This window comes from Phaethon aethereus (genome assembly GCF_964289735.1).
Source record: "Phaethon aethereus genome assembly, chromosome: 28".
Lineage (NCBI taxonomy): Eukaryota > Metazoa > Chordata > Aves > Phaethontiformes > Phaethontidae > Phaethon > Phaethon aethereus.
Genome location: NC_138604.1, coordinates 3413528 through 3552916, shown reverse-complemented (window position 1 = coordinate 3552916; position 139389 = coordinate 3413528). Strand labels below are relative to the sequence as shown.

Below are 139389 nucleotides of genomic sequence, written 5' to 3'. Positions count from 1 at the left end.
AGCTATGATGACCTCATGGTTAGTACACAGCCCACTGTGCAACCTCAAACGGAATGTGACAGTCAGGTTTCCAACTCCTGGCACTCTTTGGGAAGACTTGTACTAGTTTAACAAAAGATGACTTTAGGATTAAGTCCATTTTAAAGCAGAAGCCATCTGACAAAGATCTTCTGGTCAAATCAGTCCGACGATCTTGACTCTTTTTTTCTCAGTGTGGACTTGGCAAGTCCCTGCCACGTTGCTCTCTCCTGAGATGTTATCATTACTAGCCAAAACAATAGCAGAAACGTATATAAATACTCTAATTCCTTACCAGAAACTGCAGGTTCTTTTCAATGTGGACAGGATGGACATAGAAGTATGTCTAGTTTTTTTTTTTCCCCTCAGGCTTTGGTAGACTTTTGTAAGTGAGAATGACAAGCCTTCTGCAGTAGCATGTCCAAGAGCGTGCAGTACTTCTTTTAGATTGTTTCCAAGGAGGTTTGTAAGGTTTCCACAGGTCCTGGATCACTTTAAACTCACTGGCCAAGACAGATGTGCATAGATTCACTAATTCATCTAAGGAGAATGAGGAGACCATGGCAGAAATCAGCTGCTAGGAAAGAACAAATTACGTTCTTCTCTCTTCTCCTCCTGCCTCTGAAGTGTATGGTTTTCCAAGTAGCCCGGTGGAAATGGCTTAATTTTCTTCTTGGAGGAGGGCGCTTTAGATCTAAATGCCAGCTGATGAAGCAAGCCTCCTGAACAGCCCAGTTAGTCCAGTGATCCTTGTGAATCCTAGGCCTCTTCCTACACTTCTTGAACTCCTCCTTGACTTCCAGCATGCTACCAGGAATCTAGACATGTAGAAGAGGAGTTTCTTTATCCTCTCTCTCAACCAAGCACAGCAGAGATGCTCTCCTCTAAAGGAGAAGCCACTCTTGTCAGATGTGCCCTGTGTGTTCACAGGAGAGGCTGGACTGACAAAGCCTCTTTCATTTCATACTCCAGAAACCCCATACAGATGATCTGCACTTCACAACAGCGTGACCTCGCTACAGAAGAACGCCAGTGCTGAGCCCATCAATAAGCTGCTCTGCACTGGGAGCAACCGAAGTGCAGATATAGGAACCTCAGAGGTAGAGCACACCATGCCATTGCTGAGGAGGCCACCAGTGCCAAGGCTCCTACCACTGATACAATCCACATCAAAATCTGCAATAAACGGTTAGGACCGGTGTCAGCATGTCATGGTTTAGAGGTTACCATACATGCAGACTTTGGATTCTACACCTGGGCATCAATAAAGGTCCTCTCAGGCTTATGAAGGGTAGACTAATAAACCTGGGATGACTTTGTTCTCTGATGAATGGCCCTCAGCAGCTGGCACAGATAGCCGAAGGGCAAAAAGAAGGGACACACCATTATGGCTTTAACGGCAGGTGATTTGAGCATCAAGTGGAGTCAGCTCACCAGGGCTCTCCCTGAGAAATAAGGGATCACTGGGGACAGACACTTGTAGGTGTCTGAGGAGCCTTCCCTCATTCTTAGGAGAAGCAGCTTCAGGTGGCTCCTGTGCTTGCTGAACCCATTCCCAGAAAGTAGGGCAGGCTGAGCACTGCTCTCTATCCTTCAAGATGCGGGAAGCACAGGGAGCAAAGCTCCGAGAAGCTTCTGCCATAACACAACTCCCTAGATGACAGGCTAGCTGAACGTGATGCAAACAAACATGTAATTTTTGTCAACAAGAGAGGAAAATTACACTAAATGTTACACAGGGTTTAGGGAGAGAGGGATCACAGGGCAGTATGTAGAGCAAGCATGCACTGCAAGCGTCCTGTCACACTGATGTGGGCAGTAATTTAAACTAGACTACGTTTTCTCACTTCCCATCCTAACCCGACTTAAACATATACTGTCACACACTTGCTGCGCATTAAATAAGCACAGTATTTTCTTCTATAGTTTCTATGTTTTCAGGACAAAAAGCACTTTGCAATTATTTGGTGTGGTGAAAAGAATTATAGAAATATATGTTATATTTTTATCTGATGGTGGAATTATTAAAAAGGAGTCAAGGTGCCAGGCTGATGTGCTGCATGGCACCCACCTCATTTTCTTGCCAACAGGAACAGGTTTTTTTTGGATACGGGGACTCTGCGGAAACAGACAGATGTACATTATCCCCGCAAGCTATATGCAGATGCTGGTTCCAGCTGGGATAGAGTTAATGTTCTTCATAGTAGCTGGTACGTGGCGATGGGTTGGAGTTGTGCTGAAAACAGTGTTGACAGCACAGGCATGTTTTCATTATTGCTGAGCAGTGCTTACATGCAGTCAAGGCCTTTGCTGCTTCTCGCCCCACCCCACCAGCAAGGAGGCTGCGGGTGCAGGGGAAGCTGGGAGGGGGCACAGCCAGCACAGAAATCCCCAACTTTCCAAAGGGATATTCCACACCATACGACGTCATGCTCAGCATATAAAGTTGGGGAAGAAAGGGGAAGGGGGGACGTTCGGCATGATGGCGTTTGTGTTCCCAAGTCACGGCTATGCGTGATGGGGCGCTGCTTTCCTGGGGATGGCTGAACGCCTGCCTGCCAATGGGAAGCGGTGAATGAATTCCTTCTTTTGCTTCGCTTGCGCGCGCAGCTTTTGCTTTCCCTGTTAAACTGTCTTTATCCCAACCCATGAGTGTTCTGCCTTTTACCCTTCTGACTCTCCTCCCCATCGCACCGGGTGAAAAGTGAGCAAGCAGCTGTGTGGGGCTCAGTTGCTGTTGCCAGCTGGGGTTAAGCCATGACAGCACATATAGGTAATATAAGAACTGGTTTGAGTGGGACACAGGTATAGCTAAAAGCAACCAAAGGAAGTTAAGGAAAGAAAAAATTAGGCTGAGAGTCACTTCAAATATATTTAGCTTTCAGTAATTTTTTCCTTTTGTGTCCCAGTAATATGAGACATTTTAAATCTGCAGGGAAAAATTTGGATCCACCAGAAAGATAGAAAAAGATAAGCTAAAAGACATTTCCATCTTTAGTTTGGAAATCCTGTTTCTTGACTTCTGGACATGGGGTCATTTCTATCCAGTCCAGTCCATACTTCTGCTCTGTTCACTCAAAGGAGAGCTTGTGCTTTGTGTACCTCAATGTTAAGTACAATACACCTCACAAGAAATTCAAGCACACATTTGTTAGCGTATGACCTTGAAAGTTAGATATAACCAACATGGATACTGTTTTTTAAGAAAAGGATGAATTTTAGGTCTCCAGGCTGGCTCGTAAGTGAATTGCATCCTAGAGGGAAAAAAGAACCAAAACAAAATCCAACAAAACCTTACACTGGAAGAATAGATAGATTTAATGGGTCTTTTTCAGCCCTAGCTGGTAAGTCTTTTTAATTAATGTAAACCAAAATGCAAGACGACAGCCATGAGTGTAAAAAACAGATTGCTGAAAGCTGGGATGACTCCAGACATGGCTCATTTCGTGAGCATTCCGCATAGTCACAACTTAAACTGGGATGTGACCCTCAGTTACTGGGCCAGCAGAGGCGGCAGGGACTCAAGAGGTGACAGATGTCCCCGTGGCACTTTGCCACTCAAAATCCTCACTGGCATCAAGCCAAAAAGGATTCCCCTGCAAGTCGAAGTCATGTCATACAAGCTAGTAGTGACTCAACAAATGCAATACTCGGGAAAGAAAAGGCCATGCTGAAGGCTGAAAAGTTTTGTTTGTCTTGGTCCTGAAGTTAATGGGCCGAGCTATCCTCTGCTGCATCAACGTGATCACGAGGAGAATTCATTCTGCCATAAAAACCTGAAGTGCCCCAGAGATATGCAAAACCAAGCACGTTTCCGTATTTTTTCACCTAACAGCATCCACGCCAAAGCATTTAGAAGTCTATCACTCAGTGAAGGAGAAAGGCCACCTGACGGTGACCAGGAACACGCCGCACTACCAGCAGCATGTTCCCCACACTCACAGAGAGTTTGTTTCCATTCCAGCAGATCAGAAAAAAATACAACTATAACCCACATCAAGCTTACCCTGAAATGTACAGCGCTGACTGTGAAGCTGAATACTTTGATGTTGAAGACTTTGCTTTGACAATGCTAACAGAGCTGACCAAGCTGCCAAGTCATAAATTCTGCTGTTTTGGAAAGTAACTGTGTCTTGCGGCTGTAAAGGTCATTTCCCTCCTTCCTGTCTTCCAAAGCAGACCGACACACACCTCAGATTCAGATTTGATCAGAAAACTGCTCTTGGACTGCTGAAAAGACATTACTTAAGGAATTCTACAAACCCTCCTTCACATGCAGACTCGCACTGTGGGGCAGAAAGAGATCCCAACACACGACACCGGAGCATGAGAAGAGGGCAAAGCCAGCGTGGTTCCCGCAGTGGTACAAGGTGCCCACGGCACATTTGGCAGGACAATTCCTGAGTGAGCAGGCAGCCCAGCAAACCGCACTCACTGCTCAAGGCACTTCCACAGCTATAATCTACCATTAGATGACATTCTACAAGAGATAAACAAAAGAAAAAGGACTACGGAAAGTGATAGATGGAGTCACACTCAGTAACATCCCTACCTGACTTCAGTTTTTCACCTATGGAGTAAAATCTGAAGGTCTTAGTTCCCCAACAGCTACCACTAATTCTGTTCGCAAACCAGAATAAAAGAGTAAGCATATAAAAGACGACGATCACAGATAGCTATGCCTATGATTTCATTCCTCTAGTGCAGACCAGAGTGATTAATGTCTAGAAACATGATACCAGCTTTCCAGGGAAAGGTTTCTCCAAAGCCTGCAAGGAACTAAGCCATTAGGAAAACCGTTCTCTGCACCTCTGAACTGTACCACACATACTAAAAAATAAAAATAATAATAAAAAAAAATCTCTATTTCTAGCTAGCCTACAGCAGCAGTGCGCAGCGATCCTCTTAAACCTCTAACGCTCTTGCAGCCCAGAGAGAACGCCTGGCATAACCACACTATGCAGCAAGGGACTGAGAAAGGAAGACAAAACCATTACGATTTGTTTTCTTTTCCAACCTTTTTCATTACATTTTCCCATCCTATGTTGGATTAGTTTCCAAAGCTTACCACGGCTCTTTCTTTTGAGACAAACAAATAAGCAATAAATAAAAGGAACAAAGAAGAAAGTTTCCCAGACTGTTGTGATGCGCAATCCTTTCAAATTTAAGATGTGACAAAGGCCTCTCCAAATTAGATTCCTGTACAAATCCACCAGTTTTAATGGGACCCGGGAATCATTTGGATAGCAGATCCTATGGGGGTGTACTTGAACTTGTCAGAAGAGTATACAAATATTTGACTGATAAATATATTGCTATTAGCAGGTTATTTTTTAGTAGCAGCACTCCATTGTTTTTTTAACTGTTAATCTAATTATAGCACAGTGATATCACCAAGCCTTTATTAATTTCTCATAATTGATTTAGAACATCTGTTTCAGATTACTTTTATTAGTAAAGCTATGAAATATTCACCACAGGTGTATTATGTAGTGATAACTGATACATTTGGAGTTCAAGATACTTTTAAGACACTCAAAAAGATACGTTTCAAATAATGTATAGAACCTTCCTCATTATTTGTGTGTCTGATCAAATTCTACTAAAAACGATGAAATGACTTTTAGGTGAGTTTGAAAAATGTATTTTTACAGCTGCTTAATCCCAAAGAATCCTGAACCCACTTTTTTATTTCAGTATGTTAAATTATGCAGACAGATTGCTTAAGCTATCTCTGGAATGGAGCACAACAACCCTTCATTAAAAAAAAAACAACAAAACAAAACAACCAACCAGAATTATTCGCCTTGGAGTTTGGCCAACACACCAGTTTAACACAAGTTTTACTCTTGCAAAACGCATTGTGGTGCACCAGAGTGACCCTGAGTAGTCAGGACCTTCACTATGTATCTTACCTGGAGGGTATTACTACCAATGGCAATTTCCACTAATGTGTAAGGACACTGGATTCACTCTCCAGTCGAAGAAAACCAGCTGCTCCTCTCTGTAGTCCCTGCAAGTTTTAGCACAACTCCCATCCAAATGCTGCCCTAACACCTCCCCGTTCAGCCTGTGAAACCTCACATGCTCGCAGCACGTGACAGCGTGACTGCAAGCGAGCCTCACATTTTCCCTCTGCACCCCAAACAGCTCTACATACTGAAGGCGTTTCTGCTTACCATTGTTGTTCACAAATATTGTCACTAGCGTTGTCTTAGCACTGTCACTATTCTGAGCCCCACTGCTACTGACTGACGTGGCTGCAGAGAGATTAGCACCTATGGATGCATGGGCAACAGCTGGCAGAGGGGCAGAAACAGGCTGCAGACTCACTGAAACTGCTAGAAAGGAATTGCATAACTGTATTTAGAAAAAAATAGAGAAAGTACAATTTGTCTGCAGACACCATACTAACACGCTGCTTGGCTCTACTGTACTCACATCCGGCTATTTTAGCACAAGCAAGAGAAATTAAACTTCCGCAAGACCACTGTTAGTTTTACGTCCATTCCAACCTGCCTATGACTGAATCGCTTTCTCCTTTCGAACAGCCTCCTACCTTGACATCTCTAAATATGATTCAAAGTAAGCTCCTTCTAAATCCTGGCTGGTAGGAAGGCCAAGAGGAAGCAGGTGACAGCAGCTGGCAGTAGAAGCGTACCTTTCCCTAAGCAGACACAGCCTCATCCTACTCGCCTCCAATTATCACCCAGCCTTCCAAAGCCCCGAGTGTTGAGTACTTCCACAAACACCCTGTGTGAACCACAAGTTGCGTGGAACAGCTACTGCCAAGGAGTTAGCAGCACCAACTACCAACAATGCTTCCACCGCACTTCACGCTAGGATCAGCGTTTCGGATCGCAGCAGTCAGAAATGCGAGACATGTTGAACCACCATCGTTACTCATCCCTGGCCTACAACAAGATGTAGGCCCATTTCTATTCCAGATATTAAGCCGATGCTTTGCTTGATCTTGACCAATAAAAAGTAATTGAAATGGCTGAACAAAAGCCTAACTTAAATGAGCCGGTCTACTTCACCCACACGCATAACTGGGGTAAGAATTCTTTTTTCCAGACACCAGATTCAAGTGTTTGGCGAGAACCAGAGGGACAGTGAATAAAAGTTTTATTAGAGTCACGTTTCATTTACTCCCAAGGTGTGAAATGCTCATCATCAAGGTTTAATTTGTGCAAGATAGGTATATCTACAACAGCCCAACTGACTGTGTTGATACCGACAGAAATCAACAGTCAGAAAGTACCATCCTTGTATCTTTACTCAGTGTGCCACTACAAACTGAATGATTATATAACATTTGAAAAACATGAAGCATCCCATCTGGCAACTACAGCTTTTTATGAGTCCAAATTTCTCATCGTTTGAGATAACTAGCAGATAACAACATACTCTGACCTGCACAATAAATACAAACTCTGAACATCAAAGTTATGCATCTTTCCATCTGCAGAAAACAGGCAAAAGAACCCACAAAACAAAAAAAACCTCAAACCTGAAACCAAATCTATCAAATCATGGGTTAAATAAGTAATAATGAACTAGTTTCAATCGTACTAATTTGACTACGTAAGCCAAGTCACAGGAAATACAATTCACCAATCGAATATCTGACTTCTTCACTCATTTCAAATCTGCCAGAAGGATCAAAAGTTAGTCACCACTGCATGCTGGTACATACTAAAGCACTTTGTAAAAGAAAAAGCATCATCTTCTCTACTTTTAAGAAACTACTACTTTGGCTGTGGAACATGAATAACTTAGCCAAAGTCTCCTCATTTTTCAAACAGGCCACCCTTTCCAACACCCACAAAAATACTACTTCTCTTGCACAGAGAAGGCTGTTTCCTGCCTCCTAAGCTACTTACTCAGAGGACACCTGGGCTCATGCAGCACCACCATCATGTCAGCTCTACCCAGCTCTCAGAAACTCTGTGCACAACTAGGGAAACTGAAATTTATTACTCATTAACAGTTTTTTTAACTATCAAATAAGACTACTTACTGGATAGGATGTGATCAATCACTGCCATTTCCCTTCAAATTTTAACACCGATAATGGGAATAATTCTAGACTAAACCAGTTAATTACCCGTAGCAGTTTTATCAACCGAATTATAATCCTCGACAACCGAATCTTCAATCACATCACTGATTTTCTGCCATGGTTCCAGCTCCTCCTCCTCACACTCCATAAAGAGGTCCGTGTCCGCCATCCTGCAAAGGGAAAAGAAGAGAAACCTTTATTGGAAAACTGTGTCTTGTCAGGCAGCAAAAATCATTCATTACGAGAAAAACTCCAATGCCAGAAATACGAACAATGTTTTTATTTCCCTGTACGCCAAAGAAAAAAATAGAGTTGCATATTTTCAGGTTTTTACTTATTTCTCTAGTTATAGAGCCGACTCCATGTCCTGCTTCCTTTTCAGATACATCTGTGAAGCTGGTGCTGAAAACCCTTGGTTTTGACTTGAAATCGCAGTGGGTTTGCCTCCCCTGTGTAAGGAGCCAACCTAACAGCTTTGAAATCAGAAGTCACCGCCCCAAAACCCAGCACCTTTAAATAAATGAGTAACTGTGACTGAAAGAAGGAAGAATCACGTTTTTTGTTGTGTTCGTGGTTTTGAGTATTCTAGGATTACTGCCAACACACATGACAAAGATTGAATATCCAAGCTTAAATGAGTAAAAAGTGCGTGCACAAATGTGTGAACAGGCCTCAGCTAACCCCAGCAGTCCCCTCCGATCAAACCCGCATGTGCCCAAACCCCTGCACGCTCCCCCAGCCCCAGCTCCTAATCTTCCTTGTAGCAGGGAATTTGACAGACAATTATGAACTAGTTCAAAGAGAAAAAAGTAAGGGGATTTTCTGCAATTAGATCCATCGTTACTGTCTTTCAACGCAAACGAATGTTCTCTTGATCTCCAGAGCCAAGTACCCAAGTTACCTTTTCTGCGGTACTCGTTACTGGGTATAACCGTTACCGTATTTATTTAGAGAAAAGACACAACAGCCAGTTCCAGGCTGTTCCGACTCTCTTCATGAGTAAGTCTCTTGTTCTTGCCACCAACCTCTAAAACTTCTACGTCCTTGTGAGACGGGGAAGCAGAAACAAAGGCAATTACATAAGCAGGGGGTGTATCACTGCATTAGGGTGCATTACAACATTATAATTCGCAGCGTTGCTTTCTGCTCCACTATTTACATATCTTCCCACTTTGTTTGCTTTTCTGAGCACCGCTGCACACAGAACACAAGTTTTTATGGATCTACCTACAGTGAAAGTCAAGTATTTTCTCCTGGGACTGCATGTAATCTAGACCTCAGCGATGTCTAAATCTGTATGTGTTTAAAGTTAAGAGGTCAATTAAGCGTTCAGACCAGCAAGCCAGAATTAAAACCAAGATAATTCACAATTAGCAACAGTCTCAAGTGTTCTACAGGAGATCTCTTCTCAGAAGGTGTGAGAGCTGCCACCAAAGGTCTCCAAAAAGCTGATTTTCACTACTGTTCCTGAGATCTCATCAACAGACACGCATTTCCAATCACACTTGGCCAACTTACAAGCCGTTAAGCCAAGCTGCTGAAAGGAGCTTTCTCCCAGACCTAGTTCTGCATTGGTTCAGGATTTGGCCATTTCTAAACTTCAATGATGCTTATGCAAAATTTTAATTCTCTTTAATAATACATTTAGGAGTCTTTAACCAACAAGACTCATTCTAGAAGCTCAGTTGCATATTTTAAAGGAAATAAGGATTATTATAGGTAATAAGACACCACAAAGACTGCATTTCCTAATTTCCCACCTGGGTTATAGTAAAAAAAAAAGAATCAATTCCTTCCCTCTACTATCAACTACTAGAAAGGCTGGCGAGCAGAACAAGTGGCAGTTCTGTACTGTAAGTGGATGGGAATCAAGAGGTCTAAAAGGGATTTTGCTCTTCTTGATTACATTTTGGTGGCAAAAGAGACTGTTATGATTGCATTTTGTCATCTCTACTACCATTTGACAGCCATAAAAATCTGATGAGAAATGTTCTGAGACAAACTGGCCAAAATAAACAGCTTATAATAGGGAACAAGCAAGAAAATAATCCAACTCATGTGCAGACAATCTGTGTTTTCAAAAGCCACAGAAAACAGTGCTGACCAGGAGGCTTAAACACAGAGCAACATTTATTAGCTCGCTGTTGAAAAACTAGAAGAGACACAGCTTTAAAATATAAGCTGGATTAAGTAACCACAGAACAATTAAAACTTAAGTCTTATATCATTAAGCTATGTCTACCCTTCTTATCCTAACACAGCCATAATTCTGGCCAAAGAAATGCTCAACCTGCTATAAACTTCAGTTTGTAAATCTGTCTAAAGCCAGGATTTACAAGAGTGGCTGCTAAGACTGTGGGCGCAACCACCTTGTGCAAATGCAATCTTTAATTTTTGTGTTGTGCCACACTAGCTGGAAAACGCGGGAGCATGATCGTTGGGAATTTCCTGCAATACAACAAAGAAGCCAAAACAAAATCTCGACAAATGCTGATCTGAACTAACTCTCTTAACTAGGTAAGCCTCAGAATAAGTAGGCATCCTAAAAACTTTTTCATGTTTGCCAAATTCAAATTGCCAGCACTCTTTTTGGAACAACACATACTGTTGTTTTCCCCTAGATACAAAGAGCCTCCCAGATTCTCATTTTTCTGGGTTGTATTTGTCCAAAAAGGCTTTGCAGAGCTTATATTGCAATGCTATCGTCACATGATGGTGTTTTACTACGAAATACTCATTTTAGTTTTATGCTTGCTTATACTAATACATGTAATGCTCACTTCCCAGTTATGCTTTTGAAGCACAGCAATATTAGTTTTAAGAATAACATGAAGAACGATATTTAAAGGAAGCCCACTGCACCATTCATGTTAGGTAGCTGATCTTCTTTTGTTCCTCACTTCCTCAACGTTCGTATCGATAAGAGTAAAAGTCATTCGCCTTATCCTGCATACAACTCTGCACGACTAGTCCTACCATCACTGCTACGAGGCTACAGAGCAGCAGCACTTCCACATAAACTGGTTTATGCCTATTCACACATACCGCCCATCTGAAACACATATTTCATATAGCTATCCCCATGCCTCACCATTTTTTGTAGTTACAGCGCAGAATCTTAAATACAGTAAATGAAAATATTTCTGTATAATTGCACTTCTGATCTCTATTAGAATCTGCCCTTTCTGAAGGCCTTTAAAAGATGACAAAAAGCTCCCAAAGTCCAACCCAACTCACAAACAACAGACTCCTACCAAGACTACCTCTTTCGGTCTTTTAGGGGGACCTAAGCAGGCTGCTCAAATTGAGGGTACTCATGGGCTTGTTCAGCTATCAGCAAAAACTCTCAGTAGAGAAATATTACCTAGTACTATGGTTTTCCAAGAGAAGTACAAAGAATCTTGTTTCTCTGAGTACAGGTAGAACAAGAGATAATTCCCCCACCCCCCATGGTTTCAAGTCCTTCTCAGTCAACTTTTAACCTAAAAAGCACTCTTTCAGGAACACTGAGTGACCTCGTCTCTCCCAGCTGTCCCCTTAGCGCTCTGCTCCGGTGTTCTGTCCGGAGAGGCGAGCACACCTCCATAGCCGTTTCCTCCTCGCTGTTATCACGCCTTCCCAGCATGCGTTTTGGGTTGAGAAAAACCCAGTAACTGCTCAGGCTTGCCAAGTCGGCCAGTGGGCTCCACTAGCCAGTTACCAGCAAGCAAAGGGACATTCAATGGTTCCTCATGCGAAGCGGTAAGGCTGTGCTCTGCATGCTCTAACACCGCCTGGAGCACAACACAGGGAGACCTAAACCGACCAGATTGTCCAGAAGAAAGCCAGAAAATGCGATCTTCAAGAAAAGGTGGAACGACCTGGAGTTGTTCAAGAGATTATCAAAGCGCAGTTACCTTCAGATCGGCAAAAGGCTACTGCGAGGCGGAAAGAAGCGGTCTGTTCTCCACATCTGTGATGGAAACAAGAAATGAAAGGCTCAAACTGAAGAACAGAAGATTCCCACTTGGACACCAAAAAACCTAGGAAGAAAGATGAAGCACTGCAACAGGCTGCCCAGGGAACTGATGAAAACCCCAGTTCTGGATGCCTCTGGGAAGAGGCCGACCTGTAAGAGAAGGTATATATACCGTATATATACCAGAAGGGAGACAAGGTGGATTAACTGTTTTGCTGGGGATGTCTGAGGCTCCATTTTTCCACAGTATTGTGTAACTCATGAACTAAACACGTATTACCAGGTATTTTTGCATTACTACGCAGTAAGTACAGTTTAGTTGTTGATGCTGAGGCTTTTGCTATAGGAAGCAATTAAACTCTCCTGCCTCTAACAGTTAACTCTTTCCACCTTGCTGAACACACAAAACATTACTAACAGGTAGCACACATAAACCAAATTACCCCAATTTAACACATCCAAATTCCTGCTCATAAATACCGTATAAAGCAGGAGTTGTTTAAATGTGTCCATTGAACTTGTAACAGAAACATGCCTAAAACTCATCTGATTGGTAAAATATCTTGTAATCAATGAGAAAAGATAGCCAACCGATTAAAAAAAAAAAATCCTCTCACTTGTCAAATAAAATTAACATTAGTGTATTAAAAAAAAGTCAGAGTATTGTAATAGTGCTAATATACAATTAACCGAGTGTATTACATTAAGCATGAAAAAGCTCACATTCTCCATAGCACCCATTACCTGCATGCTTCAAAGACATTAGCAGCTTCTTAATTTACATAAAACCTGCAGTGTGTAAAAAATTTTATTAACCTTATCTCAAAGGTGGGAAACAGTGTTCAGTGAAATTAAATGGCTTGCCAAAGATTCTACTGGCAGTGAGTCATTTAGTCAGAAATAAAACTCAAAATGCCCAACCCTCGTTCACATCATTAAACACAAACTCAAACTTCCTCCTGCTTCTGTTTAAAGAAAGAAAAAACAACCAGCAAAAATAATTTCTAAGTGACAAATGGTAAGAGAACAGATTCCAAGAAGCGAAGCTCTGAAGTACAGGTTTATGCTAGGGATCTGCTTAGCATGGGAAAGAAAGAATCAAAGAGCCTTAAATATTATTTTCTCTGCCTGTTAACATAAATTTATTTATAATTACAAGATCTTAGCCAAGACAAGCAAAATTTCATAGGGGATATATACTAAGATCTCGAGTGGATAACCATTACAACTGATCGATAACTGCATATTTATGATTTTCAATATTCATCCTTCACAGAAACATCTAGAAAAAATCCTCCGTGAAGCTTCTAGGACAAAGCTTCTCTTCGCTGGCAAAACCAGTGACGCTTACAACAGTAACTATTTGTCTGGAATCATATTACTCCACGCCAGACAAGTAACAGTGCCTTAATGCTATAGTGATGGGCAGTCTATAAATAGTCAGGATAAATAACCTGCTCTATTAATTAAAGCATGCACGTATGGCTGCCCAGGAAGGTTAGAACTACAGAGGAAGTCTTTGCACACGTTGTTAAAAAAATAAATATAAAATTATTCAACGCCTCATAATTATTCAAAAGATGCAAAGACAAAATGCTAAAGAGACTGTAGCTACAAGCTTCTTTTGACACTAACTTACATTATGCGCATAGTATTTCATCTGTTCGTATCAACTGAACTAAGAAAATGTCTCCTCTCTTCTATAATGTAACAGCTTTGTTTTTCAAAGCTTTGATCTTGAATATTTCTGTATGTAAGAAGCCTTTGCTCAATAAAATGATTAATCCCAATGATAAATACTCCTCATTTAGCTTTTCAGCACATAGTTGGCAGATGCTTGCTTGAAAATATGGATGCCAAAAAAATCTACAAAAAAATTACAAAGTGTTCTAGACAGACTGCAAGAAAGCAAGCCTTCCAGACCAAAAGGTATTTTCTCTCCCCTTGAGTTGGAAAATGGGAGAAGACCTTCAGGGGAAGAGCCAAAATATATCAGCCTTACACAAATAACTGGCACGACTGCAAGATACAGACCCTTCGTTTTTTGTCAGCTGATGTGGTTCATGCTCACTGTTGCCATACAGGGGGGAAAAAACCCAACAGCCATTAAACTCTTGTATTAAAAGGCTGGCTACCCAATTACATTCTCTGATCAATGCGATCACCATTACCAGGTGAAACCCAGCAGTAAAGATGTCTTATCTGCATATGACTAGACAGACTACCATGCCATGAGAAAAGGAGAAATCCTTCTCTTTTCTGCTATGCCTCACTGAAAAAAAAAAAAAAAAAAATTAAAAAATCTGCCTTGTAATTTCAACTGAAAATTGCAATCTAAGATGCAACTGCATCTGTTTATCAATGAACCACTTTCACAGTGTTAGAAAGATATCAGATATAATCCCTGCTGGCTGTCATTATTTTGTCCAGAGAAAAATGACCGAAGCAGTAGAAAGGACAAAACATTGTATTCTGGTTTAAAAGATCGCTGGCACTTTCAATCTTCAAACCCACCTCAATAAACAAAATTAAACAGCCAAGTTTCTCCACCTAAACGAGGTGGCAAACAAAGGACTCCGCTACCACAATGCAAGTTTTTAACTGGGTAAATTCACCGACTTCATGATGCAAGCGGAGAGAATCAGGTCCCAAGCGTTTTCTATTATCTGAAGCACCTGTGGATAGCAGGTTTTACATGACAGCTGCAGAATAAGGCAGCTGTGCCTCACTGAAGTGATCTCCAAAAGATGTGTGCTTATATATTTACAGTTTCATTCACAGTTTGATATTATTTGACGCAAAGCAAACAAGTTATGACATACATATGCTGTCTATACACACACTTCTTTTTAAAAAGGGCTTCAAATTAATGACTCGTTCACAGCATTCTTCAAAATTCAGATGATGGGATGCGCTACCCTTGCTATATAAGCTTCACTTTCTAAGGCTTTTAATTAAAAATAGTATAAAGAAATCACTTGTCAGGGTACTGCTGGTGGCCCCATTTCTGCCTACTGGGCACAATCATCCGCGCCACAGTCAGTCTTAAGGGCACACTAGCCAGTCAGAAATAAGCGCACGGTCCACACCTGATCTGTGATACGGGTGACTTGGTAAAGCAAAAGGCTGAATTTTGGCTGAAGACTGAACAAAGAGGAGGGATAGAGAGAGGGAGAGCGACTGCTACCCAGCATTTCGCGACATCCTCCTTCCAACACGACGTTACCTACAGACCAATGAGTACAACCACGTACTCCGCTGACGGAAAAACAAGGACGAACTCATCAGCCTTGCGCGGATCAAACGCGGGAAGTTTTGCCAGAGCAGCGGAACCCAGGACCCTGTGCTCCTACCCCTCACTCCCCTTGAGCTGCTTGTATGCCCTTTCCTGGGGCAGGGGTGAACTCCGGATGCAAATATGTTTATGCTCCAACCATCACAAAACGGGTCACAAATTCAGTCATTTTAAACAACAGATAGCCTAATCTGAAAAGATACCACCAAGCCTTCACAACCCTCATATAAAGCTTTATTTGCACTTTCAAAAGAGAATATGCATCTTCATGTGAATTTACAATGTAAGAAACAACGCGAGTATGCAGTGGGAATCAATCCAAATATTAGCACATAGCATTAACATGCTAGTATTTTTTTTCCTTTTTAAAGAAAAAAGCCCCAACTGACTCCCATGCTCTCAGTTGACTATTAGTGAAGGACTGAATGAAAGTTGAGGAAGTGAGGAGGCAACAGTTTATGAACTTTAAAGATGGGCCTTGCATCTTCCAAAAGTCTATGACTAACAAATTTTAGCAGAAAGGTGACTCCTAAAAGTTCTTGCGGAGAGCTTCTACCCTGTTCACCAACGCTACACCTGGCAGCACAGCAGTTTGGGGCAGCGCTAGTGCAAAGAAGCCCCAGAACAAAGAGTAAGTCCCTGCAATGTATTTGCACAGGGAATCTCTGCAAGAGCTGCCAAAGAGAAGACATCATGGGCTGGCGATCAGTCTTACTGGGAAGGAATAAATACACCCAGGGCAAACGGCATCCTACCGACTCCACCAAAACACGGGAACGTGGCTGTTCCACCCCGCACCCGAAGGCGGAGGTAGGCTGTGCACAAGCTATATGCCAGGAGATCACATTCTTAGCACCGAGTGTATACACTTTCTTCACCCTTCTGGCTGAAGGTTTGTCAGTTTTTATGCCAGTCCAGATTTGCCATCGTAGATTTAATTGCAGCATGGTTATAATGCTATCAATACCCCAATCCTTTCCAAAAATACATACTAATAATTAATTGACCCTTAAATTTTCTTCACCACTTGCTATAGAACAACCACCTCCCTTCCTGACAGTCCAGAAAAGAAATTCTAAAATGTAAGATCGAGGATATGTCTTTAAGAGACCTACAAATAAGCCTGAACAGATGATTCAATGCACACTCTAGGGCAGAAATTAATGCCTAAATCAACTTCGCTTGTCCAAGTTCTCCTTCTGAATGGCCGCTGCTTCTCCCCATTATGTCCTCCCTGGGTGAACATGCAGCCTCAACAGAATTGCTGTCTTGTTACTTATTTTCTCACTTACTTTCGATAACGCGTACTTAACAGCAAGGAACGTATCTTAACTTTTTAAGAACCTAGAAACCCGAGGAGGTTACATTAAATGCAAATGAATCCTACGATAAAGGTTTCCTGCTGTCAAGACATGCTGCAATCCTTGCCCTGAAAAAAAGATAATGCTCTTCAGTGGCTTTTAATGACTAACTGGCACAGCCCAAAACTGATATAATCCAAGTGATGAAAACACATACTGGATGATGTTTTCATTACTGTTTATATGGCCATTCATCAAGAGCAACACCTCCGAAAGAAGAGGGGAGGTGAAAGGCACCGCGCAAGCTGAACGCCAGAGTTCCACAGTTACATCCTTCAGGCCAAGGTAAATTTACTTTTCGTCGACTGATGTGGTTGACTTGACTTTGCTGGGTACTGAAATAGTTTCAAAAGGCATATTACATTTCCTGTGAATGCTATCACTTAAAGTCCTATATGTTTTATTAAAGGCTTTGAAGTGTGTGATGCCTACTAATTAAAATGTATTATTACACACCCAATTATAATGATTGTTATCTACCTTAAAGTTTGAACTGCAGAGTGATGAAAACAAACCGCTTTCTGATTACTTGTCTCTACAGACTGGTTTAACACTTCTAGCATATTTTGTGAGCATGGGACTACCTTGAAGCTTCTAGAGCCCAAGAGCTAATGTTTCTGCAACGGGTGTTTTTGCAAGGAGACAGTATGGAGCACTCCACTCATGTCAATGTGGATGCAGGTCTACTCGCACGAAGACAGGTGGAGGTTCTCTGACAGAATCTAAGCAGCTGTGGGGATGGCGCACACAAGCAACGTAACTGTATAGATCCACAAACACAAGAGCTACTGTAAGTAACGTCTGCAGAACCCCGCACCCAGAGCTTGAAGGGGAAATGGAGTGCAAGCTCTCTGGGCAGGCAGCCCTGGTAGACAGCCTTAGGAACGCTCAGTAGGACTGAGAGACGTGCATGCAGTAAGCTTGGCTTCATGTTCCAGGATAAAAATCAACAACTGCAGCAACCTGAAGCTATGAGACAGTATACATGGAAAACCAGAGGATGGAGGAGGTATAATTCATATATCCTTGCAAAGTATTTCCTAAAGAAGCAACAGATCCCCCCCATCCTCTACCCCCACTTCTGATCACTCGCTCCTGCCCCATTTGGTGTCTTGGTGACAGCTGCAACTGCTGCCAAGTTAATAAAAATAAAGCTGCGTGTGTTGTCATGTGTTGTGTGTTTTCCGCAAGGGTGTTGGGCAGCAGGATTCATGCCTCTACTCCATCTCCACACATGCTTTATGGTATGTCCCAGCCAAGGGGAGAAGCAAAGAGCGAGATGCCCTAATGCAGCAGCCTGGGTTCCCCAGATACTCAGACGAGCAGAACCACAGCGAGGGCCGGGCAAACATCTAATTTTTAGTATCTGTAGCCAGAAGGCTCAGCCATGGGTATTCTGCACAAGTCTTTCAGTGAGCCCAGTCCTTCTCCAGAATGACCCACTACACTGAATTCCTGACCCAGCAGTGGGGTAGGTGAGCAGGTGTAGCAGGGGCATGCTGCTTACCAGGGAGAAAGCGCTGGCCCAGGGCAGCGAGCGAGCCAAGATTTCTTGTGTGCATACGGGGACGGGGCAGGTGAGGAAGCATAGGGAGAGGGCCTGCAAGCTCAGGGAAACAAATAAAAAGAACAGTTTTCCTCCTCCACCTACTTAGATGTGCTCGGGAAGAGCCCCTTCCACTGGGGCCGTAGGCAGGGAGCCCGTTGCCGAGACCTCTCCTGTCACCAGAGGGTGACACGGGCGGGAGAGGCGAGCAGACCCCGCCGGCCGAGGGCGGCCGCTGAGGAGAGGGGCAGGCCGGCAAGCCCAGCTCCCCGCGGCCTCAGCGCGGCGGCAATGGAGGGGGGAACCACTCCGAGAAGGTGGGGAACAAGCAGGCCAAGGGGGGCTCTCACGCTCTGAAGGGGTGGGCAGAGACTCCCCCCACCGTTAACTCCCCTGAAAACGGGGCGAAAAGGACACTTCTCCAGAGAAATAAAGCAAAACCCACCCTTAGAGTATTGTGGCGGCTAAGAAAGAGAGAGAAAAATAATCCCCGTGCCCAACATGGCCGCCCACCCAGCACCAGCCATGGGAAAAGGAGGAGGGGGAAAGACAGGACGCGGAGGATACGGCCGCCCCTTCCCCCCCCCCACCCCGCGGGGACGGTGACCCGGCGGAGAGAGGCCCCACTCGGCGCCGGGGTGTTTTGTGCGCGGGGGGGGGGGAGGCGGGGGGGCGGGCGGGCGGAGGGAGCTGCCGGCACCACTTCACACACACACACACCACACCACCCCCCCCGGCGGCGGGGGGTGTGCGCGGATCCCTCCGCCTCCCCTCAGCGCCCGTGCAGGCGGCATTCCGCCGCCCAGCGGGAGCCGCCGCCGCCGCGGCTCCTCCCCGTCCCCCGCCTCGGCGGCCCCGAGCCCTCCCTCCCTCCTTCTCCTCCTCCCGCCGCCGCTTTGTGTACGGCGCGCTCTGCCCCGGCCGCCGCCACCCCCCCTTCTTCTTCTTCGTCTTCTCCCCCAGACCCGGGCGGTTCGAACCGGTTCCAACGGTCACCAACCGCCGCCCGCACGCGGCGCCCCCCCGCCCCGACTACCGCGCGCCCCCCCACCCCCGCCCCGCCGCCTCCCACATAACGGGCTCGCTCCACCTCACCTTCCTCGCCGGCGCCGCCGCGCTCCCCCGCCGCCTCAGCCGCGGCCGCTGGCTCTCTTAAAGGGCCCGGCGCGCGCGCCCCCCCCGCGCGCCGCCGCTCTCCGGGCGAGGCTACCGGCAGGGGAGGGCAGGTGGCATCAGCCCCGGGACCCCCGAGCGTGATGCGGCGGCGGCGGCGGCGGCGGCGGCGGAATTATCCCTGTTTCTGCTCTCCCTCTGTACGTTCTCGCGGGGGGCGGCTCCGTGCTTTGCGTGTGTCTTCCCCCCCCCTTCCCTCCCGCCCCCCCACCCCACCCCGTCAGAAGAGAGGGGAAAAAAAGAGCGCCCGGCGGGCTGATACACGCGCGAAGCGCCCGGAGACACACATACACACACACATACACACACATACACACACACACAAAAAAAGGGGACCTGGCCGGCGGAGGGATACGGTGACGTCATTTCCTTCTGGGCCGCGGGGGGATAGGCGCGCGGCGCGGTGACGTCACTGGGAGGCCGGCGCAGGCTCGCCTGGCCCGGGCCAAGTTTGTCTGAAGCACTAAACGGCGCGGGGTGGGCCGGCGCTCCCCGCCCTCCCGCGCAGCGGCGGCCGCCCCCAGAGGGGCTGCGGGGCCGCCCCCGGCCCCGCGGGGGCTGCGGGAGGCGGGGGCCCGCGGCCGGGCCTGCCCGCGCGCTGCTGCGGGCCCGGTGGCGCCTCGCCGCCGTCTCCTCAGGCGAGCTCTGAGGGGGGCCGGCCCCGCCGCCCCGGGAGCAGCCCGGCGCTCGCCTCCTGCCGAGGCCGTCCCGCAACGAGGCTTGACCCGGCCGCCCGGCCCGCGGGGGACCGGAATCCAGCCCTCCCGCCACTACCGAGCTGGGGGGGGCTGGCCTTAGCGTCGGTGGTCTCCGGCCAGCATCGCCCACCTGCAGCAGGCGTTGGCTGTGGCAAAACCCTTCACCAGTACCTTTGGAATCTGCTGCCTGTGGTAGCGCTCGTGGCGTCGTGGGCCCACCGGGCGCCGTAGGTTGGCAGGATGGCGAGGAGTCCATGCCACCATCTACAGGTGTAGGGATAATGAGGTGGCTGATGTTGCAATTAGGTCTCGGTGTCTTAAGGGCAGGATTATTTTGGTGGCTGGCAGTGTTGTCAACAGTCAAGCCTGCCACCTTTGCCTAGTAGCCTTCAGTTTTCCTGGGGAAGGTGGGGAGATCTGCCGCTGTGGTTACGCGACTGAACCCCATCAGCCGTGAAGAGCAACATATTCGATAGCCGCTGATGTTGCTGCGATTCGGGTGTATTTTTGGCATCTGCATCTCCAAACAAGATACGTTTAGTGGTGGGAGAGACTTCCGAGCTCCCAGTGTTGTTAAGAGGCATTTTTGATGAAAAGGTTCCTTATCGCTACATTTTATGTCCCTTCTGTGAGACTAATTACATCAGAAGTTGGCACAGGTTTCACCCCTCGGGGATAGCTGCAAGGAGGGTTGAATTCAAGGATTAAATTGCCATAAACCTCCCCACAGCTTCTGTGGCGGTCTCCTGCAAGGCCGGTGGACGCGGCAGTACAAGTCAGGGGCCGTCCACCTGGGGGTGAGGGCTTTGCTGAAGTGGGCACGTAAGCCTGTATCTAACTTTATGTATTTAAACGATCCAAATACAATCAAAGCAACTGTAAAAATGCTTAAAACTCTGCATTTGCTTAAGTACGTTGCTGGATCGGTGCCATCTGCGCTGTCAAGCCAACCTATCATCGGTGACTACATGTCTCCCTAGCATAAATTCAGATGGTTTATAGCTTTAATAATGAACTTATTATCGTGATTATATCTTTAATAATGAACTTCTTATTGTGAATAATTTAGCAGTGATGGGACGTACAGCTTTTAACTGCGTACAGTGCAGACTGAATACCGAAGATAGTATGGTTAAAACAGATAATGCATGTTTTTTATGAATAGTTAATGTATTTAACAAAAATATAACTATATAATTCTTTTAACGTTTGTATTTTCAGCATAGTGAAATGTTACTTTATTTTTTTACCTTAAAACAGTTATGAATTTGGTAAGTAGTGTGCTTCCCAAATGGACCCCCTTGCTGTGATACCCGTGTGTTGCTAGAATGTGATTTATTATTCTGCGGTTCATTAAGCAAGCACATTAATTTTCTTCTGATGGTCTACATGAGTTACCAGTCATTCTTCCTGGTTTACAGAACGCACCAGGCTACTTCACCTCATGCTGGAGGGAAGTGTTTTCATTTCACTGTCTATCTGTCGCCTATAAATCATATAGATACGCAATACAAAGGGACGCGTTCACTTCTGTGGTTATGCCACTGATCATAATAACAAACATCATTATTGCTAGTTATGCATTTGTATTCCTGATTGCGCTTCGCAGCCTCTGCCTTAGATGAAGCGTTATTTAATTATTTAATATAATAATAGCAATTCTCACTTGCTTTTTCAGAAAATATAATATGGAAGCAGAAGCTATGAATAAAAAGTGATTTTTTCCTTAAATGAAGGGGAAGACAGCCAGGCCCACTGGCACTGCTAGCGATGGGAAAAATTAAGTTTGTAAATGGAATTCAGATGTCGATAGCAGCAGGGATTTACCAACAAAGTTTTATATTACTGACTGATGACTAATGATTGTGTTTATCGCTGAAACAATTATCATCTGCTAATCCCAAACTTGATTTCTTCCTTCCTTGTAAATGCAATGTTTCTTAGACCTAAGGTAAAAAGCAAAGTTAAAAAAAGAAGAAACCATAAAAATTCACCAGGGTGGTTTTGTCTTTATCCGGTGTGTGTTCTGCAGATACCAAATTCAAATTAAATTAATGACGGGGAGAATGCAGCAGTTTTAAATCACCATTGGTGAATTATTTTTCTTTTTTGCCATGTCTAGCTGGAACATACGGAAAACCACCTACTTGGGGAGTGTGGTAGAATGAGAAATTTTTAGTTGCTATTGAAATGCATAAATTCAGGAGGATAGCAAGATAGGAACTTTCTGTTTGGAGCAAGAATATCAGACTCCTATTTCTTTAGGAATAAAAATAATTGTGAAATGTATGTTTTAAAGCACAAAACACAAGTGGACTTCTGTGTTTCATCCTGTAAATGCCAACTGTGTGTGCATCTGGGACAGTCTAGGAGATCTGCTGAACTACAGGTGTCTACATTGACAATCTGTGGCTGAAAGAAGCAGGGAACTAAGAAGTCTTGATGTAGAAAGAAGGCAAATACCCGTGAAGACATCAAAACTCTCTTTTCCTCAGGGCTCGTTCGCCCAAGAAAAACAAGCCATGTTGAGATCGGCACGCACGAACCAATCTAAGCATGACAGTCAAGCAGGTCCAGCTGTATGTTTTACTAAAGCCCATGTAATGTGGGTTGTAGTAAAAAGTTTGACATAGGAAAACTCAATTGATAAATGACATGTTCCGAAGATAGTAAGGTGGAATATTGGATTTTGCTTCTGCAGGTAGCCAGTGTTTTGGACACTTGCCATGTCAGGCTTTTTGCCAAGGGTCTAAGATTGGAACCACCTGCAGCAAAAAGCATAAAAAGATTCAACATAACCGAAAAATCCTTGGAAGGATGTACTTCAGCTCTGAAAGTGGAACAATATGTAGTAGACTTTTCCCAGTTCTTCATCGTATACAAAAAATAGCATGGGGCTGGCCAGAAAAACAAACAAAGACTTTGAGGGAGCAGAAGCTTCCATTAGAATACGTTTGAATGACGTAAGCTTTGAGAACGCCACTAACAATTCAAAACCAAAATTATATATGTAACTTCTTTCTTTCCAGTGGCAGATTGGCTGAGTCAGGTACATCAAGGTAGACGGATGCTTATGTGGCAAGGCGTGCTGGCTGCCCAAAATACCCAAGATTCCTACAGTTAAGTGACATTTTCCCTTATTTTTTCCCAGTTTCTTTATTATATTAATTTGTCACTTTAAGCACAGGACATTTCCCTGTTCCCTTTTGATTACAGAACCATCTCTCTTGTCTGACTTATCCAGCTGAATTAATACTTAGGTTCAGTTTATATTGTTTGTGATAAATTTAACGTTAACTGGTATTCTAAAGAATCTAAAAAGATCATCTAAAGATCTGAATGTTTAAAACATCCACATGTTCTATATTTTAACTGGCATACAAAGTTTTGAACTTTGCTTTTCATTTTTTCAAATAAACACTGAATTAAATGTCTCTAGCTCTTCCTAAAATGCTTTTTGCAACTTCCTCATGAAGCAGAAATCAAATGTATTGTTTTACCTCAAAGGACTGGATTTGGGGAATCCTCCATTAAATGTTTTTCCTTAATACTTTGCACAAATGGGTCACTGTGATGCCTGAGGATGCTTATTAATTGGTTCCATGCTCAATTTAATTCTCAAATATGTTGTAACTCATTTACAAGGTGTAACACAGACCACGAATTTTCATTAGTTTATAGCTATAAAATTCTCCCTCTCTCCAAAATTGCTCTGTCATAACTAAATGTGTAGGAAGTTTCTTCCCCTGTCCACTGTTGTTTCTGTACAGCCTCGTGGATAGTGTAAGGATAGGAACGGGCGACCAGGAGTTATGTAAGCCGTTTTGAACCACATAGCTACCAAATGTGTAAGCCTCAGTCATCACTTTTGTCTTTGAAAAGATTGCTAAAAATCATTTTAAACCCCTGACATTTCTATTTTTAGGGTGAAAATCTGCCAGGCTGTTTCAATATGTTGCAGAGAGGTAAGGAGTACTTTTTTTGGTGGGGTGGTTTTTTTTGTTTGTTTGTTGGTTTTTTGTTTGTTTGGTCACTGAGGAATCTTTTAAACGTTCTTTTTTCCCTTTTTTTTCATTTCCTTTTTTACTTAAATGAACTATTACCGTACGAGGTCCTAGGGGACCTGATTAACTGTTGGAGGCGTGCACGTGATGTTACATTTATGAAGATACTCCCTCTGAAAAGAAATTGCCCTCTGAACAAAGGGTATCCCTAGAGCTCATACTGAAGTTTTGGACCCGTTTGGCCAAGAACATACATCACAATTACAAGCTCTTCTTTGAATGCATGTTTGTGTAACAAGGGTAAATACTGAGGTAGATCAAACCTAAGCATTTGTGTTTAGAGGGCACCAAACATTTGAAGGGGTATTGAAGTGCGTTGGGGTCCCGCTAATGCAGGCGTCTCCTTTATTCTTGAGAGAGCCTAACTGAGCAGCAAAGGTACAAATAAGGAGCGGGATTCCTTTCCTTAAAAAGCTGCTAAGACACGGCATTGTTTTACTGACAGCTAATAATACTAGTCCTGAAAGAATGGCAATATTATCCGCAAAATAGGAGCTAATTACTTAGGCAAATAACCTACGGCTGCAGAAGAAACCTACTCAAGGGAAGTCTTAATAAAAATAGAGTTAGAGGCCTCTAGCCTACAGGACTTTGGGATTTGGCCCAGGATCAAGATATTTCTCTGCAGGAAGCTGTTGTGGCTATAAAAATGTCTGCCTTTTTAATCATTGGGTTTGTTTGTCTTGTCAAGTCCCAGCTGAGATTTCCCTTTGCAGTTTCTCTAAACATCTGGTTGTTGTCATTTCATTATTATCAACCTTGCACCAAAAGATCGGGCTCTCCAAGATTATTCAATTTCTTTAAACATTATGAAATTATTAAAAATAATAAATGTGTGGGATTTTGTACTTGTTTCAGCTTCAAGCTGTGCGCTCTCTATAAACATGAGGCTTAGCATATTGCCTCTTAAAAAGAAAAACTGTAGTTCCTTCAGATAGCATGACTGTGGGATTTAACAGAAATCTCTGTTGTAAGATTTGTGATAAAATTTGAAAGTTGTCAGAAGCATCATTTATTATTACATGTGTAAATACTTTGGTTGCCAGTGGAATTGCCGTATAGATGTAGTATTTCATACAACAAAGAACAATAGCGTGGTTTGCAGGTATCAATGGCGTTCGAAGAAGGCTGTCAACAGTTGTGCTGCAGATGGCCACTTTGCCAACTTGATACCAATGAATGCATCGAGACCCGCTTCCATGCTGTTTTAAGACAAATTCACACTAGTGCTTTTCACCCTGCCTCTGAATCCACAGAAGGCTTGGAACAAATAAACTGAGAAGGAATTTTGAAAACTTTGTTTAAAATGCATTAGACATTTCTAGCTTCCAGGCTAATTCTGGTAATGATGGTATTATTTCAGGAAGAGCACCCTTCCACTTACAAATTTCAACATTTTTTCATAATCTTTTCTCCTTCGTAATCCCATAAACCATAATACTTGATACTCCTACTTTGCTCTTGTTTGTAGATTTAATGGGCCTATTCTCTGCTTCACATGTGACACGGTAGTGAAATTACTTGTTAATGTGGATCCACAGGAGACTTCTGCAGAGCTACAGTGGAAACATCCTTCTGATTTGTCAGTGAATCGCTACATACATTTATTTTTTTTTATTTTGTAGTTTTGTAGGTATTTTTACACCAAACTTACAGGTGTTTTATGTAAGCTATGTTTAGTTGGGAGGAAGTTGTGAGACACAACATCAAACTTCTCACTATAACTAAGAAATATGTTCTCTTCTACTTCTCCCCTTTTGATCAAAGTCTTCTGTAAAGTGGTGCGCTGTGATTTGTTCTTGGTAATTACAGGGTAGTTCTCTCCAAGTTATTTTAAGGTTCTAACAAATTGTTGAACAATTTTCTAGGGAGTGAAGACGAATGGTGTAAATCTCCCGGTTTCTTCTTTTGAAGGTAGGCTGTGATTGACTCTTTTGTTTTTTGCAACCTAATTTATCCTCTGCTAATTCTCAAAAATTAATTCTAGTGTCTCCATTGACTCGAGAGTTGTTGCAGGTGAGTCGCTTAAACTACAAATTGGGCCAGTAATTGGGTAGTTTAAATTTTTGGGTGCTCAGCATAAAACATCTGCAGCCAAATTTGCAGAAGGGGCAAGTGGGCTGCAGATGTTGGTATAAATAAGCTAAATGCTTGTGCTTCTTTAAAGTGGGCATTGAAATTTGGTAATTGGTTTTGGTCAATGGAGTTACAATTCTCCTCTCTCTCAAGTCAGCCAGTGTCACATAATGCTGGCTAATACAGTGGGTATCGCGCAGCTAAATTTAATAGTGTTTGTAGAATACTCGTATGGCAAGGTTCATATACAACAGTTAAAAAAATTGTATTTTGTGCTTGGTTGAAATGTGTTGGGGGGGTTTTGCTAAACTTTGGGGTTGTGCACTAAATATTATTGGTTTGAAATTTATTAACTGCTGAATGAATTGAATTAGGTGTGTATCTTCTGAAAAAATAATGGTGCATTATTTCACAATATAGGACTTACAATGCACATTTAAAAGGCAACTGAATTTAATTTACATCAGCATAAAAGGGGATTGAGTTTAATTTCTATCGACACCCTTAACTGCAGCTTTTCTTAACGAATGCTTGACTTTGCAAACACAATGGCCTCTTGCTATTTTTTCCTGATGATAATTCTTCACCAGGTCTTACTGTGCCCTCATCTCTGTGGTATTTGAAGGTTTTCCAGCTGTCCACTGCATGATGTGACTCTTGCTTGTCATGTGTGGGTGTTTTCTTTCCCATCCTCTTTAGAGGTGAATGAATCTGTCTCCAGTGGATTGCTCTGTTTCGCTGGGCTTTTTGTTTTGGGGTTTTATTTTTGTGTTGCGTTTGTTTGGATTTCTTTTCTTTTTTTCTTTGCTTTAATACATTCTGCGCAATCAAGAGAAGAAAGAAATAACATTGCTGATCTAAATGCAATAGTCTTTACTCAACCAGCATTCTCTGTGATGTTTTTGCCTGAGGTTTGCAAGATTTTGCCTGTTTTGTAAAGATTCATTTAAATTGACACAAGGTTTTCATAAACATTAAAAGGCTTTAAACTGTCTACCAAGCCAAACGCACAACAGGGAATTCTTAGTTGCTGTACTCTTTGACAATGACATTTAGTTTTTTGTTCTCATATTCATGTTTTGGAGAGAGAATGGAGATGTTTGGAGAGGGAGGAGAGATGTTGTTTGTATTGGTTATATGACTAGAATGAAAATAGGAGTGCAATATAAAGGTCCTGATCCTACTCCTCAAGAGGTTTTGCACTTTGTATGAGTGCAGGACAAATGATACAAACAAAACACGTAACTTTTGGGTGCTTAATTCTGTAAACAGGTTACTGAGTTCAAAAAGTCACCATTAGTAAGGTAGACAGAAAGGTTGACAGACGGACAGTTTGAAACTTGTCCAGGGCAGCAAAGAAAAGAAATAATTTCTAACTCGGACTGAAGCTATTTCACGTTATTTTATATGAACTTTTTGATATATGCCCGATCCAGTTTATAATGGTAAGTAATTATAATTCATTCTTTTTACGGTGCTTTTATACAAAGGCTCAATAAAAGATGAGGGACGCAACATTCCACATACTGTGCATATGTATTATACAGGACATCAGTTAAACTAGAGAGCTTACAGTTTATTTTTCCATTCTACAAAGGAGTTGACGTATTGTTGGCAGATCCTGTGTAGAATCTAAAGATTGAAAATAAAGAATTTTCATGTTATATCCATCTTGGAAGAATCTGAATCAAACATCTGAAAAACAGTACATCAAAATATGAGGACATGCACCATGCTGTATCATCTGAGAATGAACTATACAAAATCTCACAAAGAACAACAAAACTAAGAGAATTTGAAATACTGGCCGTAAGACCTGACTCATTCCATATGCCTCATGAAATGTAGGAAAGGTGGGATGGGACAGGTATTGTGGAGTCCTGTGCTTCCAGGCTTGCTTTGGGAAGCAAAGAGAGTTCTCTATCCTGTGCAGCACTTGGCCCGCAGAATAGGGGAGTGGGGCTTTTGGGGAATCTTTGGTGTGTGAAACAACGGACTAGATAAACCATCTAGTCAGATTGTTTTGAACCAAATCAGAATTTACAAGCATAATTTGGAGCTCGGATGCCACTAAAAGGTATAGTCCAGAACCAAGTGTGTTTGACCTCACCTGCGCATTCTTTTTGTGCTGCTATAAATGCAATGATAATAAGCATTTCTCCAGACAACGCGTGCCAGTGTGTTGATAAAAGTCTTCTACTTTGATAAAGTATGTTTGCGAATCTCTATGATGACGCTCCGATGAGTTTCATTTCTAGATGCAGCGTGCAAAAATGAGGCCTGCGCTTGCCAAAAGTGTGGCGGGAGTCGGAGCTGCCAGACGGGGTGTCACAGCAGTGAGAGCTGTATAGAAACTGGGGAGAGGTGGAGTGGTGTAGGTTAGCCTGGGAAGGACTAGGTGAAAGTCTTCATGGCTTCTAGCATGGGTTTGTTTTTAACACTGTCCTGTTTCACTCAGTGGGTTTTATCTCACCAGCTGTTCGTAACATTTTCACCAGGCTGTTCCCGACCGCCCCTTTGGCACGCACTTCTTCTAATCTCTAGCATCTCTTCTGCAACTTCCCCACTTCAGGCTGCCACCGAGGCTGTTCCAAAGCCTCCGGGTGTGTAAAACTCATCTTGGCCGTTCTCTGGTTTTCTGTTTGTGATAGACGTACCCCGAGCTGTGCGGCAGATCCCACTGCCTCCGCCGTGGCATGAGACGTGAGCCAAGTGTACTCAGGATTTAATATAACGCGATTTTCATCCTGAGCAATAACGCGTTCCTTGTTGGGCCGGATAATTTAAACAGAAGTAAACTACTGCCTGATCAGTTTGCACATTGTTGAGTTGTTTGTATTACATGCTTGCCCGGCTCTCCGGCAGTATGGCTCCTTGCGCGAGACTTCAGTAGATGTGTGGACTGGCCTGAGTGTCTTCCTGCTGACCTCGAGAGCTGGAACTCCTGGTGATTTTGATGGAAGCAGAAGTAGGTCATGGCTGAGAGTGACTGAATTCCTACCCACTCTGCCTAAAATTCGGGTCATCGATCTTGTAATTGAAGCAATGGTTGTGAACTGTTTGTCCTCGGAGTCCCTTTAGCATCGGTGGGACTCTTCAGCAGCACACTGGTCTGAAAAGACAGGTCTGATTCCTTGAGGTGGATCTTCGGTTAGCGTTTCATGGGGTCTCCTGAGAACATAGTCCCTCGAGTCTGTGAAATAAATTACTCACATTTTTTTAATAGCGGCTTAAAAGAACACTGAATCAAGCTTGTATGTAGTAAAGCAGTGTTTTAAAATGAAAAGTTAAGAAGGGTAGGAAGTGTTGGACAGACAAGGCTGTAACTGAGGAGAAAAAGACCAGAAAGACTGATAGATATGCAAGGAATTCTTAGTGAAAGACAAACAGTCCAACAGACACTAAGGATTTGTGGGCAAAAATAATAAAAATACCTTTTTTTTCCCCCAAAAAATTATCTTCTTTTTGAATCAGTTAGCAGAAGTAAGGCCATCGAATGAGATGAGAGAGACATGACTTGGATGGCCCATCAGACAGTTCAAATACCTAACTACAGCTGTGGAGTGTTGAAAACAAAATTTGCTCAAAAATGCTTCTCTCTCATAATTTGTTTGCACAAAATATTTAGCTAGCAGTCTGAAGAGGTAAACAGGTTAACAGACTGCGTTTGTCTGATTTGTGATCAGGAAAAAAAAGGCCCAGTTCACTAAATAAATCTAAATAAATGGTTACTTGTGGGTTGTTTATCAGCTCTGCCTCACACTCTCTTGACTTAATGGAGGGAATTGTTTAAATAGTTCTAGTGTTTCAGCACCGTTTGGCTTTTCTGCTGTTACTGGTGGCTTATGTAGAAGGCAGAGAAGAAGTGGGACACGGTTGTAAAATGTGGTACCCTCTCTTGAGAATGTTTTGGAAATGCCAGAGGTAATACTGCCTGGGAAAAAGTACTGCCCTTCAAAAAATCAGCGGGAAATAATAGACTAATTCTTACTAGGGACAGTTTAGCAGAATCCCAGATGGAATAAAGAGTGAAATCCAAATTTTTCAATATTTGGGGCAGCTGTCAATCTTGAAAGAATTTTCTTTAAGAAGTAATTCTGTCAAGTTTTCTGCAGGCAAGTTGTCTTTTTGTAGCTGCCTTGTTTAAGGTACTGAAGGGCCCTGAAATGTTAAAAACGTTGCTGCCTGCCAAACCAGACACAATTGAGAGCTGTGATCCGGTCTGGCATGCACTGGCTCCTGGAGAACTTGAAACACTGCCCAAAATTAAGAGTTTCAAAGCGCAACTGTTTCCCCCTTTGCTGTTAGAAAGCGTGCGGGCTCTCTCTGCATGAGGGCGGCTACTCAGCTACAAAATACCCAGATAAAGATATCTGGAATATAAACAGGAGCAGGTGGAAAGAGGGCTCAAGCAGAGCTTTGAAAACTTCCGCCACTCTTTCCCGGGAAGTAGAAGCTGAATTTCTGTCCCCGTGCTCCCGCGCTCCCAGCCGCGCTGGGTCCTCCCTTTGGCAGTTTCTCCCCGAGTCCTGCCCGCCCCTTCGCTCTTGACCCTCTCCAGGCAGCTGCGCTTCCTCTTGTGCACACCCAGCAGCCCCGAGCGTCCGATCCGACATGGGTAAGAGATCCAGCCGGGATCTGCTGGGAGGCTCTGCTGCTTTTTGCTGGGGTTCTGCACTGTGAAGCTTGGAAGCAGGGGCCAGTGGGTGCGGTAGCGTGGTGTGCTGGTCGGGAGAGGCGCGGGGCTGACATTCAGCGTTTCCTCCGACTGCTAGGAGGTTTACTTCTTTAAGCTATTGAAAACTCCCGTGGTTTTAAATAAGTCGCTTTGATGCTATCAGTAAATGTCTTTTGTGCTGTCATTAAATGTCGCTCTTAGTACCTCAGCATTTAGAAACCGAAATAAGCATTTGGACTTGCTGCTTTGGTTGATTGTGAATGGGAAGGACGCTTAGGAAGATTGTTGGGAAACTGAGGACCAGAATTGCTAACTTTTTGCTTACATGTTCATCGTAGACCATATAATTTTTATTACGGACTTTCTTTTTTGGGTACATAGACAGGAAATGGAGGGAGGGGACTAAAATAGGTAGGTTTTTTGCATGTTAATGTATTATTGTGTAATCTGCAAGGTCAACACTGTTACACCGATTTCACAAAACTAGGTAAGATTGTAGACTTTAGTAAAAAAGGCCCTTATTACACAGACAGAAACAGTAATTCTGACTCAGCAAAAGTGAGTCTGGTTTATCTGCCGAGGGTGAATGTTTATCTTTTCGTGCTTTTGTAAGTACTATGAGTATAAGATAAACTATATTCGTTTTGCTTTGCTTTGTAAGAAACTGTAAGTTTCAGTTTGTAACCTGTGATAATGACAGTTTTGTCTAAATGGTCATGGCAGTCTGGAAGAAGTCACGAGGCAGTGTATAAAGGGTAAGTTAAAAACTGCACCTTAAAGCTTCAAGTGGCATGATGGTGATGGATTAGTCACAAGGTTTGGAAAAGTATGCTCTTGGCAGTGTCGCAGATCAAGTCTTGGACTGCTCTTCAAAAATTTAACAGATCATTAAAATCTGCTTCCATAATTTGTTACTTGGAAAAAGACTTGTTTTCCCGACAGAATGTGCTGCTTTTCTCCCTGTTGTTCTGTGGGGCCTGTGTTGTGTCATGTCTAGTAGAGCCGATATACGAATTTCTTTTTTCCCATTTGTGTGTTTGAGCAGTTTAGCACAGTCATACCATAAACCAGATTTGCCTACCTTCATTTTTAAACCTGTCAGTGTTTAACCCGTGCATACACCTTTACTCCAGAGGACTTTACTCAGGCCCTGCAAAAAGCCCAGCTTGGCCCAGATTTACTCCACCTAACTTTAAGCTCTCAACAGAGGTGCCTAATTTATTGCCACATTTCTGCTAAACTCCCTCTGTAGAGTGAGGAGTCTTAGGCACCTCCACCGTTTGTCTTAAGTGAGCCGAATGCTGCCACAGAATATTGCAAATAAAAAAGACAAAGTCTTTCCTGCTCCTTTCCTTCATTTCATGCTGTTAAACCTAAACTATCAAAGAATACTTCTTTCTTCTGTTAATGGTTACTGAATTTACTGCGAAACTGCACTTTCTCAGGTGGGATTTTTTTTTTACAATGCTATTACTTGTTCTTGTAAATCTATAAACCTGATTATGCAGACTACTAGTGACTCCAGGTTAACCTGAGTATAGTTTGCTCATGCTGCAGCTTCCTCAGAGGCTTTGCATATCACTTCAAATCTTTTTAACACGTTGATTAGGTAAGTATAAATGGACTGGCCTTTTATTTTTTTAAAGAATAGCCACTTTCAGAAGCTTTTCATAAAACAATCTCCTCAGTCGTCTTTTTAAAATGTTTTGCGGTATTTGTAGTCCTTTGGGATGATCTGTATTTCCCAGTGTTTCTTTGCCCTGAGAAGCTCAGCATTTCTGGAGACTTTGCAGCCCCTGAAAAGGCGGAGAGGCATCTTTATCACCCGCCTGACAAAGGAAGTGCTTGTATTCAGAGATGCAGAGCAACACAGTGACTTGGCTCACCCAGTAACAGGGACAAATGAACCCAGAGGTGTCTGGGCTCTTCTTCTGTGCTGTGACTGCTAGGCTGGCAGATCCAGTCGTCATTCTTTGACCTGGCACAATATGCGATTTTACTTGGCACTGTGGTACAACTTGGTGCCCAAAAAACCCGAGGGAAATGAAACGTTTTATTCTTCGCTGCCACCCAGAAAAGCGCGGTGTCTTTGCCACCATCAGAGAAGCTCTTCTAACATTTATGACGTTGAGAACTGCCTCCTTTTTGTCTAAAACTTAGAGTGGATGGAAAGCTGCAGGGAGTCCCTCATGCTTTACGTGGGAAGTTGTGGCTTAGATGTTTTCAGCTATTGTAAGCGTAGCTAAATATCCCACAACCTTGTTGTTGATTTGGAGTTTTCCAGAGTGGCTTGTGGATCATTGCTGGTGGCTCACAAATGATTGGACAGTTGCCTTTGATTTACTGTCCCTCCTGTTCTCCAAAACGAGGAACAGAACAGATGGAAAATGAGAAAATGCAGAGCAAGAGGAAACTAGACAGGATTCCTCGATTCACTTTGCTCTCCACAAGGGAGAATTGCTGTAGACAACGGTAAAAAAAGGAACAGTGATATTTTTATCAGCTCTTGGTGTATACATACAAATAACTGCATAGGAGTAAGGAGGAATCGGGCTTCTTGTAACTTCATTTGTGAAAAAAAGGAACATTTTACAATGAAGCAGTTAAAGCTAAATGTGTATGTTCTTCCCATTAAATTCACGTGAGCCATTGGCGGTAGAGAAACCTTTGATTTAGAAAGACAAGGAAGGTGGACTTTGTGGATGAGAAGCTACCCGTAAGAGAATTTGCCTATAAAGGTGTAAGATACACTAAAAAAAAAAAAAAAAAAATCTTGATGTCCTCGCTGGAGTTTGCAAACCACATCTATGTCATATAGTGTCCTAGTTCCTGGTATTCAAACACTTGGTCAGCTGCCAGATTAATGGGGGATCTGGAACGTAATAAGTAATATTAACATGTTTAACCATGGATTATTAACATAGCAATGTAAATATTATTGTTAACATGTTGCTACAAGATGGTACAAATCACAGTTTCGTGACAAAAACCTTATTTTGTATTCACAAATGGGCTTGGCATCATATAACACAGAAAAGCTTGCATCATCTGCAGATATCTTCAGGCAGTTGGAGACAGTGGCTCAGAATAAAAGAGTGTTTGAACAAGATCAGAGGCAAAGGAGAAAAAAATGTGTATGAGAAGAAGGAAGAGAAAATGTTCATCATCTTGCTGTATGTTTTCTCTGGAAAACAATTTGGCACAAATAATCTTTCTCTCAAAGTAATCTGCAGAAAACTGCATTTGCAATGCTAATTAAGATGTGGTCTAATGCATACTGAGTTCCTGCTAATTTAGGTGATTGAGAAAATTGGAATAAAGTTTAAATTATGGCTTAGACGTAAATGGAACAAAGCAAACTTTATATTTTGTGTTTCCAGATAAAAGTACTTCACAAAGGATGTGAAATTGAACCTAAAGAACTAAATGACTCTTTTTGAGAAGATCCAGTTCTTAAAGTTACGAGCCTCCACACGCAGTGAGTGGATTGCTGGAAGCACGTTGCCTTCCAGGAGAGGCTCCGTAATTAAATGGGCACTGGAGCTGTCACTACCTCTGGATTTGAAATCTTAGATCTGTGGCATTCTGAAAAAAGCTGTTGCTATAAACTTGTCTCTCTAAATATCAGAGAATGGCAAATAATTAGCTGGTTTGCTTTTTTAAATTACAGACACTTGAGGTACGGAGGGATAGGCAACTAAGCTGTGTTTTTGCTTCTGTCAACATGTTTTTCACTTCATGTCATATGGAAAAATAAGCTGGCATCCTTCTGCACGGCACTTCTATATTTTTGTGTTTTAAACAGCTGATTATATACTAGTTCCATTTAGGAATGGAGCGGAAGCTTCCTGCATTGTGGAATGGGTTCAGCAGGCCTGCAGCTCCCTGACTCTAGAAAAGTAGAGATTTATGTACGTCAGTGAAGCCCATAAACTTGCAACATGTAACTGCCCCTTAAAGCAGTATTTCAGGGTATTATCTTTTAATTCTAGTCAACAATGTATTGATGCAATCCAGAGCATATATGTTCTGTTGACTGTGTTAGAGTAGAAATGGCAGTGTACAAGGGTGTTTTAATACAATTTTTACTTGGATGTTGATTGAGATCCAGACTGATACAGAGGAAGCTAAGAAACTTTTTAGAGCTAAGCTGAAATGCTTATGAAGTATTCCATGTTAGTAGTGAGCAGTGCTTTATGCTTGCTGAGGATCGAGCTCTCAATTCTGGAAAATCCTGATACAGGAGTCCTGTCTTTCTGGAAGTGAACACATCACCGTCCAGACAGAGAAACCTACAGCTTCCCCACCAAGCATCTGATTCGTGATGCAGTTGCTGTGCTGGGAGCGGTGAATGAGGAATGCCGCTTCAGGGAGGGCTTCTGGCAGCTCTGAGGGTGGCATGAGAGCAGAGGTGCGGAGCTGGGTTTTCAACAGAGAGACAAGGTGGAATGGTTCGTAATTCCCCTTCCTCTTGTCCTTTCCGGTCACCTGCAGCGTCGCCTCTTGCCCAGGCTGTAAATCCTTAAAACTAACCACTTCTTCAGCATTTCTGTGCGGAGAAAGACTGGAGGCTTTCCAGTAGTAATAAAATGGATTGTTCAAATTGGGCAATCTGTCTGCTTACTCATCTGGCAGTGATTCAGCCGCTCTCTGTGAAACATTTAACACAATTTTCTTAAATCCCAGACCCTTGTCAGATATGAACGTGCTTTAAAATTGTGAGGCTGAACTCCTTGAAATGAAAGCCCAAATTTCCCATTAATTTTGAGCATAGAGTGTCATATTGTGTATGTTTTCAGAAACTCAAGTAATCTCAGCATTGACTGGAGTCAGTGAGACTTACAGGTGTTTGTCAATGTAAAAATTTGATCTAAGATTTGTCAGTATTTGAATGCAAAGCCAATGTCCTCTTAGAGATATGCTTTAAAGTAATTTGGTGATTAAAAGAACTTCTTTTTTTGTCTCCACTCAGCAAAATGTGGAGCATGTGGTCCAGGATATGCAACTCCTCTGGATGCCATGAAAGGCAAGTACTGTAACATCTTTTCTAAATCCAGGCCATCAGTAAAGGAATTGTTTTTAAATTAGGTGAAGACAAGGTAGCTGGCTTCCGGAGTGGCTCATTTATTAGCAAGGCCAAGGAGACTTTAAATATCAGAAGAGGTTTGATTTCATTTTGCACCCGACTCTGGGCAAAGCTTGCCAGCTCCATTGCCACGAGTTCACCAAATCATAGCACTGAAACAAAGTGGGTCTGGGTTTAGATGTATGCATGGCTATAGGATGCTAACACTCAACAAACTGTTCTGTTTTTCTATGCTGAAAATAGAGCTTTGCTTTAAGAATATGAGGGCAAGAGTTTAACCAAAAAAAACCCCGTTTCCGTGGTGGTTTTGGATGGGGACCTTTACAGACTGCCCTCAGACCCTCATAAAACAAGTGACTGTCTAGGGCAGGAGGGGAAAATAGGAGAAAGGACTGTAGGGTATTCTGTGTGACACAGTTTAACAGCAAGCTTCTCATCCACTTGTAGCTGTGCAAAAGTTATGTTCTGTTCTTCTGTCGTGGTTTAGCCCCAGCCAGCAACTAATCCCCACAGAGACACTTGCTCATTCCCCCCACAATGGGATGGGGAGGAGAGTCAGAAGGGTAAAAGGCAGAACACTCATGGGTTGGGATAAAGACAGTTTAACAGGGAAAGCAAAAGCTGCGCGCGCAAGCGAAGCAAAAGAAGGAATTCATTCACCGCTTCCCATTGGCAGGCAGGTGTTCAGCCATCCCCAGGAAAGCAGCGCCCCATCACGCATAGCCGTGACTTGGGAACACAAACGCCATCATGCCGAACGTCCCCCCTTCCCCTTTCTTCCCCAACTTTATATGCTGAGCATGACGTCGTATGGTGTGGAATATCCCTTTGGAAAGTTGGGGATTTCTGTGCTGGCTGTGCCCCCTCCCAGCTTCCCCTGCACCCGCAGCCTCCTTGCTGGTGGGGTGGGGCGAGAAGCAGCAAAGGCCTTGACTGCATGTAAGCACTGCTCAGCAATAATGAAAACATGCCTGTGCTGTCAACACTGTTTTCAGCACAACTCCAACCCATCGCCATGTACCAGCTACTATGAAGAACATTAACTCTATCCCAGCTGGAACCAGCACACTGGGGAAAGCAGAACCTTGACATGGCTTTGCAGATGGGAAGGTGGTCTCCAGTACTGTCCTTTTTCAGGAAAATAATTGCATGCTCAGGACCTCTTACTCTTAGGAGGGCAAGGGAGCGGAAGGGCCCCACAGCTGAATTTCTTTCAGCACTTTCTCCTGGTGATTTCTGGCTGCTCAAACTATATACTGTTAGTGTTTCTCCATAAAATGGAAATATTGAGCTTCAGCTTCCTAGGAAAAATACGGTTTACAGGCAGGAAGATTAAATCCAGAGAAGATTCTCTTGAAGTTGACCAAAGCTTTTTGTAAAAATGGTTCCTTTTGACACATTAAATAAGACTTCTGCCTTGAAAGGTCCCCGAGAGGAGATCGTGTACCTGCCTTGTATCTACAGAAACACTGGGATTGAGAAACCTGACTACCTGGCCACTGTGGATGTTGACCCCAAATCTCCACACTATTGTCAGGTACCTGTGTGTAGAATGGCTCCAGTGCTCCATTTTCTAGAGCGGTGAATGTTTGGGTTCACGTAATCATTTTCAAGTAGATATTTGTGTTGAGCACCAATTGAATCCTCCGCTGTTTTTCTTACTAGGTTACTCAAAGCTAACTTTACCTTGTTAGTCCAAGACCCTTTCAGAGCATTTTTGTGCTTAGTATTTTAATAGTTCTTTTTGTAACACTCTTACTGATTTATACTGAGCATCAGTATTAAGCTCTAGAAGGTGATATTTCCTCGGGGGCTGTTAGTAGTATAGACAGAGTTTATAATGTAGGATATCTGATATCTTGGGAAGTTCTATGCATTAAGCATTATGAATCTAATCCATTTACTTCATAAATGGAAAGCTGTGGGTAAATAGCTACCAATATACTAGATCCAAAATATTGGTAAGACTGTCCCTAAGCTGCTCAGTTTGTTACTGCGAGTAGCGTACACGAAACTGCATGTAAACATGCAGTGCTTGTATGACTCAAATTGCTGAAGATTCTTTGGACTTGGATCTCCGTGTGTTTAAGGAGCAGCATATCTGGTTTGACAACAAAGATTTTTATAACTTGTTCTTTTTTCTTTATGGCTACTGCTTAGAGTTTTATTGCGGAGGAGTGGAGGAAACAAAATTTTGGCAAAACTTAGCTGTAATCTTTCAACTTTTTTTAGTTACACAGTGGAAAAGTAAAAATCAGAATCAAGAGTGAAAATGAACATGTCAGTTTGCTACAGTCAGGGCCAGTTGTAATCAGGTGAATCTTGTAAAGGCAGAGACTTGCAGCACATGGACAAGTGATGTTTTTTTCATATCATTATTGCATGTCTCCTTAATGAGATAGTCTTTTAAAGATTTGGATTAACTTAATAATGTGCAACATTTAACAAATACTATGCAATCTTGATGTCCAACTTTCTTCTCCCACTTTACAGCTTCAGCTCGGCATATCTTGGGCTGAATCTGCTTCCTGAATAACAAATAGTGGTTTCCTTCTGCTCTTTATTAATTTATGCTTTGACATAAGGACCCGTTTCTTTGCCTAGGGGAAAAACTGTACCAGACTGAATCTTAAGTCTGGCTCTTGACTTTGTAGGTGATCCATCGCCTGCCCATGCCGAATCTTAAGGATGAGCTCCATCATTCAGGGTGGAATGCCTGTAGCAGCTGCTTTGGGGATGCCACAAAGAGAAGAAATCGTTTGGTTCTACCAAGTCTGATCTCGTCTCGAATTTATGTGGTGGATGTGGGAACAGACTTGCGAGCCCCTAGAATCCATAAGGTATATTTAGATGACTTTAAGCTGGGTTTTTATTTATTATGTTTTGACCAAGAGACAGTGATTTTATGGATTCCAACTTCAGATTAGAATAGGAGATTCAGAACAGTTATGGAAGCTTTTGTCAAATGTTAGGAACTTATGGGAGTTTTGAAATGCCTACAATTTATTGACAAACTACACAAAAAATATTTCACTAAAAAAATACGAGTAAATGTGGTGTCACATACTCAAAAATTAGGAAGTTCCAGAACTCAACCTGCCTCTGCAATATGAATTTCAGTTGAAGTACTTGCAAACTGTATTACTGTTTCTGACTACAAGACCGTGAGACAAACTCCTACCTGACACATTCAGCTGAGCGTATGTAGATTGTATATTTTTCAGAGGTGAGTTCAAATTTGATTGGATTTTCACTGAGCAAAACCAGTTCTCATCTGTAAAGGACTCCTCCTCCTTGATTTGTAATCTTTGGTTCCTAAACATGTGATATGTAGAGTTTTTTAAAAGAAAAAAATAAGAAAATGTTTCAATACGGGGAAATGAACATTTTTTTAAAATCTTGGTTTGTGAAAACAGTTGAAATTTTCCCAGAACAAAACTTCTACAGCAATAGTATTCATTTGGCAGAGATACAGATACTGGCAGAGATACAGATTCAGATACAGACTTACACTTTTCCATGTCTAACTGCTTAGATTCTCTTTACAGTCGATGAAAAAAAATCGGCATTGCTGGAGTCAGATTTGTCTAACCTAGTTTAGAAAACTGTTTTAGAGTAAAAGAATTGTCAAACACAAAGAGTGTTTATTTCTTTTCACTGACTATATAAAAGCACAGAGGATTAGCTTAGATGTAAATATATACATCGCCAGTGGCTGTACTTGGTCAGATGAATCCTACAGCAATGTGTGAAACTTCAGTACAAAGTTCCAGGTTTGGCAGAGACACATTTAGTGATCAAAACCATGTTTTGAGTACAGGTTATAACGTGGAATGTAAGGAAACTTTTAAGTGGTCTTCTGTCCCACTCCACCTGCCTGCAAATACTTCCCTTCTTGTCTTTCAGTTTTGAGTTCTTTAGAACCTTGCCAGCCTTTAACTATTAATGCAGTGGAATAAAACCCCCAAAGGTCTCTTCTTGTACAGTGAATTTTGTTTCAGACTGAGTCTCTGGCAAGTCTCAAAGATTTTTTTTTTCCCCTCTGAACTGCTAGTACTCCAGTGAGAGCTGATGTCTGAATGCACACAAGTGGTGTTTCTGCCATTAATACTAATTAAAATGAACACAGACGTCAGTGCCTCACTGATGCTGGACTTAGACTGATTCTAACCATTCAATTCTTGCTGTTTATATTTTTGAGAAGAACAGATAAATGTCATGGATGGCACTGTATTACTGGGCAGGGCAGAAAGCGGGAGGTGGCAGGTACTCAAAAAAACAAAGTACTGTAAGAAACAATCCGCCTCACACATACACCATTCCCACTCCTTCCTCACTCGTTGCAACTTGAACTCTTAGAGGCGGAACTGGTATTCTGTAGTGATCTCGGAGAAGGTGACTATGACTATGTGTGTACTCGTTTCAGATTGTTGAGCCAGTGGACTTGTTCTGGAAGGGTAACGTGGCTAATCCTCACACCTCTCACTGTCTGGGCAGTGGTGACATCTTAATCAGCTGTTTGGGAGACCCTTCTGGCAATGGGAAAGGTATTAATCCCCTTCATTACTCTAGAAAAGTATTTGTGGTATAGAAGTGTCATACTCCAAAGCTGGCAGCATTAAGAGCTTGCAGTCCTTTTGTGCACATAGCCGTTCCAGCGGTTGTTTACGTAACTAGAATAAATACCTCAGTTACCGGGTAAGCTGTATGGGCATTGCTCTACCACAGCGATTCAGACCTGATGTGGAGGAACCTCTCTTGGACTGTGCATGAGTTCAGCTTCCATGTCTCTGTCTTTCAAATATATGACTAAAGAAGACCAACTCCTGTGGCTATAATATGAGCAAGAAACCCATTAACACCTCACTGGGGCCCCTTCAGCATAAAGCAAGGAAGAATTGCTTTGAACATAATCTGTGTCAGCTCAGTGTTTGTGACTTGGGCTTGAAAGATTCTGTTGCCAAACTAAATCCTCTTTGTCTCATTGTCTAATGACAATTAAGCCTTTCAAGCTAGTCTAGATTGCATTTCCTGTTTAAAACTTTTGAGGGATACTTGCGTATAGATTTTGTTAACCTATTCAGATGTAAAACATCTGACATCTAAAGAGAAATACTAGCTATTAGGAGAAATATATTTCAGATGGTAAGCAGCGAACCCTGCTGCTTTTCATAGGGTTTTTTTCTTCCGGATCATGGGCAAACACGTCCTTGAATAGATATATATTAGGTACATAATTCAAGGGTACTTGGTGGCAAGGAAAGAAAAACAGGTGTCTCCTCCAGGATCCTTTCTAAGATATCTCTTAATTGAAATGTACTCTAGGAGGCTAAGTGATTTATTGGAATGACTCGGGTGGAAATAGAGCCAACTGGAGCTTAAAAAATTCATTACAATATGATGAAGTTCTTTAAAAATCCAGCTTTCATTTCCTTTGGTCCACAAGAGTCATACCAACAGAATCACAAAAATTTCCTTTAAGCATAGAGTTGCATTTTACAGCATATTTAGAAAACAGACATTTAAATATTAATATATTATTTATCTTATTTAAAGCTGTGAATGTCTTCAAACAATTTTCTTCGTTTTTTATATCAGGTGGCTTTATTTTGCTGGACGGAGAGACCTTTGAATTTAAAGGAAATTGGGATAATGGGGAAAAGGTACCCCCCCTGAGTTATGACTTCTGGTATCAGCCACGACACAATGTCCTGATGAGCACCGAATGGGGAGTGCCAAAAGTCTTGGCAGCTGGGTTTAACCCGGCTGATATAGAGAGAGGTGAGGCAGCGTTTGTTTAAACTCTCAACAGTAAAAGTGATTCTTTGTTAAGCTAGTATCTTCTGTACTTACTTTTGTCTGACCTGATCCATTAGGACATTATGGCCGCTGCATTAATGTGTGGGACTGGAGCACCCACACCTACATTCAGGCGATTGACTTGGGGAAGGGCTCCATACCTTTGGAAATTCGATTCCTCCACAATCCGGATGCTGCAGAAGGGTTTGTGGGGTGTGCTCTGAGTGCTGCCGTGCATCGGTTCTACAAGACAGAGGTAAGAGTGAAAGCTATGGCAAACATAGAAGCTCAATCCTGGTTGTTTCAGAAATCCACCAATCACTTGGGAAATAGTAGAATTCTGATTTAAAAAATAGGGCTGCTAATTCCAGTCTCATTCTAGCCAAGCTATAACAGTGTCAGAGAGCAAACCCACGTGCATACAAGCTGTGGCTTTCTGAAGCTACCGTCTAGTCCCTCATCTTTGAGCAATTGCAGCTGGTGGGCATTTTGAGTATCTCTGTATCTGAATGTTCAGCAGCCTGATCCTGAAAGGAAGCAGAGCTTAGGAGGTCATAGCGCTGGTCTGTCAGTCCCACTTCCAACGCTCCTGCCCTCCACAACTTGTTGATCGATTTAACCAAAATTAATGAATTGTGAAAGCCTCAAAGAGGGGAAGGTCTTGCCAATGATAGGAACATTGGTGATCACTCGAACATGAGACGATCTAATGAACACTGGCACTGAGGAAAGGGCTGCAGCATTAGCTCAGCGGCTTGCTTCCTGGCCTGCAAGCTGGTCAGCAAACATGTTATTGACTGGCCAGCTAATCGGAACATGTGAAACTTGTCACCAGTGTTGATGTGTGCTGCCTGCTGCTCAGCCAGCATTTGGAAGTACAAGGGAAGACCTGAAGGTAGAGTAGGGAGGGAAAACTATGGGGTCACAGAGAGGGGAGTAGAGCTATTGCCATTGTGAAGGGCGAGCTGGAGACAGGACACCAAAGTAGGAGATCAGCAGCCTTTAGTTCTGCTACTCTTACAGCAATATGTGAGGTGTTGTTGCATAGTATAATCGTTAACACTCTCACTGGCGGTATAGGTACCGTCCTCGCCCCTTGGTAAAACTTACTTGTGGTGCGCATATCACCTCTGTGCAGGACCTGTTAAATAAATAGCACTGTTTGCTCTGTGCAGGACCTGTTAAATAAATAGCACTGTTTGCTCCTCCTCCCTCTGTCGTGCATAGCTGAGCCCTCTCAGCTAACATCAAGGCAATAATAATGCTGTGTTCTCTCCTGTGCCTTCTGCAGAAAGGAGACTGGGCAGCAGAGAAGGTGATTGAAGTACCCAGCAAGAAGGTGCAAGGATGGCTTCTCCCTGACATGCCTGGTTAGTGTGAGCATGCTTGGAAAAGAAATGGGGTGTTGTCCTCTTCAGTTCCCTGGTACAGTGTAGCTTTTTGCAAAATCTTATCCTTAAACGACTAACACTTCCCTTGTAAAATACTAAATTTCTGTTTGGGTTCTTTGTGTAACACTTGATGTAACCAAATCAGCCTTGCTTATGAGCCACCAAGTAGGAGATTGTCAGACCTCTGCTCCCACGCTGCTCAGTGCTTGAGGTCAGTTTCTCTAGAGAAATACTTGGAGTTTCGGTCTTTCAGCATGAGCTCACGGTGTTCAGGACTGGACCTGAGAATGCTGGTAGAGCCTGATCCGCCTTTGAGTAGACACTGGGTTTCCAGGGATGTTTGTGTTTGTTCAGCTTATTGTTCAGTTTATTTTTCCGAGGCTGCTGTGACTAGAATTTTGAAAGCTAATAGGCTTGTGGGCTTGTTTGTTGCTGGTCCTGTCTGTTCCCTGACTTTGCTACTGAATATTTTCTTGAAGGTCTTATTACTGATATCCTCATCTCGCTGGACGACAGGTTCCTGTACTTCAGCAACTGGCTGCACGGAGACATCCGCCAGTACGACATCTCCAACACTCGCAGGCCCAAGCTGGTGGGACAGGTAAGCCAGCATCAGAAAAGTTGTTGTATACGAGGGCAGTACAGTTGTCGTCTTTTTTAAAAGGAGAAAATGACTTTCATGCTTTCGTGTGTCTGGTAGCCGAAGCCTGTTCTCACACATTCCCTTGGTTACAGGTGTTCCTGGGAGGCAGTATCACAAAAGGTGGGCCTGTAACTGTAGTGGAAGACAAGGAACTGCAGTGTCAGCCAGAGCCGTTTGTGATCAAAGTAAGTTTTCCTAACAGGCACGTTGTCAGTGCTCTGCTAAGTGTAATCTATTTTGAAATTTCTCTACCTCAGTCAAAGGTACAACCTATAAAGCCGTATCTGAGCTAGTTTGTATCTTGGCTTACAGCCTGGGCAGGTATCACATTTCAGCATGGACTGGAGCTAGTAAATCCTGGTAAGTGTTCCGGGTCCCTGGCGGAACTGGACAAGCTGTTTGACTGTACTGAAGCCTGTGTAGTTATATCTTCCCTGCTGTTGTTAGCCAGCTAATTTAAAGCTAATGCAGTGTGCATTCATCACACTGCCATCATTGCTTCTGATAATCTTTCAGCAACCGATGGTTGAAGCACTGAACCAGCTCATGTAGCGTTCTGCAGTGTTCCTTGTGTATGTGAAGAGTTTGATGGCACCTGGCATCATGATAGAGAAATGAAAGAGCATTCATTGTCTCTGGTCATTATCAATGTGCATTAATATTATTACTGTCAAGGCAGCTACCTATGGAAAGTCTCATGGGATATGCAAGAACTGAATACAGTCATGACCAAGAGCTGTTGGCCACTGAAGGCAGTTTCAGGAAGTTCCACATACTCCTTTTCTTCATAGTACAGATTGTGACCTAGCTCCAGTATAGACATGTTCTCATTTCCAACTGTGTTATGTCACCCACCTCTCGCTTGATTTTTGATGCTTCCATCCAAGTACAGCAACCTGATCCCTTCAAGCCCTTATTTTCTTACATTACTAGTTCTGTGAATTAAGTGGAACTCATCTGAAATGGCTTCCAGGCTCCCTGCTAGCAAGGAGCAAAACTCCCAATGAAAAATGTTCTCCCTCCAAAGTAGGGGATTTGTTGCTTCTGTGTAAAGGATTTCAGAGTGCTGGATGGTCCTCCGAGTAGCAGAACCGCCGTGCTGTTTTGTTCCTCCTTGCTCTTGCATTTCTTTTGTTCAACCTCGTGGCAGCTTGTCTTGAGCACCTTGTTCTGTATTATAATTTTAGGGGAAGAGGGTGCCAGGTGGACCTCAGATGATTCAGCTTAGCTTGGATGGGAAGAGATTATATGTCACCAGCTCTCTCTACAGTGGATGGGACAAGCAGTTCTACCCAGATCTTGTCAAGTAAGAAAACTCTGGTAAACAAGGATGACTGTACAAGCCCATGTTCAAGATTTCTTTCTTAAATAGTGATATGCATTTACCTATATGTTGGTATGCAGAGCAGACTTCCCACGCAGGGAGGCTGAATCCAGTAACTTCTTATACACAGCCTACCAACCTAGGTGCTTTACCCACTAGCCAGAATCCATTCCTGCAACGGGCCCACAGGAGTTGGGGTCTGCGCACACTATTTGTTCAAATCGTGATCTGTTTGGAAGTAGGTGAGAATGGGAAGAAACCAGTGAACGTGACCTAGGCTTCCAGAATCCGTAGTACTTCCAAACTGCCTTTGGGTGTATCAGCATGACTTTCTGCTTTTTGGAATTAAGGAAAGGTGATGATCTTCCAGATGGCCACAGGAGGGCATAGTGCAGCTGGCCTATTCCTTCATAAGTAACAACAGCTATTAATTTTCACTCATTCATGGCTAATTTGAGGTTGCAGGTTTCACTGAGGCGATGTAACTCACTTTTGAGACCTGCTAAGCTCCAATTTAAATCTGGGATTCTCTCCATTTTATATTAAATGAAGACAAATCCTGACCAAATATGGAAGAGAAGAGCAACAGATATGAATCCTTTTCCCAATACCTGTTTTCTTGTCACTTTTTCAGGGAAGGCTCTGTTATGCTGCAGATTGATGTGGATACTGAAAGAGGTGGATTGAAAGTGAATAAAAACTTCCTGGTGGATTTCGGGAAGGAGCCTGATGGGCCTGTCCTAGCTCATGAGATTCGTTACCCTGGTGGAGACTGTACCTCCGATATCTGGATGTAATTGTTGTATGGAGCAGTTTTGGTTTTTTCTTTCTATCTTCTTTTCTCTTTCTCCCTCTCTCTCCTCCCTACCCTCTACTTCCCTTTTGTATAGGTGAATCAGTTCAGCTGGAACTTTGTCCGCTGTCTAAATTTAGACTTCCATTAGGGTGAGCCGCAGAAACTCCACTTTCTTCTCATTCTGAGGCAGCCAGGTGAATCTCTAAAACATGATATACATCAATTTTCTCTACTCCTTCCCCTCTTGTAAGGTCCTGTGTAATCACTTATTGACTGTAGGTTTCTAGACCGAAGTCAGAAGTCTTTTAAGGACTGTTTGTGTTGTCTGGTGCCACTTTGCCTTACCACTGTTTGTTGATGGAGAAGCTGTTCCTAAATAACTCCATAAGAAGGAGACTTTCCATGAGATTGCCCCAGAGCAAGAGGGTCCTGTCCCTGCAAAGCTTAATTTGCTTATAAAGTAATTGGTGCTTTACAGCTGACACAGCATAAGAATCATGTGTATCTAATCTGAAGCCGCATGTTTGCGGAGCTGGGTTATATTTTAACATTTGTGCACTGATGTTATAAAAAATCAACAATAAAATTGTTCTTCGAGTCAGGCGGAGCTGCACATTTCTTTTTAGCATTTCAGCATTTTCTATTTCAAACATAGAATGTCAGGTCATTTCAGAAAGTAACAATGTCATTTGTCTAAAAGTTCTTTGGTGAGGAATTTGTTTTCGCTGAAGCCACCTTTGTTCCCATTATGGCAAGCAAAGATTCTCTTTCATTTTCTAAGACTGGAGAAAATGGCAAAAAACTTTTCTGTACACTTTGCCAAAGCCAGGTGATTCTAGCAGCAGGCATCTTCCGGGTGTCTTTCAGGTGTCTTGCAACTTCTTGAACAGACAAGCACTCACAAATCCACCCTTTCTTCTCTTGCTGGTTCCTGATGCATCTTCCTGAAGCCATTTCTTGGGTTTGATTCCCTTCTCTTCCTCTCTAGATCTGTTGCACCTGTGTCCATTGCCAGTCTCTGCTGCTTCCTGCTGAGCTTTAGCATTGCCAGCTGTAACGCTGGAATCACATCAGCGATGTCGGAGGAGCAGCGTGTTCAGCTTCCCGCTGGGGCCGTTTGGCTGGGTTTTTTGAATGACTTTTACTTGCTTCCACAGCAAAATCCTCATCTACCTGACAGATCTTACTTTATAACCAAGACTTCATTCTGTACGTAGCTGCTTACTGTCTTGCCTAAAATATTTGGAGCCAGGCTTTGAGAGTTCAGTTTTGTGTTTTTAACATAGGGCAGCTGGACTGCTGCCACTTGGTCTCTTTAAAACCTGCAACAAGCAGTTCTGTTAGGACCTTGTAAAGCCCAAAAGCTTTCCAAATCCCAAGGCATTGTAGCCACCTGTGTCTGATGTAAAAGCCCATTTTCGGCAGCTTCTTGTTGGAAATGAGTGATGTTTAACCCATCTTGTCGCAAGGACACATTGTTTTCCTTATGAAGGGACTGGTTTCAGGAATGGAGTATACACTGCTAACCCATGTAAACGCTGCTGATAGTCCATGCTGAGTGGATACAGTGAGTGCTCAGTGTCTAAACAATCTCATCTTGTCCAGGAAAGTCATTGATTTTAGGAAATCATTTGCTACAGCCAATACTACTGGTGCCCCCCCCCCTTTTTTTTGCACCTATTTCCTATACAACTGAGTGTTTTAAATTGGAAAAGGTGTGTGATCTTCCACATGAGGGCAGACTGCAGCCTGTCTTCATGCAGTACAGAAGTACATCTAGGAGTTTCTCTTCCTCTGCTAGCAATTTTAGGTTGTGTTTTTCCACAGATCACAAACTTGCTAGTGAGGATGGCCCTCAGGCCTATTCTCAGTCCATCAGTGTACTGCAGGGTGGCTGAGGTCTCTCATTCCAGCTACAGTGAGCACTCCACTCTGGGTCCAGTCCTGAAATCCCAGTTGGAAATACCCCTGAATACAGGTGTGTAGAGCTACCGAAGTGCGGATTGCCTCTATTCCTTGTAAAAGGCAAATGTTAAATGCAAAAAGGTGCTTAGAGGTGGAAGAGAAGAGCAAAGTGTGGGACTCGCTTGAAGACGTACGGAAAAAGGTAAGCTGTGAGCAGAGTTTCTCGTGATTCTGTGAGGAAACCCACTGGGTCTCACCATGCTTATGGGATCCATGTCCGTAGCAGAGATTCTGCTTTTGGTATGTCTGGGTCTACTTTATTGCAAGATGCGCTTTGCGGTGGACACGCCTGATGGTAGTGACACCACCTTCATTGGCTCTAAGGAAGTTCCTGAGGGGACGCCGTCACAGTAAATACCCATCATCAGAGGCCATTGGAAATGGACCCTAGAATGTCAGATATTAGCCAAATGCCTGCTTTTTGGAGAACCTGAAGGTGGTGTAAAACCTTACCCGGATGACTGACCATCGTCTCTCTCATGCTTGTCAAAGTGGAAGAAACAAATGCAGTGAAACAAAACAAACTGGTGAATGCAAAGTAAGTCCAGATATGTGTTGGGTCAAAAAAAGATACTCGCATGTTCATTCAGTAGGATTGTAGAGGTTTCACCTGCTGGCCAAAATCCATCCTTACTCACAAGCACACAAAACTCTGGGGCTGCACACACTGTTTGATACTGTTTGCCGAAATCATGATCTCGTGGGAAGTAGGTAAGAATGTGAAGAAGCCAATGGACACGTCCCAGCCTTCTGCAGTCCACGGTACTTCCAAACTGCCTCCGAGTGCATCAGCATTACAGTTTTTGGCATTGAAGAAAGTAGATGATCTTCCAGATGGCCACAGGAGGGCGCAGCGCAGCTTGCCTTGCCTACTCCCGCATAAGTAACCCTTCCCTAGTTTTCACTCATTCTTTGTTATTTTGAGGTTGCAGATTAATTTATATTTCTGCTGGCAGGTCATGTCCAAGACAAGTAGATGTGTTTATAGCAGAAAGAGAGTCTATCTATAGTATTTTCAACAAGTGCAGGAGGACAGCAAGATATAATATATAATATAATATATAATATTCCCAGTTGTTAGCTGGGAAAGTTAGAGGATGGAGAGCAATTTCTGCTTAAGTGAAACTAAAGCAGTCATGATGAGAGTTTCCATTTAAAAAAACTATATTTTTGGTCTTCTTCCTTGAGATCTCTATTTCTCTGGTAAAGACTGATCTCCTACTTTTGGGTCTAAAAGTGCCTTGTTACATAGAAGTGTGAAATGAGTCCTTGGAGTGGAACCTGAAGTGTTTAGTAAACTGCTCGGCATACGTATTCCTGGTTTGCATTTCCATTCCATCAGTGGAGGAAAGTCAGCCGTTGTTGTTTTCACGCGGTCTAAGCTTGCAGCCTGATTTGCAGTGCTCGTCGGGGCTTTTAGGGAAAGTGGCCGATGGCTGTCTTTAGGCAGAGGCATGTCAGAGGAGAAGCAGCAGGTCCTGCTCGTCCGTCCTCCCCAGCTGCGTGATGCTGCCACTCCTCGTGTGTCAGATGGAGCGATCGTGCGGTTGCGGGAGGAGTCGGCTGCAGGAGCTGATCCGGCAGAAAGCCGCGCTGCCGAAAAAGTGACTCACCGTCCCTCTCCCTGTGGCTGCGCGTGGCAGGGCCCTTCCACAGCGGCCTGAAGTCACTTCTCGTTACACGGTGTCTGAAATCACAACCTAAGGATGTAGGTTGCGGATGGGTTTGTCCGGTTGTAGCTGTGGGCTATAGTGGGAAGGGGCGATCCCACTGGTGCCGTGCTTCTGGCCAGACCTTTCTGCCCCTTCCCCTGTGGCTGCTGCTCCAACAGCAGACCCCCGCTGTGGAGGGGAAGGGGCGGCTGGCACAGTAGTGGCAAGAAGGCAGAGCGGGGCCCTGAGGGAGGAGAAGTGTCGTCGTGCTGTGCTGACGTTCCCTCCAGCCAACCTGGCAGCCTGGACATGGTGGTGTTTGTGAAGCGATGTGCCGAAGGGCGCCGCGTGTGAGCCCAGTAGCCCTGTGACATTTGGTTTGTCTCTGCTCGGTGGGGTGATCCGGAGGTCCAGGGTGGTGGGTGTCAGCTCGCGTAGTCCACCTGCTTTCAGCCACGGTCGCCTTGTGTCTTAAGCGTGCTCTGCCCTTCAGCTGTTTGCGTTCCTACCTGCACCAAAGCTCTGAGCGCTCCGTCTGTCTGTCTCACGTGCCTTCGGTGGGCTCTTCTCCTCTGCTGCCCCGGAGCCGTTTGCGCCGAGCCAGCGCCGGCGTGCAGCGAGCTGTGCCGCCTGCCGTCGTCGTCTTGCTGCTGCGCCGGGGATCCACAGCTGGCGGAGCAGTTGTGTGCCAGCAGCCTCACCATCCTGCTCCCTCTCTGCTCTCCCCTCTGCCCTGGCAAGGGATGAGCGCAGCTGGTTGTGCTCTGTGCTTGCTTGCGCCATGAATGTACAGTTTGCCAGCAAAGCGGTGTTTCACAACTTCTTCAAGGCTTGGGTGGTGTGATTTTCCTTGTGCTCCTGGAGAGGGGAATGGGCTGGAACAGAGTGAAACCCCTGGGAGATGTGGACCCTGGGCAGGTCTAGGACAGCGTACCTCTGCTGGCATCTTTTGCGGGGACGCTGGTGCTGACTAAAGTCTTTCCAGACTCTCGTGGTGCGTGGTGCCTTGCTGACCTGTTTGGATGTGGCAGAAGGCTGTACAGAGAGGACGGAGGCCAGGTGAAAAGTACAGGAAAGGGGATTTAGGACTGCAAGACGATGAGCAGCACGTAGCCACCCTGGGCACCTCCAGGGTTTCATGGCAGGGTGAGGTAGCAAACGAGAGGACGTCCCCCCTGGAGAAGTGGGGAAGGTTGGAGACTGCTCGTGCAGTCGGGGGAGTTCTTGCTGGGGTGTTGGGAGCAGCCTTGGTGTCCTTGGTGCGGCGAGGTCTCCTCCCGACGCGTTTAGTGTGCTGTGCCAGCCTGCACCAGATTGCATCACCTCGTCCTGCCCAGGATCAAAATTAAGGCACGGTCTTCCCTGTCGGGGCTGGAGAGATGGTCGGGAGGAGGGGAGTAGCTGCCACCTCGGTGTGGGCTGTCCGGTGAAGGCCCCGATTGCTTCTCCGTGTCATGGCTTCCCACCTCAGCCTGCCACAGGGAGCTTTCCTGGGGCCGAGCACAGACCACACTGATTGTGCTCCCCGCTAACCATCGCTTGCTTGCTGGTTGGTGTTGCTGAGCCTGCTCTTCTCCTTCCTGCTATCAGTTTTAATGAGAAAACTCTACACCCCACAGCTTGGTTTTGTGAGGGATGCCAAAGACGTCACCAAAGAAAGCCAACTAGGATGACCAGCAAACTTTGTTAATGAGTGGAGGACTAATGAACTTTTTAATTAGCAGGTGTGCGGGTGCAAGAAGAAGGTGCAGTAAGCCATGCACATCGTGACAGCGGAAGCATGCAGAGAGGCATCGGCTGAGCACCTGAAATTGCCTCTGACGGAGCGGGAGCTTCTCGCGCGTCCTCGGGCCTGGTCGTGCCTCCTGCCTGCCGGGCAGACAAGGACGGCAGCAAGTCAGGTACAATGCCTGAACTTCTCCTTCCTCTTCGGTGGGAGAAAGGTGGGCAGTTCTGCCCAGCCCTGAGCAGCAGGGTGGAGCGATGGTGAGCTCCGTGCAGCTCAAGCAGAGCAGAGGGAAAGGCCGTTTTGAGTTGCTCTGAGGAGGACAGCCAGCTCTGGCTCCTGGACTGAGGCTTTCCTTCTATTATGTTAAGGAAATGCCAGCCAGCCCCTCATTCCCCCAAGATCCCTGCTGGCCTTTCAGCCCCCAGCTAAGCTCATCATGCTAGTGTGTGCTGAGTTCTGCTCTGCCTTTTGTCTGTCTGAGCTGCTGGACTTGTAATTCTCACTGCTGGACCAGAGCTGCAGCTGCATCATCCTGTCCGGCCTGAGTGTCCTTCACTGGGCAGCATCCTCTGCTCCACATTGCCGGGAGCATGTGTTTAGGCTGTGCATCCTGCCAGCCTGGAAATTGAAATATCCACTCTTTGTGGAAGGAGTGAGAACAGGGCTGCATAAAACCCACGTTTTTTTCATCTTGTACTGCCTGAAACAAAGCAATTGGCAAGCTGGGCCCACCTGCCTCTGGGTAGCGCACTGATTATTTGAGAAACTGGTGCCAGGGGCCAGGCTGCCCCTGTGTCCCCCTGTTGCGTGTTTAAAGTGCTGTTCTGGAACCAGAGAGCCATTAATTACAGCCCTAGTGAGACAGGCTATCTCTTCTGATAGAGATCTCCCCAGGGCTTCTTTAATGGCGCTGTCAGATGTTGCTGCATTCCTGCGTGGAGCAATTACCTGTCCCGTGTAATTTGCCCACTGATTGAGGAGTTCTTCCACAGATATGATACGCATTCACGTTCCACAGCGCTTGGTGTTTTCTTCCTGCTGCAGTGTGGCAGCTGGTGGCAGCCAGACTCATGGTGATCTCAGGAGGGGATCCTTCTTTCAAAAATTTTTCTGTTCGACACCTGATTCCCTTTAACAAAGATCTCTGCTGTTCCCGTGGGTGTTTTGTGGCAGCTTAGTCCCGTTTTAACCACACTGGTGCCAGGCACTTGGTGGTGCTGGTGCCTGCCATGGGGCCTTGGCGGGAGCTGTGCAGTGGGCTGATGGGCAAGGCGAGAAGGTTCACCTGGCGGCAGCCCTCAGCCATGTCCTGTCCCTGACTGCTGCAGTTTGTCCAAGCAGGTAGACATGGAGATATCTCTGTCACTAGTTTTCCATGGCATCGTTCAGCTTCACTGAGGTGTGGGGGGTAAATGGCTACTGCTCAGGCAGCAGCTGCGCTGAATTCCTGGAATCCTTGAGGCTCCTCTTTTCCGCAGATTGCCTGTGTTCCCATATGGAGATGCAAACCTGAGAGGCAGCGGGCACGCCGTGACCTTGTCAGTGCCGCATCAACAAGGACACAGACTGTATTTCCTGAGGCAGCCGTTTCTAGCCTGATGTCTGTTGTAGCTGTTTGGGAGATGTGGACAGTTACTCGAGTCTCTTCTGATGTCGGTAGTGTTGGAGTGAGCGCTGTATCCCGGTGCGCAGTCCTTCGGAGCTCCCAAAGTCGTCTTTATGGGCAGAGGCACCTCTGGGGCTGGCTTTCGGAGTGGGCGCCTGGAGCCGGCGATGCCTTCAGCTCGGCTTCAGACAGAGACGTGCCTTCTGTCAGGGTCCAGGTTGCAGAGGTGCCTTTGGTGGCCGCCGTATGTTCAAACCGTGTAATTTCCAGGAGGCTGCTGGTGGGGCCGATTATCTAGCTGGGCTTCTCATCCCTCCTGTGGAATTTGCAGGCACTGCACATTTGTGTGGCAGGATCCTGGGGATGGGGGATGGCTTTAATTACCTTGTGTCTCGGCTGGGGCACGGAGGCCTCCGACGCGTGAAGAAGTCCCGGTGGAAATGAGCAGAGGCCCAGGATCAGATACGGGTGGTTGTGTTTAAGGAAAAGACCTGCATGGACCAGCAGATTTTTCCTCAAGATTGGTGGTTAGCAAGGCGGAAACAAGCCGCAGCGCTGGTCTGGCACCTCCCAAACGCTTAGGAGCGATGGCTCCTCCCTTGGCAGCTTGCTTTGTCCCCCCACCCCATTGCCTTGTATATAAGGTCCCCTCGGAGCAGCCTTGGCACAACACAAGCCACTCCGGTGAGGCAGACAGCAAGCTGCACCTCCAGTTCCAGCACCTCTGCTCTTGAGGAGAGTGAACCAGAAGGCCTTCAGCATGGGTAAGAGAGACTCTGCAGCCTCCCTGCAGCCCGCGGCAGCTCCAGGCCCTTGGAGCCCCTCCTGGATCTGGCTCCAGCCGCTGCCTGGAGGCTGCAGACATCCCCCCTTGAAACCGCGTCCCGGCTGGGCACTGCTAGGTTTGTTCCCCTGCAGCGCTGCAGGAAGGAGAGAGGTGGGACTGAAGTTTGGCGGTTTGTCCGGCTGGTACCAAAGGTTTCTTTTGTCTGGCCACCGATCTGCTTGCGGGGCTTCTCTTTGCCTTGAAAAGCTGCTTCCGTGTGGCTGTAGCGTCCATGCCGAGGGGAGCTTCCCCTTCTGCTGGGGAATCGTCAGGGCGACAAGAAACCCGACGTATTTTCCAGGCTAGACCTTCGATAGCGAGGTAGTTGTCGGTGGCAGCTCGCTCCCTTCAGCGGCGCTCAGAGGATGCAGAAGCGGGCTGCGCAGTGGTTTGGTCCGTGATGTCCTCCGCGGCACTTTAGGGAGGATTGCCCTCCTGGGTGTGTGATTTGTCAGCGCCGCAACAGCGGTGGGTGCTGCTCACAGCGGTCCCCAGTGACAGCTGGGGCGGGAGAAGGTCCGTCGGGTGGGACAGAGTCTTCTGCATAGGCCCCTTTCAAGGACGTGGACGTTTCTCATTTTATTCTTCTCTTCTTCCCAAATCAGACAGATGCAGAGTTCAGTGCTACGACTACCCCACCTGCCCGGACGTTGTGAAAGGCAAGTCGTCTTGAGCGTGGCTTGGAACGGCGGGTATTTGGGAAAGAGCTCCGTGTTGGCGGAGGCCACCGCTTGTTATCTCTCTGTGCTGAGTCCCTTCCCCCAGAGGGAGAAAACGGTGACTGTAGGGCGATGCGCTTTTGTTGTTCTGGGTCAGGAATGGAAGCGAGGTTGGACAGTTGTCAGTGACCAAGCAGGAAGGTCGTAGCATGCAGAAAAATAAGTTCAGTCCGATCTGAGAGTCTGTTGAAGCGTTGCTTTTCCTTTCTGGCTGGTTCATGGCCTGTTTCACCCCAAGCTTTCTCTCTGCCCAGCTCCTAGAGAGGAGGTTGCCTACGTGACCTGTACCTACAGGGAAACATGCATCGACCAACCTGACTTCCTGGCCACCATCGATCTCAACCCCAGATCTCCATATTATTGCCAGGTACCTGTTTGCCAACTGGTTTCTTATTGGGCTGATGACTAGCTGCTGGCTCTGTGCTTCGTCGCGCCCGGGATTCAGGACATTCACTCATTTTTGCTAGGGAAAAGCAGATTGCTTGGTAGCCACTCTGTCATGCAGGCTGTCTGTTTATGCCTTGCACCTTCTTGTCTTCCTGCATCTTCCTTTCTCGTCCTCCCTGGCTTGACTCTTGCTCCCTGCCTGTTCATGTCCTGCCAAGACCTGTCTGGGAAGCCCCTTATGAGTTTTGTCATGGCAAGTCTGCTCCTTGCTTCTCCACTGGCGTTGTGCATGAGATAGGGATGTTGTCTGCTAGGGATCTCCCGTTCCCGCTCTCTTCCCTCTGTCCTCCGTGTGCCTGGCTCTGGTTGAACCTTCTCTGTCTCTGTGTCCTGGGGACAAGCCGGCTCTGACTCACTTCCCAACTCACTTCCAGAGCACCTCGGTGCTGCGAGTGAGCTTTTGAGCGCATGCTCTGAATCACCCTGTCAGGGGCTGCTCAGCGTGGAAAACGGCCTCTAGTGACGCAGCTGGTTTAGGGTAGCCAGCACGTTTGCGGAGTTCGGCGTGTTTCTGTTGTGCTGCCCTTCCAGAGATGTTCTGTTACGCACCGCAGCAGCCTGTCTGCTGCCATCCTCGATGGGGCATCGGCATTTACCTGTCTCCGCAGGCTGCAAGGACGGGTTCTCTACGTCGAGGGTGTATTTATGACCCGACCGGTCCATTGCTACACCACCTCAGAAGAAAATGCACTTTAAAGCAAAAATAAGCTTCTGAGAGCTTTAAACACATGTTGAACTCCAGTCTCAGGAGGAGTTCACAGAGCAATGCACCAGTTTTGTCAAGATGATGATCATCATTTCTTCCTGTGCATGATTTTCTGAATTTTAGTGGCATGGGGTGAGGAGTTCTGGAAAGAATCTCCACCCTTCCCAGCTGCACACAGTAGGCTAAACAAAGAGCAGTGGCCAGTGCAAGGAGCAGTGTTCTCCCTGAGTCTCTAGAGGCAGTCCCAGCTACAGTCACATGGAGGCTACCAAGACAGCGGTACCTGCCAGCGTTAGGGTCCCCGTTTCTCCCTGCCTCCCTGCGTGAAGCCTAACTCTACCTTGACTGCCTAGGTGATCCACCGCCTGCCCATGCCCAACCTCAAAGACGAGCTGCATTCCTCGGGGTGGAGCGCTGGCTGCACCTGCTTTGACAATATCTCAACGAAAAGGAACAAGCTGATTCTTCCCTGTTTGATTTCTTCCCGCATTTACGTGGTGGATGTGGGTTCACAGTGCCGGGCTCCCAAGCTCTGTAAGGTATGCCTGAGGTGATTCAAAGACAAGTTTCTGGGAAGGAGTTGGGAACTGGTGCTTCTGGAATAATACAGGGAAGAAGGTTCTCTCTTCATCTTCTCTTCCACCCTGATTTTTTGAGAGCTGGGTCAGGTTTCCCTCTCAGCTCTCTGCTTTTCAGACCAAGGAAGGCTCTGATCATCATTGCATTCCTCTCTATGCACCTGTTTCGTTCAGAGAGTGTCTAGTAACTGGAATTCATGCAACCCCCCATGCCTGCCCCCCACCCAAATAATGAGGTGGACAGACAAGCTGTTAGGAGTTACGTGTTGCTGCATTCTCATCTGTGTAAAGTGGGGCTCCGAGGCCTCTGTGCTCCTCTCCAAGGCGAGCAGGCCCTAGCAAGTTCTTGGAGAGAAAGCTCTTGCAAGCGTTAGAGATTTTCAGAAGCCTCCGATGGCCAAAGGCTCTGCCAGGGAGTGTGGAATGAGGTGAGCAGCCGGAGGCTGAAGTGTGTGTGTCAACTTTTTTCAGATGATTGAGCCAGTGGATGTCTTCTGGAAGTGCAACAAGGGATACCTCAATGTACCTCGCAGCCTGCCTAATGGTGATATTCTGATTGCCAACATGGGAGATGCAGCTGGCAATGGAAAAGGTACTTAGCCCTGTAATAACTCCATGAACAAACTGACTGGTTTGGAAGTGGAATATGAGATTTGTTGTGCATCCCTTTTTGTATCACAGGTGGATTTATTGTTCTGGATGGAGAGACCTTTGAGCTGAAGGGGAACTGGGAACATGACTGTGAGGCCCCTCCAACTGGATATGACTTCTGGTACCAGCCACGCCACAATGTTCTGATCAGCTCGGCCGGACTAGTCATGAAACATGCGGGATATGGATTTAATCCCGATGACTTCAGGAAAGGTGAGGGAATACGGATGCAAGTGCTGAGCCAGAAGTCACTGAGGTGGAGGGAGGGTGTTGATGAAGTCAGAGAAAAGGTCAGAGCTGGAGCCGAGGGAGAGGCAGATTTCCGCCCCAACAGCCCATGGCACAGGCACTGCTAGAGGACCTGCAGCGTCTGCCCTTAAGACAGGCTGGTCCCCGTCTTCTGCCGCTGCTCGCGAAATCACTGCAGTTTCTCTGCTAATTCTGGCTAGTTGCTGCCACGGCTGTCCCCCTTGTGAGCATTCTGGGGAGGGATTAGTCTCCGCGCGAAACCCCCCTCTTCTGACTTGGTTTTCCTTTTCCTCAGGGGTCTTTGGGCGCCGCCTGAACGTGTGGAACTTGTCCTGCCGCACCCTCACCCAGTGCTTTGACCTGGGGGAGGACTCTCTGCCCCTGAGCGTTAAATTCCTGCACAACCCCGATGCCGCCGAGGGATACGTCAGCTGTGCCCTGAGTGGCATCGTCTACCGCTTCTACAAGTGCGAGGCAAGTACTGTGCCGGCAGCCGGGGAAGCCCGGCCACGGTGAGCTACAGGGTGGTGGAGAAAGGCACAGAGGAAGTGTGGGGTAGCCGAGAGCAAGGAGGAGGCGCGTGGAGAGGGCGGTAGCCAGAGCCTGGCCTCACCACGTACGCTGGACTGAGAGGAGTCTGTTCTTCCACCGAGTGTAAGGGGAGCCCATCGTGAGCAGCTGGGGTGGACATCTGGGGGTTCTTTTGAGCAATGAAGCCCAGCCTTGCTGTTGGTATCACACGATGTGCCCTTAATTGTGTGGGCTCGTAGAAGCTGGCTGCCGTGGTAGCCGTCCTCAGGCAGCTTTGCCTGGCTGTGCAAGCGTGGGAGCGTGCTTGCCTGAGCAGGCAGGAGTGCTGACGGCGCGGTGCCTGTGTTTCTTGGACAGAGAGACAACTGGGCAGTAGAAGAGGTGATTCGGATCCCGGCCAAGGACGTGACGGGATGGATTATGCCCAAGATGCCAGGTTCGTGTGCCCCGAGCGTTGTGTTGTGCAGCCTGGCAAAGGGGGCTCGCCGACCCCCAAAGCCTTGCGGGGTAAACATGCGAGAAGGCTTTTTGGAGGGCTTGGGGGGCTGTGGAAGGAAGCCCCGTGCACTTGGGCAGGTCTCCTGTGCCAGAGGCAGGGCATAGAGAATGGCAGGGAGAGACGCGGGCTGGGGCGCGACGCGAGGCCCGTTTCTGTCGGTGCTGCCTTCTCTAGAGCTCTTTGTTTCTGTGCCCCAGCCTTCACAGTCGACCTCGTCATCTCCATGGATGACAAGTACCTGTATCTCAGCAACTGGCTGCACGGAGACATCCGCCAGTACGAGCTCTCCAAAACCTGCAAGCCCAGGCTGGTGGGGCAGGTAAGGCAGGAGGGGCAGGGCTTGCGCTGCTGGGCTCCTTAGCGGGATCTGGTGGTGGTTGGGTGCCGAGGCGACACGTCTCCCTCTGCCTTGCTTACAGGTGTTTGTGGGAGGCAGCATCCTCAGAGGTGGACCTGTGTGTGTGTGTAGAGACGAAGAGCTGAAGTGCCAGCCGGAGCCCTTGGTGATCAAGGTGAGTTCCACCTCCTCTTTGGACTTTGGGTCTGCTCGGCTAGTTCTCTGCCCGAGGTGTCTGGGGTGGGTCTCCACCGAGGTGCCCGTGTGTCTGCAGCACCCGGTAGCTTGCGTGAGCTAGGAGGGGAGGCAGGCGCGCTGCTCCCCTCCCCTGCTCCTGCTTGTGCTTGGCTGCCGAAAGAAAGAAGCCAGTAACATCACTGCTGTCTGCTGTGCCTTCAGTGCAAGAGAGTGTACGGCGGCCCTTGTAAACTGCAGCTCAGCTTGGACGGCAAGAGGCTGTACGTCACCAACTCCTTCTACAGCACGTGGGACAAGCAGTTCTACCCGAATATGGTCAGGTAAGAGAAGTTTGGGGAGAAAGGGGCCGCTTTTGGATGGCCTCTCTGTCAGAAGCGGGGAAGTTGCCTCACCGAGGGGCTACAAGGACGCGTTTGTGACTGCGGGGGCACAGGTTTTCTGGCCATCATCCGCACAGCTTCCTCGTGCTGATTTTCACGTGCAGTTGACCCTCAAAGATCTCTGGCTGGGCAAGGGGCAGCTGCTGGCTGTGTGGAGCTGCAGTGCCAGGGTTTTGCTTGGGAGCACGTTGAGTGTTGCAGAGCCCACACATGGATCTCTGCAAGCCCGGCCACATCTCTGCTACAGCATCTCCCAGTGTATCCACCAGAGGTGTTTTGACTTGGCAAAGCAGACGATGGTATCCAACACAAAGGCAAGCTCCAGCTTGCCTGTCACATCGTGCCTAGCGGTTTACTCGCGTCCGTTGAGAATTCAGGGGAAAAACGTGAGCACTGGTGGATGCCACTACTGGTCGTGGGCATCCCAGTGCTCCCTGCAGAAGACAAGACATTAAGGAGAAAGCCTCTTCCTCAATACGGATCAGGAGGGTGAAGGCCAGAATCTCTCGAAGCAGGACAGTGGTTTGCCTGTCTGTAATCGCTGCGCTCTTGTCCCCTCGCAGGGAAGGCTCTGTCATGCTGCAGATTGATGTGGACACTGAGAAAGGAGGCCTGACCGTGAACAAGAACTTCCTGGTGGATTTTGGAAAGGAACCCAATGGGCCTTGCCTTGCCCATGACATCCACTTCCCTTGTGGGGATTCCACCTCCGATATCTTGGCCTAGGCGCCATGTGAAGGCTTCTTCTCTCTCTTCTTTATGCAGCCATTAAAAATGAGCGTAGGGTAATTGGGTCTGGGGGTCCCCATTCATTGCTGGAGTCTAGATTTCTGCTAACAGGAGCTACGGCAGCTCCGCCTCGTTGCGAGGGTTCGGATCAGGCAGACCAGCGAGCAGAGACACACGGCATGTTTTCAGTGGTGTTTTCAGCGCAAAGCAATCCCTGGGCATGATTCACAGAGCAGAGCCCAGGGCACTTGCTCAGCCATGAGATGTGCAGAACGCACGGTGCCTTTTGGCAGCAAGCGAAGTGCCCAGTTCGTCTGAGTTATTTTTCTTCAGCCAGGTCATTCCTGGATAGTCTTCCCCTGGCACGAGAGCGCTCTTGGCTCCCTTGTCACGTGCACGGGTTGGTATGCGTTACGGCTGAGGAGTGTCAAGTGCTTTATTTTGAAAAGAGGTGCCTGTTTCCTGACCCTGGTTTGCTCTTGTGTTCTGCTTTAACCACGAATAAAATTGTTCATCGCATCAGCTAGATCTTCACGTCTCTTATTTCCTTGAAGCCTTTCAAATTTATTTCAGGGGAAAACAAATGCCAGCAGTGGTTAATTATAAGATCAGGGTTTTGAAAATCCCCAAGACAGGCACTGATTGTGCAAGAGTGCCTGTTAGTCTTCCTGGAAGCTTCTAGAAGAAATTGTCCTTTCTTGTGGTTTGTTTTTTTTTTTTTCATTCTTGCAGGCACATGTTTTATAGGGAAACTTGGCAATCATTTGTTCTTTTTCTGCCCCTAACAATCATACCTTGTCAAAGCAATGTAGTACTGTCATCACCCAAACCAACTCTTTGGTTTTAGTAGGGCTTACTTTGAGATATGTGAAGGATTAAAAGGACACGTGTAGTAAACACTCCAGTGCAATCCCTTGTGTTTAAGTGGCTGCTGTGCTGCTGGTGAGAATTTTGGTTTCAGCTTGGTCAGTTCACATGGACAGCACAGTCTTAACACAGTTGAGGCAGAGTAAAGTTAGGGTTTTCACCCAAAGTACTCTGCATACAGTTAATATGATGTTGTCAAAATGACTTTTAGATCCTTGAAAATTCCCAATAGACTGTCCTCTTTCATTCAGAGATTTTCACAAAAGCAAAATGTACTTAACTGGAGTTGTAGATCGTCCTCCTGCTTATCATACGCTGCGTGATGGCACATGCCGGTCACACAGCGTAAGCCTGTTTGCTACAGAGGACAGCAACCGCTGGCCTCCAAAACCCTGCTGCACACCCACACAACTTCCCATTAGTCCCATTTGCCTTGAGCAGCTTCACCAGGGTACAATTTGCAGCGAAAACTGTAATTAGTTTGGAGGTTGCAAAAATTAGGATATAAAGAGGATCCTTCTAAGTTGTATCCTTTAATGTGTTTACTTTGGAAAAATACAGCTTCAATTACTTCCTTCACACTTCTCGTGGGCAAACATATTGCTACAGCTCTCCTTTGCACCCTGGGGTGCTGCTGTTCAGCTCACGATCACTTGAGTGTGACACCCCGTCCTGATCCTCCAGAGCTGCCTTGTTTGAGGGCCGTCTCGGGGGATGTCCCAGCTGCTGCGGTGGCTTTGGCACGAGCCTCATCCCACCTGCCTTCAGCCCCTGCAAAGCACGTACCCCACTGGAGGTGCCTCCTCCTCCCCGCTGGCGGGAGGGAGAGCCTGGCCAGCAGGCACCCCCATGCCGGCGTGCGGTGCCGGCGGCTGGAGGTAGCCGTGCTGAACCCAGCCTGGAAACCCCTCCTTGCGATGGGGCCAGGCACCGCGCAGACGGAGGCGGGGAGGTGCTCCCGCACCTCATGGCCGTGTTTGTGGAGTGGATCAGAGAGTCTGCTGTCCCCCCGCGCTGCCCGCTGACCACCCTCTCTGACTTGCAGGTGACCGCACAGCAAGGCGAGGGCTCGGCGCAGGCTTTGGGCGGCAGCTGAGCCGTGAAGATGGACGGGCGACGCAGCAGAGGTGACCCGGCTCCTCGTTCCCCCGTCGGGCCATGCTCTGCACGCGCCGGGTGGAGGTGGACCTATTTCTTGGACACCCTCCGAGGCCCGTTGCCAGGTCTTCGGTGCCGATGCCCACGTTTCAGCTCACGAGTGCGTCTGCAGCGGCTGAATGTGCCTTGCCTGGGGCGGCGGTGAGTTGGGGTGGCTGCAGCTGGGTGCTCCGTCTGTTCCCTCTAGTGGTTATTTGGAAGGTACGCTTCTCCCTGGTGCCAGCACCCAAAAAGTCCTTCGCAGCTTCCAGCAGCTCCCCAGAAATGCTTTGTTTTGGGGCACAAGCCCAGAGGAAGGGTGGCGTTTCATGGGTAGCTGAGGGCATCCTTAGACTGCACTACTCATTAATGCACCAAGTTAGGATGAAGCTTGTAGCTCCAGGGCTGGAAACTCATGTCCTGAAAAGCCGTGTTGACGGTGCAGCCGCTGAGAGTGCTCCATTCTGCCCTGGATCTACTTCTCAGATGAACCTTCCGTTTTTCCTCGCCTTCCAGATAGCAGCAGAGGCAAGAAGTAATCCCAATCCATAGCCAACTCTCAGCCACAGAAGACCCACACATTTGATCTCCTCCCCTCTAGGCTGCAGCAGATGAATATTGAGATCTCCTAACCCTCCTGAATGTTTTTTGCTGTGCTTTTGTAGCATTTGCTCGTTTCAGTGTTTAGAAGCTGGGCTGAATATGTGGAAATTGCACTGAGTGTGACTGTGACCTTTGTTTTCCTTATGGGACCTTGCCAGGGAGATAAGGATGCAAATGTAACTTTCTGTGTGTTTCTTAAAGTATTTTGCAGGGGAATCATGGATATTGCAGAGAGTGGAAAGGGTATTGATAAGGTTGTTTTACCATAGATAAAAATATTCTCTCCTGTAACAGACAATCAAAGCACTGATACCTACTCTGCCTAGGAGGATGAATAGAGACTGACCAGAAACTCATACAGAGAAGTGCAAATGAGTCCTTGGAGTGGAACCTGAAGTGTTTAGTAAACTGCTCGGCATACGTATTCCTGGTTTGCATTTCCATTCCATCAGTGGAGGAAAGTCAGCCGTTGTTGTTTTCACGCGGTCTAAGCTTGCAGCCTGATTTGCAGTGCTCGTCGGGGCTTTTAGGGAAAGTGGCCGATGGCTGTCTTTAGGCAGAGGCATGTCAGAGGAGAAGCAGCAGGTCCTGCTCGTCCGTCCTCCCCAGCTGCGTGATGCTGCCACTCCTCGTGTGTCAGATGGAGCGATCGTGCGGTTGCGGGAGGAGTCGGCTGCAGGAGCTGATCCGGCAGAAAGCCGCGCTGCCGAAAAAGTGACTCACCGTCCCTCTCCCTGTGGCTGCGCGTGGCAGGGCCCTTCCACAGCGGCCTGAAGTCACTTCTCGTTACACGGTGTCTGAAATCACAACCTAAGGATGTGGGTTGCGGATGGGTTTGTCCGGTTGTAGCTGTGGGCTATAGTGGGAAGGGGCGATCCCACTGGTGCCGTGCTTCTGGCCAGACCTTTCTGCCCCTTCCCCTGTGGCTGCTGCTCCAACAGCAGACCCCCGCTGTGGAGGGGAAGGGGCGGCTGGCACAGTAGTGGCAAGAAGGCAGAGCGGGGCCCTGAGGGAGAAGTGTCGTCGTGCTGTGCTGACGTTCCCTCCAGCCAACCTGGCAGCCTGGACATGGTGGTGTTTGTGAAGCGATGTGCCGAAGGGCGCCGCGTGTGAGCCCAGTAGCCCTGTGACATTTGGTTTGTCTCTGCTCGGTGGGGTGATCCGGAGGTCCAGGGTGGTGGGTGTCAGCTCGCGTAGTCCACCTGCTTTCAGCCACGGTCGCCTTGTGTCTTAAGCGTGCTCTGCCCTTCAGCTGTTTGCGTTCCCACCTGCACCAAAGCTCTGAGCGCTCCGTCTGTCTGTCTCACGTGCCTTCGGTGGGCTCTTCTCCTCTGCTGCCCCGGAGCCGTTTGCGCCGAGCCAGCGCCGGCGTGCAGCGAGCTGTGCCGCCTGCCGTCGTCGTCTTGCTGCTGCGCCGGGGATCCGCAGCTGGCGGGGCAGTTGTGTGCCAGCAGCCTCACCATCCTGCTCCCTCTCTGCTCTCCCCTCTGCCCTGGCAAGGGATGAGCGCAGCTGGTTGTGCTCTGTGCTTGCTTGCACCTACAGCTTCCCGGTGGCTGAGGCTGGGAGCAGTGTGCCCTGAGCCAGGATCCTGAATCCTCATGGCTGAGCCGCGTAAGGCATCCAGCAGCTGTGGCAGAGTGCAGCGTGCCCTGTTCTATCCGAGCTGTTGTGTTGTGCACTCGACTCACCACCCCTTCTCATCATATATGGGCAGCCAGGTTTCATCTCCTTCATGAGGCTGCAAATCCCGTTTATCTTCTCAAGCCATGTCTCTCTGAACGGATTAGTCTGCTCTCGCAAAGAGCATTCTAGAAACCAAATATATCTGTGGTAGGATCCATCTTGCCCATCCTTAAACCAGGAGTCTCTGGAGGTGGACATGTACGTAGTTGCCTGCATTGCCTGTGGAGAGAGAAATCTCCATCCTGGGAGTATGTTCCAAGTCATTCAAGTTGGCCATTTCAAATAGGTCAGATGAGTGATACCCAGAAAAATTATCTTCTGATTTATTCTGTCCTGAGGGCTGTTTGCCTAAAATGCTTCAAAGCATTGTGAACTTCTGAATCTAGTGCTGAGGGCACTGGAAGCATCCTATCTCTGGCTTCAAAGGGAATGCTTAGAGCTCTCTTATTTATTTAGGTAGTTGTTCAGGTGTTCGTTGGCATGGGCTGTGTAATCCAGTTCCTGAAAGGATTTAGCTCTCCTCTTGCCTCACTCGGAGATGTGCTGCGAAACAGAAGCAGCAACACAGTGTTATCTTCACTCAGTCCCTAGAGGTGATCCCAGCGTAGCGAGGCTTAAGTGACTGTTTGCATTAAGGTCCCTTCTGCTCTCTGCCTCTCAGGGTGAAGTAGTTCTGCCTTTGACTGGCTATGTGCTCCACCGCCTGTCCATGCCCAACCTGAAGGATGACTGTTACCACTTCTGGGTGGAATGGAGGCATCACATGTTTTGTAGATGTGTCATCAAGGAAGAGGAACAAGCTGATTCTTCCAAGTTTCATCTTTTCCTGGTTTTGTGTGGTGGCTATGAGAACAAACTTCTGAGCTCTCATGCTGTGTGCGCTATGCCTGAGGTAGCATGCCTCTGGGGAAGGAGACGGGATCTGGAGCTTTTGGAACAAGAAACAAGGAAGAGGAGTTTTGGATTACCCCTCGATGCTTGTGTAGGCAAATATGGAACCAGGACACTTCAATAGTCACTTAAAATGCAAATCATTAAAGTGGAGATCTTAGCTTAGAGTAAAGAGTAAAATGTGGGAGACACTTATATTAGGATACAGTTCCTTTTGTCCATAATACCAGATTTCTTGTTCTTTTTCAGAGGAGGTTGATGGATTTTGGAAGGAGCTCAATAGGCTTTGCACACTCATGACAGCAGCTCCTCTCCCAGAGACTGCACATCTGGTGTCAGGGTGTAATAATGCAAAGAAGAGCCCATATTCCTTTCTCTGTTTCAAATGTAGCTGTTAGAGAAGGACATAAAGTGGCTTTTTTCAGCAGAGACTTTGTCCACAACTTGCATCACCAAGAATCATTAAGGCTGGAAAAGACCTTTAAGATCATCAAGTCCAACTGTCAACCCAACACCACCATGCTCACTAAACCATGTCCCCAAGTGCCATGTCTACATGTTTTTTGAACGCTTCCAGTGAGGGTGACTCCATCACCACCCTGGGCAGCCTGTTCTGATGTTTGACCGCTCTCTCTGTAAAGACGTTTTCCCCAATATCCAACTTAAACCTCCCCTGGCGCAACTTGAGAGCATTTCCTCTGATCCTATTGTTAGTTACCTGGGAGAAGACACCAACACCCACCTCACTACAACCCCCTTTCAGGTAGCTCTAGAGAGCTACCTCCTCAGCCTCCTCCAACTAAACAACCCCAGTTCCTATAGAAGCTGTGTTTTACTCCAGTGATCTGACTGAGAAAGAACAGTTCCTCCGCTGGTCCGTATCTGCACCGGACGGACAAGTGCCAGGGAGGTGACCTCCCATTGTCACCTTCCTTTCTATCTGCACTGCAATTTCGCATTTCTTAGTTGTCATATTTTTGCTCACCCACCAGAAGGTTTCTGGTGAGCATGTGTATCAGTCTGCTGGCTTCTGTTTCACGTTCACCGGTGACGGGATAGTTGGGACGCCGTCATACACACATTGGCCATGATTCCTTGGTGCCTGTTGGTGAAATGCCAGGCCCCACAGCAGTTCAGGTAGGGATGACAAATACAAATCGAGGCTCACTCCATGAATTTAAATTTGTGAGCAGATCTCTGCTTCAGAACATCATCAGAAAGGACTGGCAGATGCTCACAATCGGACCCCCGGCCGGCCGGGGTCACTGGCAGTAAACACTGACATGCAGAGCTGTGGGGGCTCCAGCCTCACACTCTCTAAGCCACATCTTGAAGAAGTTAACGGTAAACCTTGTTAAGCTTCCCATACCACATCGGCAGTGGGTGAATTAACCTCCAAACCTTGCCACTGCTGTTTGAGGAGATAAATTGTGCCTGTTTTGACACAAGGCTTGGATGGTGTGGTTTTCCTTGTGCTCCTGGAGAGGGGAATGGGCTGGAACAGAGTGAAACCCCTGGGAGACGTGGACCCTGGGCAGGTCTAGGACAGCGTACCTCTGCTGGCATCTTTTGCGGGGACGCTGGTGCTGACTAAAGTCTTTCCAGACTCTCGTGGTGCGTGGTGCCTTGCTGACCTGTTTGGATGTGGCAGAAGGCTGTACAGAGAGGACGGAGGCCAGGTGAAAAGTACAGGAAAGGGGATTTAGGACTGCAAGACGATGAGCAGCACGTAGCCACCCTGGGCACCTCCAGGGTTTCATGGCAGGGTGAGGTAGCAAACGAGAGGACGTCCCCCCTGGAGAAGTGGGGAAGGTTGGAGACTGCTCGTGCAGTCGGGGGAGTTCTTGCTGGGGTGTTGGGAGCAGCCTTGGTGTCCTTGGTGCGGCGAGGTCTCCTCCCGACGCGTTTAGTGTGCTGTGCCAGCCTGCACCAGATTGCATCACCTCGTCCTGCCCAGGATCAAAATTAAGGCACGGTCTTCCCTGTCGGGGCTGGAGAGATGGTCGGGAGGAGGGGAGTAGCTGCCACCTCGGTGTGGGCTGTCCGGTGAAGGCCCCGATTGCTTCTCCGTGTCATGGCTTCCCACCTCAGCCTGCCACAGGGAGCTTTCCTGGGGCCGAGCGCAGACCACACTGATTGTGCTCCCCGCTAACCATCGCTTGCTTGCTGGTTGGTGTTGCTGAGCCTGCTCTTCTCCTTCCTGCTATCAGTTTTAATGAGAAAACTCTACACCCCACAGCTTGGTTTTGTGAGGGATGCCAAAGACGTCACCAAAGAAAGCCAACTAGGATGACCAGCAAACTTTGTTAATGAGTGGAGGACTAATGAACTTTTTAATTAGCAGGTGTGCGGGTGCAAGAAGAAGGTGCAGTAAGCCATGCACATCGTGACAGCGGAAGCATGCAGAGAGGCATCGGCTGAGCACCTGAAATTGCCTCTGACGGAGCGGGAGCTTCTCGCGCGTCCTCGGGCCTGGTCGTGCCTCCTGCCTGCCGGGCAGACAAGGACGGCAGCAAGTCAGGTACAATGCCTGAACTTCTCCTTCCTCTTCGGTGGGAGAAAGGTGGGCAGTTCTGCCCAGCCCTGAGCAGCAGGGTGGAGCGATGGTGAGCTCCGTGCAGCTCAAGCAGAGCAGAGGGAAAGGCCGTTTTGAGTTGCTCTGAGGAGGACAGCCAGCTCTGGCTCCTGGACTGAGGGCTTCCTTCTGTTTCCTGAGGTGTGAGCTGTTGAAATCTGCCGGCGATCACCAGATGCCTGGTTGGTTCCTGACACTGGCACCTCTTGTGCCCCCAAGACAAGCTTGCTGCCCTTAGGAGACATGGAAGGGTTTGCTCTCAGTATTGGAGGTGGAGGAAGATTCTTTGCCTCCACTTGTACAAATGTGGCCCCAAACTTACAGCGTGTTGTGAACACGTGTGGGTTGCAGTGTGATGAACCAGAGTGTTGACAGGCTACAGGCGCTGCAAGAGGCAGACCCTGGCTGAAAGCTGTCCCAGGCAAGCAATACTGAAAGTCTCTGTGCTGCACTTCAGAGAAGAGGTTGTACCACCTACTTCCACACCTCTCTGCAGTAGGAGTTTGCTGTTGAAGGCTGTGAGGTGCAAACTCCTGCCGAAGCAGTGCCACAAGTCCTGTTCAGAAGCACATGTCTATAAAATAAACTGCTTTGAGAGTTACTGTAGAAGGCTGTGACTGTTCTTAACCCAGAAGTCTAGCAATATCCTGCTGGCTTAGAAAGCAGTGCACAGCCCTGGGAGGCATCACTGTGTCCTCCACCTTCAGAGTGCTGCTGTCCTTGCACAGCTGAAGGAGGGAGACCTTATCACCGTGTTCTAGTATTTAAAGGGTGGCCACAAAGAAGATGGAGACTCCCTTTTTACGGGGAGTCACATAGAAAAAACGGGTAATGGGTACAAGTTACTTCTGGGGAGATTTCGGTTGGACACAAAAGGGAGTTTTTCCACAATGAGAACAATCAGCCATTGGAATAATCGCCCCAGGGAAGTGGTGGATTCCCCAACACTGGACATTTTTAAGATACAACTGGACAGGGTGCTGGGCCATCTTGTCTAGATTACGCTTTTGCCAAGAAGGGTTGGACCAAATGATCTTTGAGGTCCCTTCCAACCTGGTATTCTATGATTCTATGATTAAGTAGAAGTGTTTAACATTCATATAGCCATGAGGGGGGAAAGACAGCCAATGTTCAGCACCCTGGGTCTTACGGCATTGGCCTGTCACTCTTTGTTTTGTCCAGCATGGATATGCAGTGGTCCTTGACTCTCCTTACCATTTGGAGATGGTGACGTCCTGCACACATTAAACCTGAAGTCCAGTGTGGAGCCCAGTGCCTTAATGCACTTGACCTGATGCAGCTGAACTACCCCGTGTGCAGCACAGCTCTTTGATGCCTCTTTCTTCTGGCATTCTTTGCATCCTTTCTGCCTTATTTTTCCTAGTTTTTCTGGCATCCAGGAAGGGTTCCTCTGGTGGGGTCTTCCAGGTCCTAGGTGGGTGCTATGCTCAATTAAATGGGGTGCTCCAATGCTGTGGAAAAGCCATCCAGAAGTGCCTCCATTACACGTCTGATTTGATATGAGGATAGAGTTTCTTTCTGCGTGGTTACTCTGGCCCAGGATCACCACTTCTTTCATGGTCAGTAACACAAGGCGGGTTTTGGGTTTTTTTCACATGCTTTCTCCTTTCGTCCATGACATTATTTTAACAGTTCTCTTTGCTTATAGAGAACTACGATGAACCTGGGACGCAGCTTGTCAGTGATAACCGTACATCGACTGGTGGCGTGGAGGTGTCCAGCTGTGGTGAGTAACGATCCCTCTCCTGGCTGCCTTTGCCCCTTGCACTGAAACTGCCGAGGTGGATTTCTGCTAAACAAATCACGAGTTCTTCCAATTGCAGCAGTTTGATGCTCCCCGATTAGGAAAAGACCAAGTGTTTGGCTGCTCCCGTGTCCGCCTGTCACATGGTTAAAGTGCTGTTCTGGAAGCCATTTAATTACAGCCCTAGTGAGATGGGCTAAGCTGTCCTCTCTTCTGATAGATATCTCCTGAGGGCTTCTTTAATGGCACTGTCAGATGTTGCTGCATTCCTGTGTGGAGCAATTACCTGTCCCGTGTAATTTGCCCGCTGATTGAGGAGTTCTTCCACAGATATGATACGCATTCACGTTCCACAGCGCTTGGTGTTTTCTTCCTGCTGCAGTGTGGCAGCTGGTGGCAGCCAGACTCATGGTGATCTCAGGAGGGGATCCTTCTTTCAAAACTTTTTCTGTTCGACACCTGATTCCCTTTAACAAAGATCTCCGCTGTTCCCGTGCGAGTTTTGTGGCAGTTTAGCCTAGTTTGTCTGTAATTCAAGTGCACCGGTGCCAGGCAGTTGGCGGTGTTAGTGCCTGCCATGAGGCTTTGGCTGTTCATTGACCAGACTGGTGGGGAGAGTAAGTGGCTACTGCTCAGGCAGCAGCTGCACTGAATTCCTGGAATCCTTGAGGCTCCTCTTTTCCGCAGATTGCCTGTGTTCCCATATGGAGATGCAAACCTGAGAGGCAGCGGGCACGCCGTGACCTTGTCAGTGCCGCATCAACAAGGACACAGACTGTATTTCCTGAGGCAGCCGTTTCTAGCCTGATGTCTGTTGTAGCTGTTTGGGAGATGTGGACAGTTACTCGAGTCTCTTCTGATGTCGGTAGTGTTGGAGTGAGCGCTGTATCCCGGTGCACAGTCCTTCGGAGCTCCCAAAGTCGTCTTTATGGGCAGAGGCACCTCTGGGGCTGGCTTTCGGAGTGGGCGCCTGGAGCCGGCGATGCCTTCAGCTCGGCTTCAGACAGAGACGTGCCTTCTGTCAGGGTCCAGGTTGCAGAGGTGCCTTTGGTGGCCGCCGTATGTTCAAACCGTGTAATTTCCAGGAGGCTGCTGGTGGGGCCGATTATCTAGCTGGGCTTCTCATCCCTCCTGTGGAATTTGCAGGCACTGCACATTTGTGTGGCAGGAACCTGGGGATGGGGGATGGCTTTAATTACCTTGTGTCTCGGCTGGGGCACGGAGGCCTCCGACGCGTGAAGAAGTCCCAGTGGAAATGAGCAGAGGCCCAGGATCAGATACGGGTGGTTGTGTTTAAGGAAAAGACCTGCATGGACCAGCAGATTTTTCCTCAAGATTGGTGGTTAGCAAGGCGGAAACAAGCCGCAGCGCTGGTCTGGCACCTCCCAAACGCTTAGGAGCGATGGCTCCTCCCTTGGCAGCTTGCTTTGTCCCCCCACCCCATTGCCTTGTATATAAGGTCCCCTCGGAGCAGCCTTGGCACAACACAAGCCACTCCGGTGAGGCAGACAGCAAGCTGCACCTCCAGTTCCAGCACCTCTGCTCTTGAGGAGAGTGAACCAGAAGGCCTTCAGCATGGGTAAGAGAGACTCTGCAGCCTCCCTGCAGCCCGCGGCAGCTCCAGGCCCTTGGAGCCCCTCCTGGATCTGGCTCCAGCCGCTGCCTGGAGGCTGCAGACATCCCCCCTTGAAACCGCGTCCCGGCTGGGCACTGCTAGGTTTGTTCCCCTGCAGCGCTGCAGGAAGGAGAGAGGTGGGACTGAAGTTTGGCGGTTTGTCCGGCTGGTACCAAAGGTTTCTTTTGTCTGGCCACCGATCTGCTTGCGGGGCTTCTCTTTGCCTTGAAAAGCTGCTTCCGTGTGGCTGTAGCGTCCATGCCGAGGGGAGCTTCCCCTTCTGCTGGGGAATCGTCAGGGCGACAAGAAACCCGACGTATTTTCCAGGCTAGACCTTCGATAGCGAGGTAGTTGTCGGTGGCAGCTCGCTCCCTTCAGCGGCGCTCAGAGGATGCAGAAGCGGGCTGCGCAGTGGTTTGGTCCGTGATGTCCTCCGCGGCACTTTAGGGAGGATTGCCCTCCTGGGTGTGTGATTTGTCAGCGCCGCAACAGCGGTGGGTGCTGCTCACAGCGGTCCCCAGTGACAGCTGGGGCGGGAGAAGGTCCGTCGGGTGGGACAGAGTCTTCTGCATAGGCCCCTTTCAAGGACGTGGACGTTTCTCATTTTATTCTTCTCTTCTTCCCAAATCAGACAGATGCAGAGTTCAGTGCTACGACTACCCCACCTGCCCGGACGTTGTGAAAGGCAAGTCGTCTTGAGCGTGGCTTGGAACGGCGGGTATTTGGGAAAGAGCTCCGTGTTGGCGGAGGCCACCGCTTGTTATCTCTCTGTGCTGAGTCCCTTCCCCCAGAGGGAGAAAACGGTGACTGTAGGGCGATGCGCTTTTGTTGTTCTGGGTCAGGAATGGAAGCGAGGTTGGACAGTTGTCAGTGACCAAGCAGGAAGGTCGTAGCATGCAGAAAAATAAGTTCAGTCCGATCTGAGAGTCTGTTGAAGCGTTGCTTTTCCTTTCTGGCTGGTTCATGGCCTGTTTCACCCCAAGCTTTCTCTCTGCCCAGCTCCTAGAGAGGAGGTTGCCTACGTGACCTGTACCTACAGGGAAACATGCATCGACCAACCTGACTTCCTGGCCACCATCGATCTCAACCCCAGATCTCCATATTATTGCCAGGTACCTGTTTGCCAACTGGTTTCTTATTGGGCTGATGACTAGCTGCTGGCTCTGTGCTTCGTCGCGCCCGGGATTCAGGACATTCACTCATTTTTGCTAGGGAAAAGCAGATTGCTTGGTAGCCACTCTGTCATGCAGGCTGTCTGTTTATGCCTTGCACCTTCTTGTCTTCCTGCATCTTCCTTTCTCGTCCTCCCTGGCTTGACTCTTGCTCCCTGCCTGTTCATGTCCTGCCAAGACCTGTCTGGGAAGCCCCTTATGAGTTTTGTCATGGCAAGTCTGCTCCTTGCTTCTCCACTGGCGTTGTGCATGAGATAGGGATGTTGTCTGCTAGGGATCTCCCGTTCCCGCTCTCTTCCCTCTGTCCTCCGTGTGCCTGGCTCTGGTTGAACCTTCTCTGTCTCTGTGTCCTGGGGACAAGCCGGCTCTGACTCACTTCCCAACTCACTTCCAGAGCACCTCGGTGCTGCGAGTGAGCTTTTGAGCGCATGCTCTGAATCACCCTGTCAGGGGCTGCTCAGCGTGGAAAACGGCCTCTAGTGACGCAGCTGGTTTAGGGTAGCCAGCACGTTTGCGGAGTTCGGCGTGTTTCTGTTGTGCTGCCCTTCCAGAGATGTTCTGTTACGCACCGCAGCAGCCTGTCTGCTGCCATCCTCGATGGGGCATCGGCATTTACCTGTCTCCGCAGGCTGCAAGGACGGGTTCTCTACGTCGAGGGTGTATTTATGACCCGACCGGTCCATTGCTACACCACCTCAGAAGAAAATGCACTTTAAAGCAAAAATAAGCTTCTGAGAGCTTTAAACACATGTTGAACTCCAGTCTCAGGAGGAGTTCACAGAGCAATGCACCAGTTTTGTCAAGATGATGATCATCATTTCTTCCTGTGCATGATTTTCTGAATTTTAGTGGCATGGGGTGAGGAGTTCTGGAAAGAATCTCCACCCTTCCCAGCTGCACACAGTAGGCTAAACAAAGAGCAGTGGCCAGTGCAAGGAGCAGTGTTCTCCCTGAGTCTCTAGAGGCAGTCCCAGCTACAGTCACACGGAGGCTACCAAGACAGCGGTACCTGCCAGCGTTAGGGTCCCCGTTTCTCCCTGCCTCCCTGCGTGAAGCCTAACTCTACCTTGACTGCCTAGGTGATCCACCGCCTGCCCATGCCCAACCTCAAAGACGAGCTGCATTCCTCGGGGTGGAGCGCTGGCTGCACCTGCTTTGACAATATCTCAACGAAAAGGAACAAGCTGATTCTTCCCTGTTTGATTTCTTCCCGCATTTACGTGGTGGATGTGGGTTCACAGTGCCGGGCTCCCAAGCTCTGTAAGGTATGACTGGGCTGACTACAAGGATTTTTTGGGAAGGACTTGGGAGCGGGTGCTTCTGGAATAATAGAGAGGGAAGAAGGTTCTCTCTTCATCTTCTCTTCCACCCTGAATTTTGAGAGCTGGGTCAGATTTCCCTCTCAGCTCTCTGCTTTTCAGACCAAGGAAGGCTCTGATCATCATTGCGTTCCTTTCTCGGTACCTGTTGCATTCAGAGAGAGTTTAGTAACTGGAAGTCACTCCACAGACAAGCTGTTAGGAGTTAGGTGCTGCTGCATTCTCATCTGTGTAAAGTGGGGCTCCGAGGCCTCTGTGCTCCTCTCCAAGGCGAGCAGGCCCTAGCAAGTGTGAGTTCTTGGAGAGAAAGCTCCTGCAAGTGTTAGAGATTTTCAGAAGCCTCCGATGGCCAAAGGCTCTGCCAGGGAGTGTGGAATGAGGTGAGCAGCCGGAGGCTGAAGTGTGTGTGTCAACTTTTTTCAGATGATTGAGCCAGTGGATGTCTTCTGGAAGTGCAACAAGGGATACCTCTGTGTAGTTCACAGCCTGCCTAATGGTGATATATTGATTTCTAACATGGGAGATCCAGCTGGCAATGGAAAGGGTATGTTTTCCTGTAATCATTCAAATAGTGTCATTCCTATTAGAAAAATAACGACTTGAAAAACTGCCGACTTTTAGAGTTTTAAACAGCAAACTTGAGATACTTGTTCAGAAGTCCCTGACCTTCTTTGCTGGTATAAGCCCAATAATCACCCACAAGCCTGAGGTGCAGAGTGAGGACATGAAGAGACGTGTTAGAGGAAAAGCTGGTCCCTTCTGCACATTTGGGCACTCAGTCTACCTGTCTGAGCATGTCTTAGCATGTCTTGGTCATCCATGACTGCTTGAGAATGGGGAGGTGGGCTGAGCGCTGCCGACACAGGTAACTTGGCCACTGAAAACACTAAAGTGAATATTAAGTTGGGATCATTTTTGGCCCCCAGAACTGCTATTTAGCATGTATAGGGATCTATAAAGAGCTGTAGAGTCTTTGCAGCTGAGTATCTCAAGGTTTAACCTATTTTGACAATCTTGGCCATTTAAGTTGGGCTTACAAAAAATGTGTTACCTGTTTAGAAGTGGAGTATGTGATCTGTTGTACATGCGCTTTTTTTTATCACAGGTGGATTCATTGTGCTGGATGGAGAGACCTTTGAGCTGAAGGGGAACTGGGAACATGACTGTGAAGTCCCCCCAACTGGATATGACTTCTGGTACCAGCCACGCCACAATGTTCTGATCAGCTCGGCTGGACTAGTCCCGAAACGTGCGGGACGTGGATTTAATCCCAATGACTTGAAGAAAGGTGAGGGAATACGGATGCAAGTGCTGAGCCAGACGTTACCAAGTCCTAGGTGGTCCCAGGTGTCACCTGGGTGACATCTCGCAGGGTGTCAATGTGGTCAGAGAGAGGACAGGCAGATTTCCGCCCCAACAGCCCATGGCACAGGCACTGCTAGAGGACCTGCAGCATCTGCCCTTAAGACAGGCTGGTCCCCGTCTTCTGCCGCTGCTCGCGAAATCACTGCAGTTTCTCTGCTAATTCTGGCTAGTTGCTGCCACGGCTGTCCCCCTTGTGAGCATTCTGGGGAGGGATTAGTCTCCGCGCGAAACCCCCCTCTTCTGACTTGGTTTTCCTTTTCCTCAGGGGTCTTTGGGCGCCGCCTGAACGTGTGGAACTTGTCCTGCCGCACCCTCACCCAGTGCTTTGACCTGGGGGAGGACTCTCTGCCCCTGAGCGTTAAATTCCTGCACAACCCCGATGCCGCCGAGGGATACGTCAGCTGTGCCCTGAGTGGCATCGTCTACCGCTTCTACAAGTGCGAGGCAAGTACTGTGCCGGCAGCCGGGGAAGCCCGGCCACGGTGAGCTACAGGGTGGTGGAGAAAGGCACAGAGGAAGTGTGGGGTAGCCGAGAGCAAGGAGGAGGCGCGTGGAGAGGGCGGTAGCCAGAGCCTGGCCTCACCACGTACGCTGGACTGAGAGGAGTCTGTTCTTCCACCGAGTGTAAGGGGAGCCCATCGTGAGCAGCTGGGGTGGACATCTGGGGGTTCTTTTGAGCGATGAAGCCCAGCCTTGCTGTTGGTATCACACGATGTGCCCTTAATTGTGTGGGCTCGTAGAAGCTGGCTGCCGTGGTAGCCGTCCTCAGGCAGCTTTGCCTGGCTGTGCAAGCGTGGGAGCGCGCTTGCCTGAGCAGGCAGGAGTGCTGACGGCGCGGTGCCTGTGTTTCTTGGACAGAGAGACAACTGGGCAGTAGAAGAGGTGATTCGGATCCCGGCCAAGGACGTGACGGGATGGATTATGCCCAAGATGCCAGGTTCGTGTGCCCCGAGCGTTGTGTTGTGCAGCCTGGCAAAGGGGGCTCGCCGACCCCCAAAGCCTTGCGGGGTAAACATGCGAGAAGGCTTTTTGGAGGGCTTGGGGGGCTGTGGAAGGAAGCCCCGTGCACTTGGGCAGGTCTCCTGTGCCAGAGGCAGGGCATAGAGAATGGCAGGGAGAGACGCGGGCTGGGGCGCGACGCGAGGCCCGTTTCTGTCGGTGCTGCCTTCTCTAGAGCTCTTTGTTTCTGTGCCCCAGCCTTCACAGTCGACCTCGTCATCTCCATGGATGACAAGTACCTGTATCTCAGCAACTGGCTGCACGGAGACATCCGCCAGTACGAGCTCTCCAAAACCTGCAAGCCCAGGCTGGTGGGGCAGGTAAGGCAGGAGGGGCAGGGCTTGCGCTGCTGGGCTCCTTAGCGGGATCTGGTGGTGGTTGGGTGCCGAGGCGACACGTCTCCCTCTGCCTTGCTTACAGGTGTTTGTGGGAGGCAGCATCCTCAGAGGTGGACCTGTGTGTGTGTGTAGAGACGAAGAGCTGAAGTGCCAGCCGGAGCCCTTGGTGATCAAGGTGAGTTCCACCTCCTCTTTGGACTTTGGGTCTGCTCGGCTAGTTCTCTGCCCGAGGTGTCTGGGGTGGGTCTCCACCGAGGTGCCCGTGTGTCTGCAGCACCCGGTAGCTTGCGTGAGCTAGGAGGGGAGGCAGGCGCGCTGCTCCCCTCCCCTGCTCCTGCTTGTGCTTGGCTGCCGAAAGAAAGAAGCCAGTAACATCACTGCTGTCTGCTGTGCCTTCAGTGCAAGAGAGTGTACGGCGGCCCTTGTAAACTGCAGCTCAGCTTGGACGGCAAGAGGCTGTACGTCACCAACTCCTTCTACAGCACGTGGGACAAGCAGTTCTACCCGAATATGGTCAGGTAAGAGAAGTTTGGGGAGAAAGGGGCCGCTTTTGGATGGCCTCTCTGTCAGAAGCGGGGAAGTTGCCTCACCGAGGGGCTACAAGGACGCGTTTGTGACTGCGGGGGCACAGGTTTTCTGGCCATCATCCGCACAGCTTCCTCGTGCTGATTTTCACGTGCAGTTGACCCTCAAAGATCTCTGGCTGGGCAAGGGGCTGCTGCTGGCTGTGTGGAGCTGCAGTGCCAGGGTTTTGCTTGGGAGCACGTTGAGTGTTGCAGAGCCCACCCGTGGATCTCTGCAAGCCCGGCCACATCTCTGCTACAGCATCTCCCAGTGTATCCACCAGAGGTGTTTTGACTTGGCAAAGCAGACGATGGTATCCAACACAAAGGCAAGCTCCAGCTTGCCTGTCACATCGTGCCTAGCGGTTTACTCGCGTCCGTTGAGAATTCAGGGGAAAAACGTGAGCGCTGGTGGATGCCACTACTGGTCGTGGGCATCCCAGTGCTCCCTGCAGAAGACAAGACATTAAGGAGAAAGCCTCTTCCTCAATACGGATCAGGAGGGTGAAGGCCAGAATCTCTCAAAGCAGGACAGTGGTTTGCCTGTCTGTAATCGCTGCGCTCTTGTCCCCTCGCAGGGAAGGCTCTGTCATGCTGCAGATTGATGTGGACACCGAGAAAGGAGGCCTGACCGTGAACAAGAACTTCCTGGTGGATTTTGGAAAGGAACCCAATGGGCCTTGCCTTGCCCATGACATCCGCTTCCCTTGTGGGGATTCCACCTCCGATATCTTGGCCTAGGCGCCATGTGAAGGCTTCTTCTCTCTCTTCTTTATGCAGCCATTAAAAATGAGCGTAGGGTAATTGGGTCTGGGGGTCCCCATTCATTGCTGGAGTCTAGATTTCTGCTAACAGGAGCTACGGCAGCTCCGCCTCGTTGCGAGGGTTCGGATCAGGCAGACCAGCGAGCAGAGACACACGGCATGTTTTCAGTGGTGTTTTCAGCGCAAAGCAATCCCTGGGCATGATTCACAGAGCAGAGCCCAGGGCACTTGCTCAGCCATGAGATGTGCAGAACGCACGGTGCCTTTTGGCAGCAAGCGAAGTGCCCAGTTCGTCTGAGTTATTTTTCTTCAGCCAGGTCATTCCTGGATAGTCTTCCCCTGGCACGAGAGCGCTCTTGGCTCCCTTGTCACGTGCACGGGTTGGTATGCGTTACGGCTGAGGAGTGTCAAGTGCTTTATTTTGAAAAGAGGTGCCTGTTTCCTGACCCTGGTTTGCTCTTGTGTTCTGCTTTAACCACGAATAAAATTGTTCATCGCATCAGCTAGATCTTCACGTCTCTTATTTCCTTGAAGCCTTTCTATATTGCTTTCAGCAGTGGTTAGTAGTTAGGTCAGGGTTTTTGAAACCCTTACAACAGAACCACTGGCTGGTCAGGAGTGCCTGTTAGTGTTCCTTGATCCCAAAGGTTGCAAAAATCTGCATTTAATGTGGATCCTTATAAATTTTAGCTTTTTACATATTTACTTTGGAAGAAAACATTTTCACTTTCTTCCTTCACATTTCCCATGGCCAAACATATTACTACAGTTCTATTGTGCACCCTTAATGTTCCCAGGAGAAAAATAATCCCTTCTGGAGAACAATTCCATAGCTTCAGTGAGGTGTCCAAGAGGTCTTGTGAGCAACTGACCCCTGGGGGCACCTCTTCTCACTGCCTAGAGAGGATGACATGAGATAAGGTCTTGAGTTTCAGGAGGTGAGAGGCATCCCTGGGGTGCTACTTGAGTGTGACACCCCGTCCTGATCCTCCAGAGCTGCCTTGTTTGAGGGCTGTCTTGGGGGATGTCCCCGCTGCTGTGGTGGCTTTGGCACGAGCCTCATCCCACCTGCCTTCAGCCCCTGCAAAGCACGTACCCCACTGGAGGTGCCTCCTCCTCCCCGCTGGCGGGAGGGAGAGCCTGGCCAGCAGGCACCCCCATGCCGGCGTGCGGTGCTGGCGGCTGGAGGTAGCCGTGCAGAACCCAGCCTGGAAACCCCTCCTTGCGATGGGGCCAGGCACCGCGCAGACGGAGGCGGGGAGGTGCTCCCGCACCTCATGGCCGTGTTTGTGGGGTGGATCAGAGAGTCTGCTGTCCCCCCGCGCTGCCCGCTGACCACCCTCTCTGACTTGCAGGTGACCGCACAGCAAGGCGAGGGCTCGGCGCAGGCTTTGGGTGGCAGCTGAGCCGTGAAGATGGACGGGCGACGCAGCAGAGGTGACCCGGCTCCTCGTTCCCCCGTCGGACCATGCTCTGCACGCGCCGGGTGGAGGTGGACCTATTTCTGCTGGTACGAGCAAACTCTTGGACGCCCTCCGAGGCCCGTTGCCAGGTCTTCGGTGCCGATGCCCACGTTTCAGCTCGCGAGTGCGTCTGCAGCGGCTGAATGTGCCTTGCCTGGGGCGGCGGTGAGTTGGGGTGGCTGCAGCTGGGTGCTCCGTCTGTTCCCTCTAGTGGTTATTTGGAAGATATGCTTCTCCCTGGTGCCAGCACCCAAAAAGTCCTTTGCAGCTTCCAGCAGATCTGGACCATGAGGAAAGACACTGCTGGCATCACCCCGAAGACAAGTGACCCCCTGAGGGCAATCCTGGCTGAGCTGCAGCAGAGACGTTTCTGTGGAGGATGACCGAAAGGTGCACGTGAAGCTCAGATGAAGCTGGGCTGCTGCTCACACGTGCCCTGTCCTCTGCATCTAAGCCCTGGGGTCTCCAGGTAAAGCTTTCCTTGGTCAGAGGCAAGGTGGGACACAGGGGCCTGTTCTGGCCACCGTAGAGTGGATCTGCCGTGTGCCCTGTAGCACCGTGTGAAGCATCAGATACAAACAGACAAGCCCAAGCGGAACGGAGTGGTGAACGGAGTTAAATCCAGTTGGCGGCCAGTTACATGTTGTGTTCCCCAGGGCTCAGTTTTGGGGCCGGTCTTGTTTAATATCTTTATCAGTGGTCTGGATGAGGGGATCGAGTGCTCCCTCAGCAAGTTTGCAGATGACACCAAGTTGGGTGGGAGTGTTGATCTGCTGGAGGGTAGGAGGGCTCTGCAGAGGGATCTGGACAGGCTGGATCGATGGGCAGAGGCCAACTGTATGAGGTTTAATAAGGCCAAGTGCAGGGTCCTGCACTTTGGCCACAACAACCCCATGCAATGCTACAGGCTTGGGGAGGAGTGGCTGGAGAGCTGCCCGGCGGAAAGGGACCTGGGGGTGCTGGCTGACAGCCGGCTGAATATGAGCCGGCAGTGGGCCCAGGTGGCCAAGAAGGCCAACAGCGTCCTGGCCTGTATCAGCACTAGTGTGGCCAGCAGGAGCAGGGCAGGGATCTGTACTGGGCACTGGTGAGGCCGCACCTTGAATACTATGTTCAGTGTTGGGCCCCTCACCACAAGGAGGACGTTGAGGTGCTGGAGCGTGTCCAGAGAAGGGCGACGGAGCTGGGGAGGGGTCTGGAGCACAAGTCTGATGGGGAGCGGCTGAGGGAACTGGGGGTGTTCAGTCTGGAGAAGAGGAGGCTGAGGGGAGCCCTCATCGCTCTCTACAACTACCTGAAAGGGGGTTGTGGTGAGGTGGGTGTTGGTCTCTTCTCCCAAGTAACCAGCGACAGGACGAGAGGAAACGGCCTCAAGTTGCACCAGGGGAGGTTTAGATTGGGTATTGGGAAAAATGTCTTTACTGAGAGGGTGGTCAGGCATTGGCACAGGCTGCCCAGGGAGGTGCTGGAGTCGCCATCTCTGGAGGTGTTCAAAAAACGTGTGGATGTGGCACTTGGGGACATGGTTTAATGGGCTTGGGGGTGTTGGGTTGATGGTTGAACTTGATGATCTTTGAAGGTCTTTTCCAACCTCAGTGATTCTGTGATTGTGTGAGTGGGAGAGACCGAGCCAAGGCCATCGGCCTTCTTGCTGGCGATCTGGAGGTGACAGCAGCGTGACTGTTCTGGCTTGCTGGTGTCAGTCTGCATCGGGGTGCGCACTGGAGAGGACAGGGCAGCAACCTGCCGGCGAAGATGTGCCGGCGAAGGCCGAGCATCCACCGCACAGCCCTTAAGAGCCAAGCCAGCTGACGCCCGACTGCGTGGCCAGAGCGGTACAGACACTGACTAAGTGAGATGTGTCATGGGGAAACTGTTATGTTGCTCCTGCCCTCCTCCCAGCCGGCAAATTAACATCCCACAGTAAACGCTCGTCCTGCAATTAAAAGAAACCCAGTCCTCACTTTTCATTTTCAGTTGTGATTAACATCTGCAACCTCATAAAATTAATTCTGTGGTTGGGAATGCAGTGCTTGCCCGTCTCTCGTCGGGGGCACCCCGTCAGCCCCGGGGGGAGGCTCGGAACGCTGCTGCTGGCAGGAGTCGGAGGAGCAGAGCAGCCTGCTCCCCCTTCGTGGCTAAAAGCCCTCGTTCTTCCAGCATGCAAGAACGTGTACGCTGTGGAGCGCAGCCACGGCCATGGCCCCTGCCCCTCTGGGAGGGGAGGAGGTTCTGGTAGCACTGAAATAGCTTCCCTGCACCTTTCCAGTGCTGTAAGACGCTGAAGGCTGCCCCGGTACCTCCCACACCCCAAGGCGTGTGGATCCTCCCCTTGGTGTCCTTTTTCCAAACCCTCCTTCTCCCCGTCCTGCTCCCTATATATTGGAACCCCCACGGAGCTGCATCTTCTCTCTTGACTTGCTCCTAGCAGGCAGAATGCAAGCAGGATCATCTCCTGCTGCTGCTCATCGGCAGGCGAGACCCAGCCCAGCCTCCAGCACAGGTAAGAGACCTCTCCGTCGAATGCAACCTGCTCCCAAGAGGAGAAAGCGTGGGGCTGTTGGTGGCTTGCTGCCTTCTGGCCATGGGCTCTGCTCCAGAGTCCTCCTAAACTCATTTGGAGCTGGGTCCCGTGGTTTTTGTTACTGTGACACCCAGAAAACGTACAGTAAGAAGAAATGTGAGGATGAACGTGGTGTTTTCTCTGGCCAGGACAGGGTTTCTTTTCTCAAGCTACTAAGAGTGCCAAGAAACATTTAGGCAGACTGATGATTAAAAGACTTCTAACTGTTCTCTCATTTATTCATCTGCAACTTGTACAGGCTGTGCTGCTGTAGTCAGATACAGCGTGGCAGGGAGTCCTCGGTGCAAAGCCCGGTCTTGAGGGGACTGCTTTTGCAGGAGTTATCTACGAGAAGGGAGAAGCAAGCTGGAGGGGTGGTTTCTCAGCGCTTCAGGCAGGAGCGCTTCCCTGGAGGAGCCAGGGACACGAGTGTTAAAACGAGTAAGAACAAAAGCAAAAAAGAAGCTGATGCGGCAAAGCTGAGTCATACAATTTAGCTGAGGGTTTTCCTCCCTCCCCTCGGGCTTGCCGTCGGAGATGGGGAAGAGGGGTCCTTGCAGCGGTGGTGGCCGTTGCCGGGCACGCTCTCCTTCAGCTGCATTAAGGACGGTTTTCGCAGCAGGTCTAACGAGGAGGAGGAGGCTGGCAGGTCGAGAGCGCCCCGGAGACCCGCGGCGGCGTGGTGGGGGCTCCCAGCATGGGGCTCCGGGCTGGCGAGGAGGCCGATGCCTCGAGCACTGAACGTCTCGGGTGGAAACAGGGCTTTCTTCGGGAAAGCTTTGCGGCAATGCCCCCAACCCGAGGCACGGCAGAGTGCAGCCGTCCCAAAGGGGCTCAGGAGGAGCCGCAGAGCGGAGCCCGGGGCTCGGCTCGCCCCCTCCTCACCCCGCGGCGAGGGGATGCTCTCTCCCCGCTCAGCTCCCGGGTGAATCCTCTCCCCTCCCTTTGCAGCAGCCCGGCCATACGGCTTTTCTTCCTCCCTGCCTCCCCTCCTCCTCGCAGAAGAACGGCCGAGCTCTCGGCATCTCCTTGAGGCCATGCGAGTCTGGCGTTGCCCCTCCATGTCTTGAGCAACCCTTCGTCTCCGCCACAGGGACACGCCGGAGGCAAAGCGGAGAGATGCGGCTCTGAGCCTCGTGCGTTTCTGCACGAGGAATATATCACTGGCCCTTTTGGCTGCCCAGAGCCCCAAACCTTTCTGGGGGTCATTTGGGCACCCTGGTTCGCCTCGGCTATTGCCATAGAGCGGGAGCGTGCGCAGACAGTCCAGCAAGTGGTTCCTTCGTAAAAAGGGGATTAAAAGAATTAATTTCTGTTTGTTTCTGTTCTCCTCGACACAGGAAAGTGCGGAGCGTGCGGTCCTGGCTTCGCCTCGCCTCTGGATGCCATGAAAGGCAAGTCTGAAATCCAGGGCAGGCAGGGAGGGGCCCTGCGCTGTCTGTGATTCAGGTGAAGACTAAAACGATGCTTGATATTTCATTGCACTCCGCTCCTGATGGCTGGGATCACAACATGACAAAACCTTGTATAAAAACCAGCCTCACCGGCAGCTTCTTGCATGTCTGGACGCTTTGCCCGGGAATCCTTCTTGCTGCATTGCCAAAATACTGGTGCTCTGTGAAGAGACTGATGAATGCATCATCTCCATCTTAATGCATCATCTCCCTTAATCTTCTTCTCCAGGGCTTAGCAAACATGTCCTTGAAACTTTTAGAGAGCTCTGGAGCGTGCTCATGATTCCTGTCCCTGAAACGTTTTCGAACCAAGAAAACAACGAAGAGACGAGTCTTTAAAAGATCCGCACGTGTTGGCAGGGCTGGACAGTGATTTAAATTAATGGCAAATAGCACGAGTCCCATGGACTCTGCTTCTCTGGCAAGTTCCCTTGGGAACAATCTGGTTACTTCAGTGGTGCCGAGTAACTCTGGCACCCAAAAAGCTCTTCCATGCAGCCATCTGGCAGGTCAGGCTCCCGAGCGGCTTGGAGCCCTTTGGGTGCCTCGGGAGGCGCAGGAGCCCTGTGGATGGCCCCCACTCCCTGACTTTCGGTGCCGCTGCAGGGATGGGATCCCTTGGCGTTTGGCAGCCGCTCTCAAACCCAAGGCTGGCACGGGCACCACCGTATGAAGGGTTATAAAGGCACCATGTTGCAAAGCCAGCCATGACCTGTCCTGGATGAAACCCAGAGGTCCCAAATCACCTCTCTGTGTCTGTTTCCTGCCGCTCTCTCTTCCTCAGCATTTCCCAAACCAGTTCTTCCCCACTAGCTCGCGCTTTGGCAGCACTTCGTCCTGACACAACCAAAAGCGAGTACCGCCTCCAGGGTGATAAGGAGACTCCAAGGGGTCCGGATGCCCTTGCCCGAGGGCTGGGCAGCGCTGGGGTCCCGCAGCAAAGCTGATCACGCGTGCCAGCGGGAGCAGTGCCGCTCCTGGTCGGGGAGCAGGGAGCGTGGCCGACCCGTCCCTGCGAGGACATCCCCGGGGCAGAGCGGGATGCAGGCAGGGAGCTCTCCCGCCGCTGCGTCACGGTCGATTCTCACTGCTCCGTAGGGCTGTGGGACCGCACCGGGGCTCGGGGGGCTTTCTGCCTTTGACGGCAGTCTGTCGGGTGTTTTTAAGGCTCCTCCTGTGAGGATGTGATGGAAGTGAGACACAGCGTGGTTTGCTTCGCGTGACTGGGGAGGTTGGGGAAGGGCTGGCATATCCTCGCAGGCACGGGGCGATCCCAAATCCGTGGACTTCCTTAGGGACTCCGAGGTCCAGAGATCCCTCCCCAGGGCGAGGGACCTGAATAAGCCCAAACCCCCACAGGGCAGCCCCCTCCAAGCAGAGCCCAGCCTAGTGCCTCTGGTACGGCGGAGAGATGGCGATCCAGCTGCCCCATACATACGGGGGAACACACCGGCTCCCGGGAGAGAGATCTAGGCTGCCCAGAGACTCCCGCGAGGTTTTCGTGCCGTCAGAGGTGGTTTCTTCTGATGCTCATGCGACGTTTCTATCTTGAAAGGTCCCCGGGAGGAGATTGTGTATGTGCCCTGCATCTACAGGAACACTGGGAGAAAGAAACCCGACTTTCTGGCCACTGTGGATGTCAACCCCGAATCTCCGCACTATTGCCAGGTACCAAACGCCTGATCTCGGTACTGAACTGGCCTGGGAAGCAGCTCGGTGCTTGTCCACGCTCCCCAAAGCTGCTGGCTCAGTACCGAGGGCTGATCCCTGTCCGCTCCTTCCCAAGGCTCTGAGCCTTCCCGCGCTTAAGAAACGCACGTAAAACTCGCTTCACGCCCCATCCTTAGCGTCCGCTGCGCAGCACCGCTCCCCGCCGCAGGGTGAGGCTTGCTTGAGGCAGCCTGACCCCGCGGCGGGGTCTGCCGTGCACTGAGCTCCCCGGTCTCTGATCCTGCCCTTGGCAGAGCAAAGAGCAGCGTCAGCAGGGCTGGGGCTTTGCAGGTGATCCACCGCCTGCCCATGCCCAACCTGGGGGACGAGCTGCACCACTCCGGGTGGAACGCCTGCAGCAGCTGCTTCGGGGACGCCACCAAGAAGCGGAACCGCCTGATCCTCCCCAGCTTCATCTCCTCCCGCATCTACGTGGTGGACGTGGGAACCGACCTGCGAGCTCCCAGGCTTTTCAAGGTACCTTGGAGGTGGTGCCGGTGCACTTGAAAGGCGGAAGGGCTGGGATCGCGGCTCCTGGCTGTGGCGACAGCTTGGCAAAGAGCCTCTGGGGCGCATCCAAGAGCGTAGCGGGAGCCCGATGTCTGGATGACGGCACGGGAGGGCGGCGGAAGGTGGTGGCTCTGCTGATGTGCAAATGCCGAGGTCTCCAGCTGGGCCTGTGCAGGAGGGGACCAGGGCACGCCGGGTGCCAGGCGCGGCGCTGCCCGCCAGGCTTCTACAGCCCGCGCCTCGTCTGCGGCATGAAGGAGCCCCGGGCACCTGCCTGCGGCGTGCCTCAGGCCTGGGGCCGGTGGCCTCGGCCAGCTCCTGGGGCACGCGCAGCAGCCGCGCCGCGTGCCGGGGGACGCAGGACCGCGCGCGCTCTGCCCCAGGTCACGCGCTCGGCCCCTCCGGCTGCACGGCAAGTCCCATCCTGAGGGCAGGCAGGAGCTGCCCAGCCGCGCCGCGGGGTAACGGCGGGCCTGTGAACCCGCGCTCGGCGCAGCAGCGGACGCCCTTCTCGCCTGGGACGGCCCGGCGCGGAGGACCTGACGGTGCCTGTGAACTCCCGGCAGGTTGTCAACCCAGAGGACGTCTTCTGGAAGTGCAACCTGGGCTACCCCCACACGTCCCACTGCCTGGGCAGCGGGGAAATCATGATCAGCACCCTGGGAGACCCGGCTGGCAGCGGGAAAGGTACCCCGGTCCCCCCCAGTCTTCCAGGGAGAGGGTGCTGGGACAGGAGGAGCAGTCCCCTCATCCGGAGCTGTCCTGGAGGCTTTGTCCCAGTCTCTCGGCCCGTTCAGCAGCCTGGTCTGCAACGGGTTGACCTGTCTTTCGCCGCTTCTTTTGTAACCCGTAAACTGTTAGTCTGGATGATTTCCTCACTACCGACGCGGTTTTGTTTTTGCATCAGGCGGCTTTATTCTGCTAGATGGAGAGACCTTCGAGATCAAGGGGAACTGGGAGAAAGGGGACAAGATCCCCCCAATGGGTTATGACTTCTGGTACCAGCCACGCCATAACGTCCTGATCAGCACTGAATGGGGAATCCCCAAATGCCTGGGATACGGGTTCGACCCAAATGATCTGAAGAAAGGTGAGAAAACCATCATTTAAGTACTGTGGGAGAGAGATGCTGGACTGCAAGGCGGCCAAATTACAACCCTCTTCTGCTGCTGGTGAGAGCTGGCAGTCTAATGGACGTAGATAAAATTGTCCATGATGGTTTGCTTGCAAAGCAAACTTCACACCTATTCCTAGAGATCCCACGGATTTAAAAAAGACGAGCCCATTTACTGTGAACACACTTCAGGTGCAAGCACCAGAAGTTCCACCCATAAATGCCGCCGTTGAGCTGTACGTGGGGTTGGATTTTGGCTGTAGGGATGAAGGATGAAGCCCCATCTCAGCCCAGCTCCCCCCGAAAGGTTACGCTGCCCTTCCCAGCCCCATCCTTGCGAGATGGTCCCCGCTGGATGCTGGGCACCTTCCCGTGGCTTTTGCCAAGGTCCAAAGCAACCGGCGTGTGCTGGAGCAGAGACCAGGGGGTCGTCTCTGCGGGGAGCTGAAGGGGCCGAGGACTCGCCTGAACCTGTCGCACGTCTGCTGGGGACCCTGCGCCTCGCAGCATCCCCTCTGCCCTCCCCTCCCAGGGCGCTACGGACGCCGCCTCAACGTCTGGGACTGGACCACTCACACCTACGTCCAGGCCATCGACGTGGGCGAGGACGCGGCCCCCCTGGAGATCCGCTTCCTCCACAACCCCGACGCTGCCGAGGGCTACGTGGGCTGCACCATCAGCAGCGCCATCCACCGCTTCTACAAGACCGAGGTACGTACTGCCCCGGGCTTAGCGGAAGAGGGGTGCTGCCCCTTGGTCGACCGAGCCGCCTGGCTCTGCGCAGCATCCCGCTTCCCGCGTCCCCCGCCGTCCTCCCAGCCCAGCTCCGGTCCCTGCCGACGCGCGCACCCGCCTCCCCGTGCTCTGCAGCTGCCTCTCTGCACCCAGAACATGAGCTGGCTTGGGGTAATCTCACCAGAGGACTTGTTCTGACTGGCAGCAGTTTAGGCTGAGGTGATTTAATTTAAAGGAGATTTATTTATAACTTTGTTGTGGATTTACAACAGCCCAAGCAATATTCTTTTTGGTGTCTGTTGCGTGTAATGACGAACCGGGTGAGGAGAGAGAACATCTTTCACCAAACCAGCCAATCTAGCTGGAAAATTAGACAAGTTTTTGGCCCACAAAGCCCTTCCTCAGGTCCCAGAGCCCGCCTTCCCCTTGGCTCTGCAGAGCCAGAGATGAGGTTTGCCGCAGCTGGCCAGGTAGCTGAGCTGCAGCCAGAGACGAGAGATGGTGGACGCGCGCACGCAGCATCCGCCCCGGCGTCGGGTCTTATGCTGCCTCTGCCGCGCACGCTGAGCCCCCCGGGGCCCTGCTCTGTCCCGCACCCCTGCAGCAAGGAGACTGGGCGGCTGAGAAGGTGATCCAAGTCCCCAGCAAGAAGGTGGAGGGATGGCTCCTGCCGGACATGCCAGGTCGGTGCATTCCCGGGCTGGGTGCCGAGGTGCTCCCCGGCTTCCCCGGGCGCTGCCAGCGCTGCCGCCTGCTTGTGCAGCTCTGTCGTACCCTCCCCAAGGCTTCATCACCGACATCCTCATCTCGCTGGACGACAGGTTCCTCTACTTCAGCAACTGGCTGCACGGAGACATCCGCCAGTACGACATCTCCGACACCCGCAGGCCCAAGCTGGTGGGGCAGGTGGGGCAGCAGCAGGCTCCCGGTCGCATCCCGACGCTTTTCCTCCGTCTCCCGGAGACGGCTGGGCTCAGCCCCGTCCTCGCCGTCTCGGCCACGCACACCTTCGGTTTCTCGCAGGTCTTTGTGGGTGGCAGCATCACCAAGGGAGGACCCGTGACCGTGTGCCGGGACGAAGAGCTGCAGAGGCAGCCGGACCCCTTTTTCATCAAGGTGAGCTCGGCCGTCTCCCCAAAATCCCACGGCGTCGCCCCCGCCATCCGCTCGGTCCCGCCTTGAGCGATGCCGGTGGGAGGACGGTGCCGGCTCTGCCGCGGAGCACGTCGGGGGGCGGTGGCAAGGCCGGGGTCCGTGGGATGCCCGCGGTGGGGCGGCCCCCGGCCTCGCGCCCTCCAGCAGCACCCCTGCTCCTCCGCCGCTCCCAGGGGAAGAGGGTGCGGGGGGGACCCCAGATGATCCAGCTCAGCTTGGACGGGAAGAGGCTGTACGTCACCACGTCCCTCTACAGCGCCTGGGACAGGCAGTTCTACCCCGACCTCGCCAAGTAAGAGAGCGTCGGCGAGGGGGGACGATCGCCCGGGCTCGGCAGGCGGCAGGCGCGGCGCCCGCCGCGCGGCAGGCCGGCCCCCACAGCCCCCCCGCTCTCGCCCCTCCGCAGGGACGGCTCCGTCATGCTGCAGCTGGACGTGGACGCGGAGCGGGGCGGCCTGAGCGTCAACGAGCGCTTCCTGGTGGATTTTGGGAAGGAGCCCGACGGGCCCTGCCTGGCGCACGAGATCCGCTACCCCGGCGGGGACTGCACCTCCGATATTTGGGTCTAGCGCCCTTCTGCTGCCCCCAGCGCCTCTCCGCGCCCCAAGCGCCCAGGGCACGAGGGCGTCGGGCGTTTCACGCGCCCGGCGAACGCCGCTGACCCGCGCGTCCCGCGCTTGCTCAAATAAAACCCAGAGGCGGCCGCGGCAGCAGCTTTTCCTCGCCTCGAACCTTGCGCAGGACGCGCACGCGCTGCACGCCCGCACGCTGCACGCGGCGCCCGCACGTCGCACGCGGCGCCCAGCACCCGTATTGCGTACGCACCCGTCCTGCACGCACGCGCGGACACCCGCTACGCGCGTGAACGCGGCGCACACGCCGCGTGCACAGACGCCGCACGTGCGCGTGCACACACGCTGCACGCGCACTGCACGCGCACCCCGTTGCACGCGCACAGGCTCGTTGACACTCGTGTGTCCTCCTCCACCTCCAACCAATCAGAAGCCGGTTACTAGGCAGACTTCAGCTTGCGCCGTCCGCACTTAGGAGACCGACCCCGCTTGTATCCGGGTAGGAAAGCCAGAGTAGCCAATCGCATTAAAGGAGAGCGCAGTATCCGGGCAGATCGGCGGTACCGCAGCCAATCAGAAAAAAGCGGGCGGCGGGACCCGCGGGCGCGTCCCGGTGGGGAGCAGCACTTTCGGTTCCTGTTGCGCGCGGGGCAGCGGCACGTGGCGAGAACCGGGCCGAACCGGCCCGAACCGGAGTGGACCGGCATGAGGCGGGCCGGGCCGCGGCTATAGCCGCCCGCAGGTGGGTGCGGGTCGGGGCCCGCCGGGCGGCGCGGCGGGGCGGGGCGGGGCGGGGAGGCGGGCCGCTGCGGGGCGAGCCCGGCCCCGTCGGGCCTGGCCCGGTGCTGCCCGGCCCGGGCCGTGGCTGTCGCCGTCCCCCGTCCGCTCCCCGGCAGCTGGCACCGGCGGGGCTGCGCTGTCACGGAGCCCCCGGCACCCTTGACCCCCGGGGAGCGGCCCCATGGCCCGGGGGCCTGCCCTCCTGCTGCCCCGTGGCCCTGGGCCTGTCGTTCTGCTGCCCCATGGCCCCGGGGCCTGCCCTCCTGCGGCCCTGGGGCTTGTCGTCCTGCTGCCCTGTGGCCCCGGGGCCTGCCCTCCTACTGCCCCGGGGCCTGCCCTTCTGCTGCCCTGCTGCCCTGGGGCCTGTCGTCCTGCTGCCCCATGGCCCTGGGGACCTGCTGCCCCGTGGCCCTGGGGCCTGGGGCCTGCCCTGCTGCTGCCCCATGGCCCTGGGGCCTGCCATCCTGCTGTCCCCACCCTCCCTCTTCCCCCTGTCCCCTTGCCCCTGGGGGCTTGCATCCAGGACCCGTGGGATTGTCATGGTGCCCCTCAGCATCCGCAGGCTGGGGCACACCAAGCCAGCTCTCTGGGGCCCCCCAGCCGCGCTATCCCCTGCCAGGACCGGGCTACCCGGAGCTGGTCGCAGTCTCTGCTGCTGTAGACGTCCCTCCTGGCACCGCTGGGGCCATTTCCACGTCCGTTGGTGGCTTGTGCCCGGCTGATGAAGCTCAGCCTGCAGAGCTGGGGCACGTCTTTGGACCAGGATGGATGGGGGCTGAGGACAGGCGAGCTTCAGGCTGCGCCAAGCCCCACGGCTGCCCCGCTCTGCCCTGACTCCCTCCCCAAGCCCAGCCTGGGGGCAGGTGGACGGAGGTCAGCCCTGTGGGTGCCCAGTGGGGGCTTTGTGACTCTGAAGGGTTTTTCTTCCCCTTTTTTTCAGTTGAGTTTTTGCTTTTTGCCTTCCAACAGGAACCAAATGTCATGGCTGACGAAGAGCTGAGTGCCCGAGACGCCAAAAAGGGAAGTTTGTCACCCAGCAGCTCCCAGGGCAGCACGACTGAGTCGAGCACGCTGCTGCAGGAGCTGAAAAGCACCATCTCGTAAGGGCAGCATTTGCTTTCCCCTGGGCACCTCTTCCAGTTAATCTGACCATTACCAAATGTGGGTTAAGTTAATAAGGTTGATTAACTTGCAGCCCCAGGGACCGAAGGGATAAGCCTTGCGGTGCCTTGCCACGTTGGTGCTGGCGCGTCCTCAGGCGTGCCCTGCGCGGTCCCGTGCTAGGTGCTGTACACAGAGCGCAGCCCCGCGCTGCGCTGCCGGCAGCTTGCTGCCAGGTTTGGGTGCAAAATCAATTCAGGGTTTCACAGTAGTGCAGACTGGTCTGCTGCACCCCCGTGGGATGTGGTTTTATGCCTGCTCTGCCCTCCCTGGGGTTAGGGTAGAGCATGCAGCTCTGAGCAGGGTTGTGGGTGCTCCCATGTCCCCACCTTGGCATTGCCACTCACGCTGGGGTGCACGTGTCAGGTCTGGAAGGGCCCAGGGATGGTGCTGCCCTCGGAAGGCCTGGGCAGCGGCTGTGGCAGAGAGCTGGGTGGGTTGAGGAATGCCCCAGGTGCTGTGATGTCGTCCTGCTCTGCCCTAACGCCTTTTGTCTCTGTCCCCTGCAGCAAATCCGTGCAGAACAAAGTCGACTCCATCCTGGTGAGTGCCTCCGCTGCACGTTGACACGTCTCCACCTCTCTCCTCTCCTAGCTAAACTCAGCCCTGGGGTTTGCCTGATCCCGTTGCCCCTCGGGCCAGGATCCGGCTGTGGGGATTAGCCCTGAGAAACCCCTGATCACGCTGCCCACAGGGCTGGCACCCGCTCCCCCAGCCCTGTGTGTGGGAACCCTTTCCAGTCCCCTCGAGGGGCCGTTCCTGGGCGTCATTTACCTGGTTCCCTCGCGCGCAGGCTGTGTTCATGCTGACAAAGCTGCTCTGGTTTCAGTGCCCCATCAGTTACTGCTGTTAAGAGGGTAACGGGAGCGCTGCCTGTGCCAGCTCTCCCTTATTTTGGATCCTTAACCTTTCTTTGTCTCCGGTCCGTTCTCCCCCTCCCTGTGGACCCTTTGACCGTAGCAAGATGTCCAGAAGTTTTCGGACAACGACAAGCTCTACCTCTACCTCCAGCTGCCGTCAGGGCCAAGCTTGGGGGAGAAGAGGTGGGTGCTGGAGCAAGCCGGGGCCGGGTGTGTGTCCAGGCGAGCAGGGGCTGGTAGGATGATGGTGGGGGCACAGATCGCAAGAGGCTGGGGGGAGATTGCCATGGCTCTGCTTTCTCCTGTCCTGCTTGTGCTGCTTCTCTGCTAATTAAGTGTTACTCTTGGGCTCCCACGGGAGCAGCGGTAGCCTGGACCTGAGCTCGCTGAGCGCAGCCGAGTACATGCACGCATGCAACTGGATCCGGAACCACCTGGAGGAGCACACGGACACCTGCCTGCCCAAACAGGACGTCTACGATGCCTATAAGTGAGCGCAGGGGCCGGCCGGGCACAAGGAGCATCTCTCCCTGGGGCCGGGTCGGTTTGGAGGGCAGTGAGTGCCTGGGTGTTTCGGGGAATGGCCCCTGCCCAACCCTGGGCTCTTGAAGCAAGCCACGTCAGCGGGGAGAAAACGGGGTGCGTCCAGCGGGCAGCGAGAAGGGTGTTAACCCGTGGCTCTCCCCGGCAGGCGATACTGTGATAACCTCTGCTGTCGCCCTCTGAGCGCTGCCAATTTTGGGAAGATCATCCGGGAGATCTTCCCAAACATCAAAGCCCGACGGCTGGGAGGCCGAGGACAGTCGAAATATCCTTCTGTGTGCCTGGCTGGCCAGGGAAGCCTGGGGAGCTGCTGGGGCTGGTGGCGACGGCTGCTGCTTGTCGTTTTTCCCATTTCTAAGTCTGTGCACGAGGTGTTCTGTAGCTTCTGAGAGGTTCCTGGTTTTCATCCCCCGAGGGTTCAGCTTGGCTGCCTGTGAGGGGCTTAGAGGTGCCCCGACCTTGCCATGCACTCAGGGCAGCCTGGGGGGAGCTCCCGGCGGGCAGGGGGCTGGCTGCTGTCACCCCTGCAGGACGAGCCCATCCTGAGCCCCGCAGCCGTTTGAGTCATAACCTGTCGCGGCCGCGTTCATGTGATGACGAAACCCTTTAACCCTGCTGAACGTACTGCTACAGCGGGATCCGGAGGAAGACGGTGGTCAGCCTGCCGCCCCTGCCCAGCCTGGACCTCAAAGTGACCGAGACCGTAAGTCCTCTGCTGCCTCTGTGGCTGGGGCTTCACTGGCCGGTAACGAACCTCCTCGCTCCTTAGATCTAGCAAAGGCAGGGCGTGGAGGGATGCCCTCTTGGAGCGGGTTCTGCTCTGTCTCGTGAGCCTCCCCAGGGGTGGACGAGGACCTGCCTGCCCGTGCAGGCTTGTGACCTGCTGGGGTGTCAGGATCAGGCCCCGTTCGCAGCTGAGGTGTCCTGTCCCGTGCCGTGGGGGCTCACGGCTTCTCCTGCCGGCAGCAGTCGGAGCTGACGGACCTGGTGCAGTCCTACAGCAGCGAGGTGATGGAGGCGGCCTGCGCCCTGACCTGTGACTGGGCCGAGAAGATTCTCAAACGCTCCTTCAACAACATCGTGGAGGTGGCCCAGTTCCTCATCCAGCAACACATCATCAGCTCCCGCTCGGCCCGTGCCGACCTGGTCATGGCCATGGTGGTCTCAGGTGGGTGGGGTGGGCCCCCGAGGGGCACAGAGGATTTGGGGTCCCCCTCTAGCTGCCCCCTTCACCACCTTTTGCGCACCCGCAGAGAGCACGGAGAAGATCCACCGTGAGAGTCGGACCCCGTCGATGGGGAAGAAGAACGGCCTGGACGCCTCCGGCAGCGGCGACAGGAGCCAGGGGCAGGTGAGACCCCGCCGGAGCTGGGTGGGGAGCCAGGACCCACGGGTCCCCCACTTGGAGTTGGAGGGCACGCTCGGGGGAGCAGCCCGGCTCCACCATGGCATCCCCCCTGCCAGCACCTCTCTCTGCCCACAGATCAAGGAGAGTGGCCCCAAGCCCCCCGGCCCACCCCGGCCCGAGAAGAAGAAGCCCCCGGAGCCCCCCAAGGTGGCCAGCAGCCCCCAGGTGAACGCCCTGGTTGCCCGCCTGCCCCTGCTCCTGCCCCGCATCTCACCAGGGGAGCGACCGGCAGCGCCTGGGGTCACGACCATCCGCTCCTCCCCTCCCGTCCTGGCCCCCAAAATCACAGCCACCCCCCTGGGGGGCACCGTCAAGGTGGCCCTGCCGCTGCCGGTGGGCACGGCCTCCCCCACCCTGCCCCTGGGGCTGGCCCCGGGGGGCAACGGGGCGGCGGGGCTGCTGAGCCAGCGAGCCGCCGTCCCCGTCCTCAACGTGCTGCTGCCTGGCATGGGCGTCCCTGCGGCCGAGAGCCCCGCCAACCCCCGGAGCGCGGGGGGCGGCGAGGGTCCCGGCCCCCAGGACTCGCAGCGCCCCAAGGCCACCAAACGTCCCCCGGAGCCGGCCGGCGACGCCGCCCCGCAGAAGCGGAGACGCGGGCGGCCGCGGAAGAAGCCGGAGGAAGGGGGCGAGGGGGAGACGGCGCAGCTTCCCCGGGGGGCGGCTCCGGGCGCCGGTGGCGGGGTCTCTCCCGGCGGTGGCAGTGCCACCGGCCCCCTCGGGGCCAGCCCGGCCGGGGGCTCCCTGCCCACCCAGGTCAGCGTCATCCAGGACGGCAGGAGCAGCGCCGGGGCCGCCAGCGGCCGCGAGCTGGCACCGGAGGCAGCGGCGGCCGCACAGCGGAGCCCCCCCGAGGCCGGGTCCCCCGTGGGTGACAGCGGGGCGGCGGGGGGCTCCTGCAGCCCCCGGGACGGAGGGGACCCCCCCACGCAGCCCCACGGACAGTCACCGGCAGGGACCGGCCCCCCTGCCGCGTCCCAGCACTCGGCTGCGTCCCCCTGTGCCCCCGCGTCCCGGGGGGGCTCGCCGGGGCGGGCAGGGCTCTGCGCCCACCCTGGCACTTAGGGGGCGACTCGGCCCCCCCCCCCCCCGGCTGCCCCCCGCGCCCCGCCATTAAAAGCCAAGCACTCCGTCCGTCCGTCCGTCTGTCCTGTCTGTGGCCCGCGGGGGTGACAGCCCCGTCCCCGGCTGGGGTGGGTGAAGGCGCGGCCGGTATCCAAGAGCCGGGGCGGGGGGGGGGAGGGTGTTGCGTGGGGAGGCGGGCACGCGCGGGCACGGAGCCCCTCAGTCCCCCGCCGGCAGAGGCGGATCGCGGCCGAACCCACCGTTTTCCGCCAACCTCGCGGAACCCGCGGCCACGCCCCCCTGTTCCCGCCCCGCCGCCGCGCGTGTGCCGCCGGGCCGGCAGGGGGCGCTCGCGGGCGGCCAGGCCCTCGCGGCCCCTCAGCCCCGTCAGGCGGCGCCGCGGGCAGCCCGGGCTGCCGGGGCCTGCGCCTGCCCCCGCCGCTCCGCCGGCCCGGCCCGCTCCGCTCCGCTCCGCCCCGGCTCGGCCCGGCCTGGCCCCGCCGCCGCGCAGGTGAGCGCCGCGCTGCCGCACTGGCAGCACCCGCGGCGGGAGGCGCACTGCCCCCCCCCCCCCCCGTGGCCTTCTCTGGGCCCCCGCGGCCCCCGCTCCGTATCCCCGTTCCCCCCCGCCACGGGCCCGGGCCGCGGCGGCACCGACACCCCGGGGAGGGCGCTGGGGCTCTCTCGGGTCGGTTTTGCGGCTGCTCGGGGAGGTCAGTCGCCAGGCCGGGCCCCTGGGGCAGAGCGGGGCTGGCCGGGGCCTCTGCCGCCTCTCCCGGGCTCGCCAGCCCCGGCGCTGGCCCAGTGGCCGGTGCTTCGCGGGCCGAGAGCGCCTCGTCGGGCAGGAAAATAATCTTTTCTCTCTCTCTCTCTTTTTTTTTTTTTTTTTTTTTAATTGCCTCGCTCAGCAGCAGCCGATCGTCCCCGGAGCCGCTGCCCAGGATGAGCCGCCTGCGCTGCCCCGTGCGTTGGCATCCCAGACCGGAGCCGCGGCCGTGCGGGATGGGATTGCACCAGGTACCGCTGCTCATCCTTATCCTAACCCTTACCCTCCCAGGGGACGCAGGCCATAGATAACCTCTGCCAGCCGCCTTCCCCAAATCCCGCTGCGCCGGCGGCAGGACCCCCGCCCCGCTGGCTCCGGTGCTGGCCCCAGACAGCAGCCCCTCTTGGGGAGGCAGCTGGCTCTTGGCATAGGCCGGACGGATAAGTGTGGCAAGGACCTGTTAGGAGACTTTTTCAGCTGTTTTTCTCCATGCCGTCAGGCTGTTGTTTCTGACTAGGCTTTGCCAGCCCCCCCGAGCCATCTGCTGCCCCTCGCACTTTGTAATTGCCTGAAATATCCACTTAGGACCAGAGATATTACATAACGTGCTGGGTTAGTGGGCTCTTCAGTGGCGGTTCGTCAAGATATGCGTGTTTGCTGTGGGTTAGTAATTTCTTGATGCTTTTTTTTTTTCCCCTGAAACTTCTGCTTCAAGTTGGCAGTGACTTCAGGCATGATAATTAATCACTATCTTCGCTACTCCCTACTTCTCTTTAACCCGTGATGAAATTTTGAGAAGCAGCGTGTGGAAGTAACTGGGTGGAAACGCTTGTTTCCAGTTCTTTCGCCCAGCGCTGCTGCTGTCCCGCTCTCAGCGCTGGCTGGAAGAGCAGAGGCTTTTCGGTGCTTCTGAGGTTTTGAACTCCCCTCGGGGACCTCGTCGCGCTCTGTGCGAATCGGAGGCCACCCTCGACTCCTGTGAACGCTGAGGGGTCTCGGTCCTGCACAGCCCCAGGCCTGGGGCTCACCCTGCAGTCTCTGCTCGGCGGCGATCATAGCCTCTGACTTCTTCCGTGTAAATCTGAATGGGATTTCGGTCTGTGCCACAGTCTTGTGCTCCTTAAATCACAGCTGATTTGTTGTCTTGCAGTTCAGGGTCTGTGCTTGGATCAGCGGCAGAAGAGCTGCTTGTGGAGTCCGAGCCAGGAATGTGGCCTCCTGCCTTTTCTCTTTCCATTTTCTGTCGCATCCAGACGGCTTATTTCAAGTCATGCTGTAGATAAAGGCTCAGACATGACTGTGGGTAACAACAGCAACTTGAAATACTGAATTTACATATATAAGCGAGTGTGGGAACGTTCAGGCACAAAGTACCTTGTGATCACTGGGAGGAGGAAACTTCCCATGGCGACTGTGCCAGCACGGCTCGCTTAAGGGTTTGGTGTGCTTGGAAACAGGTTGCTGGTGATGGAAAGGATTGCCCTCGCTTGCTCAGGGATCATAATTAATGCTTGTCCGGGGCGGAGAGGTGCGACAGAAGAGGACAAAAGGTTGGATGTGTTTGTGTGAGTAACGTGTGTCAGATGAGCCGCTGCGGTATGTGTGGAGTGCATTTGCGAAGTGCTTCCTCGCCCAAGTGACGCCTGTTGCGACAAAACACGCCTTTTCCAAAGGGCTGGGGCACTTCTCAGCGTCTCTCAGTGCCGAGAGAGATCTTGGTGCTACCACAATTATTTTTTTTTTTTAACGGGGAAGTTAATTTATAAGTAAATCTCTGGATTTAACTCCTTCTCGTGGGGATGTATCATTTGCAGAGGAGGAAGGAATGAAGGAAGTGCCGGCAGTGCGGTTCTGGGGCTGGCAGGCTGTGGCTTTCCCTCTTCCCTGCGCCTCTGTCCCCTCTGCAGCGCGGGGACTGTTGCTGCGCAGTGGGGGAGGCGGAACAACTTCCTAGGAAAGGTGCCACAAAGACAAATGATAGGTAGTTTGATGCGGATGGACATTTGGAGTAGGGAGTTAGGGGCCTCTCTCCCTTACGGAGCCAAGAGGAGCGCTGGGAGCCATTCTTTAACGCGTTGTGTACTTTGTCATTCTCCTGCTGCGTTTCTTGCAGCGTGGATTTTGTTTTACCCCAAATGTAGGGTTGAGTCATTGCTCGGCTTGTGCGAGCCCCGGGGTTATTGCTGTTTCGGACGTGCAGGCTTGGCCCAACACAACTCGGCACCGGGATGCGGAGTCCTTCCAGTGGGAATATCTTGGTGAGGCCAAACCAGAGCGGAGCCTCCTGTATCCCATCCCGCCAGAGGAGCCACGCGGTGCCGTGCTGTCACCGAGCCGGCGAGCCCTGCCGCCGGCCAGGGACCCGGATGGGTTTTAGGAGCCGCACGGTGTGGCACTAAGTTGTGATTGAGCTCGGGCCACCCACGACGGTTGCTTTAGCTGATGTTTCTTCCAACAGAGCGTTGCTCATTAACTGCTGTTGTATTAGGAAAACTGCTGGTCTGATATGTCAGGGCTTTGACGTACTGGTTTGAGTGTGATTCGGCTGAGGGGAGCTGCACTTGTGCCGTTTCCCGAGTAAAGGCTCTCAAAGGCTCCCGCCTCCCGAGGGCTGATGCAGGCGGTCGTGCTGGATGGAGGAGCCCATCCTGTCTGTCTGCGGTGCCAGTGATTGCTCAGTCTCTGGCTCAGCGCCTCCCCTTGCCCTTTTTCCTGAAAATTCACATATTTGCTTTCCCTCTGCTGCTTGTTCCACCTACTCGACAGCGAGATGCTGCTGCTCCGTTGGAGAAGAGCCCCAGAGCAATGCCCTTGTGCAGCGGGGGAGGTTTATGGGCGGAGGCTGTCCTCGGGGACAGAGTCCGTCACAGTCCCTTCGTACCTCAGTTTCCCCAAGCTCTGAGCTATCACCTAATAAGTTGCACTGAGCCACTGTTCATCTGGAGAGGCTCTCCGAGGAGCAGGGCCTCTCCCCTTAGCGTCATGAGGGGCACTGGCAGTACGTCCTCCGGCCTCCAGTGCTGCTGTGATGTTTTCTGCCCTGTCCCAACTTCTGTGGCCTTCCCGAAGGCACAGCAAGATGTCGAAGGCCGTCAGTGCTGAGCAAAACAAAAAGTAATGCAGCGTAATAGAGACCAGATGTCTTGGTGCAGCTTCGTTCTGTCCCCCTGGTCGTTTGCCAGGGCTAATATTTCTTATTCCAGTCAGGCAGGAGCGAGACTTTTCTTTTTCTTCCTGTAAAGCCACAGCTCCGTTCCCGTAGATCTCCCTCTGCTTTGTCCCTTCCTGAAGGAACTGTGCTCTTGAATGGCCGCACCGACACACGGCTGCTTCATCGGCAGTTTCGGTGCGAATAGGGGCTTCCCTTTACTTCGTATTTAATCACCGACTTCGGGGCCGTTCCACCAGAGAGAAACTTGGCCCGTTATGGCTGTGGGTGGAGGATGAACCACATGAATTCAGCTCAGCCTGTTTTCCAGACTGGATTGCTTCATTGTGTGCAGCTGATGGGGTTTTTATCCCTGTTGAGACCAGCGATTTGGAATAGGGGAGTTATGTTGAGCCTCGAGAGGTAAATAGTACGTTGTGATATGTTTAATAAATGGTGGTGCGAATCACGGAAAAATGCGGAGAGGTGCAGGAGGCGGGGAATGAATTCCCTCGCTAGGATTTTTAGGAAGTGCTAGGAGCAGGGATGTGTCCTTGGCAGGCTCCGAACAGCCCCGTTGCTGGGATGTCACCGAAGAAGGCGGCTGTGTTAAGTGGGGGGGGGGGGGCTGAAGAGCAAAATAATCATAATTCAAAAAAGCAACGCACTGATTTAAAAAAAAAGGAAAGCAATGCACGGGTTTCAAAGCTGTGCCTGCAGCGCAGAGGTAACCCTGCAGCCCCGTGGGTGGATTTATCTGCGCAGTTCCTTAATCCAAGTTTAACCCACACGGCAGTTGCAAGCTCTGGCCGGCTGTCTCCTCTCTGGTGCAGAGCCAGCGCACGGGGCCCCTCCGGGCCCCGCCGGCCGGGTGACGCTGGCGAAAGGATCGGGGAGTTTGGGCTGGCGGTGGGAGCGGCTCTGCTCACGGTGACTGTGCCGTGCGACGCAGGCGCCTCGGAGCCGTCGGGATCCTTTGTGTGAGTAAGTCAGGTTGGATCCAGCCTCTCCCGTGGACGCGGAGGAGTTCTAACGTCCAGAATTGCAGCGCGGGCCGTCACGCCTCACCAGGCTTCTCCTGCATGCTCCCTGCTTAAGGGGAAGGCGGTTTAATGGGATCCTACGCACTTTTTTCTCCCTCTACGAAAGCGTTTCCTTGCGTCGGACGAACTAGTCGGGGCTTGGAAAACCCTCTGTGGGCGACCGAGCTGCCCGGGATCACAGGTACTTCTGCACCCGGCGCGTGGCTGCGGAGCCGTGTTTGGGACTCTGGCGGATGCCACCGCTGAATTGTTTTATTTTTCATCAGTTTGTCATCCCTGTTGTCTTGATGCAAACGTTTGAAGGACCCCAGAAGTGCTGGCACGGGCAAAGCTCTCGTGCGACTCGTCCTCAGACCAGCCTCTGCTCTGTGCCTCTTCAAACCCCGCCTTGCCGAGTTACGCCGAAGGATCTCCTTTCTGCCGGCTTGGTGTTAATTTAAAAATTAGATCGTCTGGGCTTTCGTGGGGCAAGGCTGGGCTCACTAAGAAGGAAAAACAACTTCCTTCAGCTTGCAGGGTCTTTAGGATCTAATGACCACAAATATTTGAAGCATGCAGGATTTGTACCAAAGGGAATGGCAAGCACAGAGGAAAACGTTGTGTGTTGCTGCCGTGCGGACGGGGTGAAAGATGCTATTCATATCAGTTCACACTGCTGAACTTTGGTCAGGCTTTTTTCACCTCGTAGTTAGAGCTTAAGTGCTTTGAAAACAAGAGGAGGAAACTGGTCTCTGGGAAGCGGCGCTCACGTCTGGACACACCGACCTCGTTTTCACTTGCTTGGAATAGAAAGAAATATCGTGGGTTTCCTCGCCCCTTTCTCTGGCGTCTGGAGCTGTAATTGCGCATAAAAATAAACAGATAAAACGAGGTCATTAAATTAGCGGGGAAATATCTCGTTGCAAGAACCTGCCAGCACAGCTTCTGCGGCAGAGAACAGGGGCTGGGGGTCGTTGGGGGAACAGGCAGGCGGAAAATGGTTCACTGAACTTCTTTTCCAAAGACAGTAATTTTTTCCACCGTGCTGGACATGAAAAGCAGGAGGGAATTGGCAATCTGCTTGCAGTGCTTAACATTTGTAAAAGGCATTGTGCCCTTCTGCCGATCACGAGCTGTCTTGTCGTAGCGTATGAGCAATAAAGGGAAGCAGTCAGAGCTGCAGTAATGATGTTAGATTGAATAGAGCGTCTTATTTTATTTTTAGAGGACGATTTCACTTGGCACCGGCCGCCTTTATTCTTGCTGGTTATCCATAGAGATGCACCACTGCTCTTTTTATCCAGATTGGAAACCGGGAAGTGTGTTCAATCCCTCATTTATCTTATTTTTAAAACATAATTAAGTGCTAATCATTGACGAGGATACGTAATCCGGGCAGTAGTGTCTGGACTTTGAAAACAGGGACCTTGTTGCAACAAACTTGGCTCTTGCTCCGGCTCTCTGCTCGCCCATCGCCCGGCACCAGCGGGGGATTTCACCGCCAAGGCACTGCGTACCGCTGCCGGCCTCCGTCCCGAAGGGAGGTTAAATGAGCAAAAGCTGAGCACGGGGGATAAACTTCACCTCCTCCAGCAAGCAGCAGAGCCACTGGGGCTGCCCAGCCCGTGGCCCTCTAATCCCAAGCGTTGCAGAGTGCCTTTGGGGCGGAGAGTGTAAAGCAACCTGGTTATTTTTTTTTTCCCCCCACTCTTTCTCATTTTGGCTTGCTCAATTTTTTTATCGCCATGGTAACAGGGAAATTTGGTGTAGCGGCTGATGGATGCTTACAGCTCTCTTTCAAGTCTGAGTGGAAGGGGCACTGAGAAGACCTTTAAAACCCAACGTGCCCAGCTCGGCGTTGCGCTGGGACGGCTTGCGTCGCGCGCGTTGGCTTGGGGCACCTTCCCTCTCTAGACGAAAGGCTTTTAGAAAAGGTTTGCACCAAACCTCGTCCTGGCTGTCGGCTTCCCTTGAGGTGTATCCCAGCACGGATTCCTGTTTTCCCACCTTCAGGCTGGAAGCAGGTCTCCTCTGCAGATTGTGTCTCTGACTTTTTTTTTTTTGTTGTTGTTTTCTTTTCAGCTGTGAAGTGCGCAGACCCTCCACTGCTATGGGAGACTCTGTTGTAGACCCAGCCCGAGGGACAGGCGTGGACCAGGTGCCCGGCTCGGTGCCCCAAGGGAATGGCGGGACATCTCTCAGCGTCATCACGGAAGGTGTCGGGGAGCTGGCGGTCATCGACCCCGAGGTGGCGAAGAAAGCCTGCGAAGAGGTCCTGGAGAAGGTCAAGTTGATGCACGGTGTCTCCTCTGACAGCTTAACAAAACTGTCCGATGGCAGCGAGGCAGAGCGCGCCCCACAGACCGCGGTGGATTTGGCCAACGGAGACGTCGGGGAGGGCTGTGAAATCAAATGCTTGGACGATCCGCCTGGCACGGCCTCCAAGATCCAGGAGGAGGACGAGACCATGGCCAACACGGTGAAAACTGCCCGGAAGCGGCAGAAGGATAACTCTGCTAAGCAGTCCTGGCTCCTCCGGCTCTTTGAATCCAAACTCTTTGATATCTCCATGGCCATTTCATACTTGTACAATTCAAAGGAACCTGGTGTGCAGGCTTACATTGGGAATAGGTTGTTCTGCTTTAGGAACGAAGAAGTGGACTTCTACCTGCCACAGCTGCTGAATATGTACATTCACATGGACGAGGACGTGGGAGATGCGATCAAGCCCTACATCGTGCACCGCTGCCGGCAGAGCATCAACTTCTCCCTGCAGTGTGCCCTGCTGCTGGGTGCCTACTCCTCGGACATGCACATCTCCACTCAGCGACACTCCCGTGGGACCAAGCTGCGGAAACTCATCCTCTCGGACGAGTTGAAGCCAGCTTACAAGAAGAGGGAGCTGCCGTCGCTGAGCCCAGCGCCCGATATGGGGCTGTCTCCTTCCAAAAGGACTCACCAGAGGTCCAAGTCGGACGCCACCGTCACCATCAGCCTGAGCAGCAATCTGAAGCGCACAGCCAGCAATCCCAAAGTTGAGAGCGAGGAAGAGGTAACGTTGGGGCTCTCCAAGGCTCAGCCTGCCTGGGAAGGGATGCGCCCAGGGCCGTGCTTGTGCGGTTGGTTCTCATCTCATAGCTCCTCCTTTACTGCAGAGGTGTTTTTTTATCCCAGTTGCTGCAAATGATTGAAGTTTTGCTTCCTGTGTCTCTAAGCAAAGTGACACACACTGGTGGGTCACGCTTGAGGGTGCTGGGGCTCCAGAGGGGGCGTTTTCTTAGTGTGAGGGGAAGGGGGGACGTTAGGTGGCTTCAAGGTAGGGCAGAAAGCTGGGTCAGGAGGACTGAGTCGCTTCCTACGGCGCTGAATTCCCACACAGTTTGGGCAACTCAGCCGGTGTCTCTGTTTTGCAATCTGCAGCCATCTGATAGCTGTTGGAAACCCGATTTCCTCTTTGTCCCGACTTGTACAGATTTAGCAACAACGAGGTTTATTCGCAGGCAGAAAAGGCCCCGGGCAGCTGAGAGCTGGGGGCAGGAGGGGAGCAGATACATCCCATCAGCTCCGCCGTGCCGGTGCCCTGGCCAAAACGAGCCCCTGGTGTGCACGCCCTTCTGGCCATAGGGCCGAGCGCTGCAGCCGTGGGGTTTGTCCACGGCTGCTGCCCTGCGCCGAGCTCTGCTTTGGATTTCTGTCGTCTTTTCGCAGCTCCAAGGCGATGGAAAGCCAGGCTCTCCCTGCTGGAGGGGCTGGGCTGTGCGGAGGGGACGCTTCCAGTTTCCAGGGTTGGGCGCTAATGTGGTTTAATGCCAAAGCAAACGGCAATTAAATAGGTGAACTAGGGCATATGGGCGTTATTTGTCTTCCAAACCCAAATAGCTCCCATGGGCTTTGCGGCATTTATTTTTAAGTGTCAAAAAGTTATCGGCACAAAGTTGCTGTGGCTTTGGTGCAGAGCTGCTGTATCGGTGCACGCTCGCTGGAGAGTGAGCATTCTTGCTTGAGCGGGATTTCTCCCAGCGAAAGCGCAGATTATTCATGTCACACATCTGCTGGCACAGACCTATGGAGCAAAAGGATGAGCAGCATCCTTGGTAGTGGGGATGCAAGGCTGGAGGGAAAAGAGCTGGAAAAGGAAATTTTTTATTTTGCTGTTTTGTCTTTTTAAGGGCTGATGGTTTCTAGCATGAGCATCAGCCTGGGATGGTGAGAAATACAGGGCTGAGATGGGGATGCTGAGCGGGAGAGGGGGACGGAGGAGATGAGCTGGTGCTAAACGCAGATTTTATGACTAATGCTAACCACATCGGAGAAAAGCGATGCCTCTTCCAGAACTCCAGAAGTTGAAATACTCCCCTGGGGAGGTGCTTCACCTCTCCAGCGGGGATGCTCATAAAACCGTGGTACCAAAGGTTCGGTCCCAGTGGGGCTTCGGCAGCCGTTCACCCGGGCCGATCAGCCAGACTCCACGCGGCTCCTGTTCTGGGTCATCCCTGTGCCTCGTGTGGACGAGACCTGAAAGCTGACTTCCTTGTGCCTCCATCTAGACATTCGAGATCTCGTGACCCTTTTTGTAATGGTGGAGTATTTCTTGGCTTTCCTGCCTTCCCTGAGATGCCCCCTTTTCCTCGGCTCCACGCTGGCTTGTAAATCGTTGGAAGGGGCCACGTGGTCTCCTGCTTGGCTGGCGGACTTTGGATAAGGGTTTGAAGGGGGTTTTGGAGGTGTGAAGCGGCGGTCGTCCAGGCTGGTTTCAAGTTAAAAAAACCACCCTGTCCCATTCCCCGCGGTTCTCGGGCAAAAACCCAGCTGCGAGCTGGGGTTGCGGTGTTTGCTGATGGGTAAATGAATCTTTCATGTCTCTGCCCGTCGGCTGCTCGGCGGAAAACAACTGGCTGACGGAGAGCCGGACGCGCCGAGGTCTCCCTGCTCGTGCTGGCTGCAGCTGCTTGAATAATGGAAACCGAAGCTTTGCATAAATGATAGATGAAAGCAGCGCTGCAGAGAGTTTCTCTTGGCGATGTTGGAAACGTATTTTGATCCAGAGGCCGGGCAAGCTGTGTAAACGGTATGTGGCAACGGGGTAAGCTCGAGGTGCCGTAAGAACTTTCCCGGCCAGCTTCCTGGACCTGTATTATTTTAAGTGCTGGCTGGTTTTGCCTCCTATTTGAAACCAGCAATCCCCTGCAAAAAGCAGTTTCCCTGGAGCTGGCTGGGGGGGGGCCCTGCCGGTCCGGCGTAAATTCCAGCAAATTCTGGAATTCATGACTTTAATCTACAAGTTGGGTTTCCCTCGGTCCAGGATACCCAAAGATGTCTGAATTGTGTTGTGCTGGGACCAGCCCTTAGCTTGTTCTCCAAAGTTTCTTAAACTAGAGATTTTATGGCAATAAAATCTCATGTGTGCTCCTCTGGGAGTTACTTTATCCCCTCTAATGTGCTTCACGTCTGCTGCCAGCGTCCGTGCCACCGAGCCGTGGGTCGGGAACCTGCTTCTGCTGTGCCTTCCAAGAAACTTCTGTTTCTCTCTTTGCACAAAATTGCAAAACTCGAATGTAAACCCAAGAAGTTGTTTGTCTGGATTAAGGAAGGCTGCAACACCTGCATCTCCTTATCGAGCGCTGCCTGCAGTGCCGGGTCTTGTGCTGGCCTCCGCCGGCAAGCTCAGCCAGCGTTCAGCTGTGCGGCTCTTCCCAATCTTTTTTTTTTTAAACAAAGCCAGGTACAGCCCAGCTGAGGGTAAAGCACGGCATTTCTTCAGCTGTCCTGTACTGCTAATGCGGCAGCTCTGTGCGCTGCAAACGTAGAGCTGGTGCGTGAACACGGGTCATTCGGTGTCTGCTGCAGGTGGACTCAAATCGGGTGGGCGCAGCGAGGGGGGCGGTCCCGGCGGAGGAGATGGAGCGGAGGATGGAGAAGAGGGGTTGCAGAGAAGTTGGCTGTTTCAGCGCTGCGGCCGGGGGCTGTTGAAGAGAGGGGAAACGGAGTGAACTCTGTCTGGAAGAGCTGTAGGGAGCAAAAGCTGAAGCGCCTTTGCAGGTGGGTGTAGATCTGAGATACAAGCCACAGAGCGCAGGGCTGGAGACAAGAGGCAAGGGAAAGGCGAGGTACAGAGAAGGGCAGGTATGTCCCACATGTCCCCGAGAGACGCTCGTGGAAGTGTCCTGAAGACTCTGCCCGTGCCGGAGGCTCTGCAGCCTGCTGCAGGGCTTCCAGCCAGGCTTTTTCTGGTGAGGGTTTCCCACATCCAGGCTTCGTCTCCTCGTCACCACTGGAGCCCCAAGCCGCTGCTTAGCTCTACCGAGGAGGTGGTGGCACCATGTGCCCTTCTCTGCAGCATCCCTCTGGGGCTGGCTGGGTTATTTTCCCATCAGTCTTTTCTCCGCTGAACGTTTTGGGGTTATTTTCCCATCGCCCATCAGTCTTCTCTGCACTGAACAATTTTTGCCTCTTCTGCACTCCCCGTAGGTCACCTATTCTAGACCTCTGGGGTTTTATTTCTCCTCTGGACCTTTGCCCGTTGCTCTACATCTTCCTTGAAGCGCGGTGCCAGGTCCTCCTTGTTTCTAGGCTCTTAAAGGTGCCTCTGTCCTCGGCTGCCGCTCCTCTGTGAGGGCCTCCGATAGCTGCCGTTCCCGGGTTAGCTGAGTCGGACCCGAAGCAGCTATTAACGCTACTCAAGGAGAAGAAGTCTGCGTTGGTTTTAGAGCGTGGTGCGGGATGGCTCTTAACCAAGTCAGTCGTCGCACCTGGGACGAGTCTGTCCTTTCCCCTGCGGTCGCCTGCAGCTGTGGCACTTTGTTTCTAGAGGATAATTCTTCCCACTGAGGTCTTTGTGTTCCAGTTGTCGCTTCATGCTGCATAACCACCGCAATACCGGGCGGGAGCGGTTTTATTTCAAGTGCCGTTCGTGCTGTGGGTTTTTAATCCTCTCCGGATTATGCATCCACGACGTAGTTCCATGATACGGTTCTAATGGTATCAATTTATTTTGCATTTGTTGCTTTTCAATTAATACAAAAGCATGCAAAGGAAAAACCGCAAGCTTGGAACTCGTCTTGTCCTGCGTCCCGCCGGTTCGAGGTGGATGGACTCAGCCGTTCTTCCAGGTTTCCAGGGTGGTGGTTGTATTTTGCCGGAGTCCAGGTGCGTCCCGTTCTCTGATCCATTTACAGACAAAGGGTGGATTAAATGTGCTGGGGCTGCTCGGCATTGAATTTTCCACCTGAGCAACTTGAGACCTGCAGGGAAGGAACTTGCTGTAACCTGATGCTCGTGCTGGAAGCCAGGGAGCACTGATCAGTGTTCATTGCGGGAGATGGTCTGAGATGCGGTGGTTGGGTCCGCTGGGGTGCCAGACGATGGAGAGACTGTGGCCGGGATCCCCGTGCTGCGGACGTGGGGGCTGGTTGCCGTCCCAGCGCCGTGCGATGGGGACGCTTCGCTTCTTTCTTGCCTATGTAAATGTTAAGCCCGGAAGACGGGTCCCTCGCTGTCTGCGGCAGGGGCTGGTCTTGCCGGCGCCTTCGGTTGCGCAATAGTGCTGTTAAGTCGGGCACGCGGGGCAGAAACGTGGCAGAGTGGGGCTGGGTGGCTGCTGAAACCTCGGCGGGGTGGAAGCTGGACACCGCATCCGGCTCCCCGGGGTTTTGGCAGGGCTGCGGGCAGCAACCTGGAAACAAAACCTCACCCAGGGCAGAGCAGCTGCTTAAACTTCAGTAAAACCGTCCGTGGCTGGGCCAAGCTACCAGAAGTGTCTCGAGCTGACCTAGAGGTACCCGCTGGAGCAGAGGAAGTCATCTTGCTGTCTGATCTCCTTCATTTTACCGAGCTCTACAGAACTCAAGGCTTGCTGGCTTCGGGGTGGTTGTTACGCCTCCTCCGTAAACCCAACAGGATTTGCTGCAGAGGCGCAGCGAGTCCTCGCCAGCGTCCGTGCCGGGGGACTCGCACAAACAGGTTGCGCTGCCTTTGCAGCGTGCACATGCCTTTGCCTGGGTCCCTCCTCGGCAGCCACTGAGCAGCAGCACCTTAACCGCTGCCCGCTGCCCCGCGCTCATCTCCCCCGGCTCCGCAGGGATGGACGAGGACCCCCCGGCGCCTGTGCCCCGCCAGCCGAGCCGGGGCTGGGCCGAATTGGCTTCTTCGGGGTGAGCATGGCCAGGACGCGCTGCTGCACCCCTTCACGTTTCTCAAAGGGCCGTTGCTTTTGGAAAACGATGCAACCCCACGACCCCGAGTAAAAGCTGAGGCTGGTCGTGAGCTACTTCGCTGCTCGGTTTTCCTGTCTGGCAGGCCAGGCCTCGCGCCCGTCACCGATACGCAGCCCTTTATCTCCCCGCGAGCTGTGCCCCGCGAGTTGGCCCCGGCGTCCCTGCCAGCGTGGCAGGGTGCAGCGCTGAGAAACCCAGCGCCGTCATAGCGAGTCCTGGAGTTCACGTAATTTTAATATTGGGGCAGATGCACCAAAGTTAATAGCTGAGAGCCTGCACCTGGATGAAACAGGGAGGATGCTCCCGAGCCCCCCTCTGCCTCCCACCAGCGTTTTAACTCCTGAAGCCGCAGAGGCCGGAAGAATAAATCACGCAAGCTGCCTGGGGAGGGGTCATCCATCTCTCAGATCCCTTCGTGAGCTAAGATCAAGGTTGGAAATATGCAGAGCAGGGAGGGAAAAACACCTTTTTTTTTTTCTTTTTTTTTTTTAATTTTTTTTACCAACTGGATTGAAAGCAGCTATTTTTACATGGGAGCGGCTTGCTTTAGCTGCGAGCCTGAAGCCGGCGCCGGCTCAGAGCCCGGCTGACGGTGGAGAGAGCCAGGCAGACCCGCGTCTCCGTGCGAACAGAGATGTTTGGCTGAACTGGTTCCACTAGTCAAGTAAAATAATTTTAATTAGAAAACTGCTAATTGAGTAACCAGTTAAGAATCTAGGCTGGCTGCTGGGAAGGGAGCGCTGGAAACAGCAGCTGCTTAAATGCCAGCTCCTCGCTGTTAACTCCGGGCCACTGCGCGTGGGTGGCTGCTGGAGGAAGAGCAAAGCTTTCACGCGACGCGAGCACTGCCCACGGCGTGGGGGTTTATTTTTTTTAACAGCAGCATCAGTGTTATCTTGAGAAGCGGCGAGGGTTTGCATGCAAATCTGTTTACGTCTGCGTTTCTGCACGGATTCGCTTATCAGAGTGCGTGTGCTCGCAGGATTTGAAAACTGCTTTTTATTTGAGGTTGCCCAACACGGCCCACCCTGGTCTTTCACTTTTTAGCCCACGTCCCTGCCCTGCCTTTGCCGGTCGGGGTGTGGAGGCGCGTTGGCCTTTTACCCCTGAATTGCACCTTCAGCAACACTGGCAAAGGTGCTTTTTCTGGTAGAGCTCGTTTCCCGGCTGCGATAAGAGCAGTGCGGCTACCGGAGGATCGTTTTCGACGCTGTCGTGGCATATTGCTGCGAGGGCGGCGCTGCCGGGCGCGCTGTGGTCCCACGGATGGGTCCAAGTTTGGGAGGCTTTAGGTCTTTTCTGCGTTGTCCCTTTGGATTTGGTTGGGATCCCTCTGCCTGCCAGGTTTCCGCTTGGCCACAGTGACAGCAGTCGCTCAAGCTGCAAAGCCTGACTCCTCTGGGCGTCCGGGTTTGACATCTTTTAGCTAAAACTTCTACGTGTCCCCGTAATACAAGCAGTGCTGGTGAGGCGTTTGCCTCGCACAAGCTGCCTGGATTTTAAATTATTTTTTAAGATCTAAAACACTGCCATCCCTGCTCTCTGCTTTAGTTTTGGATCGGGTAGGAAAGACCTTCTGCAAAGGGTTTGTGGAAGCGAAGGCGACGTCGGGGCCAAGGCGTTCCGAGCTCGCTGTCAAGCGCTTTGCAGAGAGACATGGAGTTCCTTTTTACCTCTATGACAGTATGTGTTTACCAGGTAGAAACTTGTGCTGAATGTTCCTATATCTTAAGAAGGACCAAGAATTTTAGCCTTAAAAGCCCAAAGCAAACCCTGCAGGGACGGTGGCTATGGGCGAGCCTCGTCCCGAGCGGAGGGCGAAGCGCTGGGCAAAGGGGAGAGAGGCGGCGACGGCCACGGCTGAGCATAAACACCGCTTCGCTCCTGCCTTTCGGCTGAGACCAGGGTATTAAACGTTCAAGGCTTCTTGTTTCCCAAGCGGGAACTCTGGAAACTCGCCCGCGCTCGGCAAACAGCTTATCCGTATGTCGAGCTTGCAAGGGAGAGGAGTCGTGCTGCTGGCACCCTTCGCACGTGGCTCGTTCTCCCGCTCCTTCCAGCCTGGTTTCCCCCCGAAACGGGTCTCCTGCGAGCCTTGGCTCCTCTGGCAGGGACTTTTTGAAGCGTGGACCGAATGCCGCAGAGGGGAGAAGCCAGAAGCGTGCCGAGGCTCTTCCCATTTTGCTGAACTGGCTGCTTCGCAGAGGTTTGTGCCCCTTGCCGACGCCGGCCAGCGTGCCCCACGCCGAAGCAGCCCCCGGGTCCCCTGCAGGGGACGCGCGAGGTGTCGCAGGAAGCTTGGGAACGGCTGGAGCTGTTGCGGGGGAGGAGGGTTTGAGGGGCGTAGGATGCATCTGGAGGAACCCCAAGTTTGCTAGGTCTGCTCACGCAACGAGCTGTGCTCTCTGTTTCCCTTTTTTATCACCGTTTGCTGGCCGGCTGCCGTAAAACTACCTGACCTTAGTGGGGAAATCATCAGATACAGAATAGAGACCCCAAAAATGTCTAACCTTGGGTGGCCAGCGGGTCCGGCTGCTCTGCTGCGTGCCGGGGCAGAGCCGTGCTGCGAGGGACGGGGGGAATAGGGCATGAGCGAGCCCTTCGGGGGCTGCAGTGGGTCCTTCTGCAGCCACGTCCTCTGGGCGAGGCAGGTGGCTTTAGGCCCAGCTTTGCCGCTGCCGCTTGCCGCCCGTCGGAGTTGCGGAGCGAAGTGGCCCGTGCCGTGACCTTGCTGGAAGCGCAGGCAGGTGGGGAGGAACTGGCTCCGAACGTGTCCGGAGCTGCTGGGATTATGCCAGAGGGTTAGACGTTAAGCACAAAAATGAGATGCGCTTAATTCCCCTCCAAGTTCGTTATCCCTGTTCTCCCGATCCTGGCCTCATGCTCCGAGCAGGTTCTGTCGCTCGCGCCCAGCATGGCGAGATGGTGAGTTGAGCTGCCGCAGATATCGGAGCTCGTGCCGCCTTCCCGGGGAGGAGGTTAAAAAGCCAAGGTCTCGGCCTGGGAGAGTCCGGGGAGCGGCTTAAGGGCAGGCCGGAGCCGCAGCTTGGAGGAGCTCGCCTTGCCCCCGCCGGGGCCGGCTCTGACTCGCCTTCCGTGCGATGCCGCAAACCCGCGTGGCGGCAGCGCGAGGCTGGCGGGGCGGCGGCGTGCCGGCTTCCCGCCAGCTTCCCGGTACCGTGGCCCTGGTCTCGGCAGCCGCGGGTCGCACCTGGCTCAGCTCAGAAACTGCCGACGCTGCGGGGCGGCTTCGGGGGAACCAGAGCTTGGATGGGTCGAGCTGTGGGTGGCCGTGGGGGGCTGGGGTACGGCAGCGGGAGCACCGGCTTTCCTGCTCTGGGACGGTTCCCGCCGGCGTTCCCGTCTCCGCGGGGAGGCTGCCGCTGCCCCGAGCGCGGCCCTTTCTGCTCCGGTGTCGCGGGTGTTTTTCAGGAGCTTCGCAGGCTGGGTTCGGAGGCAGGCCCTTTATTTAGGCGCCTTGACGCTCTGACACGTCCTGAGTTTACCAAAGGGCTCTGGTTTAACAGCAGGTCTTGCCGCGCCGCACGGGGGCTGTCTCCGGCTCCTGTAGTCGTCGGTTGCGATTCTCAGAAGTGGCGTTTTTTGATAAAGTTGAGAAATCGCTTCTTAAAGGTTTCCAGCAGGACTGAAGTCCTAACGGCAGCGCAGGTGGCGTGCACGAAGCCGTTGGGGGACGGAGGCTGCGCACGGCGAAGGAGGGGGCAGGCTCCTGCGCCGGGCGCGCTGTGCGTGGCCTTTATAAGACTTTCACGTGAAAACCGGGAGCTTGGGTCCGAAATCCGAGCGGGATTTGAACAGCCTACCCTCAGTCACTGCAGACTGGCACGGCTTTAGTGGAACGGGCCCTGCTGAAAACGTACCGGCGCCGGGGTCCAGCCCCGGCTCAGCTCGGTGGGCGCCGGGGTCGCGGCTGCCAGAGCTGGAGGAGGAGCAGCCCAAACGTCCCCGAGATTCGCTTTCCGGCAGAGGATGTACGGATGCTATGGGAAGGGGACCTTCTAAAATGACGTTTATTTTAAGGGGAGGGCAGCTGCGCGAAGCGCCCTGCGGTAGACATGCGGGAGGCGACGACGCTCGCTCTGCCTACGCGCAAACGTGGCGAGATGGGGTTTTCAGAAGCTTTTCAGCTTACATCCCGGCGCGACCGCCCTACAGCCTGCTCCCGTTGCTGCTCTCCTGGTTGGAGATCTGTTTTCCTTTTACGACAGAGCAGGGGAAACTCCGACCCCGAAATACCTCCAGGTCCGGGAGCGAAGCTGGTGCCTGGGAGGAAGGCAGCGCCGCGAGCCCGTCGTAGCAGCCTCCGGGCTCCGGGTGCCGTTTTTCTCTCGGTGAGCCTGGTGGGCTCTCAGCACTGCCAGGGTTTTTATGTGGTCATGCGGAAGCGATTAATTTAAACGCTGTTATTTTTTGTGGTGAGACGCAGCCCGGTGGAATTAACGTGTCCCTGTAATTAACGTACTAAACCCAGACCTGTTTGTTTCTTTTTGGGAAGCGAATTTTAAAACGAATTACACGCCGGGCTCAAGGGTGCGAAGCTCCTTTTTATCTCTTTTTGACATGAAAATAATGGATTTCTGGGCTCTGCGTGTGGCGCTGCGGAAACTGCAGGCTGGTGGGGGTGGAGATGGAAACGGCTGCTCGGCGGATGCACAGGGTGGCTTTCGGTGGCCGCAGGGAAACGGTGTCGATGGCGGGTGCTCCTCTGCTGATTAAAACCGTCTCATCAACTCGATCGTGGAAGTGGTGTAATCGTCGGGTTTTTTAATCTTTAGGAAAGTTTCCCTGGAGTTAGTTTCATCTGCTGAAATTAGAGGCTAAATTAGAGTCCAGGGGAGAAAAATAAAATGTTGTTGATGGAGAGAGGCTGGTCTCGGGGCTGATACCAGCACGACATCCCCGCCTGCCCTAGCAGCTCCGGTCTCTGCAGCTCTTTTGGGCCAAGAACGTCAGAGCTGAAACCTTGGTTACGCTTCTGGGGTAGAAAAAAATTTTAGAGGATGTGAATGGGGCAAGTCCGTGGGGTTTTTATGGGCACTCGGTGAAGGCATGAGCTGTGAGCCCTGCTCCCTGTTCGGTACCAGCACGAGGGGCCTCGGCGGAGGAGGCTCCGGTTTAGATCCGTGAAGTTGTTGTCACGTTACTCTGGAAGCATCACGTGCCGCTTCCTATCCAAGAGTAAAAGGCAACAAAATTGTGATCGGGTGGGGGGGGAATAAAATAATTAAATGAAAAGTGATCGTTATGAACCTGGAGCTAAACTATTGCTTTTTCTCCCTTCTCCCTCCTTCCTTTCTCTCCTTTTAAACAAACACCACCACCCAAAACCGCCAACAAACCCCCTTTCCTCCATTTCCCAGGAGCTCTCCTCGAGTACGGAAAGTCTCGATAAGTCACTCTCTCCCGTAAGTGGCCCGTTTCGTTCCTGCGCCCGGGCTGCCTGCCTCCCCCGCGACAGCAGCATTTCCTCTCTGCCACGAAAATACTTAAACCCCGGCACCCGGCGACGCACCGCAAGCAGCTCTGGTCCCCAGCCGTCCCCCCAGTGTCTGCACCGCTTAGCCCCCGGCGGGGGCGAAGCCGGCGTCACCCCCCGCTGCTGCCAGCGCCGTGCTGGCCGCCTCTCGTGCCGCGGCCGCCGGGCTCGCGGCGCTGCCGGCTTCGTCTGAACCTCTCCCGCTTGTTCAGCGAAACGCCGGCGGGAGCGCAGCTTTGGGCAAATTCACTTGCACCGGTTTGGCTAAAATAAAGCAGAAGGCCCCGAGGGGCCGGGGGGTGCCCCGGGTGCTCATTCCCTCCCAAAATAAAAGGCAGCGAGGGAGAGAGAAACCCTCGTGCCGCCAACGAACGGCGGAGGCAGGGGAGGGACGTGGCTGATGCTGCCGATTGCGGTCGGAGCAGTCGCCGGCCTTTGCGTGGCGGTGTCCGCGGATGAAAGAGGAAATGCTGTTTCCTTGAATTTTACTTAAAAGTTCTCTGCCGGATGGGATTTAATTTGCTTTTTCCACGAATCATTTTTTTTCCCTTTCTGTGTGTTAAACTTTGGTCTTTCAATCAAAACCCAGCGTTGCCCTAATAGAGCGTTTTTCTTTCAAAATGAGCCTTTTTTTTATTTTGTTTTTAATCAATGGCATCTTGCTCATCTGTGTCATCTTCCTGCCGGTGGGTGCGTGTTCTCCGCCTGGGATTCCCGTGGGCTTCCACACGTTGAATATGTAGTCCATGATCAAAACCACTTACCCGGGCGGCGGTGCCTTGCGTGGCCCCCGCCCTCCAGGACGGGGTTTAGGGGGTCAACTCCAGCTGCTTTCGCCTCTACAAGAGTTATTTGGCGTGTGCCCGGCTCTCGGCCTCCTGTGCCTCCAGAGGGACAATTTTCACGCCTTTTACACGTGGCACGGCGTGGGCGGGAGGCAGGCAGGAGCGCTGACTCTGCGGCCCCGTGCAGACACGGGGCACAAGGCTTTTACCCCTGAGCCCTCCCCGACGCAGACGACTCCTTTCGTTTTTTATAAATCTCCTCCAACGCCCCTGTTTTCACAAGACGCGAGCGACGGCCGCATGCTTGGGCAGCCGTGGGTGCTGGCGGTTGGGTGGGAGGTAGGACACCGTGCTCTGAGTCCCAGTTTGCCCCCAAAATTTAGGTAAGTTGCTTTATTTTTATTTTCCTCCTGCTCCTCCCGGCCGAGCAAAGGCAGCGACACATCTTCCTCGGTGGCTTTTTGAGGCTCGGCGCCAGCGGAGCACTTGGGGCTCCTCGGTCCCCGGGCGTCGCAGGAGCGTCCTCCTGGTTCTCCGGCTGCGACGATGGTTGTTGCCGTCACCTCACCCACTTCGACCGTGCCACCCATCTCGCCGCCACCCAGGGCCGGTGGTAGCGAGCGCCCGTTCCTCTCCGCTGGAGCTGGAGACCACCTCTTCCAGGCTTTGCAGACCCAGGTTGTTTCTCCACGGCAGATGGTTACTGCAGCAGCGGGGGCTCTCTGCAGGCATTTATACCGAATTTATCAAAGCCACTGCGGGCACCTGCGCCGAGCTGCACGGTGACAGCACTTACAGACTGTGCCGGCTATCGGTTGTCAGCGCTGATGCCGGAATCCTCGTGGCAGGCAGCTCAGCTGAAGGGACCGGGTGGCAGCTCTGCTCCGCACCGCTGAGTGCTTTAAACTCCGAGCGGATCAGATGGGTCTCGCTCCCGTGGAGTGAGTGACTGCGGGCAGCAGCAATGGGAGCGGCCACGACTTTGCTGCGTAAAGCTCTGAAATGACAAATTGTGGTGGTTTGAGCGGAGGAGGCCGGTCGGGACCTCGGGGTAAAGGTAGGTAGAGCAGCAGAAAACACTTCGGCAGCTGAGGCTGAAAAGCATCCGAAACTAACGCCGCTGTTTTTTGAGATACTTAAACCTCACCCCGACAAAGCCGCCCAGGCGTGCCGGCTGTGCAGAGCTGGACCAGCCTTGCCCCTTCGCCGCGTCGTGACGCCTCCGGCACCGCTCCGAAGCCGTCGGCCACGTCTCCCTCCTCTGCTGGTCCTCTAGCCGGGGACGGATCTGTGTCGTCGTCCCTGCCCAGTCCTGGGAAGCGATTTGAAGGGGAGAAGGACGCTCTTGGAGCGTGTCTTAGCAAAACAAACACAACGCCCTGCCTAATTTAAGAGCAGGAATATTCTTTTTTCAAAGTGCTGCCAGTGAAATGTTTTGCTGTAGTAGAAAGTAAACAGCAGAAAGCAAATATTTATGTTGGCTCGGAGCAACAGAAGGATCCTTCGGGTGGTCGGATGAGGGAAGAGTGTCTCCCATCCTCCTCTCTTCGCTTGGCTTCAGGACCGTGATACTAATGAGCTGGGGCAAAAGCAGCTCTCTGCAGCCCGGCTTCGGCGTGACGGGCTTTCTGCAGCTCTTCGGGCAGGCTGGAGACGGTGTTTCCTGCAGTGGCTCAGGCCAGGGACGACCCCGGTTCAGCTGATGCCATTTTCCAAAACTGCCTGTCCGTAACAGGATGCGGAACTTCCTGTGCTGAGTCCCCTGATAATGCCGAAGACCGGAGCAGCACTCGGTGGGAAGCCTTTGGAGCGGGATGGGATGGGGAGGACATTTTCCGGCCGTGTGTTTCTGGCTGGAGGAGCCGAGACCTGAAGGTTTTCGACCGGATCGTGAACATCAGAGGTGCAGGACAGGTCATGGAGGCGGCGGGGTGCTCCCAGGGTCGGCACGGCTTCGCTCCGCTGTCTCAGAGATGGGGAGGAGATGCTTCGGGAGATGGTTTGGGATCCCTGGAAAAGAAGGGGTTTAAAAACTGCCTGTGCTTGTGATGCACAAATCGGCATGGGGCTGAACCAGGAGGACATCGCTCGTGGTCTGCTCCTGCACACGGGCACCTCCTCGCCTGGGCACAATCCCAAACTCCGACCTGTGACTCTTTCATTAAATCATTCTGCTGAGACAGGTAACGCGCAGAGACCTCGGGGCGGGCGAGGGGCCACGGGGCTGTCGTGGTGCCAGTATCGACTACGTGCCAAACCTGGAAGCACGTATCGCCCAGAGAGCAGAAGGCCCGTAGAGGAGCAGGGACGTTGCAGCCGTCGGGGTTTGATGGCAGAGGACGGGAAGAGGTGTCGGTGCAGAGCGTCCATTGCGTAGCGTTCTGCTTTCTGCAGAAGTTGGATCAAACGCAGTCGGAGGCCGAGGCAGCGCTGGGGCGCAGGTGGCAGGAGCCGAGGCAGAGCAGGGTCCAGCCGGGACCAGGCGCTTTCCAGCCCGTCGGGGACGGAGCGTCAGCTGGTGCAGGGGTTTAAATACTGAGCCTCTGCCTGGGAGGTGGAAGCGGTATCGCTGGCTCCGGCACTGCGCAGGCGCTCCCTCCTGTCCCGGCTTCGCCTCTGCGGCGCTCGCCAGCAAGGTGGGCCGGGGAGCAGAGTGGAGGAAAGGACAGGAAGGATTTTTGGAAGGATTTTTGATGTGGACTACAGATACAAACGATTTCCCACCGCCCTTTCCCGAAGGGGAACCACCAGACTGATCCTTCTCCTCTTTTTACCATCCCTTTATTTTGCTGTGCAGCCGTTCCCGGCTCTCCGACGTTTTTCTTTGCTTCCTTTTCTCACGCTCCATAGCTTTTTGCATGTGCATTTCCAGCATGATTGTACAGTGAACACTCTGCAAGTTTAATTCTGCACCTTAAATGGCAAAATCAGCCACAATCTTCTGTTGTTCTGATTTAAAAGCTTGAAAAAGTCAAGCAGAGAGCTCGGGTTAAGCTGCGGGGTGTGGGGGACGCTCCTGGGCGCAAGGGGCTTCCTAAATCGCAGTTTGATCTTTGCAAAATGGTCGGATTGTGCCACGATCGAGGCTTCGGGGTCAGGATACAACAAAAACCCAGCGCCGAGCCGGGGACGAGGCCGATTCGCGCTCCCTCTGCTGGCTGCGGCCCTGGGGATCCAGGGGCTTCTGGTGGGGATGTCGGCTCCGGAGTTTCGGGGAGGAGGATTTCTGGACAGCACAGCGGGAGGGGAAAAAGCGCTTTGATCCTGCCCTGCTCTGCTTCCGGATGATGAGCCCGGCTCTCTGGTCACGGCAACATCATCCGAGAGCGGGGAGGAGGGTGGGGTGGGAAGAGCCTCTTTCTCTATCTGGAGTTTATTCCGGTGCTTTTAGACTGCGGAGCCTGATTGCAAAACTGCCGGCGTCTTATCAGCCTGCTCCCTTTATAACTCTCTCCCCCACCCTCCTTCCCCTAAACCTTCTTTAGCCTGTCAGACTTGCGCCCGAGAGAGAATTCATCAAATCCCTCATCGCCATCGGGAAGCGCCTGGCCACCTTGCCGACCAAAGAGCAGAAGACCCAGCGGCTCATTTCGGAGCTGTCGCTGCTGAACCACAAGCTGCCGGCGCGCGCCTGGCTCCCGACGGCTGGCTTCGACCATCACGTCGTGCGGGTGCCCCACACCCAGGCAGTCGTCCTCAACTCCAAGGACAAGGTACGAGCAGCCGGGGAATGGCTTTGCCTCGCCAGCGGCGGTTTTTTTGTCCTCGGCAGGGCCCCGGTCCGGGCGTCGCGCAAAAGGGGTGCTTTGTACGCGTGCTCAGGGCACCTCCTGGGTCCCGAGGGTTGCGTTGCCGCTTCCAGGGCTGGGAGCGATGGGGAGAGAGATCTGTGCAGGCAGCCGCGAGTAACCGTCGCTTGAAACGTGCTGTAGGGGTCTCTGGGAGGCCCAGCCCCGCGTGCTGCTCCACACCTACCGAAAAGCGCGGCTTTGCCCCCGGAAAGCATGTGCCAAAAAGGCAAAGCATACACCCTGCAAGAGCAGAGAGCGTCGGGCTGCCTCCTGTAGCTGCCTGGCACCTGCCCCACTAACGCTTGGTTTTGGTCCCCCCAGGCTCCCTATTTAATCTACGTTGAAGTACTTGAATGTGACAATTTCGACACAGCGAATGTGCCCGCTCGGATCCCCGAGAACCGCATCCGGAGCACGCGCTCGGCCGAGAACCTCCCCGAGTGCGGGATCACGCACGAGCAGAGGACCAGCAGCTTCACCACTGTCCCCAACTACGACAACGACGACGAGGCTTGGTCCGTGGATGATATCGTGGAGCTGCAGGTGGAGGTGAGGCCGGGGCTGTCAGGCAGGGTTTGTCCCTTGCTGGCACTGCGAGACGCTGCCGGGATCCGGCGCAGCAGCGTCGCAGGTCGGGATGGGCCCTTCCGGGCAGCGCTGCCGTCCCAGCTCCTGCCTGGGATAAGGGATGGGTGGGAATCGCGTTTTGGTAACCGCCACCTCTCGCACCTTTCCCCTCCCAGCTGCCGGAGGTTCACACCAACAGCTGTGACAACATCTCCCAGTTCTCTGTGGACAGTATCACCAGCCAGGAGAGCCGGGAGCCCGTGTTCATTGCTGCTGGAGATATCAGGTGAGGCTGGCGTGGCGTGGCGAGAGCAGCCCAGGCAGTGGCTTTCCTGGGGTGGGTTATGCGTTCGGATGCAAAAAGGCGGGGTGCGAAATTTCTCTGCTAGATTCCCAGAGAAAAAACCAGCTGCATGGATTACGAGGGGCTGTGCAAACGCTGGGCAGCGGAGGTTTATGAGAGCCCTGAATAGAGGCGCGTAAGAGACGCTCCGGGCCGGTACAGCCTCCCCTGCTCAGCCGCTGGCACCTTTCCCGCGGGGTTCGGGTGAATCCCTGAGCTTTGTAAAGCGCTTTGGATCGAAGAGGCTCCGGGTGCGCCTGGTGCTGCTACTTTCTGCCTCAACAACGGGTTTCGCTGCTTATCGGCTCCGTCTCGCAGGCGGCGGCTCTCGGAGCAGCTGGCGCACACCCCACCTCCTTCAAGAGGGACCCCGAGGACCCATCCGCTGTCGCCCTGAAGGAGCCCTGGCAGGAGAAAGTCAGGTAGGGCTGGAAGGGGCGCGTGCGCGCTGCGTCGGTCTCGGCGCTGCGGGGACTTCGTACGTCCCAGAAAATTCAAGGAAGTCGCTCTGCCGTTTGCCTGGTAAATAACTGGCCTTGACTTCAGGCCCGGCTCGTCCCCAGGGTGGGTGTGTTGACTGGGGACGCGGGCAGGCGGAAGGCAGCGAGCGGCGTGTGGAGGAGGGAGAAAATCCACAGCAGATTTGCTGCTCTTGGGCTGGGCTTTGAGGGGCTTTACCAGGTATTTATAGGCATCTTTTACGTCAGAAGAGTTTGGCCTGTCCCAAAATAAACTCATTCGTGTTCCTGCTCTCGGAGTTGTATGTCCAACCCCCAGATTTCTCCATGAGCAAGAGGGAGAGCACTCTGGGCTCTCTAAATCTGGGGGTAGTCTTGTCCACGTTGTTTGATGGAGGGCTGGGGGATTCAGGGAGAGTTAATTCCCTTCTGCTGTTCTCGGAGGTGACTTGTGGCTCAGGGAAGATTTGCACTGTAGTTCGGTGACGGCTCGGTCTGCAGTTCTTGCTGGGCCCCGGAGCTCGCTCTGCTGCAGTCCCAGTGGAGCAGAGCCGCCGCATTTCCAGAGGCTTGCCTTGCCCCCGAGCCCCTGATCAGAGACCTCCGCTGCCCACCCTCCCTTTCCTCTCTGCAGGAGGATCCGGGAAGGGTCCCCCTACGGCCACCTGCCCTCCTGGCGCCTCCTTTCCGTCATCGTCAAGTGCGGGGACGACCTCCGGCAGGAGCTGCTCGCCTTCCAGGTGCTCAAGCAGCTGCAGGTGAGACGGGAGAGGGGCTGCCCGGGGGGCTGCGGCTGTGGGGGGCCGCCCTGGGCCCTGAGGGATTTTTTCGCTCTCTCCCGCAGTCCATCTGGGAACAGGAGCGTGTCCCGCTCTGGATCAAGCCATACAAAATCCTCGTCATCTCCGCCGACAGCGGCATGATTGAGCCCGTCGTGAATGCTGTGTCCATCCACCAAATCAAGAAGCAATCCCTGCTTTCACTGCTGGATTATTTCCTGCAAGAACATGGCAATTACAACACCGAATCCTTCCTGACGGCCCAGAGGAATTTCGTGCAGAGCTGTGCCGGTTACTGCCTGGTGTGCTACCTACTGCAGGTCAAGGACAGGTGGGTCCCCGTGCTGTCTTGCTGCGGCTCCTACCGGGATTCGTCGTTTTGTCCCCCGGTGCAGCAGGGAAATCCTGGGAGCAGAGAGTGCTGCTGCTCCCGGGGCCGTGCACACGCTTGCAGAACTTAACGGAAGGCTTCTTCTCTCCCACGCAGGCACAACGGCAACATCTTGCTGGATGCGGACGGACACATAATCCACATCGATTTTGGGTTCATCCTCTCCAGCTCTCCCAGGAATCTTGGCTTCGAGACGTCTGCCTTCAAACTCACCACGGAATTTGTGGATGTAAGTGTGCGGGGGATGTGACAGTGAGGGGCGATCCCACGGCGTCAGGTGGCACGGTCGGACCCTTGGCAGCGGGGTGGACACCTGTGGCGGCTCTCGGCCGGCTCTGCAGCCTCAGCCGAGCTGCTCTTGGGGCCCGGCTGACGAGCTGAAAGCTGGAGGCGCTCTGTTTGCCGTGCGGGTTCCCTCGGAGAAGTGAAATTCCCTAAAAAATCCCATCGTGCCCCTCCTGTCGGCAGTCCCTCCACTCGGGGCGCGCTGCTGCCCACCACCCACGCAGCCTCTCCCTTCCAGGTGATGGGTGGGCTGGACGGGGACATGTTCAACTACTACAAGATGCTGATGCTGCAGGGGCTCATCGCGGCCCGGAAGCACATGGATAAGGTCGTGCAGATTGTGGAGATCATGCAGCAAGGTAAGGGGATCCGGACGCTCCCGAGGCACCATGTGTGGGTCCGAGCTGCACAGAGCATCGCCCAAAAACAGCTCGGTGCCCCTCGGCACATGGGGGAAGGCTCGTGGGCTTTGGAGAAGTCTCATAGCGGGAGGCTTTGGGCAGCGCTGTTAGGGTCTGGGGTCCGCACGGGGAGCTCCTGGCCCAGGGAAGGGGCTGGGGGCCGCGGGGTGCCCGCACCCTCCCAGCTGTGTCGCCGGTGTGAGCGGGTCGGTCTGAGCAGGGCAAGAGGGAGCGTCCCCGACCCTCCTTCGCCTCTCAGATCTGGCAGCGTGGGGGTACCCGGGCTGCGCCGTGGAGCAGGAAGGGAGCGGAAACGCGCCTGTGGCGGTGGCCGAGCACCGCTGTGCCCCGGGGAAGCCTAAAACACACCCAGGGGAGGGGGGTTGCCGTTCCCTCAGCGTGGGAACGGGCTGTAAGCTCGGCGGCGGCCTCTGCGGCGGCGGGTTGTGACTAACCCCGATGCCGCCTGGCAGCGCCATGGGAATCCCCGTGCCGCAAACCAGCCTCGGAGCCGGCGACAACGGAAAGGGCCGGGCTGAGGGAGGCCACCGAGGCCTTGGGGGCTGCGCCTGCCCCCGTCCCCCCGTGTCAAACCCTGTTCCTCCCTCCCGGCAGGGTCGCAGCTCCCCTGTTTCCACGGCTCGAGCACCATCCGCAACCTGAAGGAGCGCTTCCACATGAACATGACGGAGGAGCAGCTGCGCTGCTCATCGAGCAGATGGTGGACGGCAGCATGCGCTCCATCACCACCAAGCTCTACGACGGCTTCCAGTACCTCACCAACGGCATCATGTGACGGCCGCGGGCGCCCCGCTCCCGGAACGGCTCCGTGCCCGCCGCCGCACCCGGCCAGGCCCGAGCTTTGCCCCTGGGGAAGAGGTCTCAGTCCTCCAGGGCAAAAGGGCGGCCGAGTCTCAGCATCTTCCCGGGGCTGCTTTTTTGCCAAGACTCCTCCACAAAACAAAACCAGGAAGAACCAAGCAGTCGAAGCAGGAAAAAAAAAAAAAAAAAGAAAACCCTTGTGAAAATGGGAGCGACGCGGATCATGCGGTAACCATTGCTGTCATGCGAGCGCGGGGTCCGGCGGCAGCGGCCCGGTGAAAGCCAGCGAAGGGGGGCGGGGGCAGCGCTGACCCCCGCGCTGCCGCCCCTTCTGCCCGTCAGTATTACGCCCGCTGGCGTCCGGTGAGCTCTCCCACGATCTCACGAAACGTTCGGGAGCCGGGGGGGACGGGCCTGGCCCCCACCCCTCAGCGTCTGCCGCCACCTGAGCCTTCTGCTGGTCCCACTTGAAGGCGGCGGAGCCGACCCCTGCCCGGCCCCTCCCCTGCATGTTCCTCCCTTTTCTTGGTCTCTCGCACCCCCTTTCCCCCTCCCAGCTGCCACCTTTGAAAGCGAGCTGTTCCCCTGTCCCGCCCCGTGGGGCCCCGCTCCAGCGCCGCGGCACCCGCGGCCGGTACGGCAAGGTTCGGGGTCCCGGAGACGGGTGCCCACCCGGGGTGTCGGTGCTGCCTCGTGCTCCTTTCGAGCGCCTTTTTGGGTTTATTTTTGACTCTGTTCCAGGAATTTGGGACTGTGAAGCTTCTTCCTTCCCCCTGCCCCTCCCCCTTTTTGCAATAATTTGGGGCTGCTTTTCCTCCCCCTGTATGTGGGGCAGAATGTGGGGCAGGGCCCAGGCGGCTGGGGGGGCTGGCAGGGGCCGTGCCCCCTCCCGGGGAGCCCTGGGGTGGGTTTTTGGAAGCTCCAGGTGGGGGGTGGGAAGGACCCCCAGTTCCCCCTTCCCCCAGCGGCAGCCCCAGCGTTGCCACCCCACAGGTGCCCGGGCTGGGGGGTCCCTGCGCCCCCTTCGCCAGCCCCGCTCTTTAAGAGCAGCGACCCCCCTGCGCCCCCCGGCCTCAGCCCGTCCTGCTGGTCAGATGGCGACGCCGCGCCAGCGCCCGTCCCCGCCGTGGCTGTGACCCCCGTCCTCGGTCTCTGTTCAGCACTAATTATTTGTCACGTTGGTTATTCAGCGTTAAACCCCACCGTTCTCTTCCACAAGGCCGGCGGCCGGAGCCCGCAGGGGGCAGGGGCTGAGCAGGGACCCCGGCCCGTGGGCACCCCGAAGGCGAGACATGGGCCCTCCTCGGGGGGCTGCCCCGGCTTTGCAGTGGGGGGCTTGGCGCAGCCCCCCGGCCGCTGGGGGACACAGGGAGGGGGACGGGGGAGGCACTCAGCCCATTCTCCCCCATTTTGGGGCAGGACCAACACAGTGGGGGGGGGGCCTGGCCCCCTCCCAGGAGCCACGCGGGGCCACGCAAGCACGACAGGGCACAGCAGGGGTTAAACCACTAGAAGTTTAATTGCGTTATTACTACAAGAATAAAGGATACCTGAGAGCCTCTCGCAGTGCCCGTAGCTTCTCTGGGGCGGAATCGCCCCCCAAAACGCGCACAGACGCCCCCGCCCGCTCCACCAGCAGTCGATCTAAAGGCACTGAAGTGCTTGAAAACCAAGATTACAAAGCAATTGGGTTTGTTTCCTTCCTCTAAAACTCGTAGAAATTTTAGGTTTTTCTCTATTATTAAACATCATTTACACGTTCACAGCCCCACGCGACACAGCTGAGGGGGGAGGCGAGGGGGGGGGGGAACTGGGGCTGTGGGAACTGCTGGTTGCTTTTATTTTTTTCTCCTTTTATTTTAAAAGCCCCCCTGGCCTCTGTGCGCCGTTCAGCTGAATCCACCTGCAGCGAGGGGGAGGATCGCCCCCGTGCACTTAAAAAAAAAGGAGAAAGAAAAAAAAAACCCCCAAGGAAACCGAACCCCAACCCAGGCAAACCAGCTCTCCCCAGCCCAGAAAATAGAGGGGGCGGGGAACCAAACCAAAAAAACCCAAAACAAAACCCAAAATCACAACAGTAGTTTGCTTTTTTTGTCACTTTTAGTGTATGGTACAACTTTACACAGCGTGTTAGAGGTTATTCACAAGGAAATAAGAAGGAGCCCAAAGTTAAGTTACTGAAATAATTACTCACACAAACACCCTACCCCAAGCACAGGCGCTAAACAAACAGAACAAGTAGAAAGTTTCTTTTCCAGCTGTTTTTTTTTTTCCTTCTCCTTCCCCGAAGGTAAGGGGGGGACGCGGTGACAGCCCCGCACAGGCCAGGCCCCGCCAGGCCGGGGCCGAGCTCTCGCCCGCGGGGACGTGGGTCACGGTGGCCGAGGGGAAGCTCGGTCCAGCCCCACGGTGCTCAGCTGTGCCGGCAAAGGGGGGTGCCGAGGAAGAGGAGCAGGCGATGAAGCCGAGCCCATCTGCGGGGCCGGGTGGTAGCGGAGCCCTCGGCCCCCAAGGCGGGAACAGGGAGGGGGCGGCGGGTAACACCAGCGCCCCGGGGAAAAGCCCCCCAAGACTCACCGTCAGCATCTCGGTCTGTAAGGGGATGTGGCAGCGGCTCTCCCTCCTCGCGGGTCCGGCTCAGGGAGATCCGCCCCCGCTGCAGCGCGGCAAACACGCGGTGCAGCTTTGTGGTGCCGGGAGGGCGACGGTGTCGCCGGGCTCGCGCTGGTCTCACCCAGAGGCCTTTTTGTGGGCTTCTGCTGCCAAAGGAAAATGTCCTCCTCCTCCTCCCCGGGGAAGGCTGCCAGCCGGGGCCGTCCCGGGGCACGAAGCGACGAGCGTCCGAAGGCCGGCGCCGCCTTGAGTTAGTGCAAGTGACGGGGGCGAGGGACCTCGCGTATCTGGCAGGCGCGCGGGGCCGGGGCGTCTCTCTGCGACGATGGAGACTGGCCACAAGTCTGGAACCGGCTTCTCCCCACGGTGCCCCGTAAAATACAAAATAAGCAACATTCAAAAGGGAAAGAAAAAAACCCCAAAAGGTGGATTTTGCTGTGACGTTACTGCCAGCACAGACGTCTCTGTCCCGTGGCGGCGAAGTCTCCCCTGGGCCCCAGGTCCTGCCCGGCTCCGGCGCTGCCCGCGGGCTGCCGCCGCCTGGGCCGGGCTCCTCTGCCGGCACGGCGCGGCCCGGACGGCACGGTGTAAAAGAAGAGCCCGTGACTCGGGATTGCCGCCCGCTGGGTGGGAGGTGTCACGCCCCCACCCTCGCCCCCGTGGGAGGAAGGCCACTGTCCCTCCCCGCAGACACGAGTGGCCGTGGGGCGGGTCACGTCCCCGCGTGAGGACAGAGCAGCCAAAGTGACCAAACCCTTTGGTCTCCGCGAGAGCAGGGCAGCAAGTCTGGACTCTGCCCTTCCTCTCCTGTACAATAAGGCAGCCAAAATCCTGCCTTCCTCCGCCTCTCGCCCCCAGACTGGGGGCCGAGCCCCCCAGCGCAGGGGGACGCCAGCCGAGCCGACACAGCGGGCCGGGCACAGGGGGTCGGGCCGGATGGTGCAAGCCGGGCTTGGGCCTCTCTTCGCGTCTCCTTCATCCGAGCCCATGTGGAAGCCCCCTTGGAAGCAGAAGGGAGGGGGAGCCCGGGTGGGCACCAGCAGCCCCCGTCGCAAAGAGCGCCGTGCCGATTATGTACATGTCTCGCTCCCCCCTCTGCCGGGCCGCTAGTTTTCGGGGCTCGCGTTCTGCCTGGCACGGATGAAGGCCATGCCGTGGGTGCGGAAGTGCGTCTTGAGGTTGAGCTGACTGTCAAAGCAGCGGCCGCACACCTTGCAGGAGAGCTTGCCGTCGGCCGCGTGCTGGGCGCCGCCTTCCAGGGGGCTGCGGGGCCCCGGCTCCTCCATCTCACCCGCTCCCTTCTTCTTCTTGTGGGTGATGAAGCGGTGGCGGTTGAGGGAGACCTGGGAGGTGAAGCAGAGCCCGCACTCCCGGCACTGGTGGGAGCTCTCGTCAGTCCGGTGCTGGGGGATGTGTTCCTGGAAGTCGGCCGAGCTGCTGGCGAGGTAACCGCATTTTCGGCACCGGAAAGGAGCCTTGCGGTCACCCTTGGGGTTTTTGGAGGGAGGGGTGGTGCTGTCAGGCTCCTCGCTGCACGAGTCGCCCTCGTCCGAGGACAGCTTCCGCTTCCGGCTGGACACCTACGGGAAGAGTTCAGACAAGCTTTAACGGGTGCCTGATTCCAGCAGCTCCCGGCAGAACCCAGCCTCCTCGGGGATCTCCCAACAGGCTCCTACGGGTATTTGCTCAGATAAAAGCCTGACAGGCCTTGGCCGGCCCCGAGAGCTGCACCCCGGCCTGCAAGCCTAGCCGTGCTTGGGCTCCCACAAGGGCCTTTGACTTGCCCGTGCCCCTCGCGCCTTCGCCCCACGCAGCCTGGGGCAGCTCCTAAGCCGGCTCTAAGCAAGAGGCAGCTCAGTCCCGGCCGTGCTGGCAGGGAGAGGCCGGAGCTAAGCCAGCTGTGCCCGGACGGGGCCCGCACCCACCCAGCAGGCGCCGGGCCTCACAGTGGGAGGGAGCTGCCGGCCCAGGCACCGCAGGACGTGCGGAAGCAAGAGCAAAGCAGGATCAGGGCTCCGGGCGATGCCTTCAACCCTGCCCGAAACCTCCGCAAGGCCCCAGCCCTTCGTGAGCACCCTGAGAGACCGCAGAGAGCTCGTACCTGTGTCATGCCGGTCCCTATCCGGGCGATAACGACCTCCTGGCTCTTCGTCTGGTCGGTCACCTTGATCCCATGTCGCACCTGGATGTGCTTCTCCAGGATGAGGCGGCTGCTGAAGGTCCTTTTGCCCTCTGTGCAGTACCTGCAGGGCCGGAGCAGGGAGGCAATGGAGCAGTGCTCCGCCACGAGGAGCCCCCGGGAAAGCCTGGCTCCGACATCCTGGCCCCCGACCCTAACCACAAACGTGCTCATCCACGCTCCTCTAGTGGGTATAAAACCCCAGGGTCCTGCCCGGTACCTCCCTTCCCTCCTACTTCCCAGACACTTCTTCAATCCCCCTCATGCTTCAGCTGTCTGTAGCTTTATCCTGCCCACCACGGCCTGACGGGGGGAAAACAGCGTCACCCCTCTTCACCCAGACCCCCCCTTCCTCAGCCAAACCCCGAAGGCGGCGCTGTGGGTACCGGCAGGGGTAGACGCGCTTGATCCCTTCGTGATTCACTCGCACGTGTCTCCGGAGGCTGGGAGCGGAGCAGAACGAACGCTCGCACAGGTGGCACGGGAACTTCTTCACCGACTGCAAGAGAGAGAGAGGCAGGTGGGTACCGCACGGGGAGCCGAGAGGCCGGAGAGCGGGGCTCCCCGCTCGCATGGAGAAGCCGGACGTGGGAACTTGGTGCTGCCTCAGATTTCCTCTCCTTGTCCATCCCACAGCTGCACATTCGGGTAACGAGTATCTGGTCGTCGCCGTTCACCAGAACGGGTAACGTCCAGGCTCACCAAAACTTCAACCCTGACCCAGTTCGTACTGGGGGGAGAAGTAATGTCCAGACAGCGGCAGAACATGCTCCCGGCCCAGCACGGAACCCGGGTGTCCTGCGCCGCTACTCTGCGCCATGAGCATTCCCCGCCCACACTCCCAAGGGCTCAGCAGAGCTGGCACTGGAGCCCCCGGCTTTCTCCTCACCTTGCCGTGGTCCTTCTTCATGTGGGAGACATATTCGTCACGCTCCGGGAACCAGGAGTGGCAAACGCCGCACGTCCACCCGCTGCCCTTCGACTTGTTGACCGTCTTGCGCTGGAAGCGGCTTCGCTTGGTCTTGCGCAGCTCCGGGGAGCTGGGGGGCTCATCCTCCTCCGTAGAGGATGACGACTCCTCTGAGATCTTGGACACGGGGGTTTCGACAGGCTCCTGCTTCGGTGTGAGCAGGACGGCCGCCTTCTTTGCCAGGTCTTCCTTGGGCTTCTGGGGCTGATGAGTGTTCTGGAAAGCAAAGACCGGAGTGTTGGCAGCGGCGTGGGCCTGGGATTTTCCCCCCAGCACTGCAGCAGGCTAGAAGGAAAGCCTGCCCACCCCCAGCCTGCACAAGGCAGGCTCATCTCCTCAGCCTTTGGGACAGGGCTGTGGGGGACAAGGGAACCAGACCTCGGGGCCCTGCTGCGTCGGTGATGAGCCGACAGCCCTAACCCAGCCTCAAATGCCCCTGGTGAAGGACAGATCTCAAATATTTCTATCAACGGGTTGCGCAAAGGGCGCCGAGCCTGTCCGCGGCACTACCTTGAGGTGCTCCAGCATGGTGCGCTTCTGGGCGAAGAGCAGCGGGCAGTCCGGACACTTGAAGACACTGACCCGCTGGTTCAGCAGGTGCTGGTCGAAGTGGGAGGAGAGCAGGGGCTTGTGGGTGAAGACCGTGTCGCACATTGCGCACTTGTAAATCATTCTGTCGGAGGAAAAAACACCACCGTTGGCACAGCCCAGGTTGGGATCAAGAGACTCTCGGAAGAAACCTTTTGGCAAGGAGGCGGAGAGCAGCCCCGGGTGCAGTCTGACCCACGCCGAGGGACGGGAAAGGAAAAAGGAGAAGGATGCAGCTCCCATGCTGGTGCTGAGCTCTTCCCGCGATGTCCCACCCACCGAATCATTTAGGTTGGAAAAGACCTTTAAGATCATCGAGTCCAACCGTTAACCCAGCACGGCCAAGTCCACCGCTGAACCATGTCCCTAAGCACTACGTCCACACGTCTTTTAAATCCCTCCAGGGATGAGGACTCCACCACTTCCCTGGGCAGCCTGCTCCAGTGCTTGACAACCCTTTAGGTGAAGAGATTTCTCCTAATATCCCATCTAAAACTCCCCGGCACAACTTGAGGCCATTTCCTCTCGTCCTAGCGCTTGTTAAGAGCGATCTCTTCTGGCGAGGTCTGTCGGGACATCAGCTCACAGGGAACACTTACTTGGACTGCTGATTGCTGAAGCCGGGGTGCTGCGTGTAGACGTGCGCATGGGCGCTGGGGGCAGACTTGAACGCCATGGGGCAGATGGGGCACTTGTGGAACACCTCGCAGTGGGAGGTCTGGATGTGGGACTTGATGGAGTTGACCCCGCCAAAGACCACAGCGCAGCTGGGACACCTGGAGAGTGGAGGAGAGTGGGAGGCAAGGGGACAAACGGCACAGAGGAGCTCAGCCGTGGCACGGAAACTGGCGCCCACCAAGTGCTAACAGCAAAGAGAAAGTGGAGCCCGAGGGCCCGCGCCCGCTCCCCGTCCAACCACGGGACTTGGGATGAGCCCCTGCTCCGACAGACACCAGGATCCAAACCAGTTCTGGGCGCTGGGAAAAGCCCAGTTTGGAGCCAGCAGTCCTGCCCTTTGCTGGCGGATCCCGGGCCCAGGCAGCTCGTTGGAAGGAGCAGGGAGAGACCGCGGGGTCTGACGCTGCCAGCCATGACTGAGGTGGAACAGTAGCCAGGAGGTCCCAGGAGGAAGAAAATGCCCCCGGGGTTAAAGGGGTGAGAGCCAGAGAAGGGGTAAAGTGAGACCCTCACCCTCGGCCCTGCACCTAGCACCGGTGGGGAGAAGGAACGTGGATTCCTGCCCCATCTGCAAAGTGGAAACCCGCCGCAGACTTGGGACTCTGCCCTTCGGTCCTGGGCGTCCCCCCAGGTCCCTCTGCCCCGAGCTCAGGTCGCGGTGCCCTACCTGTACCCCACTCTGCGGGAGAAGTGCAGGCAGGCCTCCTTCAGGTGGGTCTCGAAGTTCGCCAGGAGGAAATTCCCTCCGCACTCGGGGCAGACGTGGGGAGGCCGGTTTTTGTGCATCCGCTGGTGGGCGTTAAAGCTGCAGCGATTGGACATGATCATGGGGCACGTCGTACAAACCTGGGGGGAGAAGAGCATCGGAGGTTCAGCGTGGCGCGTACCCACATGTACAAAAGGGCTTGTAAGCCATTTCCACAGGCTAACAACCTGCAACACCCAGAGCAGCCCCAATCCACGTGCCGCCGGGGGAAGAGAAGCGCCGGGACTCTGCAGGGCACGTTGTAGGAGATAATCTGCTTGCGCCAGCTTGCTGGGTAATTGTTGAGGGCGTTTCGCGCACAGACAAGATGCCTTTTCCAGGCTTTCCATCACAGATGGGTCCCAGATGCAGCGCGTGCCAAGGGTTAGCCGGGGACCAGCCGCTCGGCGAGGGAGTTTTACCGGGGGGAGCGAGGGTGTATTCAAACCAGCTGCCAAAACCGTTTTGAAACTACTTCCAGCTCCACGCCAGGATATGGACACGGGGATGTCGAGGGGAGAAGCTGACAAGGACTCGAGGGAACAGGAGAGGGCTTCCGGTAGGAGCTGCCCTGAAAGATGCGACTACCAGAGCCAAGGCAGGCGAGGAAGGAGTGGAGCAGCCCCCAGCCAGATGCCAGGCGCAGCGAGCGGTCCTCAGGGTCCCCTCGCTGCCGGCACCCAGACTGGGGTCCGGAGCGCTGCCAAGAGGTGATTTTGGCAGCAGGGCAACAAGAGGGAGCGAGGGATCGGACCGGGAACAGCAGCTAAAGACAGCCCGGGAGATGAGCAGGGACAAGGGGCACATCGGGAAGGGAGAGGGGATGAAAGGTAGCAGGTGAGGAAGAGGATTGTGGAGGCTTCAGCCATCCCCATCCCTTGCTGGGCCGAGGAAAACCTCTGGGGTCTCTCTTTTTTTTTTTTCTAAAGGAAAAAAAAAAAGCTGTTTATAGTAGTTCAGGGAGGAGCCTGTCTGCTGGGTACAGGGACAAAGCTACTCTGGCTGGGTGAAGGCTGGTAACAGGTTTTGCCCTGCCAGCAACTTCAGGCAGATGGGCTCTCTGAGCTAGAAATATTATGCTGCCGCATTCAGAGGCAGCGGGTGCCTGCGGGGAGATAAGGACGATTTCCCCCAGCATTCCTGTCCCTGATCTCCTCCTCTCTGTGCCCTCTCACTGCTGCTGCCGCAGCCCTGGCATGGACATCCCGTCCTCACTGCGTTCCGAACCCTCCATCGACACCAAGGCTAGGCGAGGGGATGGGAGTAAGAAATCCTCCCCTCTTAAAAGCAAGCTCCTCGGGACAACCCATATAAATACGTGAACCTGGACGCTCCTGGTGACCTTCACACAGAAAGCAGCCCTCCTCTGTAACAGCAGGCCGTAATAGCTGCATTTCAACAGCGTCCTGGCTGCGGCAGCAGCTTCGAGGTAAACAGAGTTACCAGGAAACAGCAAATTCCTTCTATGCAAAGGAAGCCGAGGGGGCTGAACACATCTCTGGACAAAGGGAAAGGTGAAGACATGCCACAGGGAGGACAGGGCTCCTCCGTGGACCCGTTTTCCCTCTTTGCCTTTTAAAGGTCATCCCTCGGCAGCGTTAATCCTGTGTGTTTGCTGGATGCTGCCTGTCCTAACAAACCAGGACGTGTTGGCAGCAGCAGGAAGCGCCCGGGATCTCAAGGTTGGCTCTTGAAGAGGGGGAAAAAAAAAGACTGAAACACAACACACCCCATCCTGGTTTCTCCAGACTCCATTTGTGCTTCAAGCCGGCGAAAGAGGAAGCAGCGCCCACAGCTCTAACATGGCTCCACGGGGACGGCTACGTCCCGCAGCGGGTGCCAACGGGCAGGGCACCGATGCTCAGTGACCCGCTCTTCCCTCCTTGCCGCACCCCGGCTCCTGCACCCATGGGGCGCCTTTATCACCCGCCGACAACAGCCTGCCTTGCCTCGGTGCCCCGTGGGCACGAACCGAACCCCGGCTCACGCTCTTTCCTTCCCACATGAGTTTTACGTCGGGAGGAATCGAGCGTGCACAGGCAGGCGCTGCCTCGATCACATTTGGAGTGCCCTCCACTTCTGCCCCACATCCCCAGGGATGGTTCACCGCGGCTCTAACGTCCAACTGCCACTGCCCTCCCACCTACGTACCGTGCTGCTGGTGGTCCCCGTGGTCACCGCCTGCTGGAAATGCGCGGCCAGCCCGGCTTTGTCTTTGCATTGCTCCTTGCACTCCAGGCACCTGAAGCAGCTGTAGTTGGTCTGCTCCGAGCTGTTGCTCAGAGGCAGGATGGGGAGGTCCTGAGCCCCGTTGGCGGTGGCCAAGGTGTCCTGAGCCACACCAGTCACTTTGCTAGCGGGGAAGGACGTCACCGAGACCAGGGGGGTGATGTCCGGCTGCCCGATCATTTGATCCAAAGCAATCGGCCTCATGACCAAATGGGAGCACTGCATCACCAGGCCTTTGTCCTTGTGCTCCCGGGCGTGCAGGAGCAAACTGCACTTGTTGAAGAAGACGAGGCGTTTGGTGCAGTGGTTGCAGGTTACCTCGATGCGCATGCTTCGCCGGTCGTAGTGGCGAGCCAAGCTCTTCTCCAGGGCGAAGGCGTCCCCGCACTCCAGGCAGCGGTAACCGAAGGGAGGCAGGGTGAGGCTCGCGTCGGCCGGAGGATTCAAGTTGGGTTTGTACGTTGGCAAGAGGTTTTTGCTGTTGAGAATCTTGTTAAAGGCTTCCACGAGGCTGGACTGGCTCCTGGAAATGACCGTGCCCGCAATGGTAGGGGAAGGCTTCTGCGGCTGTACCATCACAACTGTGGTGCCGTTGACTTTCTGGTTGGCCGTGGTGGTGATGGTGGTGGTCTGTGTCATGGTACTGATGCTGGTCCTGGTGTCGGCTTTGGGCAGGGTCTGTGGCACCAGGTTGATGATGTTCTTGGCCACGGCTTTACCCGTCTTTGCCGGCAGCACCACAGATTTTTGCTGAGCCACGCTGGCAGCGATCAGCATGGCACTGCTGGCATTCTGGATGGTGGAGACGGGCAGGACAGTCCCTTTGAGCTTGGTGCCGTTGCCAAGCTGAACACTGACGATTTTTGCCCCCTCAATGGTTTTCAAGGGGCTGGAAAGCTCCATTTTCTCCTTGGGCACCTCCAGCGCGATCCCCTCTTCTTTATCTACTGATGCTGAGAAGCCGGAACCCTCAAGAGACGTCTCCTGAGAGCTCTGCTCGGCCAGTCCCTTGGTGGAGCCCGGCTCTGAATCTGATGAGACCCTGGTCACTGTCCGGGTGATGCTGCCGCAAGATGTTTTGATGGTTTTAATCCGTACTTTCAGGGGCCGTGAGGAGTTGGAAGACGGGGAATCATTGTTGGTGTCTTCTTCCTCCTCCTCTTCCTCGGCGCTGGACATACTCTGAGGACTTCCCATTGACTTGTCCAGAACTTCTTGCTCTTCCTTGAGGGTGATGTTGTCCAGCGGCTTTGGAGAAGTGGGGAGTCTGGGGCTTTGTACCACCGGCGAGGAAGGCTTGAAGAACGGCTCCCGGGGGCTGGCGGGAGAACGTTTCACTTCGGGAAGGTTGCTGGTGCTGCTGTCGAGGTTGGGGTCAGAACCAGGCCAGGACGTGATGGGGGAATCATCCGTGGAGTAGCGAACGGTGACCGATTTCAGGTGATCCAAGGGACTGTCACCCAGGGCTGCAGCCAGACCCTTCGGGCTGGCGTTGCGGCCCACCTCCTCTGAGTCAGACTCCTCTTTTTTGATGCAGGGGATGGTAGGAGGGGACCCGTTTGCACCCCCTGCCTGGCTTGTTTCAAAGGACTGCGGGAAAGCCGGGGTCAGGTTCTCCGTGCTCTCTCCCATGGGCTCCTTGCAGTCCAGCGACGGGGTGGGAGACGGCGAGAGGGAGGGCACGGCAAGGGATTTCTCTTTCGGCTTACACTCCCGGGGTCTGTCAATCAGGTTGGCAGCATTGTCTTCGTTGGGATCGGGGCTAAAATGGGAGAAGATATCCAAGGGTTTGGGGCCTTTTTCCTTCACCCAACACTCCCCGTTGGAGGATGCCACAGCTTCCACGGACCTGGAGGTGGGGGACCTGGGCATCTCGGTGGCCCCAAAGCCATTCTGCAGCAAGCGGGGCCCGATGACGTGCCCATCTTTACTGCGCCCATCCAGGGCATCGAGCTGCTCGGGGCAGACCGTGTTCTTCACAATCACACTGACAGCGGTGATGTCCGTGTGGGGGAGGACGTGGTCAGGGGGTCCCGACTCCCCAGGGACTTGCTTGATGTGAGCATCAGCTTCCTCGTGGCCAGAATGGATGGCCTCATTCGTGTCGATGTCAGGAATATCAAAAGCTGCCAGAAGGTCATCGAAATCTGGAGTTTTCATGTCACCCATGGTGGGGAATATGGCAGAGTCTGCAAGAGAGCAAGGAAAAGCAGCATTAGCACCGTGACCCGGGCACGCAGACGAAGTGGTCTGAGACACGTAGCAGAGAAACAGATGGGAACTCACTTCTCCTGAGCCCCGCGCTGCGCACAAAATCCCCGTGCTGCCGCCCCTTCGAACCCCAGCCTCGCACCCCTTGGGCAAACCGCAACGCTTCTCAGCCTTTTACGCTCCGTTTGTTGGCGTATCATTTTTTGTTCCCCAGCCAGGACAGAAGAAAGTTCGGAAGGATCCCAGTTCGCTGGGAGAGACGTCTGAGACTGCGGGATGCAGCCTGGCAAGGAGAGCACCGCCCCAAGGCCGGAGCAATTCCCCAAGTACGTACAAGCCGAGGAAAGACAACGGCTCCGCGGCAGAGGATCGGCGGGTTGCAACGAATCGCCAGGCGGACGCGAGTCGGGCCCAGAGAGCTGCAGAAAGAGCGAACGCCTCGCAAGGGGAACGCGTCGCTGCGACGCAGGAACCGTCCTTCCCCCCCGCGGCAGCAAGGCCTCCTCAAGGCCAGCCCCACGAGGACACAGCTCACGAGGAAGGCACCCAGACAGTAACAAGAAGACTCAGATAAGAGACTCGAACACGTGGGCTCGGGAGCACAGGATGAAGAAACAGGGGAGGCCGAGGGGAGACATGGCAACAGGTTTCAAAACATGGCTGCGGCAGAGACAAAGGGAATAATGTTCCTCCTGTCGCTGCAGGCTGGGTAAGAAATCCCAGGATTAAGCTGCAGTCAGGGGATGTGGCTTAGACAGCAGGAAAGACTCTGATTTATAAGGATAACCCGGCAAAGGATCCCGCCAGGCAGGAGGACAAGGGACGCCCCACGTGCCGGAGAGCAGTTGGATGTGTGTCTGTCCAGGGGAGCCGATCCACCGGAGCGAGGGGACGGGGGGTCTCGGGGGTGGTATCGGGGCACACTGCCCCGGGGCTTTCTGCTCTTCGCATGGAGGGCACACGGCTACTCCTAACAGCAATCGGCAAAAGCAAAAACAGAGAGAAACCTTTATCTCGGAGGCTGCAAGGGGTAAACACAAACACCCTGCAGCCCCGTGGAGAGCCAGCCCTGGCAGTCGCCTCTTCCCGCAGCTCTCGGCGCTGCCTCCAGCTGCCGCAGATTAAGCCAAGGCCACTGGAGCACTCACTGCGTGCCTGCCCTCACCCTGCCTCCCCGCTGCCGGGGCAGGGCGGCGGGACACGAATCTGCTCCTCGGACAGCGGCAGCTTACGCGTCAGGGAAATGGCCGCAGCTTACAGCCTGGTCCAACCGCTCCGGGGAGACTCACAGCCTGTCCAGCCGTCCCTGCGGTGGGGTGGCAGCTGCCGGCAGCGGGAAGGACAGGCAGCGAGCGGCACAGGCTGCTCCAACTGCCACGGCAAAATCCACCAGCAGCAGATCGGCCACAGGACGACACACATCGTGGGTAAATCTGCTTTTTGTAAAAGGGAGGGATTCCCTCCTGGGGAGCTCAGTTCAGTTAAAACCCGCTAACGCCAGCGCAGAAGTTTAGCCTGTGTGGCCAGCAGCTGGTGAACCAACAAGCCCCCGCAACCCAGTGCCGGAAGCCCTCGACCTTGCCACAATTTATGCCAGAAACAAGTCATGGCTCTGAAACCTGCCAAGCCACTGACAGGCAGAAAACCTGCAGCGTTTGTCTCAACACATTAGCCAGAGCATCCTCCGGGCTGGCGGCACGCTAGAGGCACCTTCAGCCGTCACCTCTCTGGGCTGCAGCATCCGTCCCCTCATCCTACCCATTGCTGCGGAGGGGAGTGGTTCAGAGTCCGCCCAAACACACTGCTGCGATCTATATTCCTTTATTAAAGATTTAATAACCTCCTCAGACCTGTCGACTTATTTGTGAGGAGTGGGATGGGTGGATGAGTGGGTGGGTGGGTGGATGGATGGATGGATTCTTGGCATCTTGGGCATTGGCCAAACAGGCAGCAGCACTAACGAAGCTGGATTCCTGGCGATCTCTCCCATCTAACAGGGATGAATGCAGACCAGCTTTCCCCTTGCAGGAGCAGCGTCTCTTCTCAAACATGTCCCTGCATGAGCCCCGTGCCTTGGAGGCCACAACACCCTCACCCCTACACAACCCAGTGCGGCCAGCTGAGCATTTAGGCCCTTCATCTCGCCTCGACACGATGCTCCAGCTTCCCACTGGTCACAGAAAGGCTTTTGCCGATGGCTGCAGCCTGGCAGCGTGCAGCGCCCTGGGAGAGGGCAGCATGTCGCCGGCCAGGAAAGCACTCCTCGCACGCTGGTACTGCTCAGGGGAAGGGTCACGTCCTTGGAAGAGCTCCTCTGAGCCTTTTTTGGAGACCCCGCAGTGTACACGGAGGGCCAGACACGCTCCCATGGCAAAGAGCTCCATCCCGCAGCGTCTCCTTTCCCAAACTGGAGGTTGATGGAGGAAACGAGCGGAGCGCCCATCACCTCCATGTCAGCATCCAGCCTCAGGGAAGCAGCAGCTCCCACCCGGCCTGGGTTTCCTTAGAGGCGAGCAGCAGCGACCGCAGCTCCACTCCGCTTGTGTCTGAAGCAAAAGCTACCTACTACCTGTGCAGCTGGAAATCTCCCGACCAGCCTTCACCCCCTCGGACACAGGTACCTGGTGACAGAGCAGCGCGGACGCCCAGCAGGGTTCAGGCTTGGGACTGCTCTCACACGTGGTTTGGTCTTTTTTTTGTACGTGGCAAACCCCCTCATACACCCAGTTCAGCTATTCTCAGGCTTAGCAGGTCTATAAAGACTCTGGTGGTTTTCCCAACAGACAGCTTAGTAAGGAGGCTTAGTCTAGCTTTATTTTTAACTCTCACCATAGGTCACCCCAAGGGGATCTCCGGCGGGTGCAGCCTGGGGTCTGTGGGCCAGCAAGGAATCTGCTGCTCCAGAGAGACGCTGACATTTAAAATGCAAGCTGGCAACTTTCCACGGGCATCGTTTCTGCGATGCCCAAGCAGCCCCGTCTGCCGACCCACAGATCCCACCGCAGCATTGCGGGGGAAGAAGTTAACGGGGTGAATGCTCGCTGGCACTTAAACGGCCACTGAAGCCGAAGGGGAAGACGGTAAGGAAAAGGCAGCTCTGCGTGGCAAGAGTAATATTTCTTGCTTGCAAAAGCACAAAAGATTCGACATCAGAACAAGGCACTGGCAGACAAGAAAAAGGCGACCTCAGAGGAAGGCATCCACACCTCGACATGGAAAGCCACCGAGGCAAACAGCAGAGCCGCCTTCTAGCCAGGGATGTTCCTGTGAGAGCAGAGCCGTCACCCGCGGGGACGCCGAGGATGCTACGGCACGGGCCTCACCCGCCAGGACACGAAGGGGACTCTCAGCACCAGGAAGGTCATCTTTGGGAGGCTGAAATACAGAGGAATAAGGTCTCAACGAGCACAAGCGGGACTGTGCTTCTGCACCTCCCCATAAACATGTGGGGTTTTTAACCAAACATCCTACTTTGGAAGTCACAACGTGCCTGCATTTGGGGGGAAGAGACTGTTGCTACAGAAGGGCTGATAATGTAGATCCCAAAAAGCAAAATCAGCCGCTGCTGCCGGTTGCGATGGCCGCCTGCACATGCCCCCCCGCCCCGACCTTGCTCTGCCCAGCAGGCCACCGGTCTGCACTGCTGAACATCTCCTTCCAGCACCGGCTTTCGGGAAGCAGACTCATTTCTGGGAGATTTCAACAAGTTCACCCTGCCTTCTAAAAGCAGCTTCCACCACGTGCTCCTCCAGGCAATGCAGGACTTCAGCCGTGACCTCAGCGGAGGGAAGCCATCGGTGAGAGGACCAGAAGGAAAAGCACCAGGCTTTAAAATACTGCGGCGGGGGGAGATACCGAACGCTACGCTCCTCTTCCAGCGCTGCCATCTGGCTCTTCAGCACAGGATCTCTGCCGAGAACGGCGTGACACAAGGACATTTGTTTTTCAAATGACTTTTCTAATCACCGTTTAGCAGGATACAAATATTTACAGTAAAGAAGAGAGAAGCAGGTTGCTACCCTGGAAAAGATTCTCGAGAAGAAAAGAGGTGATGAGAGGGAAATCCTTCTCTATCCAGTACCCAGGGAGATAGTGCCAGCTCCATCCTCAAAGTGGCTTTGGGTCAGCGAGCTGAGCTGGAGGTTGGGGATGATGACGGATCCGTCCTCAGGCTCAATATTGCTTTTCCCCGTGGCAGGCGATGGCTCACAAGCAACACGGAGGAGCCAGCCTCGCTGCACCCCCAGCACCTCCTGCAAGGTGTACACCCCCACCGTACCTCCCCGAGCGAGAAGGATCTAGGGCTAAAAGCACAAAGCTGGGGAGAAGAGCTGCTCTCCTGGACCGGAGGGCGCACGAGTGAACACCAGCACGACGGTGAACCTCCGCTGGGTTGAGCGGAGCCCGGAGACGCTGGCGGAGGCAGGACAGCACGCCGCGGCCCGGCTCCCGGCACAAAGAGGTCGCTCCCATCTCCGAAGCGCTGGCTTGCGTCACCACCGGCTGCTCTCACTGTTGATTAAGGGGAACGGAGCGCTTCCGTGTGCTCGCGCCACAGAGGACCTGCCTGGTGCTCAGCCTGGCTTATTGCTTTTATTTTGTGCTGAAGACCTGCTCTGCCATAAACCCTTAATTCATTTTTATCAGGGTCTCTAATGGGGAGAGGAAAGAATGAACCCACAGCGCTGACTTCTCTGGGCTCAGAGGTGGGTTTTAAATATAGCCCACTGATCTTTTTAAGCGTTTCCTTTGGTTGGTTCCTTCCCAGACCCTCACTAAAAAGTTTCTGTCCTTTCTTGCCTTGAAACACCCTAGCTCTGTCTTGGCCAACCACACCCTCCTTTCAGCATCCCTGCCTTTAAAAGCAAAACAAATTACAGATCCTCTGTCTCTTTTTTAAAAGCTCACAGCTTTGAGGCAGGAATGAAGTCGTTTACGAACCGCTCATCGCTTCCACGCTCTCAGAGATGCTCTTCAACTGATGGCTCCCCAGCGAAAGGGAGCTCTTCCTTGCAGAAGTCCCTGCACAGGACTGATTACACGAGTATTTCTCCTTGTTTGGTGTTAACGGGAAGGTCTCCACCCCAGAAGGGGTTTTTTTTGTTATTCTTAGGAATCCCAAGTCTAAGGTCCCCCGTTCAGCCCCTTTTGATGGAAGAGGAGAGTCATGGTCTCGAGGCAGTAACTCCTATCGAAAAGGGGACAGCAGAGATGGGAAGAGCCCAGCTCCACCTCGAACTCCACCAGGCTGACATGGGGAGTTATTTTGGTAGCTCAAAACACAACTATTTTCTTAGGCAAAAGAACTATTTTTCTTAGGCGAAACAAAGCCAACGAGGGGGGAAGGGAAAGGGTATTTTTAACCTTACTGACTGAGCGGCGTTAA

The 139389-nt window shown here is 52.8% G+C and overlaps 7 protein-coding genes across 7 annotated transcripts in view; 5 read left to right on the top strand and 2 right to left on the bottom strand.

Moving 5' to 3' along the window:
* POGZ (pogo transposable element derived with ZNF domain) overlaps positions 1–8252 on the bottom strand; it is a gene marked incomplete at its 5' end in the record, with an annotated part of 26608 nt that extends 18356 nt beyond the window's left edge. The window contains 2 exons of the mRNA XM_082011582.1: positions 6198–6356; positions 8129–8252. Coding sequence (XP_081867708.1) covers positions 6198–6356; positions 8129–8252 — 283 coding nt within the window. The remainder of the gene's footprint in view (positions 1–6197; positions 6357–8128) is intronic.
* Positions 8253–35936: 27684 nt separating this feature from the next.
* On the top strand, positions 35937–59770 carry LOC309414281 (uncharacterized protein; the record flags this gene model as incomplete). Its single annotated transcript, XM_082011581.1, has 23 exons — positions 35937–35967; positions 37443–37555; positions 38673–38858; positions 40445–40565; positions 41617–41799; positions 41895–42073; positions 43109–43187; positions 43688–43809; positions 43944–44036; positions 45039–45157; positions 45810–45968; positions 46960–47024; positions 54355–54408; positions 54723–54835; positions 55975–56160; positions 56671–56791; positions 56881–57140; positions 57328–57582; positions 57988–58066; positions 58327–58448; positions 58549–58641; positions 58866–58984; positions 59608–59770. Exons 1-23 carry the CDS (start codon positions 35952–35954, stop codon positions 59768–59770), a joined length of 3000 nt encoding a protein of 999 aa, XP_081867707.1. The 5' UTR covers positions 35937–35951.
* Positions 59771–62944: 3174 nt separating this feature from the next.
* On the top strand, positions 62945–77409 carry LOC309414280 (methanethiol oxidase-like; the record flags this gene model as incomplete). The annotated part of the gene is made up of 14 exons (XM_082011580.1): positions 62945–63094; positions 64728–64958; positions 69186–69279; positions 71499–71597; positions 71912–72024; positions 73164–73349; positions 73827–73947; positions 74509–74691; positions 75034–75212; positions 75627–75705; positions 75966–76087; positions 76188–76280; positions 76505–76623; positions 77247–77409. 14 exons carry the CDS (start codon positions 62945–62947, stop codon positions 77407–77409), a joined length of 1932 nt encoding a protein of 643 aa, XP_081867706.1.
* A 5394-nt stretch (positions 77410–82803) lies between these two features.
* Positions 82804–88705, top strand: SELENBP1 (selenium binding protein 1; the record flags this gene model as incomplete). Its single annotated transcript, XM_082011730.1, has 11 exons — positions 82804–82852; positions 84468–84580; positions 84914–85099; positions 85699–85819; positions 86040–86222; positions 86779–86957; positions 87586–87664; positions 87766–87887; positions 88005–88097; positions 88310–88428; positions 88543–88705. Exons 1-11 carry the CDS (start codon positions 82846–82848, stop codon positions 88703–88705), a joined length of 1365 nt encoding a protein of 454 aa, XP_081867856.1. The 5' UTR covers positions 82804–82845.
* Positions 88706–90241: 1536 nt separating this feature from the next.
* Positions 90242–94522, top strand: RFX5 (regulatory factor X5; the record flags this gene model as incomplete). The annotated part of the gene is given in 11 exon segments (XM_082011703.1): positions 90242–90317; positions 90320–90351; positions 90458–90588; positions 91159–91192; positions 91610–91692; positions 91874–91999; positions 92201–92329; positions 92686–92755; positions 93019–93220; positions 93306–93403; positions 93536–94522. Coding segments are annotated over 11 exon segments (1953 nt in total). The 5' UTR covers positions 90242–90256.
* A 4209-nt stretch (positions 94523–98731) lies between these two features.
* PI4KB (phosphatidylinositol 4-kinase beta) lies at positions 98732–122461 on the top strand (the record flags this gene model as incomplete). The annotated part of the gene is given in 14 exon segments (XM_082011408.1): positions 98732–98859; positions 101541–102510; positions 113053–113097; positions 117439–117666; positions 118066–118293; positions 118488–118597; positions 118973–118998; positions 119001–119076; positions 119747–119870; positions 119957–120222; positions 120379–120511; positions 120806–120926; positions 121584–121667; positions 121670–122461. Coding segments are annotated over 14 exon segments (2634 nt in total). The 3' UTR covers positions 121765–122461.
* Positions 122462–125509: 3048 nt separating this feature from the next.
* Positions 125510–133961, bottom strand: ZNF687 (zinc finger protein 687; the record flags this gene model as incomplete). The annotated part of the gene is made up of 8 exons (XM_082011407.1): positions 125510–125983; positions 126505–126646; positions 126969–127081; positions 127472–127768; positions 128063–128225; positions 128740–128916; positions 129486–129664; positions 131715–133961. The coding sequence occupies 8 exons, from the start codon at positions 133959–133961 to the stop codon at positions 125510–125512; spliced, it is 3792 nt and encodes a 1263-aa protein (XP_081867533.1).
* Between the last annotated feature and the right edge of the window lie 5428 nt (positions 133962–139389).